The following is a 143,178-nucleotide window of genomic DNA, read 5'->3' on the forward strand; positions in this document are numbered from 1 at the left end:
GTTGAAAAGGCGTTCAATGTGCTGGGAGGGCTCTAAGCTTTGATTCAGCAAAGATTCTCAGGATGTGTTTCATTTAAATGAGCTCTGAAATTCACTCCCATCTAAGCCTTAAGAACATTCTTATGAAAATAAGCCATGATTATTGCTTTTCTCAAAAAACAAACAAACTAAAAAAGACAATAAACTATTGCTGACTCTAAAATCATGAAAATAATCACCATTAATTTACAGCCTAATCAACTGTGGGAGATAATATTGGTTTCTAAAGGATGTTCATAACGCTGTTATCTACTGGGATCAATAACCACGTTGTAGTAAAGCCCCAAGGTGCTGGCAGAGGCAACAACCATACTCCCTGCAATTGTTGCTCGTCTTGTATTTACGGGAATGTGGTCACAAAAACCAGCTGCAGGAACAAATTCAGACCTGGCCTAACCTGATGCAGTATCTCTAGGAGAGGTACATACTCCTGCTGAACCTGAACTTTCAAGTAAGAAATACCCACTTAGGTGAACACTTTTATTTCTGCAGACACTAGTGAGTGCACCATATGCTAAGAGATCCCCTTTCACATGACCCTTAACCTTGGTCTTCATGTTTGCACTCATACGGGCCTTAAAGACAAAAGGCAAGGGCAACTGTAGCTGTAACGAAAAAAAATTAAGTGAATATGTTACCTTACATTTGTGAGGAACACATAGCACTAGAAATGATAACAACCATGGCTCTGCTAGCACTCAGTAACCCTTTACGTCATGATAATTGTATTCTTGAACATGAGACAGCAGGGTAAATTGGGAGAGTGGCACTGGTCCAAGCTTGAGTTTCATAAAGCACTGCTTGTTTGGAGTCTTGTAAATCCAGCAAGGAAGCAGAGTCATAAAAGGCAGGAAGGTGTGGAGCAGGTAATTGCAGCTCCTGGATGGATCAGTGTCACTTGCAGGGTGTACATCAACACTTGATGCCCTTCCAGACGGCAGGGGCTGGGCTGAGGAGTTTGCAAGTGCAAATTGTAAGACCTGCAGCAAGTTTTCACCCAGTCAGGGTCCCTCCTGGTCTTCGAGTTGGTGACCCAAAATTTTGGCTCCCCACAGCACTGACAACACTATTTGGTGGTAGCCAGCACACCTTGGTACTCCCAGCCCAATCTGCTTCTTGTTTTCCCTCTCTCTCCTTTCCCTTTTTTTATACTACCAAGCTATGGCACAAAGATACTGGAGATCTCACAAGGCTCATCCCTCTCTTGCAGAGGAACGAAAGGCCTTGTGCTGTCCTTGTGCCCTTTGGTGCTGTTTTGCTTTATGCCTCTACTAAATCTGTCCCCAGGCTCGCTGTGACTGTAGCAGACATAGGGCTTGGCACCAGGGTCTGTTTTAAGGTTGCCGCGGTGACTGTGATGGCAGCATTTAAAAATGGCACAGGCTGTCATTTGATGCCAGCTGGGCAGGGATTGCAGGGAAGGTCGGTCAGTAGCCTGGTATGACTCACCATGAATTGGCAGCACTTGACAGCACAAACGTTGTGGAGGGTGACCGAGGAGGGGGATTCACATCTGCCTGCATCCCTGGGGAGCTGAATATTTTGGCTGAGGTTTGGAGGAGTTTCCTACAGTTGAGAGTCACTGAAAGCTCAGGCCAAGTACCACTGTAACTGAAACTGGTCTTGAAGAACAAGGAGCTTCATCCTTCTCCTTCCCCTCTACTCTGCCCCGGTGAGACCACACCTGGAATATCGTGTCCAGTTCTGGGCCCATCAGTTCCAGAAGGACAGGGAACTGCTGGAGAGAGTCCAGGGCAGGGCAACAAAGATGCTGAAGGGAGTGGAGCATCTCCCGTGTGAGGAAAGGCTGAGGGAGCTGGGGCTCTGGAGCTTGGAGAAGAGGAGACTGAGGGGTGACCTTATTAATGTTTATAAATATGTAAAGGCTGAGTGTCAGGAGGATGGAGCCAGGCTCTTCTCAGTGACAACCAATGATAAGACAAGGGACAATGGGTACAAACTGGAACACAGGAGCTTCGACTTAAATATGAGAAGAAACTTCTTCACGGTGAGGGTAACGGAGCCTGACCCAGGCTGCCCAGGGAGGTTGTGGAGTCTCCTTCTCTGCAGACATTCAAACCCGCCTGGACACCTTCCTGTGGAACCTCAGCTGGGTGTTCCTGCTCCATGGGGGGATTGCACTGGATGAGCTTTTCAGGCCCCTTCCAACCCCTGAAATTCTGTGATTCTGTAAGTCTGTGATTCTGTAGCAGACAAATCTGCTTTAATTACGCACTTGTAGTAAGCAGGGGAGTAAGAAATTATGATAAGAGTAATGCAACAGCCTCAGCAGAATTAGCTTAATTTCTCTTGTGCCCTTAATTATCTTAGAGGAGGAAAGGCTTCGGGGATATAAAATGCTTGGGGAGGTAAGGAGGAAGGGAAGGAACCATGATCAGCTTCTAAGGCTCTCCCAGGCTGTCCCAGTCCCCTGGCTCCTGCAGTCACAGTCCCAGTGCTCCCCAAGGACAGTGTTGTCATTGCCAGGGACACCACTCTCCACATTGTGGGATGGCTACAGACAATGTGCAAGGTCACCTTTGGGGTGTATCCAAGTGGGGTGCACTATGCTCAGAGGGGGTTTTGCACCTCGAAAGCAATTGATGTGGGTCAGCAATGAACATCAGTCTGGTAGCACCACAATTAGCAAAGGGTAGACATGGCCCGTTGTCAAATTGAATAATAATAAATTGGCACTGTGATAGATTGGTGGGCTTTGCGCATCAGCGTAACTATCACAGAATCATAGAATAGTTTGAGTTGGAAGGGACCTTCAAATCTTCATCCAGTGCCACCCCTGCCATGAGCAGGGACATCTTCACCAGCTCAGGTTGCTCAGAGCCCCGTCCAGCCTGGCCTGGGATGTCTCCGGGGATGGGGCATCCAACACCTCTCTGGGCAACCTGGGCCAGTGTTTCAACACCTGCAGTATCAACAATATGTTCCTCATGTCTATCCTGAATCTCCCCTCCTTTAGTTTAAAACCACCACCCCCTGTCCTATCGCAACAGTCCCTGCTAAAAAGTCTGTCCTCACCTTTCTTATGGGCCCCTTTTAACTACTGAAAGGCTTGCAGATTTCTCATTATGAGAGTGTATTTATGACTCCTGGGCTGTGGCTGTGAGCAGAGGAGAGAGGACACAGTTGCCCTGCGATGGGGAGGATGGGTTTTGCAGCTGCTGTCCTCCTAAGTCACCCAGCCTATGCACATGGTGATTGTACTACTGGCCCCTTGGCCTTCTCATGAGACTTCCCTAATGTCAACAAATGAGGAATCTACCCTAATTTCTCCATTTAAGGCCAAGTTTAGTCCTACTTGCCTGTCATCTTACAAGTCTTCTCACCTGTGGCAGGGACCATCTCTTCATTCAGCTTTTCCACAGTCCATAAGAGCTTTCTCAGGAGAGCAAAACCCTCTGTTTTCGCTGTAATTGCATTAGGGTGAGGTCGTTTCTCCAGGCAGCACCTGGGTGGGAGGCTCTGGGTGACACAAAGCTCAGTGTGTCCCTACCACTGGGTATTTTCTGACTCTTCCAGGCAGGAGGAAGACCTCATAATGTGAGTGGCCTCTTAAATATCTCTTTTGAGATCAGTCACCCTACACTAAGCAGATGCTGAGGCAATGGGCATGCTCATAATCAAGCAGTGGCAGGAAATGTTCCTGTGAGCTACGTTCAATCAGTTGTAGCGTTAGTCATGGCCCTGGTGTGGCTCTGGTCTGCATCGCTGGCATCTCTCACATGGAGCTTGGATCTGGACAAGGGTCCAGCATTGACAGGGAGCATCCCCAACATGGGTGATTACAAGTATCCACTGAGTTTGGTGTAAGACCAAGAGCCATGATGTCATTTCTGGATGTAGAGTTAAAAAAAAGAGTCAGAAAATAACCCTTAGCATATGTAGCACTCATATAGAGTGTCCTAAATGAGCTGCTAGGTTGTTTGTAGGAAGATGTAGGAGACTGAGGGGTGACCTTATTAATGTTTACAAATATATAAAGGCTGAGTGTCACGAGGATGAAGCCAGGCTCTTCTTGGTGACAACCAATGGTAGGACAAGGGGTAGTGGGTACAAATTGGAATACAAAAGGTTCCACTTAAATATGAGAAGAAACTTCTTCATGGTGAGGGTGCCAGAGCCTGGCCCGAGCTGCCCAGGGAGGTTGTGGAGTCTCCTTCTCTGCAGACATTCAAACCCACCTGGACACCTTCCTGTGGAACCTCAGCTGGGTGTTCCTGCTCCGGCGGGGGGATTGCACTGGATGAGCTTTTGAGGTCCCTTCCAATCCCTGACATTCTGTGATTCTGTGAAAATGAGGTGAAATGAATCCTGCTGTTAGCATTTTAGTGTTCATCCCAAAGCCTTTGACAACTAAGGTGTGTTTCAAGCCTCCTACCAACCACACCTCCAGCCCTGTGTGTCATGGTCCAGCTCACCAAAGACAACTGTGATAAACAAGCCACACTGCCATCTCTTTGGAGGGTGTCTTCGTCTTCATCCTCCAACCCACTGTAAGTTGGTCATAAACTCCTCCTGAGCTGGTGGTTCCAACTTTACCCTCCCAAGTAACCCACATTGTGCATCTGAGTTATTTCACAGTGACTCCAGCCCTGACCAAGCCATGAGACCCTGAACCCCCCAGGGTTCTCCCAGCCCATCCCAACACTGGCTGCTCTGCTCAGTGTCCCCCAGGGTAGGAAGGTCGGCAAGGGGAGAGGAGCATCGCTACTCAAGACAAGAAATTCAAGAAGGTTTTCTCCAAGACCACCCAAAAAATAAGTGGCGATACCAGATCAGGATTTGGGCTTCAAGCTCTCAGCCCCAGGCTTAAACCACAAAATAAAAATAAAAAATTAAATATGTATATATATATAAAAAAAAGGCATTTGCGAACCACTCAGTCTCCTGTTAAAATAATTTGAAAACATTAAGCAATGTTAAACTCTTAATCCTTCAGCCTTTTGTCGGGCCAAACTCCAGTTAAAATCAAATATGCAAAGACCTTAACATTGGTCTATAAGGCAAACAAGATACTGTGATCATTTTTGTTTGTTTGTTTTTTAGCCCACAAAACTGCAAGAGCAAATAATTATCTTAAATCTATGGCATTCTCAGGAAGCAAGATGTATATAAAATAGGTTCCTTATGACTTTTTGGGCCAGCTTTGTGATTTTCCTTTTGGAATTTCTGACACACTGAAAGGAAAAGGAAATTTTTAACCGTATCTGTGAGATGATTTTCAGTTTCCAGAGTGGAAGTTTGAAAATAAAAAATTCCATGTGAACTGATAAAGCTTTAACTTTGAATACCTATCCTGATTCTGTCTATTAGTACACCCGTGAAATCCTTACAGCTAAGGAAAGATAGGCCTTTAAATAAAAATGCTGAAAAAATATCTTTGTGAAGGAAAGAATACGGCCTCTTTATTCACTGAATTTTGTTTATCACAAGAGATTATGGACTTGAGAGGGAAAAAATGTGAAAAATAATTATGGTTTTAGGATATAATAAGACAGCCATTGTGAAATACATGAAAGTTAGCTGGTTACAAGGGAAGTTGTCACAAAATTATTATCCCCAGGTTTTCAGCTGAAGCAGGGATGGGTAACTCAGCCCTGTGAAATGCATTGTAGTTCATTGCAGGAGGGAGAGGCAGCCAAAGGCAGCAAAGAAGAATCTGCGAAACACGATGGGGCACTTTGTCACAGCGTATTTATGGAGATGGCCTTTTTTAGGACCTTAGCCGAGAGAGGAGTCCAAGTCAACATTCCACAAAAGCCCTAATTCTCAGCAAAACCTGGCAGCTTTCAAGATGCTGAGCCATAAAGCGAGCAGGTATGCTTCCCTACTTGTTTGCACCAGTGTAAATCAGGATTTTTCAGGGTTTCCTCCATGCAGTGTGTAGAAGCAAAGGATCAGACCCAGCCACAGACCGTGGCGGTGCTTTAAGCTTTGTGGGAATGTTGTAAAATATATGCTTTATTGGAGTGCAGCAGAACATCCTGTAAAGGGCCTTGGCTGGAAAGAATCATTTTAATTATGGGGGGAAAAAAAATCTGAGTTTTAGTCAACAAAAGGCAGGCTGTATTGGGACTGTCGAGAGAAAATGAGTGTATTCAGCCTTATTCTTTGCTTGCATAACTGACATAAAAGGGGAGTTGCTCAGGTGAAGTGAATAAGGTGAGAGTGGGATTAAATCATTGTAAGAAAGTATCAGGCCTGAGATTTCATTCCTCCCAGCCTCAAAAACCGCTGCTTCCCATGGGCTAGATTGTGCCTGTATAAGACTTTCCTTCTTGGCCATTTGTAGTGATTTATGTTTATTTGCAGTGCGTTATTTAGCCATAAGTTATACCTTTGTGCTGTATAATCTCCACGCAGGATTCATCCCCTGGTAAGCAAAGAGACAAATCAGGAAGTCAAGAGCTGTAGAAACCTTTTCCTTTTTTTCTTTTTTCTTTTTTTTTTTTTTCCCCTGCAATGACCAGAATAAGGGTTTTCTCCATATTTTCTGGAAGTTGTTTGGCACTGGTAAGAAGTAGGTTTACAAGTCCTTATGCTCAGATGAAAATGGGAGTAGAAACTCCTGGTCCTGGGAACCAGAACTCCTCTGTACATGGACACCACTCTGCAGCTACTACAGTATGCTACCTACTGTTCCCCAGAATGAAACTGAACAATAAAGATGGAAATATTCGAGGCTTTTTATTGACACTTTGCACCCTGATTCTTCACAATTGATTGCTGCACTTGTTCATCACTGAGGTCTCCAAAGAAGATCCTGATCCTTCAGCATCCAAAAGCGGGGTTCACAGTACAAGGAGTGATGTATCTGTATCATAAACCCAAGTGATGATTTGGGTTCAAGGAGGTCTCTGGATGGCACCTTGTCCAAACCCTTGCTCAACTCAGCGTGGACAACTTTGAAGTTGTTTGCATTGCTCAGGGTTTTAACTAAAACTGTTCAGCCGCTGAGGAGGGTGACTGTGATTCCCATACTTTATTATTCTTTTCTTTAAATCATTTGAGGATTGAAAAATATCTTATCTTTTAATTAAGAATCAGTTTAGCTTCAGGTTGCAGCATAATTTAATTTATTCAGAACATTCCTCGAGTTAATTGACATCAACCCATATAAAATGGCACTTTCTGTCTTGACGCAATACTCAATATCCACCACACCATGTTTTGTGCAGTCCAGATAGCACAGATACATGAAAGAGGAGATCAGTCTTGTCTCAAGGCTGCTTCTTACAGCCTGAAGTCACACTGACTTCAAAGGAATCAGAAGGTTTGGTGCAAGCTGAGATAGACACTTCGTGAAAGGACACATACTGAAGTCAACGGGAGGTGAAGAACATCTGCACACATGGGTCTCATGGCTCATCTAGCTCAGGTCCTGCCTCCACCAAGAGATGAGAAGTCAAGGGATCAAGATGAAAGGATCAAGAACCTGGAGAAGAGCATAAGAGAAGCGCAAACATACAGTGACATTGCCTTGAATACCAGTTGCCAGTCTCATTTTGTGGCTCTTAGTCATTCAGAAGTGCTCTTTCTGCATTTAATAGCCCTTCAGGAATTTGTCTCCCATGAATTATCTGTGCGTTGTTTTCAACCCATATGAACTTTTTGCATTCACTCCATGATGAAAAGGCACTGTCATCAGAGAGAGACAGCACAAGTTGCAGGTGCAAGGATATTCAGGCATTTTATTGCATGTGCAGAGGCGTGAGCCTGAGCCCTGCACTGAGGTCAGTGCAAGCTGGGGAGTTAAATCTATCAGCACAGGGTAGCAAGCAGGTCATTCCCTTTCATGCCACTGTCTTTAAAAAGCCTGCAGTTTTCAGCCACGTCTGCCCTATCAGCCACCATGGCTCCGCATGGCATTTTGTAAAACACTAAAGAGAAATTGCTATAGAAATCAGCCAATACAGAAACCAGTACTGGAGGGTTCAGGAAGGCAGGGATGGCACAAGCACTCAAGAGTGTAGATGACGTGACTCCCAAGATCTCCAGATTTGTGCCGGTAGTGTGGAAATCCAGTGCTCGAGCGGTACAAAGATGGGTTGTGAATCACTCCTCAGCAGGTGCCAGATGATTAACTTCTGTCCTGAGCGAGCCGATTTCCTGTGCGATGTGCAGAAAGGTGGAAGAAAAATGGCTGTATACATTCCCACCTGCTTCTAGTCTCTTCGGCATATTAGTTACAGTATGTTCAAGTCATGTTTCAGCTCCAGATTTGGACATCATGCGTGGAACACAGTTGGCTGTACACACAAACACACACATCTCTTATAGCTGTGATGTCCTGGAGTACCAATCCTGACCTCCCATCACAACTCCAGGATGCTGGAGATGTTCTGTGGCTCTTGCATCGTACTGACATGGATGTTGCAGGTTCCTTGTGGCATCTCAGTTGTACCCTTATGCTTAAGCAACAGAATCAAGCCCATAAGTCTGAGGAGAGGTTTAGCACAGGAACAGGAGATGAAATCAGCAGGATTTGGGTCTTTCCTCCACTTTGGTGACTACTGGTTGCTTTGGGTCTGCTGCCTGATTTATTAACATGATGTGCCCTGGCTTACCCAGGTGTGAGGCAAAAAATGTGCATGTTGTAGGTCACTTGTTCATTTTGATGGCGGAGTGAATTCCTCTATCAGCTGTAACCTTGTGGAGGCATCACTGTCTGTGCAGGAACCTGAGTGTGTTCCCTCCCCATCAGATGCACACAGGCCAGGGGGATGCTGTGGTAGCTCCAGCTGTGCACCCTGAGCTTGTGTCCCACAAACACATTCGTCAATCTCACTTTTATTTTTTTTCAGGTTATGACTCCACATATGAGTCTAAGCACCCTGGTTTTAACCCAAATACTTTCTCTGATTCTGTTCCTGCTGTGGCTACATAAATGCCTGGGCTGACATGAGTCAAGAGGCAGGATTAGGCCAGAAGCAAACGGACAGGCCTTGGTGGAGATTAGGACTTCTTTCAGTGCTGGTGGAATTTTATACTAGCTCTAAGTGCTTGTGAATCAGTGGCTTGATTTAAACCATTAATATCATTAAGTGTTTAATTAAGAAAGTGAATAATTAATTCTATATGTTCATACAATAATAGTCATGATAATATTATTGCTAATGAACAATAACTAAGAATGGATTGTACTTTGAGAGGCAGTAATAGTGCTGACACCACTGCGATTAGGAATATGCTCTGGGGATGGTCACAGGAGCTGATCAGTCCTGGCTGTTCCCAAGGTGAGTTGGGGCACCTTCCCAAGGAAACCTTCACAAGACTGCATCCAGCCTTTCTATGCCTTCCTCACCTTGACATCACCGAGGTCCTTCAAGGACTGTGGACTTGTGAGGGTTTCTGGTTTGGGCAGAGCGTATGTTGGGAGCAAAAGTTATTATCATGGATGAGGAGCAATGGGAGGGCGGGAGGAGAAGGATCTTAGAATCACAGAATCATTTTGGTTGGAAAAGACCTTCAAGATCATCAAGTCCAACTGTCAACCCAATGTTGCCAAGTCCACCACTAAACTGTGTCACTAAGAAGCTCATCTCTGCACCTTTAGAACCCCTCCATGGAAGGTGACTCCACCACTGTTTTTGGCAGCCTGTTCCAAAGCTTGATAACCCTTTCTGTGAAGAAACTTTTCCTAATATCCAATCTAAACCTCTCCTGGCACCACCTGAGGTCATTTACTCTCAACCTATCACTTGTTACTTAGGAGAAGAGACCAACCCCCTCCATGCTCCAAGCTCCTTTCAGGCAGTTCAGAGATCAGAAGGTCTCCCCTCAGCTCCTGTTCTCCAGGCTGAACCCCCCAGGTCCCTCAGCTGCTCCCATCACACTTGTGCTTCCAGAACTCCCACACTGTCTCTTCTTGTGCTGCTGGGGGCTGACTCCCTTTGCCCCATCCCTCACCATGCTCAAACGCATCCTCTCCTGTGCTCCCCTCAGTAGAGGTTAGAGAAACTTGACAACAAAAACTGGAAAACCACCCTTATTCAGTGCTTTACTCCTTATGTTGGGTACTGCAAGAACATAGAGAAAGATGCCGTTTTTTTCCCCAACTATAGAACTGGTGAGTCCCGTCAGGGGCTTTTAACTTGTTGGTTATCATCACCAGCCATCTATTGTTGCTCTCTGAGTGTGCTAATGCCAGCAGCTCCTGTCTGAGTTGAGGCCTAGAAATAAGAATTAAATAATGGTAACTGCAGTAGAGATCATAATGGCAATGTTATCGTGATACTTATCCATGCCAGACATTTTGTGAGCTGCGGGTTGAAACATGAGCTTTCTACACAGTCAGGAACAGCCCAGAGAGTGTTTGGAAAATTCAGGGGGAAAAACTGGTTTGATTTTTGGCCTTCGTAAGGGAGGAAACTCACAGGAAATATTTTCCTGGCTGTGGGAGTAGCCAGTGCGATGGGTGAGACGTTCTCCCTATACACGTTCCCGTCTCACTTTGCATCCTCAGGAATGCAAGGTTAGCAGGAAAATGCAGCTGGGAATCTGCAATGACAAATTCTGCCCACTTTTCAAAGAGCATCTCTGATCGCTTTCACAGGCACGTTCAGCTTTCAAGGCGATGCAGCTGACGTGAGGGGCTTTGGCTCTGAAGTCTGTTGGACTGTCCTCAAAATAGGGGCAACATGGACCAGGTGGAAGAAGTGCTGAGGTTGTTGGGAAGGGAGAAAGGTGTAACTGTGGGGTGACAGTGGGAAAGCGTATTCTGGTGACTATCACGGTATTTTGGGGTGTTGCATCCAAGTAGGGTCTTCCCTGTCCAGTTGTGATGTGACAGCTGTCCTTTGTCCCATCCATCCATCCATGCAGCCTTGCAACCCCTCAGCACCAGGCAGAACCCCCTTCCCCAGGGGATATTAAGGCTCTCAATGACTTGTGCTGTCATTTTTGATCTTTTCAGGCTGCTCTCTTCAATTCCTCTAAGGTTTTCTCCCTCTACCATTATTCAGTGGCCAAGGACATTGCTCAGTGCAGGAAGCAGCAAAGACAGGAGAGGAGAAGACAGGGCCAACTGGCAAGATAAACTGTTGGCAAGAAATCCTCCTCGCTCCTGCTTCCCATGCACCAAACTGCTCAATTCTCAGACACCCCCAGAAATTAATCCTTTCTCAGGGAGCAGCCAAGGGAGATGGATCCCTCTGCAAGGGCCAGAGGTGATCGGGAGGGATGGTGATGCTGCACTTAATTCACCAACCTCCAGACAAGCCAGGAAGGGAAAATCAAAGGGATGGAGAATTGGAAGGGACTTGCAGACACATGCAGGCTCTGCATTAATTCAACAAAGGTTTTTTGGCCCCTTCTCCTTTCCCAAGAGGCTGTCCCATAACATCACTGCTCTGGGAGTCAGAAACCTCCTTGTAACTACGAGTTTCCACTGAATCACTTCCAGTTCATTTGCCCTTAATTTTGTTCTGCTTGATCTTTCATTTTCACCCCTGAGATGAATGTGCAGACGACAGCTGTATCCCATCTCGCTCCCATTTTGGTAGACTAAGCAAGCTTGGGGAGCTATTCTTGTGGGGCAGAAGGTTCATGGATCAAAGGCTTTGCTTTCACTTGCATCGAGCAAGAGCAGATTTGTCTTGATGTTACTAAACATAGCTCACAAGAGGAAAAAAAATGATGGAAAGTCCTTGGTCCTAGTAATGCCAAACACATATACATAAATACTTTTTTTTTCAAATTAATTGAAAAGGAAGATCCATCATGATATCAAGGAAAAAAAAAGTGTGTGTTCTTTTTTTTTGCATGAGCAATCCCATTTGTGGACTGGTGCTAAAAGAGCTGCCAGAGGATGAGGGCTTTCAAAAGTTAATTGATTAGAGGAAAATTTCACCTCCTTAATAGTTATTCAGACTCATTTCATACTTTACAGCTATTACACAGTTATAAAGTAGCTGATAGAAATGCCCATGGATTACAGATGGGAAAACTATTTCTCATGAAAAGATCAAAGTCCCAGTTTCCAAATTTGAGCACCTCTACCAATAAATCGCATACCAGGATACTAAATTTCAGTGTCAGATTTCTGCTTTCAGACCAACAACACTGTACAACTACTCAAAAGCAGATATTTTAATTTTTAATTAGATTATCGTTTTTAAAATTAGGTATGTATATATTGTCAGTTAATATGCTGTTTGGCTCTGTCATTTAACCAACTTTTTCCAAAGCATTACCTGTGGCTTGGGACCAGCTGTGGATGGTCACTCTTAGAGGCATTTCTTTACTAAATAGTAGTTTGTTTCATTGAGAAGTTACACTTTTATGGTGACAATACATCATTTCTCATAGGACTGCTGTTGTCAGTAAAACCTTATTTACTACTCCTCTGACCAACTAAAAGCTTAAAATGGGCAAGAGTACATGTCTCTAGAGAAAATGAAAGACCTTCACTTCTGGGAAGGACTCAGCTGATACCCTGCAAGTCTGAAACACTTTTTACAATTCTGTGCTACTTCAGGAAATAAATCCAACCCGGAGGCCTCCTAAGCTTGGTTTGCCAACAGGAACAACAAGGTACCAACAAAGTCAGTGAAAACTAAGTGAGTGTGACTTTCTCTGGAAGGAGAAAATACAGAATTTCATTTATCCTTAAGGCTCTTTAAAGAGAGCTTTTTTTGGCTCAGTTCTGGGGCAAAGCTAAGTAAGATGCTGCAAATTGGCTCTTCCATTTCTCGTGATTTTGTCTGGCGTCTCATGGTACTGTGGTGGTGGGAAGTCAATGGCGGTGCCCTGGAAGGCAATGGGAATTTTATCTACGACTTTCATGAAAGGCACATTAATTTTCTTGAATGTTTTTTACAAATCTGTAGCCATAGGAGTCCTGTGAGGATGTGAGAATCACAGCTTTCCATTTTCAGCTAAAAGGCTCTAAATGTGACTTCTAGATACGCAAGCATAGATGGTAATAACAAGTTGCAATTACTAATTTAATATCTCATCCCTTTTTACAGAGAGAGGTGGAGTGGGGCTGAGGACTGGCCCTTGATTTTTGCCTGTTCAAGATCAGAAAAACTGCTGAGGGAAGTTAATTTTTAACTGTTCTATGGGTTCAGCTCATGCCCTTGTCATTGAGCTGCATGTCTATGATACAAATGCTTATACGTGAGATAAGGCCACAACGCACCCCTAGGTGGCTGGTGCCATTTGAGGTGGCCCAGGGTGTCCCATCTGGCCTCCAACTGGGCCAGGATGGCACGGGTCTTCTGGAGGTCCTATGCCAGACTGGTCAGCCCACTGTCTTAAATGCTCTGGAGCTTCTCAAGAGTGTTGGCTGCTTGTGTTTAGGCACTGGATCATAATCCCCTGTCTAGGTCAACCTGTTCTTGACGTGTTGCTTGCAGCTAGTATGGGCAATCCTCTATCCCGTGCTTTGCTGTGCCCATCTAGCCTCTCAAGATTGAGTATGAATAACTAAGGAATCTCCAGATCTTTCCCCTTTGATCAATTATTCACTGGGTGGGAGCAATGAAGGACATGCCTAGCTTGCCTCAATGGTCCGATGTGAGGAACAAGACCAAGAGCTCAGCACTGGTCCTGACAGGGCTCTGTGAGCCGAATGATGACCGTCTCCTGTAAATAACAGGCATTTCATCCCAAATCTTCTCATTCCACAGATTGCAAGCTGCACCCTTATGCTCCCGGGCTCTTCAAGAGGGGCTTGGGGAGAATCTCAGCACATGTGCAACCTCAGCTGGGTAGCAGCAGGGCAGCTTGGGAGGAGGAGTGTGTGGCATCCAGGGCAGTGCTGCAAAGCAGATGGGGTTAAGCACGGAGACAAAAAAAGCTCCAATTGACCCAAAATAGCCAGTGGATCTGCAACATGCATGACCGATACTGCTGCCGTCTTCCTAAAGTCTGGAGCACTTTGGTGGGACATGCCTGCCAACCTGAGCCAAAGAGATGTGGGGGAAAAGCCCCTTGCAGCACTCAGGACATAAAAGAAACGTGAAGAGCTGAAAAAAAAAAAAAAAGGGGGAGCTAAAATCTCCATCCTTTTCATTTGCCTGCCAGCTGTAAAGCCTTCTCTTCCCTTTTCTATCACATTCTCCTGCTCATAATTATTTCATCAAATCAACTTCTTCTTCTCTCTTTTTTCTCCTGCAAATTTCAAACTGCCCAGCTCGACTTTGCGATAAATCTGTCTAAAACCACAGCTGTTCCTGCATCCCTCATGCCTGGGCGCCTGTTTTTATTGTGTGCTTCCCATTAGACACATATATATGTATACACATATATATTTTATGTGCCTTTCTTTTCCTGCCAGTGTTATTTTCTTTCCACTGTCTTGTTTTTGTTCCCTCTCTGGCCTCATATGGCCATTTGTCACTCTTTGGATGTTTTTTCCTCTTATCAAGATGTTTTCTCCAGGAATGTTTCCCGCCAACGCAAGCTGCCTGGTCCATTAACTCCTGGAGTTCAGCTGACAGCCTGGGCTCCAAGTCCCTTCACCTTATGATACCGAGCGCTTCTGAGATGCAGGAATTGGTTGGTAAAATAACCTAGTCACATGCATAAGAGAAAGAAGAAATACCATTTCAGGGCAAAAAAGATAATAAATTTTACAGCTGTGCTTAGGTCCCTCTGTCTCCCTCTCTTTTTTTTTCTTCCCTGCCTCTTGCATGATAATCTGATAAGTGGTTGTGAACGTTTGACTGTTTCTTAACTGGAGCTTTATTGAAGGATTTGCTGCTGCAGACAAATTTGTGTTAAATTCCTCATAAACATGCTGAAGAGTCCAATCCATTGTGTTTCATGAAGATTGATCAGCCTTGTGTCCATATTATTGACACAGAGAAAGGCCTTTGAAATCTTTGTTTAAGCACGCAACTGGTGCTATTAATTATCTGTATTTAAATTAGCAAGCTTGCATGTGAGAATTCATTAGGCTTCCCTGCTAATTGGGTCTTGCTAATGATGAGATCATCATTAAACCAACGCTGTCCCCACCATCTTGTTAGCTGACAATTTAAGGGATTGTAAAAGGCAACCAGCAGAGAGGCCACACGACTCCAGGGGTTGTTAATGGCTCTGGAGCTTGTTCAGCTCCTAATCGGTGGTTTGGTACCAGCTCAACCTGTGTCCGTGTCACCAAATTAATTGTCGTGGTAGATGCTGTTTTAAAATGCTGCCGGAGGAGGACAAGCGCAGGGCAGGAGGTGATGGTTTCTCAACCCCATGTAGCTGAGGAACGTTGCTGCGGATGCTCAGATGTCCTTGTTAATGGTTTATATGCAGGCAAACCTGTGGCGAGAAGACGCAGGCTAAATGGCCTTGGTTAAGGGGATCTTCATTGTCTGCTGTCCAGCTCACTGCAAAAGTTAATTATTTAGCTTCTCTGTCTTACCCCCAGGGCAGGGGACATTGCTCTTAATATGCACATTGTGGGGGTTGCAGGTCCAAACCCCATGGAGAGTCCAGATGGGCACAGCTACATGCAGGTGATGGATGACCCTGTCTCCTCTGGAGGAGCATTTTCTTACAGCTAATGTAGCCCCGGGGGAATCCGACCTTCCATTGTCCATGAACGGCTGCTGTGGATCATTGACCGCTGCTTAGCCTCTTCTTAAGATGAAATACTGCCCTCGTGCTTTGTTAGCAGGGAGGATTGAGGGCCGGGGCGTGCACCAGCTCTGCTAAAGGTTGCTTTTGTAAAGGGAAAATATGTGCTGGATTTTTGAGTAATAGCGTTTTTCATTTTGCACCGTGCACACAACCTCCTCCGGATGGTCGGGTCCCACCAGCTGATGTAGTGAGAAAGCCAAGGGGCAAAGAAAGTAAACAAATTAGGTAGATAAACCTCCACCTCGATGATTTAGTGATAATTACATACTGAAAAGCAAAACGAGCGGGTGTTTGCATAGCAACTGCAATATAACTAGACTCTAATTACAGCTCTGTCACAGGCGAAGCTGGCCATTTAGAAAGCTCCTGCCCTACCTCTGTCTCTTACTCAGTGTGCGTGCTCCATCCCCAAATGGTGGAGCAGAGAAAGGTGAAATGTGGCAGTGGCAAATGGATGGAAAAACCCACCTCAGGGCATAGGATGCATGATGGGGTCTTCAGAAGCAGCTGGGAGCCTGCAACAGGATGCTGAAAACAAACCCATGGCTGGTGAAGAAGACCTGACTCATGGAAGGTGCCCCATGCAATGGTTGGAGAAAAGGAATAGATGAAGGTGCCTTGGTGTAGAATAGACCACACACCAGCTGCTCCCATCAGCAGTGAAGGTCCAGAGAGTGCCGTGAGGCAAGCAATCCACATTTAGGATGGAAAGGCTCTGAAACAGCGTTTGTGGTTTCTCCTTTGTGTTTGAGTTTCAGTGTGGCTGGAAAACCAAAGAACCAGGGCAGGAATACCATAGAATCGTAGAATGGCTTGGCTTGGAAGGGACCTTCAAAGCTCATCCAGTCCAACTCCCTTGCAATGAGCAGGGACATCTTCAATCAGATCAAGTTGCTCAGAGAATATACAGATGACTGAAAACCCATCAGAGCTGGGCCAGAGAATGCTCCAGATTCATTAAAGAGTAGGTCCTTGAGCCTGAAAAAAGATGGTACTTGCTGGTTGAATAAAACCCATAGAATAAAAACCAGGGTTGATTTGCAATTGTTAATTCCCACAGTAATTTCCATGAATGAGTTTGGCTCCATGTCCTGTTTAGAGCCAAATAATTGTGTTATACACATTTTTTCTCCTACAAAGTAATGCACCTTCCTCTCCTTCCAAATGATCTAATTTGAGTGTCAACCTGAAAGTGTCCTCCGTATTCCTAAATTTTCCTGGAGTCTTGATACAGAATCAAGCACAAAGCTCTGAAGTAGCCTCCCCTTGGCCTAAAGAGGGTTAAGACACAGTGGGGACAAGCATCAAAATACCCACCTCTGTCAATCCTGAGCTGAATCTTGACCACCTTGGAGAACTCATAGCCAGCATTAGGTGACAAAGCTCAGAGATTTTAGAGGTCACAACTTCAGTAAGGCAAACATGAGAAGCCATACAGGCTTGCAAGCATCTTGTGCTTTCTCGGACCACCCGAAGCGGCAGAGATGTCCCTCCAGCAGGGACAATGGTGGGTCTGGGGAGGAACCACATGTGAGCAGAAGCTGGAGGATGGGGGGACATCTCCAAGTACAGTGTATTTGGGGACAGTTGGATAAAGCCTGTAATTGTTCAGGCTCTGGAGTCCTGGTTGCAATTCATCACAAGCAGCACAGATGTTGAAAATAGGGCAGATGAATCATGACCTAAAAGTGCCTGTTTCTGCTGACTACAAAGGGAGCCTGGGGTGACCAGCTCTGCTGGAAATGTCTGCATTGTGGATATATGAAGTCAGGTGAGAGAAATCCCACATCTCCCTCTGCTTCATCTCTGTTTCTCACCTGGAACAGTCACTTTTCAAGATAAAAGGCTGTTCCAGGCTCCAGGGCTACTTAATCCTGTGCTGAGCTGCTTAAATAAATGACAGCGATCAGCTGGGTAGAAATTCCTGCCGCCTTGTTTGCAAAGTCAAAGTCACTTCTGGAGCAAGGCTGTTTTACTTTAGCGCAGTGGACAAGAATTCAACAGAAATTTCAGAGCTAAATTAAAGGTTTTCTACGCAGCCAACAGGAAAACGAGTGATGCAATCAGCCCACTCTTCCTCATCTTTCTTATTCTGAGATTAAATTCAAACTATTGTATTCCACCCTAACAGTTTGTGCTTCCCACAAGCTTTTGTGCTGACTACACAAATTTCCCTATGAGAATTATTGTGGGGGTAATGGGAGGAATTTGCATTCTTATCTCTCCTCCACCCCAAACAATCAAGTCCTGTGCCTTCCCAGGAGCAAGCAACTCATCTGAAGGTTTTCCATCAAATGGAACCCTTGGCAAATTGTTGATAAAAACGGTATGTTTAAATGTCATCAAACTGAACACCAGGCACACTGTTGATAGAAATAATATGTTTAAATGTCATCATTAGGTTTCATTGTTATCCACGTGCTGAGAATAGCAGCATTGCTCACAGTAAAATTTGCAAACTGAAGACGTCGATGAATTGGCTTCTTACGTCTTCTATGCAACCGTAAGTCTCAGAGTTTATACTGAAATCAATTAAATTTATGGTGGATAGTAGTTTTTTTTTGGTTTTGTTTTTCCATAGAAGAGGGAGGGGTTTGAAAAAGGAAAGAGGAGAAACTGCAAAAAAATCAGCAGCCAAGGCCAATTTGACCATGCAGGCTTGACGACAGCGCAGGTTGTGATGTATGCGATGTATATACACTTGTGCAGTAGGAAATGGCCTGGAGCCATGACGGAGCATCTGTCAGATGATAACTTGCAGTCATTTGCAATCTGTGCTGGAGGCAGACCAAAGGCCTGAGCCAATGCTTCGAGTTATCCAGGCCATTTCTCTGGGTCTTAACTCCATCTTCTTTACATCCCATACAATAAGACTCTTCTGCTGCTCTACTGTAGCACAGCAGTGACATCCAGGGGCCATTTCATCTGCTGTTGAGATCAGCCTACTGATAGCCAGGAGCATATGTACCTGAGCCAAAAACCCCACCGAAGTAGCTTGGAAAGATCCCCAACAATGTCAACAAGCTTTTGATCCATCTGTTTCACTCCATGTTTTTTAAAAGAAAAAAAAAAAAAAGAGCTTTTGTGCCCAATTACCTTGGTTGCTACCTTTTTGGCTGAGTAATCTAAGAAAAGTCTCCCTCAGTCAGCCTTCTGTTTCACACACAAAGTGACTTTGTATGCTGTGATTCATCTAGTCCCACCACATCTCTCCACAACTATGACCTACAGCATTAGTAGCAGATCCATCCACCTCTCTGGATCATATCAATAGTGCAACCTCAAGCTTTTGCACCAAAAGCCAGTCCTATTTATTCCTCTAAACCTGTGGTCAGCAAACTACTGAGTCAAAGGCAATCAGACATCATCTTAGCCACCTTGATGAGCAGTTGACACCAAACACCTGCCAACCTTTAGCCATGTTGGGTGACAGGTGGTCATCTGGACTTCATGAGGGGAACCTGACCTCATCACCACTGGTTCAGATCTCTCAACTGGGCATAATCTGAGCTTCTCAGACTCCATCTCAATACAACTTTTCGTGATCTCACTTCTGACATTTATATCAATGCGGATGTTGGTAGCCTGGAGTAAAGTCACTTCCTAATTTTTTCTTGGATATGTTTTTTCACTCTAAAGCAGATTTTCAAAACCTCAAATCACTCTGGCAGGATTTCTCCAAATCTCTACTGTTTCCTTTAGTTCTTTTTTGGACATGTGAACATCAGGACTAGACATAACTTTCAGAAATGGTCTCACTAATGCTGTTTACAGCGATAATATCACTTCACCACTCCCACTTCATATTTGCCGGCAGCACAGCCAAGGATTACTCCAACCTTCTTGGCTAAGGCGTTGCTGGGAGTTCATACACGAGCAATTGTCTATCAGGACTGTTCGATCTGGTTCTGAGTCACCACTTTCTGGGATGTATTCCCCTCATCTCTTAGGTGTGACCCATATCTCTTGCTCCAAAACAACTGACTTTTCCTATGGCCACAGTGAAATAGGTTGTTCAGTGGTTCCCTCTTCAGCTATCAGTACCTGCAAGCACAATGAGCCTGTGACCATTGCCACTTACCACCAATTTCATTTTCACATCACTGCAAATTTTACCCGTTCATTTTTTTCTTTCTTTTTTCCTTTTTTAATTGTTTTTTCCATTCACAAATAAGGGGCTGCTGCTTTGTGGTTATCAGATCATTTGCTCTTCATATTTTCCTTCCTCCCACTTTCTCTCAGCTAGATTTCACTTTTACTCCTTCTTGCTAACATCAGTTGGGTCTCGTCTTATTTTCTGAAGGTGGTTTGTTTGCCTCAAATCACTGGGCACAACGGCAGATGCTCAAGTTCCAGGGGAGGTGTAAGGAAAGAGGTTCACTGGTGCCACTCACCAGAGCTTTGTTAAACGCACAAGTAGAGGTTGAGGTTTAAGAGTTTTCTTCATGAAAAGGTTATTTGTATTCCTCAGTTCAGCCATTTATAGAGCCTCTTCCCCACAGTACCAGAGAAGTTAATCATCTTTAATGGCTGTAAAATCATAACGCCAGTGCACACTGCCCTTTTTCATATTTACAGTTGGAGAGCTGAGGAAGGGAGGGTTAAGCCCAATGTCACACAGTCAGCCAACAGCAGGGAGATGCACGATCAAAACCTGGTGCTGTAGCTGCTGGAACATCCTCCCTCTTCACTGACTGACCCCACAGTGGCGCATGGTGGGGGACTTGGCTGTCACTGGGGTGAGATCACAGAATCACAGAGTGGTTGGGGTTGTAAGGAACCTCTGGAGATCATCCAGTCCAACCCACCTGCTCAAGCAGGGTCATCAGAGCAGATCACACACGAAGGTGTCCAGGTGGGTTTGAATGTCTGCAGAGAAGGAGACTCCACAACCTCTCTGGGCAGCCTGGGCCAGGTTCTGGCACCTCAAAGGAAAGAAGTTTCTCCTCATGCTCAGATGGAACCTCCTGTGCTTCAGTCTGTGCCCGTTGCCCCTCATCCTGGCGTTGGGCACCACTGAACAGAGTCTGGTCCATCCTCTGACACCCACCCTGGAGATCTTTATAAACATTGATGAGATCCCCTCTCAGCTTCTCTTCTTCAGGCTGAACAGCCCCAGCTCTCTCAGTCTCTCCTCATCAGAAAGATGCTCCAGACCCCTCAGCATCTTTATAGCTCTCTGCTGGACTCCCTCCAGTAATTCCTTGTCCTTCTTAAACTGGGGAGCCCAGAGCTGGACACAGAACTCCAGATGCGGCCTCAGCAGGGTAGAGTACAGTGAGAGGAACAATGTCCCTTGACCTGTTATAGATGATCTCTCGACTGGAGACTGAACCAAACATTTAAAATTAATAGTTTGCTGTGTAAAACCAGCATAGGATAAAAACCTTTTTAAAATAGCCAGCATGATTATTCATGACTAGGCATTTGTAGCAGTGCTTGTTTTCTGTGGCAGTGTGGATGAGCTCACCTGAATAAAGATTTATGGGGGACAATGGAAGGCTGAAGGTTTTACACAAGCAAAGGTGTGTGCTGGAACAGTCCCTTTGCAGTGGGCACTGTGTGCACCCTGCTTAACTGGAGACCCCAAACCCTCTCCCCATGCAGGTCCTGCCCCTGGCACAGTGAACCCATTCCTGCTTCTTTTGTTTACCAGTATCCACAGAGGGGAAGGGTTTGGGGGCACACTGGGTTTCCTACAGAAGCTCTTGGTGGATGGGCACACCTGATTATAGAATAGTTGGGGTTGGAAGGGACCTCCAAAGCTCATCTAGTCCAACCCCCTGCCATGAGCAGGGACATCTTCAACTAGACTAACTGATGATCCAATCCCAAACATACTGTGATACTGTGATTCCTACCCAAACAACCTGAAGGGATGTACCCAAGGCTGCATGGGGAGGATGTGGCAGTGCTGGGGAGGGATCCCACACCGCTGAGATCCCAGCCTAACTCAGGACCATTTCCCAGCAGCCTGTCCTGTTCCTTCCCACCCATTGCTGCCCTCCACGTGCTCCAACCAGCAGCCCTCAGGGACTGGAATTTCCTGACTCCCAAGACCTTGACTGCACTGCCTGAACACCCATCGATGTCTCCTTTGCTTCCTCATCCCCACCCCCTCGATTTTGTCTGTGGTTTTGCAGAGGGGAAAAAACAAAGCAACCGGAGGTTTCCGGGAGACCGTACTCCACACCGCCCATCAGAGAGCAGACAATAATATTTAGCTGCTTTGATCAGTTTATTGTTACAGTATATTTAGACGGCGAGCTGCAAATTCCAGCGCCGCAGCAGCTGGGAGCAATGTGGTGCATGCAGCGCAGCCCAGAAAACACAGGCAGGATTTGCCCGCGCAGCCGAGCACCGGTTGGGCTGTCTGCTGCGTGATGCAACCCCTCCTTTAATTTGTTTTCCAGAAAATTCATTCTGAGGAGTGCTCTGCGAATGGTTTGGCAGCGGCCGGAGGAAACGGGCTCGGGAGGACGTCAGCTGTCAGCCCGCAGCCCCCGCTGCCAAGCCCTGGCCGGCGGGACAGCGTGGGGGATTGCAGGGCTGATTTCCCTGCCCAGGAAGAGCCTTTTTGGGTCGGGTCCATCCTGAGTTACTCTCGGTCAAATGGTGAGGCGAGCTCCAGCACAGGGACCATATTTATCTGTATGCTTCCACAGCACCCGGCACAGAACAGTCTGCACCTGTGGATGTGATAGCAAAACGAGTGATAAATAATAAGCCAAGAAGGAGCCAGTGCAATTTAATCTGTATAAGTGAATACAGTTAACTGGGGAAGGATGCTCAGGCTGGCTGAGGACGTCCTTGCTTTCCTCTGTGGGTCTGAGTTTTCACATCCAGATTGAAGCCTTGTGGCATTTAGAAGATACAGCACAGAGGGCCTTGCCTCAACCCTTTTAATCCGCTTGACTTTTTCAGTTTACCTGTAGGAGATGGAGGAATCGTGGCTGAGAGAGGGAAGCACAAGGTCTGCCAGCTGCACTGGGAGAGGGACAAAGTGGCCTCCCACTGGTCATGTTTATTAGCATAGAATCATAGAAACATAGAATCATAGAATAGTTTGGGTTGGAGGGACCTTCAAAGCTCATCCAGTGCCACCCCTGCCATGAGCAGGGACATCTTCACCAGCTCAGGTTGCTCAGAGCCCCGTCCAGCCTGGCCTGGGATGTCTCCAGGGATGGGGCATCCACCACCTCTCTGGGCAACCTGGGACAGGCTCTCACCACCTTCAGTGTCAAAAATTTCTTCCTTGTGCCCAGGCTGAATCACCCCTTGTCCTGTTACAACAGGCCAAGTCTGTCCTCATCTTTCTTATCGGCCCCTTTTAAGTACGGAAAGGCCACAATAATGTCCCCCTGGAGCCTTCTCTTCTCCAGGCTGAACAACCCCAATTCTCTCATCCTGTCCTCACAGGAGAGGTGCTCCAGTCCTCTGATCATCTTGGTGGCCTTCTCTGGATCCTCTGGACAGAAGATCCCACTGACTTGCTCTGTTACACCTTCTCATTCTTCTCTTGGAAGACAAGGAAAGAGGAGTTGTCCTCTCCCATGGACTCAGAGCTGCATGGGACCTCCAAGGTCATCATGTCCATCTGTGTTTTCAAGCAGAACTTCACCAGGACCAGCCCTAAAAGATGTTGCTATAGAAGCAGCAACGCCTAGTCCTTGCTCTAAGAGACCTCCATGATTTGGCAATAGGCCCAGGTGACTGCTCACCCCTCTGCAGCAGGAAGTTCTGCCCAATGTGTAGCCTAGGTTTCCCTTGATGTGATGTAGTAAAGTCCCTTATTTGTCCTACCATTCAGAGACACAGAGAACAGACTGTCCCCTAGTGCCCTCAGCAGCCTTTCAGAAGTGAACCTTGGCCCCCGTGCTGTCCCCCAAACAGGGTGGTGAAGTCAATTCTGCATTTCCAGGTAGTGAATACATGAAGGAGTCTGCTTTCTTGCTGGAAAGGAGGTTCATGCATCTTTTCCCTCCTTCTGCCACCCCATAACTCTCACTAGGACCATCATGGGAGGAGGCTGCTGTGGGTAATGCCACTGGAAATTGGCTCCTTGGCTTCTTCCATGGCTACTGACCCTAAGGCCAAACTTGGACCCTGTGCAGCAAAAATGGGTACAGGTGATGCTCTTACAGGCTTCAGTGGGATTAACTTACTGTATTACTAAAGGCTTTGGTGGTGGAGGTCAGAGGCATCTGTAGTGGGTCACTGCGAGCTGTGGTGTGAGCACCTGATCACTTTTTTGGGCTTTGGAGCATGGCACTTGCTGAGCATTATGAGGAGCAGAAGGACGGTGCAAACTCCTTCACTTCTTTGCTGCAGGTCACCTACTCCATAACTCACCGGAGTAATTTCTCCCCGTGAAGGCCAAGCTGAAGAATTTGGTTGGCCAGATTGGGCTTTTTTTTTTGTCCTTTTGGAAAAATAACAGCATAGCAATTCCTCTACCTCGTCCTCTCCTGTGCTGTACTTACTGGTAGCTGCACTGAAGCTGATTGATTAGTTTAATAACAGGCAGGTGATATGCAGCCATAAAATTATGCACTTTTACTCATCAGCCTGATTGAACTCCTCTGCTGACTGTACAGGAGCAGAATAGCAGAGTTATAATAATGAGGGAAACAGCCAAGGGAAAAGCAAGCGCAGTGGTGTTATTGTTGTTTTAAAGCTGAGGAAGAAAATTACTCCAGGGAGGAGCTTTTCCAAAATAAATACTAAAATACAGAGGGAAAATGTTAAGATGTAATTAGCACTGGTACAAGTGTCATTAAACGTCTGCTGGGGTTGGAGGCGTCAGTAAAGCATCTTTTACACCCACCTGGTCTATTTTGGGGTTTCAGGAGGTTGGGCCTGACCCTGTTGAACTCTCCCAGTCCCTGTGTCCTCAGAAAGGGTGAGAGGGGCTGAGCCCTTTGCAGGATGAATCAACTTGTTGGGAAAAATACGATAATTAAGCTTTCTTTTTTATTTTTGACTGATTCTGGCCAAGAAGGGAAGGCTAAGACAATGGAGCTGGGAAAAACATGGCTGGGGAGGGTTTATCCCCTCTGACCCCGCGCTAATGGCATCAGCGGAGACAAGGTGGTGTGATAGAAGAGGGAAGGACCAGGGCTCTTGCAGCCTGGCCTGGTGAGGCCATGACTCCTGTCGGTGATGTCCCTATGGTCCTGAGCTCTGCTCTCTGTGTTTCTGGGCTCCAGAGGCTGAACTCAGTACCTGTCCTGCGGCATGTCAATCATGCTTCCCAAAGCCACCAAAGGGAATTGAAGGTTCTCGTTCAGCCATGAATCAATACACAGGAGCAGGGAGGGCAGGCAGGCAAGGGCTCGTTGATGAAAAGCCACACAGACCCCATCCGTGCATGGAGAATGGCCTTTAAGACTTTATTTCCCAATAAAATATTTCCCAGTATTTGAGCATGGCTTGCTCGGTTGACAGGCTCACTGTTTGTCCTGCACACATCCATTTTATTTATAAGACTAATTTGTCTGCGAATAGGTCAGCTGCTTCTTGTGCCTCTGATCCCAGTTGCTCTTGCTGCTGTGAAACATTTTAATTAAACCCAGCCATGTGCTGCATCCACAGCACGGGCATCACGCAGAGGGCTGGCTGCCTTGCCACTGGGTCCAGTCTCTATCCAGAAAGCCCAACCCAAAACTATCAGATTTCCCTTTGGAACAGATCTCCCTGAACGAGAGATTGAGAACAAGGGGGGGAACAAGCACTGCTTGGCATTTATTTTCTCCGAGACAAATGCTTGCCCTTCTCCCTGATTGCACCCCATCCAGGTTGTTCTTGGAAGCAACACTCTTCCTTATTTGCTCCAAAGGGCTTTGGGTCAGGCCAAGCTTGGCTTGTACAGTGGTGTTGGAGATTATACGCAGCTGCCCTGACATATAAAAGGGTGCTGCTCCTCCAGCCAACTCCATGTTTATTATGAGAGCCCTCACCTGTGGTTCTTGGGTGAGCTTTCATCCTGGGGTCCTCCTATGCTAGACACAAGGAAGAAATCTTTGACACTGAGGGTGGTAAAACAGTGGCCCAGGTTGCCCAGAGAGGTGGTGGATCAACCATCCCTGGAGGCATCCCAGGCCAGGCTGGATGGGGCTCTGGGCAACCTGAGCTGGTGAAGATGTCCCTGCTCATGGCAGGGATGGCACTGGATGAGCTTTGAAGGTCCCTTCCAGTCCAAACTACTCTACGATTCTATGATTCTGTGCCACCTCCCATTTCCCATCTCCCTCTGGACAGGAGCAACTGGGTTGATGATGATGTGTGTTATCTTGTCCAGATGATCTCTCTGTGAGCCACAGGTCAGGAAACAGCTCCACAGCTGCTGATAGTCAAGTGTTGACTGGCACAGTCACACTGTCTGGCTGAGACAAGTGTCCCCCAAGGCCAGAGAGGTACGGTTCAGAGTCACAGTAGGATCCCTGATGTCATCTCCAACAGACCTCAATGCCTACACATGGGCTCCTGAATCCCACCCAGGTCTCCAGTGACAATCACGGGCAGAATCACACAGAATCACAGAATGTGAAGGATTGGAAGGGACCTGGAAAGCTCATCCAGTGCAATCCCCCCATGGAGCAGGAACTCCCAGCTGAGGTTCCACAGGAAGGTGTCCAGGCGGGTTTGAATGTCTGCAGAGAAGGAGACTCCACAACCTCCCTGGACAGCCTGGGCCAGGCTCTGGAACTCTCACTGAGAAGAAGTTTCTTTTCATATTTAAGTGGAACCTCCTGTGTTCAAATTTGTACCCCTTGCCCCTCGTCTTATCATTGGTTGTCACCAAGAAGAGCCTGGCTCCATCCTCCTGAAACTCACCCTTTACATATTTGTAAACATTAATGAGGTCACCCCTCAGTCTCCTCTTCTCCAGCTCCAGAGCCCCAGCTCCCTCAGCCTTTCCTCACACAGGAGATGCTCCACTCCCTTCAGCATCTTTGTTGCCCTGCGCTGGACTCTCTCCAGCAGTTCCCTGTCCTTCTGGAACTGAGGGGCCACAACTGGACACAATATTCCAGGTGTGGTCTCACCAGGGCAGAGCAGAGGGGCAGGAGAACCTCTCTGACCTACTGACCACCCCCTTCTAATCCACCCCAGGTACCATTGGCCTTCCTGGCCACAAGGGCCCAGTGCTGGCTCATGGTCATCCTGCTGTCCCCAGGACCCCCAGGTCGTTTTGCAGTGGCAGTTTTATGGTTGCTCAACACTGCAGAATGGTCATTGCCTTTGTTTTTCTCCCAGCTGAGCCACCTCCTGCTCACCTCAAATGTCACTTCAGCCTGCAGAGCTGTGGCTCCACCCAGCAGTCCCTTCTGGATGGGGGCACACTTTGTCAACAGAAAAGAAACTTGGCTTTAAACACCAGAGAGCAAATCAGTGTCAGAAATTATAGGAACACCAGGAACAAGAGGGAGAGGAGGTGAAAAGCTGGAGGTTTGGTGTCAGTGATGGTTATCAATCAGCATACCCAACACTGATACTCCATGAACTACAACAGAAGGGGCCAAAATGTCCTGAGTTCCCCTCACCACCACCTTTGGACTTTGCACCCAACATACTGATAAAACCTCAAGCTACACAGCACGTGGCAGAGAGCGGGGTCTTCCCCAGGCAGTGCTGCTTTATTTGGTGGTTGACATTTAGCTACCACTGAGATGGGCACATTAAAAACCATGATAAGATAAATACTTGGTCAGCATGAAGAGCTGTCAATAGGTACATCGCCTGGCATTACCTCCACTATGTCTCACACAGCATAAGCAGGGCTGGAGCCAGGAAAATCCCAACCTCTGACCATTTACAGGCTATTAAAGATACCAGTCACCCCTCTGGGGACCTTGTCTTCCGGCTTAAAGCTCCATTTGCCATGGGAGTAGCACTGTTTTGAAAGTATCAGGTACAGGATTCATCTACCTGAATCTGCAGAAATCCTGATGGAGCAGTTGATGGAGGCCAGGACACACTCACCCCTTCTTCCAGCAGAAATCCAAAACGGACCAGATGAGTTACGGTGCCTCCAAGGTGCCTCTTTCCCTCCATGGTGTGTGCGACATCTGGTAGCTGCATACAAGGCTTGATGTGGTGGAACATATACTGCTGCCCTTTAAGCGTGTCCTAATAATTTGTCACCATTCCTGTTGAAAAGAAAAAACAAACCCTAAACCTGTCTTCTTTCTAATGCAAATCCACCCGGATCTCAGCTTTCCAGCTCTCTGCTATTGTCCCATTTTTCTCCATTTGTTAGGCAGCCCCACATCCTGCATCCTGCATCCTCTCAAACCTCAGCTGCAATCAAGTCCACTCCCAGTTTTAGCTTGAGTTTGTTAACCTTCTCCCTGTGATAATTACCTCCAGCTCTCAGTATTTGGGTGACTCACCGCTCTCAGCTTCCCAGCATTGTTTTTAATGGGAACTTCACAGTACCTGTTTCATTAACACCCTGCATGGTAGCAACCTTACCTCTGCATCTCTCTTGTATTGACTCTGCCTTCTTTCTCCAAGACAAAACCAGTCCTTTCTGATCCTCCTTCGGGGTGAGCTCATGGCCTGCTGCTTGTCCACAGTCATTGCTTTATCTTTTTTGCACCATCACTACTCTCCCCATGATCAGATGGGACTGTCCTTTCTTTGAATGTCACTCGCTAGTTAACACCAGTCCCAAGGCAAACATTAATTTTTCATCCATAGCCACCACACTGAAGTCTTCAATTTCATTTTTGATGCTTGATATTGCATGTTCAGAAATGACCAGCTGTGTTTTTAGAAGCACTAATGCTATTCTGCTATGACAGCGCAGGTTTCTTGGACTGAAATCTCTATTAACCAAGGTCTTTTCATTTCTGCACATTAAGGGCTGGAGCTCTTCTCCACTTGAATTCAATGGCTTGTAACGGATCCCCGTCACTACCCACTCTTGGGTAATGTTAGCTTGAAGATGCAAAGGCATGAAAGACTCTCTGGCTCTGAGCTATCAATAAATCTTAAATGAAATGTGGGTTTTTTATTAATAGGTGTCCTCTGCTCCCTTTCCTCCCTTCTGTCTTCCTCCACATGTAACAGCCCATTACTGCAGCACTCCACTACCCTGAATCCCTCGTTTGTCACCCCAGACTCCCCGCAGTACTATATAAACTACTGAAGAAGCTCTCCTTCATCTGTGGCATCACTTCAATCTGCTCCTGTCACACAAAATCTGCTTTTGTTTTGCATTTGCCTGCTTTGCTCCTGCCCATTTCATTATCAGTTTAACACCTTTTTTCTTGCATTCTCTAGTCTCCAGCCAAAGACAAAAAAACAAAAAATAACCCTCCTACCCAGGAGCTGTTGGCTCGCTTTGTTATCTGCCCATCTTTGTCTTCTTCCACAAAACCAGAACTTTCAGCTGCATGTCACAGAGGAGGCTGCAGTATTTTTTGTTGTCTTGCTCAACATCTCAGAACAATCTCCCAGCTGCTCCCTCTTCCAAATTATTTCTTCTTCAGACTCATGGGTTGTCTGAAGTCTGTGCTGACCTGCGTAACTCCATGTGATGCTCCATCTGTTGTTGCCTTCCATGTGTTTACTTGCTAAGGGGAAAGCTGAAAACGTGACTTCAAGATCTGGCCAGTGTCACTGTCATTCCTCAAAAACCAGGTCTGCTGTGGACTGGGCACTGATTTTGATCTCCTCAAGCCTGCTCTGGTTCAGCCCCAGGGATGCTGACAGAGGGAGGACCTGTGAAATGTTCCCTGTGCTTCATCTCGCGTGGGGCCACCTCAGCCCATGGAGAACCAAGGATGAAAGCCAGGAATGGACAAGACTGATCTGGTTTTCCCAGCCACCAGCAGTGAAGTTATGGCTCTTCAGCTCAGAGGGGTGCCCAAAACATCTGTTTTGTACCCCTTGCTCCACCATGGGATGCAAAGCACATCCCAGCATGAGCATCAAGGTGGTTACCCTCCCTAAGGACAGTCACAACGGAAGCAGCTCTCCAGAACCGACCATAACCCACTGGTTTGAGCTCCGACCAGTACACGTGAACCTGTTTTAATGGGAGTCAGACCCTGATATCTCAGCACTGTTGACTCTGCATTCAGACACAGACTACACATAATTCTCTCTCTGTTTCTGTCTCTATATAGACATACATGATGCCAACAGCTGGACCTCAAGTGTAAGTATATTTATACATATACGTATATGTGCATGGCCAGTGAGGTGTATTAAAAACAGTTTATTTCAGAAATAGCATCATTTTTCCTGGCGAAGGAGAACAGCTTCTCCTATTTTCTGTGCCACTTGTATTTTTGGGCTTAGCAAGGCAAAATGCCAAGGAGCGACAGCGTGTTTACATACGAGCAGCTAAAAGAGCTCTGTAGCAATCAAGGTATTGAGTGGGTCGGGCTGAAAATAGATCAGCTTGGAAAGACTTTGATCAAAAATGTTCAGCAGGGGACTGGATGGCTATGAGCACCGGTAACAGCCTCTTCTGGAATATATCCCCATCTTGCCCAAGCTTATGAAGTGCAAAGCTTTTGTGTAGTGAGTCCGTGGTTTACCTCGTTCACTGTGCTATGGTTGACCCCAACTACGGGGACTGAGTTGTCCTCCCCCATCCTTTGAGGTTTAACTTTCTAGGTCAATACTGAGGTGAAGAGACATGTGGAGGATCCCCCTGCACAAACAATGAGCAAGGTGCACGCTCCTTCCTCCAGTCGCTCCTGAACCTTATCATGAAAGGGGATTAATTATCAGGAACGTGATCTTTTATTTTCTGGGCAAACGTCTTGTGAAAAGTTGTTTGTGGCCTCACTGGGAATCATGGAGTTTGTCATCTCAACCTTTTGGGGGCAATTATTTTTGTTTGTCCCCTTGAAGCTCTCCTGAGCTCTCAATCAGAAGGACTCCAACCCTTTTCCAAGCTGATAAAGCTTTTGCCCCTTCCTTTCTTGATGAGGAGATGTGCTCTGCCCTCTGCCAAGCCTACCCTACCCATGTGATTATCAAACTATTTGCCTGTGGCTTCACATACCTCACTTTATACAATACCTTGTGCCAGTTCTCCTTTCTGGGCATGTCTACACAGCTATTTTGGCCCAGGGTTGAGGTCTGGCATGTCTCTTGGCATCCTGACAGTCACGACAGATTACAGAAGAAAGTGTTTGGGCTCTTTCAGCGGCTCCAGGAAAGCTCTCACCCCGTGATAGGAGAACACAAGCCCAGCTCTGGCTTTGAAGGTGTGGGTATACGACAGGTCTAGTCACAGGCCCTGGGCTCAGGTCCAGATAAAACGAACAGCATCGTCATGTCTCTGTAGCACTTTGTTTGCAAGTGTTTCCGGTCCTTAATTGCTTTATTTTTGTAGCAAATGGCTTAGGACGTTGTACTATGAGGCTTTTTTTTCTGTGTGTTTTTCCAGCTGCAAACATCAGGGAGAACTGATCACCATGTGCTGTGTCCAGTTCTGGGCTCCCCAGTTTAAGAAGGACAAGGAATTACTGGAGGGAGTCCAGCGCAGGCTACAAAGATAACAAGGGGTCTGGAGCATCTTTGTGATGAAGACAGACTGAGAGAGCTGAGGCTGTTCAGCCTGGAGAAGAGAAGCTGAGAGGGGATCTCATCAATGTTTATAAATATCTCAAGGGTGGGTGTCAAGAGGATGGATCAGACTCTGTTCAGTGGTGCCCAATGACAGGATGAGGGGCAACGGGCACAGACTGAAACACAGGAGGTTCCATCTGAATATGAGGAGAAACTTCTTTCCTTTGAGGTGCCAGAGCCTGGCCCAGGCTGCCCAGAGAGGCTGTGGAGTCTCCTTCTCTGAGACATTCAAACCCACCCAGACACCTTCCTGTGTGATCTGCTCTGGTGACCCTGCTTTAGCAGGTGGGTTGGACTGGATGGTCTCCAGAGGGCCCTTCCAACCCCAAACACTCTGTGATTCTGTGTAGGGCTGTGAGAAATTTTCCCACCAGTTACAGCCCTGTAAACCCAAGGGCTGTCCTCAGACTGCCAGCTACGGAGCTCATTCCAGACTCGGGTACCTACTGTTATCATGAAAACCATGGTTACTTCAGGTCTTTGCATTTCCAGGGCTGCCAGACCCCTAGTTCTGTCTAGATTAAAATAAAGTTAAACCAAAACAAAACAGAATAATAAAAGCACCATGTAAGGGCTGTTTGAACCAGGTTCTGCAGCTCCTCACTGGCTGTAGAAAATGCTGTTGCTGTTCTGGATGATACCACTCACACCCGTCCCCACATCCCCGCTGACATGTGAGGCTTTATCAGACTCCATAGGAAATGGTTTGAATGTGGTCCAAGTGATTACCTGAGGTTTTCCAGCCTCTGACATCACATCTGGCACAACCAAGCTGAGGGTGTCATGATTGCTGGCTCCAGGTCTCCTCCATGTCATACATCCCAGGTCCTCTGGTGGCCAGGGTAGTATTCTAGCACTCTACAGGGGTCTTAGAAATGAAATTACTATTTGAACACAATGATACTGGCCATGCAATTCTCCTTGCAGATCTTGAAAATTGCCTTGCTATCTACATCAATCCTTTCCTGCATTAACTAACAGCACAACCTCATTGATTCCCGTACGCAGTGCTGCATGCCTGCTGTTCTGACAAAGCTTAGGGAGAAAAAAACCCCAATGATTGTCACTTTTGGGTTTAGAAAGAGGAAATCAGAGTGAAAAAATCAAAAATTCCAGATCTTTGCAGTGCCACTGTTTTCGTCCTGGGCTGATGATGCTGTGATGATTTCCTGGTCTGTAATAAAGCTGAACAGATTTCCCAATGCACAAGTGACATGAGGACCAGCAGCTTGCCAGCTGACTTCTCATCCAAGAAACCTGCGGATGGCAACCAGTCCATGACACCTCCTACTTGAACCCAAAGGGGCTGAGTCCTTCACCTTGGGAAGCAGCTGGCTGCCGTTCCACAGAAAACAAGACAGCAATGAAATATCTGACCTTCCAGCATCAATCTGAAGGTCCTTCCTGCCAGATGGAGGAGGCAGTAATGGGACTTTTCTGTCCAGCAGCAACTGTAGACAGGGCTGAGTTTTCTCTCTCACACCCTTGGAGCGATAGAAAATATCAAGTTTCTTATGGAGACCAAGCATAGGTTTTTAGCTTATGCTTGGATATTTTGAGGGCTGTCTTTTAGGATGCTCCTTATACTGCGGGGTCACAAGCCAGGCACTGAGGTTTAAGAATTCCTGTTTTAAGGGAGATGATTTCAGAAACTGAGGCAGAAGGTCAGGAGGCACAGCATTACTCCTGCATGAGCTTGGTTAGTTGCTGTGGATCAGCTGATACTCCTCGATTTGTTAAATCAGGTAATCTGACCTTAAATCTGAGCCCAAAGATGCAAATACGGAAAGACCATTTCCAGGAAGAGGCTATTTATCCTGTAGCTGTGCACAGAATTACAGCAAGATAATAAATAAATCTGGGATATGGTTTATTTCTTTATTTCCTCCTGGTTGCTGTGTCTTTTAAGTGCTCAAAAGAAGGTCTTCTCTCTTCTCTTCTCTTCTCTTCTCTTCTCTTCTCTTCTCTTCTCTTCTCTTCTCTTCTCTTCTCTTCTCTTCTCTTCTCTTCTCTTCTCTTCTCTTCTCTTCTCTTCTCTTCTCTTCTCTTCTCTTCTCTTCTCTTCTCTTCTCTTCTCTTCTCTTCTCTTCTCTCCTCTCCTCTCCTCTCCTCTCCTCTCCTCTCCTCTCCTCTCCTCTCCTCTCCTCTCCTCTCCTCTCCTCTCCTCTCCTCTCCTCTCCTCTCCTCTCCTCTCCTCTCCTCTCCTCTCCTCTCCTCTCCTCTCCTCTCCTCTCCTCTCCTCTCCTCTCCTCTCCTCTCCTCTCCTCTCCTCTCCTCTCCTCTCCTCCTCTCTTTTCCTTTTTCTTTTTCTTCTTTTTTCTTCCCTTCCCTTCCTTTCCCTTCCTTTCCCTTCCTTTCCCTTCCTTTCCCTTCCCTGCCCTTCCCTGCCCTTCCCTGCCCTTCCCTGCCCTTCCCTGCCCTTCCCTGCCCTCCCCTCCCCTCCCCTCCCCTCCCCTCCCCTCCCCTCCCCTCCCCTCCCCTCCCCTCCCCTTCCCTTCCCTTACCTTCCCTTCCCCTTCCCCTTCCCCTTCCCTTCCTCCTCCCCTTCCCCTTCCCTTCCTCCTCCTCCTTCTCCTCCTTCCCCTTCCTCTTCCCCTTCCCCTTCCCCTTCCCCTTCCCCTCCTCCTCCTCCTTCCCCTTCCTCTTCCCCTTCCCCTTCCCCTTCCCCTTCCTCTTCCCCTTCCCCTTCCCCTTCCCCTTCTCCTTCTCCTTCTCCTTCTCCTTCTCCTTTTTTTTGTTCTCTTTTTTCTTTTAATTCTACCATTGCTGTTCTCCTACTTGCTGACTCCAAGGCTTTCAGCTTTAAAATGGAGAAAACTAATGAAACTGGGAACACATTAGTGGTGTTTCAGTGGTAAAGGTATCTGCCAACATCCCAGCCCTGCTCTGTTCATTGCACCCAAATTTTCGCTCCTGTCTCTGCAGATGGACTGCTAGGGCTGACTGTTCATTATGGACCAATGTACCATATGCAGCACATACACTTAAAAAAAAAAATAGATACTGCTGTGGTACAGCTGTGGAGATGCTTTATTTCAGCATGTGATGGCGACACCTCATTAATGTTTACAGATATATAAAGGGTGAGTGTCAGGAGGATGGAGCACTCTTCTCGGTGACAACCAATGCTAGGACAGAGGGTAATGGGTTCAAACTGGAACACAAAAGGTTCCACTTAAATATGAGAAGAAACTTCTTCCTGGTGAGGGTGTCAGAGCCTGGCCCAGGCTGCCCAGGGAGGTTGTGGAGTCTCCTTCTCTGCAGACATTCAAACCCGCCTGGACACCTTCCTGTGGAACCTCAGCTGGGTGTTCCTGCTCCATAGGGGGATTGCATGGGATGAGCTTTCCAGGTCCCTTCCAATCCCTGACATTCTGGGATTCTGTGACATTGAAACCGTCCATTGCCAGGGGCTCAGGGGCTTGATTCTGTTCACTGCCAGAATCCCCAAAGATGCCCACTGTCTGTTATCTCCAACACTGTCATGCCACTGAAAATCCCAGGTGCCCGATAATCCCTATATAAGCAACCACAGACATCAACCCACCAGCCAGCTCCCTACTTGTTTGTATTCAGTGCACATTTCAAAGCAGGCAAAAAATAAAATACTGTGACTGGATAACACTCTCTCAAAGACCACTTGTATTTCTTATCACCTCAGCCCAATGCCACATTAAAAACTTGCCTGCAAACCTGGGAAAATTATTTGCAGGGCTACTGAAGCTCAAAGAATAGCTCCAGTCAAGGGCTCCTTTATTCCTTGGGTTTCAGGGAAGAGTTTCAGGGAGGAAAATTAGTGGATACTGAAAGCAATTTTGTGTTCTGCCACCTAAGATGAAGTCAGGATCCTTGGGTCCTTATGCAAAAATACCAGGCACCTATAGCACCTTCTTGATCACAGGGACAGTCAAAACTGTCTCTCCCAGCTCCTTAGAGCCTGCAGAAGTGGCCTGATGCTGAGGGGTGCGACCATGGGCTGTCTGATGCTCCACCATCAACTGCAACCCCTGGGTTGCATGTGAGACCCCTTACCGTGGTCAGGGGCTGGAGGATGAGGATCGGAGGAGAGGAGCAGGGCAGCTCTGCTCAGCCAGGTGGGAAACATCGTGGAGATCACAGAATCACAGACTGGTTGGGTTTGCAAGGAATCTTTGGAGATCATCCAGTCCAACCCACCTGCTAAAGCAGGTTCAGCAGAGCAGATCACACAGGAAGGTGTCCAGGTGGGTTTGAATGTCTGCAGAGAAGGAGACTCCACAACCTCTCTGGGCAGCCTGGTCCAGGTTCTGGCACCTCAAAGCAAAGAAGTTTCTCCTCATGTTCAGATGGAACCTCCTGTGTTTCAGTCTCTGCCCGTTGCCCCTCATCCTGAACAGAGTCTGGTCCATCCTCTTGACACCCACCCCTGAGACATTTAGAAGCATTGATAAGATCGCCTCTCAGCCTTTTCATGCTTCAGTGACCCTCTTCACGTTTTGCCCTTAGTAATGGAAAAAAACCCCACGTGATACTTTTCAGAACTACCAGTGAGATTTATTGCTTCTTTAATTCCAGCAGAGACGGAAGGAGGGATCTGCACAAGCCCTCAGTGCACTTATAACCACTACATTTTTAAATGCAATGCTCACAGTTTTCTTGCATGTGGCCCTTTCCCCTGTGACAGGCATCTGCCCACCCTCCAGGCTGCTGCTCTTGAGTGTCTTCAGATGATGTTGGCAGGAAAGTGCCATAGCCCAGCTTTGCATCTCTCTCACGGGGATCCAGAAACTGGGATAGGAAGACCTACAAGAGTGTCTTGGACCTGCTCTGGTCTGTGTTGCTCTGGCAGCTTAGTGTCCCCCTCATTATGTCCCTGTTTTATTTCCAGCCCAGCTTATCTTGGTCTTACATGACCCTCACCCCTGGGAAAGCTTTCTTCATAGCTCCTACATGACTCCTCATAGACTGTCTTATCAGGTCCACAGTGAGAAGAAATGTCCACCACCTCCTCATCTGATTTATACCTCTCCAAGTAAATTAAAATTATGTCTTTTACTGATGCTGACTTTCTGGCTTCCTCCACAGTGCCCATGTTGGTGTAGAAGCTTGGAAAAGTGGGCCTGGCTATAGACAAGTAACATACCCAAAGGGCTCATCACCACCTTGGGAGGGTCTGGTTTTTTAACATCCATCCCAGTAGTCCCTGGTGGTTTTGTCAGGAAATTGGGCAGATGTGACCAGGCTATTTCTTTCTCTGCTTCCTGCTCACCATTTGTAGACAAGGTGATTGTTCTGAGTTCATTTGATGGTACCTTTGCAGTCCTGGAGAACTGAACAGTGCAAACAGGCAGCTGGGTAGAGAGGGGAGGAAGAGAGAGAAAGAAAGGGATATTTTTTATTTTTTGAGCACAAGAACCCATCCAGGGGTTCAACCAGAAGTTGTACAGCCATGCAAGACCAGGTGACTTGTGGAATCACTCATTCCTCTAATACCAGTCATGTGGCTTCCAAGGAGCAAGGGGATCTGCTAACTACCCCAGTGTCTCTGCTCACTGCATCATTTCAAGCTGGTTTGAACTGGGGATGAGACCTGCAGAGGGATAAGACCTCCAGAGCAGCCCCTCTGACTTAAACTGAGTCCTCAACAGCATCTTCGTCTGCATGGACAAGATAATTGTGGTGTTAGGAGCCACTGGCAGTGATCTGAACTCTGGTGACTTCAACTGCTGGAAAATGCTTGTGCAGACATCTGCAGGTGTTGGTGAGTGCATGAACTTCTTCATGACCAGACCCTGTCCCCAACACATCTCGCTTCAAATCGTGGGCTTTGTTTTCATATAGAACAGCTTGCCCATCCAGGTGAGAGCACAGTTTAGATGCCAAGGCAGTTTGCAGGTACCGAGGGGACAGGAAGGAGCAGCCATAGGCAAGCAGCAAGTGTTCAACCCAGACCATCTGCTACTGTTGGATTAATTTCTAACCTGTGCTCTCAACTGGCCAAAGGGAACTTGTTATGTTAAATTTATGTCTCTAGCTTCAGATTACAGCCTGACACATTAAAATAAAGCAGCACTGACATTAGATTATCTTAAAAAACTGGGCTATGGGTTAGAGACGGAGAAGAAATTGTAGAAGCAGTTGTGTGTGATCTCCAGTGTGAGGAGAAGGAGACAACCCCATGCAATTGGCAGCTTGAGCACAGCCAGGGCACTTCCCCGGGAAGAAGGAAAGGATGGAAATCCCCACTGTGAAGGGGGGGCTGAAAATAAGCTTGGACTGATGAGCAAAGGTGCTCTCCTTCTGCTGTGGGATCAAACCGTTGTGTGCTCCAAAGAAGAAAATTTGAACTGTTGTTTTTCTTATTACCATCATTTCTTATAACTACTGTCTCTCTTGATTTCTCTTGCAAACCACCCTCTGCCAGAGCAGCAGCTCTCCTGGAAACCAGGAGGCATTGTGCAGGAAGGAGGAGAATTATTTTATCAGAAATTTCCTTTTTTAAAACATGAAATTAAAAACATAAAACCCCAAATCAAATGTTTTCACTGCCAGGCAAAGGTGAAGATGGAAACCGAATTGAAACGAAAAGCTTTCTCCCAGCTTTGCTGAATACTGGAACAGGGGCAGACGGACGAAAAGCACTAAAAAGAAAAACTTAAGTTTGAGAAGTGGACTTGAAACCTGACTTACAGCTTATCTGATCCCTCTGCAAACCGGGCTGGTAGTCTTGCAGGACGGTTTCGTGCAGCATCTGACCGAGTCTTCCAACTCATCCGCCCGTGGGTTTTGGGTGTGTTGGAGCTAAGCTAAGCCTGCCAGTCATTTACAGTTTGCTTTTCCATACACAGAGGAGAGCTGGGCTGGTTGGACTGAGCGTTGCAAAGCCTCTTTCTAGGAAAGAAGCTTTGCGCAACAGGAGGAAAAAATAGGTCATTGTCAAGGTTTAGGGCATTTGCAAGAGAAAGTAAACAAGTGGTGTGGCTGGGTGAGATGGGAGCTGAGCCCCACGCCGAGCAGGATCCGTCCCCTGCTCCAGACAAGGCTCTGCTTGCAGGAGGGTTTGGCTCTTCCTGGGAGGAACGTCAGCCTTGTGGCATCAGGACTGGGATCATTACCCTACCCTGATTCTCTGCGTGATCCCTGGCAAATTATTCAATCCCAGGGTCCCATCTGGGCACGGAGAGGAATCACCACCCTGTGACACCCAAGGCTTTGGATGCCAAGCCCTGTGGGGTACAACTTGCACTCAGGCACGATGCACGCAGAGCAAACGGGGCTGTTGGCATCGCTGTGGAGCTGCTGTTGAGAGCGGGAGGCTAACGGGGACAGGAGGTGGGTGTTGGAGCAATTGCAGCAGCCACGGCCATGGCAGAGCCTGTCCCAGGGAGCCTCAGACTGCGAAAGAAACAAAAACAAGGCAAAAAATAACAGCCACCAACTGACCGCAAAAGCACTGCGGGTCCTTAAAAACACCCTTAGGCACTCACCAAGCAAAATCCCAGGGGAGCTCAGCCACCTCCCTGGATGATACCGACACACAGCAAGTCACCTCCTCCCTGCCCCTCTCCCAGGGGTGTGGGGTGGGGGGAAGGTTTGGGTACACCCCACATCGCCTGGTGCAAGAGGCAATGGACGGTTCTGTCCTCGCAGCGAGGGCTGTGGTTTTGTCCTCCCCAAGAGGGGCCAGGCTGTGCCAAAGCGGGGTTTGGGTACCCGGCGGGGGCTGCGCGGGGGCTCTGGAGCACATCTGCCAGCCGCCTGGCCCCCGCCGCCAGCCCCGCCAGTACATCTTGTTTGTGTTTTTCTGCCGAGCACACTCCCAGAGGGTTATGTCAGAGGTGAGGAATGCAGGGCCACCCTGTGTCATGAGATCAGACTTACATTTTTAGGCTGAGCGCTTACCGTATTTGCTGGGAAAGCAGCACGCAGGCGGCACACGGGGCCCCGGAGGGGTGGGAGATGATACCCCTTCCCTCCATCCCTCTTTTCCAGCCCTCGCTCCAAGCAGAGCCGGGTGGAGCGGATGGGGCCCGTCTGCTGGAACAAGCTCTCCCTCTGTTCCTCGCAAGGAGCAAGAAGAGGAAACGTAGTGAATTAAGGCGAATGAAAAGGCAGCAGTGAAAGGCGGCGGGGAACCGTGCCAAGAGCGCAGAAAACGCTGGCGAGGAGAGGTGGTGGTGAGCTGCTCTCTGCCGTCGCTGAAGGCATCGGCACCCTGGGTCGCCCCACGGGGGAAACTCATCCAAGCAACCGGTACCCACAAAATATCACAGTCCCAGGGGCTGGAAGCATGAGGAGAGACACGAGGCCATCCAGGGCCAGCAGGGAGGCTGGGAAAGATGGGCTGGGAGCTGTGGATGTGGAGGACACACGGAGGGTCTGACCCAAAGCATTGCCCAGATCAGGGACTTTCCCCCCAGTTTGGTTGCTGGGAGCCATCCCTCATGTCCAACTTCTCCTAAATTTCTTGACTGCTCTGCAGGAGCCCTTCTACTCAAGGAAAGCTGGTGCAAAACAACCGTGCTGATGCCTTGCAGGGTCTCTGCTGCCTGTTCCCTGGTTTTCCCAATTAAAACTCAGAGGCTCCTTTGCAGCTCTGCTTCCCAGCCAGGGCAGAAAGAGGGGAGATGCTTTGGTCCTGGTGCCATCACACAGAAAACCCACCGAGGTGAGGCCAGACCCTGGTGTAGGGAAAGGCTCCCCACTCCCCTTCTCTGTTCTGGTGTAGATTTTGTTTTCTTTTCTCTTCTTTTCTTTTCTTTTTTTTTCTCTTTATTTGTTTTCCTGAAATAGCTGCAGTAGCAGGCATCCTGAAAGCGAGAAGCCAAAAAGCAGAGAAAAACAGTTCTACAAACCACATCCAAACTGAACACCACTGCTTGTTGCCTGTTTTTTGTTTTGTTTTTGGTTTTCTTTCCTATTTTGCCTTACGGAAGATTTTGACATGGTGGTGTTTTGTTCTGCGCGTCAGAAGGAAAACAAACCCTAGAATACCAAATTCTTTCACACAATGGACTTTCCTTTCTCTAAACATCCCTGTGAGATGGGCCTCTCGCAGCTCTCTCCTCTTCCCAGAACAAGAGAACAAATACTAGGAAATCTGGAGAGATGAACTGCACGGCGCTGGCTGCAGCGGAGGAGTGAGCACCAGCCCCATGCTACTCAATGTCTCCACTGCTGGTCCTCGGCCGGAGTGGGCAGGTGAACCTTCAACAACCACTGATGGTCCCTGTGCCACTGATGGTTTTCTGCTGTGCACCACAGACTCCTTTTTGTGACCCTGCAAGTGGTGAGAGGGGACAAAAAGGCACATAGATGAGGTTCTTAGGGATGTGGTTCGGTGCTAGAGTTAGGTTATGGTTGGACTCGATGATTTTGAGGGTCTCTTGCAACCAGAATGATTCTATGATTTTAATTTCAGGTCCTCACCTATAATCCTGGATCCTCCCTCATTTACTACAACCCTGTTTCGCCATGTCACCTCCACGTGCAGTCCCAGATTCCTTTTGTTACTCTACCATAGTCCCAAGTGCCTCTTTGGGAATGCCTGCTTCCACAGAAAGTCCTGTTCTCCGGGTTCTCTCTCTGCTTGTGGACCTATGGAGGCACCAGAGAATGTCCTCTGGAGATGGGAGAGGTGACCAGCAGGGACAAGAGGGACTAGCAGAGAGCAGGAGCTCCAGGGGGACCTTCGGACTCAGAACCCTCCCCTAGGCAAGAGGGTGGAGGTCCCACAAAACATGAAAGTGATGTGTTGAGAGGAAGGGGCTGGTTCCTGCCTTAGAAAAATAAAGAGGGAGATGCTATCGCGTGAGATCCTTGGGAAAATGAGGCTCGTTTCATGGTTTAGGATGTTATCTTCTCTTTCTTCCCACACTCTGTGTCTTCCCTTTCATAAAGTTGTGCTTTGATAAGATTTTCTGGTTTATTGTTTGGCATAGAGGAAATCACAGAATCGCAGGATCACAGAATCATAGAAACATTTTGGTTGGAAGGGGTCTGGAGGGTAAGGAAAAAGGGGCTTGAGGCACCATTTAGTCCTGAACACTGAACCAGGGCCTTACAGCCACCTGACAAGACCTGGAGAGGGGGCTGCAGGTCCACCACGGCTGAACCAGAAGACTTCTGCACTCTAAATGACATGAAGAAAGGATCTTGGCTTTCATTAAATCTTTCAGGTGCCTGGCATGCTTTAGGGAACAGAAATCATAATTAGCAATGATATTCAGGCTTGATCTAAGTTCAGTTTGACTGCAGTGAACTCATTCACTTTTGTTACGCTCCCTCAGTTTAGGGGAAATACACTGACACTGCTTAGCAACCTTTAATCGTTTTGGCAGAAAAAAATAATCCAGGAAGGCCAAAGTTTATATCTGTTACGCTGCCCCAGACAGTTACTTGATACCCCAAATAATAAGTTATCTGGCCCTGTCATTTGCTCCTAAGCAGCGTTATTTTCCGAATTGCAGTTGAGTGTCCTGAAATGCGTATTGCTCGACTTTAATGTTGGATTATTACTCTTTCTGCAGTGTGGGAGCGCTCCATGATATCCCAGGCATACCCAGGAATATGAGGCAGTAATATCTCTGTCTGACCCCGTCAAGCAGCCACTGGTTTGACTGGGTGCTGCTCAGCAATGGGATGTGCTGCCCCTGCCAAAGCAGATACTGTAGGTTCTTTATTTCCTAATTGTCACTTTTTCTATGACTGCTTCAAACAGAGACAAGGAGCATGGAAAGAACAGTGCTTTTCCTGCCAGGGATGGGGTGGAAAGGACAGGAAAAATCAAAGACTAAAGGAAGAATGTGGTGAAAGGCACCACCACGTCCAGGGGTTTGACTCTGATCTCGCTTGAAGCAGAGTAAACACGCAGGTTACAAAACCTAGGAGGCAGAAGAAGAATGAGAAAAATGTGTTTTAGACTAATTATACTGTAGAATATACGTGAGATTTTCAAAGCACCGTCATCAAACAGCACAGTAATTCGAGTTTTAGGGACAGATCTAAATACAACAGCCACAAAACCAGGTATTTAACCTGGTATTAAGTGACTCTGCTTTATTGTTTCTAAAGATTTTATATTGTTTTAAGCATTTTCTACCACAAGATCTCTCTGCTGTTCTGATAATGTTCCTTCTAGGACGTCCTGCCGCTAGCCCAGACTCATCTTCCCTAAGCCCTACACCTGTCTTTCTGCTCTCTGTACACCAAATCTCTAAATAACTCCTTGATTTTATAATTTCCTACAAACTTAATTGGGTTTTCCCTTTTCTGCTGGACTATCACCTAACATTTCCTGATCTACTGCCATATTTCTCTCACTTTTTGTAATCATAAGCCATGATAAAGCTCTTTGCTCATATTCAGAAGGGAACTGCCCTCCTGTGCTCCTTCCACTGAAGAGCATCCCACACACTTGGGCTCTTGAGTAACTCAACTCACCTACACGAAGAAAAATGAGGTAGAGCTGGTAAGTCTGAGTGAGAGGTCCAGGCCAAGCCCTGTGGAGCAATAGGACAGGACTTGCAGGGAGATCTTGTTCCTTGGTGTTCTCCAGGGTCCCACTAGGAGCCAGGCAGAGCTACCTGGATTGTGTGGATTTGGCCAGCTGTCCCTGCTGGCCACCTCTCCACTGGTCACTGGTGCAGGCTGGGAACATGGGGCTGCTGCTCCACCTCTACCCATGTCCTCTAGGCCAGACCTGGAGACTTGGAGGAGCATATAGTCATGGCTGACCTGTCTGAAGGCCAAGGCCACTGGGAGATAGGCTGGCACCAGTAGGCCGTCTTTTCACTGCCACAGAGAGGTCTCCGGAGCACTATGTTAGGCCAGATGTTTTGCTCCAGCGTATGGCCAGGGATTCCCTGGAACACTGATTTATTTAGGGGCATCAGGTATCCCACAGTCCCATGAACAAACAGATTTTCACGCCTCATGACTCATCCTTCCTACTTCCCATGGAGCAGTGAGAAAGCCACAGAAGCCCTTGGTGGTTTTGGTTCTCCTCAGCTATGGTTCATTCCTCCAGACCTTCTTGCTCTCACATCCTGCAGGGTAAAACAGAAAAGACCACAGTACAGAAGAAACGATCGACATAATGGTCCGTCTTCCTCTACACTAACCAAGTGCAGACTCCATTGCTGCTCTACAGCCACCAAGGAGGGATGAGAAGACATCTGGTAGATGCTCAAGGGTGCTAAGTGTACTGCTGCACAAGCTACTCCAGAAAGGGGTATGGCAAGGAATTCAGGCAGCAACAGCATGGTGATTTCATCAACTTCGGCAGGCTCTGTGCCAGGCGTATCCTGTCCAGCTTGTGTTGAACCAACTGGCAATGAAGCGAGTCTGTGGCAGCCAACTCCAAATGACCAAGATTAGCCTTGTTTCGGTGCTCAGTAGCTGATTCATGTTTCGGTCTTCTGCCCCACCCAGTCTCAAGTGAGTTCAGCACGTCTCTCCAGCTTCACTTTTCTGCTTTCAAGGCTCTCTGTACTCCACAGATCTTCCCACACTCGTGGCCCAACCCTCTGCCACCAGTTCTCTCTGGTCTCCTGGACTGGACACCATGCAAGGCAGGAGCCAGAAGCTTGCTGGCTTTGATTCATCACCATCTACGAAAAATTCTGGCTGATCCTGCCAGCTCTGCCTCCTTGTGCACCATCTGCCGCTCACGATAGCCATCCCCAGTGCAAAGACTCCGTGTTTATTTCCACCACCCTGTCTCCTGGGGAAAGGCCACTTCTATGGTCACTGTTCCTATATGGAACTACTGCCCAGACGGTATCTGGGAAGTGGGGCTGTGAAAATGATGCCATGCTCTGGCAATGCAATGGCATCCCGTCTCATAGCTTTTTCTAAGGCTTTTGCTAAGGCAGTGGCTCAGAAACATCACCTTATGCTCAAAGCAATGCCCTCAACAAACTTCTCCACCATGCAAGACCACCCACATGTCCTGGTGTGTCAGGGAACATGGCAGTGCTGGCTGTGATGGCTGTCAGTCACCATGAACACTGCATCACACGCTCCAGATTTGGCAAAGAAACATGGCCACAGAACGATGGGAACATATATCTCACCAGCCTTGTACCACCAGGTAATGCTCAAGTTCAGTCCCAGTGACTTACCTGTCTGTGGTGTGAGTTAAGAATCAAACCCTGATGGTTTCCCACGGGACTCAGGCTCCTGAATGACGCAAGAACTTGTGGTCCCTTTCCTTAAATAACAACAGAGTGGAGCCAAATGGGTTTTCTCTCCAACAGATGGGCTGCTGACAAGTGCTGTTGGAGGCTGAGAGATGGAAAATCAAAGATGCCCTGACGTGGTCTGTCACTAGCTTGAAGAGAGAAGAACAGGTGAGACCTGGTTTCCTTACTCTGCCAGTCTATTCAGATGCTCAAGCAGTACAATAGCACAAATACTTATTAATTTTTCCTTTCTATTCTTGTGTGTCAGGAAAATATTATTATCTTATCTTAAAGGTAGAAGAGTCGAGTGTGTCTTAAAGATGGGAGACTCTGGTACGTCCTTCAGGACAACAAGGGTCTGTTTACGTAGCACAGGTCCCAGAAGAAGCGCAGTTGTGTCAGAATGGCATTCTGTAAAATAACAGAAAACAAAAGCTTTTCTTTCTCCCTAAATAAATCAGTTCTGTGTTTCCTTTGTGGTCTGCTTTTAAAGGCTTGCTGAATTCAAGGAGGATGTGGTCACACTCATTGGAAACTCCAGATGCTACAATTTATAAACACAAATCTGCATTAAACTGACATGTTGATGAGTTAAATCTCATGTGCTTTCATTCTATTTTTCTTGCTGGGTGATGGCAGGCTGCTATAGTTTTCATGTCCCTCGGAGAACATTTGGCCAATACCTCTGATATCTCCTCCTTGATTTCTTTGACAGGATCCAGCCTTTTGTTATTTACTGATGTCACTGTAGCCTAGGAGAGAAATCAACAGTCATGAATTACAGGCTATGCCGGTAGGACATTTCACTCTGATTGATTGATTTTAGTGTGAACAAACTCCAGATAAGTAAAGATGAGTTCAAGCTACAACACTTCTGGCTTCTGAATTCCCCTGAGTAGTGCAGAATGTCTGGGTTGAGTACTTTCACATGGGTCATTAGGAAGGTGAGATGCTTCGGCAAACATGGATCTGTGTGTAGGTCTCAGTTTTTAAGAAGTTTGGGATTATAGCAATGCAGCTCTATCTCCCCTCAGGAAACTTTCACCAGACTTGAAGAAAAAATCTCATCATCACTAGGATGAAAACATCATGTCCTGTCGCATTGCTGTTCTTCAGCTTCAGGCATGGCATTCTCCAATCGGTCCTTCACCTGCAGGACATTTCCATCCCACCTACCATCTTCTGGTGCTCAGCACCTGAGAGAGAAAGAAAGCAGCATCCTGACCTGTCACTGTGTGTTTCTGAGATGGGAGAGGCGTGAGGGCACTGACTGCCAGGACCTATGGGGAGAGGCTGAGGGAGCTGGGCTTGTTCAGTCTGGAGAAGAGGAGGCTTAGAGGTGAGCTCAGCACTCTCTAGAGCTACCTGAAGGGCAGTTCTAGCCAGGTGGGGATTGGTCTCTTCTCCCAGGCAGTCAGCAATAGGACAAGGGGGCATGGGCTTCAACTCTGCCAGGGGAAATTGAGGCTGGAGATTAGAAAGCAATTCCTTATAGAGAGAGTGGTCAGGCATTGGAATGGCTGCCCAGGGAGGTGCTGGACTCACCGGCCCTGGAGGTTTTTAAACTGAGATTGGACATGGCACTTAGTGCCATGATCTGGTCAGTGGACTGGTGTTGGACCAAGGGTTGGACTGGATGATCTCTGAGGTCTCTTCCAACCCAGTCGATTCTGTGATTCTGTGACACAATATCTACCCCCTCTGCAAAAGTTACCACCAGCACCCTCATTTGCTTCAATACCCCAGATGTCACCTTTAATTAAAATAAATAAATAAATAAATAAAAAGAGCCAAGTGTCTTGCTTTCTCTTTTCACAACATAACTCCTTGACTCCAAAGCAAAAGCAAACTGAAGTCGCTCAGTTTCAGAATCTCTTGAGGAGATGATGTATAGTGCTGTGGTACGACAGTGACGGGGAGGGCTCTCAAGCACACAGCCACCCTAGGGCACGATTAGAGGAGTAACTCAGACTTTTCCATCTGAATGCTCCATTTATTATAAATAACCACCACTTTTTAATCATAACTTGCTGCCCGCTGGAAGCCCTGCAGTAATGCCGCTGTCACCTGCAAATGCTGGAGCCTGGGGAGGAGAAGAGAAGAGGATGCGTTTATTATTTGATGGGCTCTTTCACAAGGGCTATTTTCAGATCTACCCATGTGCACAAAACATCACAATTTGGAATGTCTGGGCAATCTTTCACAAGATCTTCTTCGTACACCCAAACTACAGCACCACACACACTCCTTCAGAGAGCCAAGACCTATTTGAATGCATTCTTGCCTACCTTTGGAGTCTATACTTCTTACTGTTGGTAAGAATTAGGCATATATAGGCATATTGGGTCTGAAAGATGCCTCAGCGTGGGGTTTGGAGATTTAGCTCATCATTTTATTCTCCTTGACCTCCTGTGGGCAAACACTTGTTTTGTTGTGTGATGAACCCCATGGTATCCGGCCAAGTGTTTGACCCAGAGAGTCAAGCCCATTACTGTGTGACTCACAAGGTAAAATCAACAACAACAACAAGCCTTGAAAACACAGCCTGATTCAATTGCTCTGTAAAATGCCACACTGGCACAATCAGATATGGAACAGCATTTTTACAACCTGGGAAGAGCCATGGACACTCTTTGGATATGAAATTAAACCAGTGTTTATTTCTAGCCTGTTCAGCCTTGATAGATTTGGAGCTTATCTTCAGATTTAGAAGTTTCCTGCTGCTCCACAGGAGCTTCTCTGTAAGATCAGGTTGGGTTCGTTTAGGGAGCAAAGGGTTTGCATCACTACAGGAGAGTCCCTTTGAGGAGCAGGACAGTGAAGGTGGGAGCTCATCCCAGTTGTTGTGAAGAGATTGATTTTTGGGTTGACAAGATGAACAGCTTTCTTCGTGATGGATGAGGCAAGAAGTCACCAAAAGCTAAAGAGAAGGAACAAAGCAAAAGTTTATGGTTCTGTAAAAATACAAACGCAGCACATGGCAAAGTATTTTCTCTTTACAGTCTTCTATGCAGTAATGATTATTCACCGCCTGAATTGTGCTGGTGGCCATGACTCCTGTCAGGGTGTACAAATAAAGCACTGTTGTACTGCACGTGTGATGATCTGGACAGACAACTCAATCCCTGGGGAAGGCGTTGGTGACTGGTGGTGCTGGTGAGACCTATGGAAAAGCCACTTAGATTGAGGAGAAGCCCTGCAGATCTCAGCTGGTTCTTGTTTCATGTCTAACTGTAAAAAATCAAATGATCATTTAGCATGTAATCAGCAGAGAGAGGTTCCATCTGACGCATGGCGGGGCTCCTGTCCTGCTCTGACACCAGTGGTGGGTGACAGCCTGGACATCCTTGTGATCTTGGAGTCCCCCTCCCAGGCTCTGGACCCATGCATGGAGGTGAAGGCACTGACTGATGTCCAGTAGCCTGTTCCACCAGAGACTGGATGGAAAATACTAATTTCCCTTAAGAGCTCAGGAGATGGGGCAGATTCCATAGATGTCTTTCTGGCCACAAAACAGTGAAAGCGAGGACTGTTGGGGTTCAAACTTCCCACATAAGCATTGGCCTCAGGTGGGCTGAGCACAGGATCTGACATCTCACCACCCATCTGGGGCCTTGCGTTTATTGTGAGTTTGTCTCTCCTTGGAGGCAAAGGGAATACAAAGACAAACCCCTCACACGCTGTGCTGAAGGCCCCGGTCCTGGAGCAGGAGGCTAACACTGAAATAAGTCTCCATAACATGCAAGATCTACACCAAACCACAATGCAGACCCTCGCCTCCTATGTTGGCTACTGCAGAGCTAACAATATTAAATAAGCTGCTGACTCCACCGAGCTGGGCTGTATTCACCCTGGCAGTCCCAAGGTGCCACCTCTTGCTGCTCCCTCTACAAAATGCCAAATCCTCTTTGGAGATGTTTTCAAGCCAAGGTGCCCTTTCAGACCTGAGCTTCAAGGATAGGAACAGCTCACCTGGGATCAGATGTAGAAGCAGAAGCAAGCAGGACTTAAGGAGGCAGAAACAGCTGGATCACCAGTGCCGAGGTGCCATCTGAGCACTGCACGTGGGTGGTTACTGCCCTGCTGAGGGAGGTAATTAATCTTGCCCATCTGATTGCCTTGAGCATCAGAGCAGTGAAATCCTCGTTCTGCAGCCGACAATGTGCAAATCAGTGGTGCCCAGAGGGAAAGTCCAAAGAAATGGCTCCTTGGAGGACAACCCACAGGCACCCACTTGAAGGACAGAGGTTCCTCTCCAGGAGCGTCACAGCTGCTTTGCAATTTGGGGACCTCGAGGTCAAAAGCCCCTCCACGGCGCACACCTGAAAGGGCACTTCATCTTCTCTGGCTGAAGGAATTTGTCTTAACTAAAGCGTTTCAATTAAAAGTCAAGATTCAATCACTGCAAAGTGCCGGAGACGAGAGTCATTAATACTGGAATGCAAGTTTTAAATTCTTGTTAATATGCTCTGCAAGGCAGCCATAAAAGGCCCTTAATCAATATGCATTTCAATTCCTTGCATTAGGGTTTGCAGAATTTAAATTCATAGCAGGGGAAGGGCCGGGAAACCAACCTGAATTTCTATCAGAGCTCTTGTACATCCAAGCCTGGGAGACCGACTGGGTCCAAGCTGCCGCATGGGTGTGATCAGATGGATCAGACTCTTTGGTGGCCCATGACAGAATGCATTAGTCATCTCAGTCCCCAGAGAATGGGCGCTGGGACATGTGACTGACATGGGGACAAGTCTTGGAGTCCTTGTCAGTGACAGCAACTGCGTGAAGGGTCTGGAGCACAAGTGTGATGGGAATGGCTGAAGGATCTGGGGGGTTCAGCTGGAGAACAGGAGCTGAGGGGAGACCTTCTGATCTCTAAACTGCCTGAAAGGAGCTTGGAGCATGGAGGGGGTTGGTCTCTTCTCCCAAGGAACAAGTGATAGGATGAGGGGAAATGGCCCCAAGTTGTGCCAGGGAAGGTTTAGATTGGATATTAAGAAAAAAATTCTTCCTGCTCTTGTGGGAGTGCAGGGGGTGAGGTGGTTTGAAGCTAAGTGTGTGCTTCAGCATTTGGCTGGACCAGGGCCAAGGGTGCAGAAAAGAAATTTCTGGCAAGGAGAAACCTCTAGGAAGAACCAAACCCTAGAGGAAGCTTGGGGTGAGGTTTGCACTTCCTATTTCAGACTAAAAAAAGCCCTGTCCCAGGAGGGGGTGAGTTTCAGTGACATCCAGTGCGTCTGTCCCTCCACTAGATAGACCAAATCTTTGTATCCAGAATGGGGGTGACAGAAGTAAGGCATGTGGAAGCCTCACAATGCAGATGCACCCTCAGAGCATCCTTCTCTGATGCACCATGGGGCCCAGGGACAAAGTATCATCACACTTCTCACAGGAGGAGGGATGCACCGAAAGGAGCAGAGATGGTTGTTGCAGCTAACTTTACACCCAGAGACAAAAACAGGGCCTGGGGACAGTTTGATCCCACAGTTATCTGCATGCTCCGTGCCATGGGCTTGGAGGGAGCCGGTTATTTCTTTTCCCAGACATCTGAAATATTGTGTCCAGTTCTGGGCCCCTCAGCTCCAGAAGGACAGGGAACTGCTGGAGAGAGTCCAGCGTAGGGCAACAAAGATGCTGAAGGGAGTGGAGCATCTCCCTTATGAAGAAAGGCTGAGGGAGCTGGGGCTCTTTAGTTTGGAGAAGAGGAGACTGAGGGGTGACCTTATTAATGTTTATAAATATATAAAGGGTGAGTGCCACGAGGATGGAGCCAGGCTCTTCTCAGTGGCAAACAATGATAGGACAAGGGGCAACGGGATCAAGCTGGAACACAAGAGGTTCCACTTAAATTTGAGAAAGAACTTCTTCTCAGTGAGGGTAACAGAGCACTGGAACAGGCTACCCAGGGAGGTTGTGGAGTCTCCTTCCCTGGAGACATTCAAAGCCCGCCTGGACACCTTCCTGTGCGACCTCACCTAGGCGTTCCTGCTCCAGCAGGGGGATTGGACTAGATGATCTTTTGAGGTCCCTTCCAATCCCAAACATACTGTGATACTGTGATACTGTGAAACCAGGAGCTGGGGACTATACCCTAGAAGCAGGGTGCATGCATTCACCCTGTTTTGGAGGCTAAAAAACCGCAGCCCTATAGAGGAAAGCCAGATTAAGCCCTTTATGCGCACATCTCAGGCCCTGCTTAATTTACTACCAGCCTAAAAATCCCCCCAGCGCTGGGAAATCATCTTGAACCTTGCAGGCACATTGCCGCAGCTCAGCTTGCGTTCGGGGAGGGGGGGTGCAGCTGTCTGATTTTGCTACCTTGATCTTTAAAATGAGCCAGGGAAAAGCAGGCGGCCTTTTGGAGGGAAAGAAGAAAAATAACAGAAAGAAACCAAAGCCGGGGGCGGGAGGGAAGGAAAAGGGAGGATTTTGTCTCGGGGATAGGCAGCTGGGAGGCGTCAGAGCCTCGGAGGATCGTCCCCAGCCGTCTCCTCTCATTGCGAAAGACCTTATTTTTTATATTTTTGTTGCTCGGGCTCGGGTGCCCCTCGGTTTTTGCAAAGCATCCCAGCACGGAAACTCAGGCCCACGCTGCGCCTCCCCAGAACGCAGCGGGAATGCTGGAAAAGCGGGGGGCCCCGGGCCGGGGCCGAGAGAGCGGAGCGGGCGGGCGGCGAGGGACCGGCTGCCATCTAGCGGCACTGGGACCGGCTGTCGGAGAAAAACACCCCAAAAGCAAAGCACAGACCCCTCCGACACCCTTTTTCCCTCCATCCCTCTGCACGCAAGGGGCTCGCTTTCTGGTTTCTTGGGGTTTTGAGGAGGTTTGTGACACTGGGGTCTTGCGCATCTGCCAGAAAAACGCACCGAGACGTTAAGTGCGGTGGAGCGTGAATGTATTTGCAAACTGACGAGGCAGGCTGAACCAAGGAGCCATGTACTCCTGCGTGTTGTGGATTATTTGTTTTTTTCCCCTCCTCCTGCACGGCTTCTTTCCCCCTCCTTACGCCTCTGCGGAGGATTTTTCCCTCTTTTCCCTCGCTCAGAAGAAATTCCCCGCGGCTGGAGCCGGGCCCTGCTCTCCCCTCCTCTCCATCCCTTCCCCTTTCGCTGCCTCCCTCCTGCCTTCCATTTTGTGGCCTCGCTGCTCCCCCTGCCCCCCCCCCGCTGTCAGCCTCGATGGGGACCCAGAGGGGAAGAGCAGGAGGGACACACAGCCGCGATTCTGCTCTCCCTTCAATGACCCCGTATATCCTTAACACCCCCCAGGCTTTTCAGGGGGTGCTGATACTGTTCCACTTCTGCACCCAAAAGTTTGCAAGCTGAAGGCAGGCGGATGATGCCTGAACTCCCTCCTCCCTCTTCCTACAAACTCCCTCGTGCAATAAATCACACCCCCCCCCCCCTTTCCTGACTCTGCTATGCTGGGGGATCCCCTGTGTCACAGTGATGATATGTCCCATTTTATCCCCCAGCATAGCCCCATACACAGGGAAAGAAATAGAGGTGGCTTTGTCACCCCAGAGAAGGATGGAGTAACGCAGTCCCTACGGTCCCGTCCTGCCCCAGAGCCCCATGAGGTCCTTTTTGGGGGGCTGCAGAGCAGAGACCGAACATGGGCATCCTCAAGTTGTCCCCGCAAGGTGCTGATTGAATACAAAGAGGCCCAGAGCTGGAATCGGATTTAAAAGGAAGGGGAAAACTGGGCTCTGGACAATCATGAGATGTTAACCAGTGGTGATGATGTTCCCCAGGCATGGTGGTGTTTCCCCCATCTACAGGGTTTCCGAAAATGAAGCCAGTGCTGGGTCCTCCTTGCAAACCGGCACAAGACATGGGGCTGTGTGAGGTGTCAGGTTAAGGGAGATCCTCTGCGCTGGAGCGGGTCTGAGCACCTTGGCAGCACCCCAAAACCCAAGGGGATGGGGGAGATGGTGCGAGCACATACTGGTTCCTGGTCCGCAGACCCTCCATCAACAATGGATGCACAAAGTCCTTCCATGCAGCTCCACACTGATAAAAAGCTTTAATTTCAGCTCGGATATCACCGTCTTGATAATCCCTGGAAGTATGTAGCCCCTTCCCACTGAAACTGGCTTGGAGGTGGGTCCAGCCAACCTTGGGTATGACCCAGTTCTGGGGGTCCAGTTTGTCTCTCATTTGCTGCTACGGTTTTGCTGCAAGATGCTGCTCAGTTCTCCTTTCTTCCTGTACAACCTACCTAGTGTCCCTGGGTCTGAGGACCCTAAATCACACTGTCAGTCTTCAGCAGCACCATTGCAAAAGGGACGGTCGGGGTTTCCTTCTGTGGTCCCTGACCACTGTCCTCTAATTTTGTTCAGAAGACATGTCCACCCTCTTTTTCTTCCTCCTCCTCCTCTCCCCCCCTTTTATTGTTTTGCTCCTTTATTTAACAAAAAATAACATGACTCTAGACATTCAAGTTGACGGTACAGTCCAATCCTTGTGTGAGCACAGAGCGTGGGCGAACAAATGTGTAATGAAGGCCAGGTCTTACAGCTCGGTCTTGCTCCATAGGTGCTGTCAACCAGTAGCTTTTTAAAGCCCTTTGGGGGGAAGTGTTGCACCCCCAGCTAGATGGGCAGGGAGAAGGTCTTTCTGGCCGTTGTGTTGAGGTTGACCTGTACCAGTCAGCCACAGCACTGGGAACCTGTCCCAGGGCTGTTTCATCTGCAAGGAGAGACATTGTTGGGTCAGCAGAGTGTGCCAGGCAGGATTTTATTGAGGGAAAAAGGCTCGAGGTACCAGCCTGACCCAACTCCATCCTCAGCTGCAGCTCCACAGTGCTGCTCGGGGAACCAAGCCTGTTCTGCTGCAGAAAAAGGAGGAAATCTCCGGGGGGGGGGGGGTGGGAATAAAGAATTTTGGACAAATGCTGCAACCTGGTCCTCCAGGTTCATCAGAAAACTGAGCTGCTCCCAGTCACTGGGGTTTCCCATTTTCCCTGGGTCCTGCTCACATTTTGTCCATGGTCCCACCTGTTTTGCCCTCTTGTGATTCCTCCAAACAAGCCACTTTGTTCTGGAGCTGATTCCACTATCTCCATATCTTTGATCGCTGCAACAAGCTAGGAGGAGGCTGCAGCATCCTTATGCCCTTATCAGCATTGGATTAATTAGAAAATAAATAAATAAATCAGGACTAGAGAAAAGCTCAGCGTTAACCTCGCGCTAGAGCGGTTTCCGAGTAGGTATGCCAGTGAAATAAAAACAGCAATTTGCAGCCAAATAAAAATAACAATTAAACATTTGAAATACAAATATACCATTCAGAGCAAGCAGATAAATATTCAGATGCGTTCATTACGAGGTTGAGGCTGTCTCTCAAACAAACCGACAGGTACAAAGTAGCAGCCTGAATACTCCAATTACGCCATCATGGCATCAGCACCGATGTTGCAGTCCCAGGTGGCAGAAGGGGACGAAGCGGAGATGGGGAGGAGGATGGTGGCAATGGGGAAAGTGTGGGGGGGAAGATTTTTCTTTTTTTTTAAATTTACTCCGTGCTGGTGAGGCCAGACTTTGAATATTATGTTCAGTTTTGGGCCCCTCATGCCAAGAAAGGCCTTGAGGTGCTGGAGCGAGTGGGGAGAAGGGAACGGAGCTGGGGAAGGGTCTGGAGCACAAGTGTGATGGGAGCGGCTGAGGGACCTGGGCATTCAGCTGGAGAACAGGAGCTGAGGGGAGACCTTCTGATCTCTGAACTGCCTGACAGGAGCTTGGAGCATGGAGGGGGTTGGTCTCTTCTCCCAAAGAACAAGTGATACGATGAGAGGAAACAACCGCAAGTTGCGCCAGGGGAGGTTTAGATTGGATATTAGGAAAAATTTCTTCAGGTTGTCAGGCATTGGAACAGGCTGCCCAGGGAGATGAGTTTCTTAGGGACATGGTGTCAGTGTTGGGTTGATTGTTTGACTCGATGCTCTTGAGGGTCTCTTCCAATCAAAATGGTTCTATGATTAAATTTTGTTTTATGTAACCAGTATTTGGATTTTCCTTCATGGAGTGTTTTAATCCTCAGGAATGGGAAGTTCTCCTATGCCACCACTCCTCTTTATGACATGGGGTTGTCCTTCCTCCCAGGGGAGACCCCCCCCACTTGTGTCTGCAGGGGAAGAGCAGGATTTGGCCTCCTGCCCTCAACCCAGCCCGAGGGCTCGCGCAGGCGGGCGCTGCCATCCCGGCACAGTCCCCCGGCAGGGGAAGGGGGAACAGGGATCAGGGACAAGCAAAACACTGCCAAGCGCAAAGACTACAAAGCTTTTGGAGCTCAAATGCTGCAGCTTATGGAAAAAATAACACACACGCACACCCTCCTCCTCAGCCCCCAGTGCTTCCCTGCCCCTCGGCGGGGACATGTGCTGGGGACGTGGCTCTGGAGGTGTTGGATGCCTCATCCCTGGAGACATCCCAGGCCAGGCTGGACGGGGCTCTGAGCAACCTGAGCTGGTGAAGATGTCCCTGCTCATGGCAGGGGTGGCACTGGATGAGCTTTGGAGGTCCCTTCCAACCCAAACTATCCTGTGATTCTAGGATTCTAATAAATTATTATGCTTTAGCCTCTCATAAGTCAGTAGTTTAAAAATATATGCAAAGCCAAACCAAAGACAACATGTAGACTGCAACATGAACCAGTCTCGACACTCGATTTAGTTTCATCTTCAAACTCCTAATAAAATTTTCTACAAATTCATCTAGAGATGTCCAGGCCATGGTCATCACCACTGTGATTCGGAGCAGATCATATCACTGCTGGAATGACTTCCAGAAGTCCTCTGGAGTTTTTCCAGACTGCTGTGATGCCCATATTACAATTATACATTTCCTACAGGGTCAATAAAGACGGATCCACTGATTAATTCAGTAGCCTCAACTAAGAGGTGCCCAAAATAGCCAGGTGAGGTGACAATTTATTGAAGACAATGATACCGCTACATTCAGCCACGGTGTACATGCTGTTTTAAGAACTTGTCTTTAACATATCTATACTCATATATTGATTCTTAGCCTTCTTGCTTGAGATCACTTTACACTGAATTAGCTTATTATCGAGAACCTTTAAAAAAGCTCTAGGTAATCACTAACTTTAAATCACAGGCACCAGGATGCAGTTTGGTGTGACAGCTCATGGCAGGGGGTTGGACTAGTTGAGCTTTGAAGGTCCCTTCCAACCTAAAGTGTTCTATCAATCTTGTGATTCTGTGACAAGGGGACACCGCGCTGAGGTGGCCCAAGTGGGTGAGGGGTAGGGGACATCACACTGAGGCAGCTTGGGACAAGGGGACATCACACTGAGGTGGCTCGGGTGGGTGAGGGACAAGGGGACACTGCACTGAGGTCGCTCAGGTGGGTGCTACCAGCAGTGCGAATCTCTGATGTGGGGCGATGGCTGTTTGCACCCGGGGCCATGTACACTTTGGGGGTGACAAGTGTCACCCGGGGGGGGGCAGCACGTGTCACCATGACCCACACACAGTAGCTCGGGCAAGTGAGGGCGGTGTTTTCGCGCATGCGCTGGCCACCGTGTGTGTGCAGGGGGGGTGGGGTGTGTGCATGTGTGTGTGCGTGTGCATGTGTGTGTGCGCGTATGCGTATGTGCACATACGTGTGTCCGCGTGTGTTCCTGTGTGCTCACACGTGTGTGTGTGCGCCAGGGTGTGCACTCGCTCACGTGTGTGTGTGTGCGCATGTGTGCGTGTACGCGTGTGTGTGCGCACGTGTGTGTGTGCGCGCCCGCGTGTGTGCGCGGCGGGCGCTCCCGCTCGCCCCCTGCCGTCACCCCGCTGCCGCCGCGGCCGTGCCGAATCTGCTGCTGGGGACCGGGCGCCGCCGCCGGCGCGTCCGCAGAGCAACCCCTTTTTTCCCTTCCTGCCCGTGCGGAAAGTGCTGCGGCGGGTCCGGGGCCGGCTTTACGCCGGGCGGGATTTCATCATGCGGGGGGGGGCAGGGCGGCGCGCCGCCTCTCTCCATGCCGCTGCTGCCCCGTAGCGTCCTGCCCGCCCTGCTGCGCCGCCTCGCCTGCCCGCCCGCCGCCCCGCTCCGCACCCGGCCCGCCCCGGCCGCGACCCCCATGGACGGCCCGCAAGCCGAGGCGCTGCTGGCGCCCCTCCGGCAGGCGGTGCGGCACCAGGTAACGCGCCCCGGCCCGGCTGAGGGGGGGACACCCGCCGGGGAGGACCCGCCTGAGGGGGAGGGACGCGCTGAGGGGGGTCGGGTGTGTGACAGACCCGCCCGGGGAGGTGTCCCCCGTTCCCCTCTCAGGGACAGGAGGTGCCCCGGGTACATTGGCCCTCCACTGCGGGTTGTTTCCCCTCGGCGCCCCCCCCGCACCCTGCGTGCGACCGTCCGGCTCGGGGGCACCGCGGAGCCCCCGGCGCAGCGTCCCGGGGTGAGCGCCGCTTCCCCCGGGTGCGGGTGTTGCTGAGCCCCGGAGAAGCGGGGGTGGCTGTTTGTTCCCCACCCGCAGTGATGGATGGTGCTGGCAGAACTGGATCTGTGCGTCAGGCTGCCCGGCTTCCCTCTCCTGGGCTTGACTTTGTCGTGCTTTTGGGGCCCCGCAGCTGGTTCTTCACGTTTTCTTTATATTAAGCAGCCTGCATAGGTTTCCTCATCCCGCAGGGTCACACAGTGACTTCCCTTGAGAGCTGAGTGTGTGTTGGGTTTTGCCGATAAATTATATTCTTTGGATTCGTGTATTTGCCTGATGTAATAAGGGAATATTAATTTATTCGCACATTTTCCGTTTAATCATTATTATTTGTCCAGATATGTAGCTGTCTCCTATTAACTGGGACTGCGTCGCATTCTCTTTCCACCCCCCTCACAAATTAAGCTATTGTCTTTAGCTTCTCTTTCACCTGAGACGGACCAGATTATCTTTTTATTTCCGAAGTGGATCTTGATCTTGGTTCCCTTGCTGTGTGTGTTACTGGCAGCTCATGGAAGTTCCCCTTCGTCCCTGTTTTAGCAGCAAAATCTATACGTGTGGGTTCCCCACATGCCTCCTTTAAGTGACTGAATCCATAGTCTTCTGGTTAGTTGCACACACAGCTACGTGTGTGTCCCATGGCTACGTGTGCGTCCCTGGTATTTGTAGATTTGTACATGTGTTTTCCCATTAAATGAGTGGATTTATGGCCCTCTAATTATACCAGCACCATCACTTCAATGAGTTTTTATTGTGAATCACTGTGCAGCATAATGCCTTGGCAGGAGAGCTTCTTGTAAATAAAATTATGATTTCTAGAGCTAATTTTAAAATCCTGTATCTTGGGTGCTGTCGTTTGCCTTCAAAATATCGATGCCCCCTGTCTTTCTGGCTGCCTGTGGGATGGGGACAGGAGTGTGGGGAGCCAAGGAAAGGTTTGTGGGTACATTTCTGTAGCTGGGACCACGGGTATTGTATTGTACAGTTTATAGTACTAATTCAGCGTGATATTCGCACAAGAGGAAAGGGAGTAAGGAAAACTGGGATGGTTGATAACCTTACAATGCAAGAGGATGCTGCTGTCTGTCAGCTCGCGGAGAAGCGGTTTAATTAAACCTAAGGGACGCGTAACCTATGGAGAGGAGGGTGAGCGGCATATCTTCCTGCAGCAGTGCCTGATGCAATAAGCTGCCGTGATCCAGGGGTGGATCCCTCTCTGCTTTTCTGCTCCGTGGGACGAAGCTGCAGCAAAATTTGCCACATCGAATCCTGCTGTGCACTCCTCCTCTGGGCTGGGCTCGAGCCCGGAGCTTTAATTAGATTGAGTCCTGTCAGCAAACATAATTATTTGCTTCGGTTGTGTTGTTTTTTTTTTCTCCTTGCGTATGTCCGAGTACTATTTTACTTATATATCAGGACAAAGAGTTGCTGTTTGCTGCTTTTAGATGCTCATCAATGAGCAGGGTGACAGCTCTGTTGAGTCAGCAGCAGCCACTTTGCTGCTACCTTGATGTTTTTGCGCTGCCGATCCCCTAGTTCAACAAAGGCAATTTGGACTTACTACTTTAAAAGAAGAAAAAAAAAAGAAAAGATCGGATCCCTCCCTCTGCCACGTTACCCAGGAATGGCAGTTGAAGTCCTCAGCCCCAGAGTGAAACTTTCACGTTTTGGTATAATGAGTTAACAGGAAGGAAACACCAGATTTGCCCTGTTCTTGTAGCCCGTGGGGTTAGGGAGCCTGATAGGATTCTTATTTTTCTTTCTTTTCGTTGTGTGTGTTTGTTTTAATGCAGTCTTTTGAGTCTTCCTCCTTTCATTACTATAATTGGCCTCTGAACTCTGAAGCACTTATAGCTTTTCTCATCTGATTCCTGAACGGCAATCTCTGTATTCTCTTCTCTTTGGTTTTGCAGTTGTCTGCAATATTAATGTCAGAAAAGCTCAGAGTTTATGAAAAAGCTGATATTGTGGAAATGTTGTAATGTTGTAATCTCTGGATTATTTGTTTTCTTTTCGTTTAATGCAAGATGCATTAGTGCAAGATGCAAGAAAAATGCTGAACTTGGAGCATCCCAATCTTACAACATCCCACTTGAGAAGGCATTGACATCTCTTTGCTTTTTCCTCCTGGGTCAAATCCTTTGTCCTTCTCAGTTATTCAAGACAGACCTTGGTTTTGGCTGGAGAAGAGTGACCTAAAAGGAAGACTTGTAATTAATTAATCTCCAAGAGCATGGCTGCTGCTGATCACGTTCAAACCATGCTGTTGGGTATTTAGAGGTTGAGCGTTTCCCTGGGAGAATCGTCCCCATGGGGCAAAGACTTTTCTGGAACCATAGCAAGGTGCTGGTGGTTTGACTCGGGTCAAGACCTTGCTGTAAGCCCACTGTAGACTTTGGCAGCTCTTATGTATTTAGGTATTGTTTGTTTGTTTTTCAAAGATAGTGGAGAAGTTTGAAAAGCAAGAAGAGTTATTACAGATCATGCAAAGCCTTCTTTACTTATACATTAGGCTAAAAACGTGTCTTCTGGGACACCTTCTTCTAAAAATATTTGTACTTTCTGGCCAGTTTTGAACAGGTTTGACAGAGGAGGAGTCTAAAGTGGTCATCAGTTTTGAAGGGAAAGGTTAGAAGGAAGAGAAACTTTGTTGTGGAGAATGCATAAGGCCTCTGTCAGCCGTATGAGAATCCACGTAGTTCATCCTCAAAGTCAGGATTTGGGAAAGTCCACTGGGAAGTGATGCATACAGGAGTGTATTTGCACACTGAGATGTAATAGCAGGTCTGGGATTTAACAATAGTGTGGGGGATTGAGTTTCTCTCATGATGTCTCGTTCTGTGAACTCTCAAATGCACAAGTGTTTTCTCACTTCTGCCAATTGCAGCGGCCTCTTGAGACCGGCGGGGAGACAGGACAAAATGCTCCTTTTGGATTGCCAGGGGAGCTGAAGGAGGGAGAATTCTCATCCATGGCTTTCAAAGAAAGAAAATCTCTATCTTGTGTTTTGTCTCCTCCTTCTAGGGAGAACTGGTAAGGAAGCTGAAGGAAGAGAAAGCTCCCCAGGTGGATATAGACAGAGCTGTAGCAGAGCTCAAAGCTCGGAAGAGGGTCCTAGAAGCAAAGGTAAGTCTGGAAATTAAATTTGAGTTCTATGATTTTGTCTGAAAAGCCTTGAAATCTCCACATAATACTTTTTTATAGTACTGATTTGAGCTTAACAGTTAAAGTAGGGCAGACTGTTTCTGACTAGTGGCACTTTCATTCATTATCTGTTACTAATATCTGTTAGCATTAAATCACAATCTGCAAACAAATAAATACGAGTTCAGGTTGTTCATGGTCAAAGCTGAAATTCAGTGTATGTCGCTAGCCTTCATTTGCTGTATAGATAGAGTTTCATCTTCAGATTCTTTGTGCGGTGTTTGAATTCCCAAACTGGCATGGAACATGTTTCTTTAGAAACCATTTTCTTTGCTACAGTTTAACAAAGTTTCAGTTGGCCTATGGTTTTCCTCAGCCTTAAAGAGAGGGATGTATTGAAATTGAGACCCTTTTTAAACGGAACTGTGCTCTGAAAAGTCTTCATGTAAATGAAATGATGAAACTTGAAGTTTGTTTTGTCTCTAGATCAATAAACACATACAAATACACTTCCTTATCCTGCAAGCTTCCTTCCCTTCCCTTCCCTTCCCTTCCCTTCCCTTCCCTTCCCTTCCCTTCCCTTCCCTTCCCTTCCCTTCCCTTCCCTTCCCTTCCCTTCCCTTCCCTTCCCTTCCCTTCCCTTCCCTTCCCTTCCCTTCCCTTCCCTTCCCTTCCCTTCCCTTCCCTTCCCTTCCCTTCCCTTCCCTTCCCTTCCCTTCCCTTCCCTTCCCTTCCCTTCCCTTCCCTTCCCTTCCCTTCCCTTCCCTTCCCTTCCCTTCCCTTCCCTTCCCTTCCCTTCCCTTCCCTTCCCTTCCCTTCCCTTCCCTTCCCTTCCCTTCCCTTCCCTTCCCTTCCCTTCCCTTCCCTTCCCTTCCCTTCCCTTCCCTTCCCTTCCCTTCCCTTCCCTTCCCTTCCCTTCCCTTCCCTTCCCTTCCCTTCCCTTCCCTTCCCTTCCCTTCCCTTCCCTTCCCTTCCCTTCCCTTCCCTTCCCTTCCCTTCCCTTCCCTTCCCTTCCCTTCCCTTCCCTTCCCTTCCCTTCCCTTCCCTTCCCTTCCCTTCCCCTCCCCTCCCCTCCCCTCCCCTCCCCTCCCCTCCCCTCCCCTCCCCTCCCCTCCCCTCCCCTCCCCTCCCCTCCCCTCCCCTCCCCTCCCCTCCCCTCCCCTCCCCTCCCCTCCCCTCCCCTCCCCTCCCCCCTCAGACCAGGACAAAAAGAGACTCCTGAAGCATAAAAACAGTCAGGTGTGGGGATTCAGCCAGGACACTGCAAGGTTCTTTATAATTTGTATTTCAGAGAGAAACGATTGTAGTTGTTCTTCGGTGGTGCCCTTAAAAATGAATGAATAATTAAATAAACACACCACTGATTGCAACTAATTTACTGTGAGAGTGTGAGTGTACCTGAATTGAAACCATTTGACCTTGTTTGTTGTACAGAATCACGTGAGGCAAACGTCGCGCTGTCACATCTGCTGTTAACCGCTTGCCTACATTTAACCCAAGTAAAAAGATGTCATTTTTAGTTGGTATCGAGCATGGAACTGTGCTTTGAAACCATCACATGAAACTTGGATGGATAGCTAGGCCGTCCTGGAATAAATAGATTCTCAGTGTTTCCCCAGTTGTGTTTCTCAGCCCTTGGAAGGTGTAGCCAGGCGGGTTTGGAGCCTTGGTGTCCCTGTGAGCTCCACCTTTCCCTTGGAAAAGGGCTGTAGGATGCAGCATAGAGACGTGCTCGCCAGTTACACAACGTGTGTGGGCAAGAATGACCTTGCAAAAGCAGCATCGGCCCTTGTGCATGCAGCACTCCAACCTCGTCTTTCCACAGCGTTTCCACCAATGCATCACACTTGCGTCTTTACAGAAGGCAGCAGTGTGAACCCTCGTTATCTTTAGCAGCTGCTGGTACAGCTTTCAAGCCTTGTGATTCCTACTTAAGTGGGCTCTGAATTGGAAGCTTTGAACAGGGCAGAGCAACTGAGTGTTTATAATTCCTTGGCTTTATGTCTTCAAACTGTATCTTAAGTCAGTAGATGATTCTGCTCCTTTGCAAGGTTTTTTTCCCCTTTGGAGGCCAAAACAGGCACTTTTCTGCCATCTGTTTATCAACATGAGCTGAACAGAAGATGCTGTTTCTTTGACTTCTGCACCAGTTCATTAACTATTTAAGTAGAAGGAGAGGAACTCTGCAGAATTCTAAACCTACCCCAGTTAGTCCTGTGCTGCCGACCATTTCTCCCTGCCAGGGTCACTGTTGCTCTCCTGTCCATCTCTGGGCAAAAGCCGTCCCTTCTGTTAAGAAACTCATTGTGAAATGTGATTCTACCCTGTTTCCCTGAAAATAAGACAGGGTCTTCTATAAAGTTTTGCTCTGAAAGATGTGTTAGGGCTTATTTTCAGGGGATGTCTTATTTTTTTCCATGAACAACAATCTACATTTCTTCTTGAACAAAAACCCGATATTTATTCAAATATAGTCATGTCATCACATCCTGTCACATCTCTCCTGCTGCATTCTATGACCAATTAGTTTTAATTTTTTAGATGTATAGCTACCTGGACACTATTTAAATTGACTTTTTAATGAACTGTAACTAGGGCTTATTTTTGGAGTAGGGCTTATATTTTGAGCATCTTCAAATATCCTGAAAAATCATGCTAGGGTTTAATTTCAGGATAGGTCTTATTTTTGGGGAAACAGGGTATTGCACCAAATGGGTTCCCTTTCCATGCTTTAAAAATACTGTACTGATGCTTGTTCTCTTTGACTCTCTGTCTCTTATATAAAGTTACTCCTTGGCTTACGCTAATTCATGGGAGAAGCAGAGATACAGTGCTTTGAAAACGAGACCATGTTTATTTGTGCTTATAGATGCTCAAAAAAGAAAGGTTTGGAATTATTGGTCATACAATGCTTTTTCTTACCAAAAGGCTGTTCAAGATGTGTTGGCCGTTTAGGAAGTGAATGCATTTAATGAACTTCTTGGCTTAACTCTGCTTTAATTATCAAACGTCTTTGTTGAAGAAAATATTTCAAATCTGTTGACTTCACTAACGGGGTTGCTTGCAAAAATTATAGGTTTTCAGATAAAATAGTGAGTCTGCTATAAAACATTTTCACATAATCTAGTCAGGGCATTTAGGCACTCTCACTAAATTTTGTGTGTTTGGGGCCATATTGGTGAAAGGCTACATTTTGCAAATAGATGTTCTTTGTACAAGTAGCTGAACACACACCTTTGGCACAAGGATATTTGTAATCTCCATGGTAAAAATTCTTCCATGTGAGGAACACTATATTGAAAGCTTCACATATACCAAGAGGTAGATATTTGTCGTCTGAACTGGTCACTTTAAGCTCTTTTTATAGTCGTGAGAGGGAAACAGGTCAGAAGAATTGCTTTAGAAATTGCCATTTCTCTCCGCCGATTGTAAAGAAAGCTGAGGATAAGTAGCTCAGACTTAGTTGTCCCAAAGTTAGGGCAGATGAGTCTGCCTCACGTGTCTGAAATGCTGCACTCAGACCATCACGTTCATCATTGAGCGCTTGAATCTCAGCGTGACCATTCCCCTTTGGAAAATGAGCATATTGGCAGGATACCTGTGCTTCAAAATGATCTTTACAGACTTTTGACTCATAGTGGAGAGGATTTGTCCTCTTGCCAGAAACAGGAGCTATTAAGTGTTTTCCGTTTGCTTGAATTCCAGGAGCTGGCCTTGCAGCCCAAAGATGACATCGTGGACAGAGTTAAAATGGAAGACACCCTGAAAAGGAGGTTTTTCTACGATCAAGCCTTTTCTATTTATGGAGGTACAGATTTGAAAAAATCTACATTTTAATCCCTTCAGGCTGATGTTCTGGTCTTTCTAGCTGTGTGAAATGCGGTACTCTTGCGATGTTATACTAATGCAGTGTAAAGGATTCTTTTTTAAAGTTGGCTTTAAACTGTCCTGCTTGAGTCTATAAGGCTTTCAAAAGTTTCTCCCTTCCTAAAGTCTTTGGGAGGGGGCTCAAAATTCATCATTTGCTTTCTCAATGCAAACAGGCAGACTTGAACGTGCAGATTCGGAGCATTACATTGTGGAAGGTGGTTTCTTTGCAGAGAGGTGGGGTGTGTTGGTGTTTAGGGGGGGTGATCAGCTTATTTCCTTGTAACCACTCATCTCTATCCAAGCTTTCCTTGGCAAAATGACGCTCAAAACTGCTGTGAACTTTAGAACCTGTTGACCTTGCTGAACTTTGTCAGTGAACTTTATTGAACAAGTGAACAAATGTGGCTGTTGAACCTCATCAGAGAGCTGATTTGAAGCAGCTCAGGACGGGAGGCAGCACAGTGCCTGTATGGTTACTGCTCTTTCACCTGTGATACTAAAATAAATACTGAGTTGTTTTATTGACTTTTTCTTTCTTTTTCTTTTCATCTTTGGGCCCAAACTAGTGATTGGCAGATATGCTTCATTGCTGACAATAACACATTGCTTTAGCACACGCATTATCTCTTCTATATTCAGATTCCTCCTCCGGATAGATTGCTCCCACAAAACTCTCCCCAAAATATAATGCACTAGTGGAGGGACTGGAGCTTTCACCGTTGGTGATTGCAGATATTTATCAGTTCCAGCCTGTACTGCTGCTGATGCCCCAGTGCATTCTGCAGCTGAGCTGTACTGGTTAGTGTAGGGCAGTGCCTGTTTAGGTGCTTCATGCAGATTTTATGTAAAAACAGGTCTTTATGTAAAAGCTTTTTACAGTGAGCCACGTTCCATGTTCTATTTAGCACAGGGAAGTTGCTGCTTCATGCTCAGAAAATAACTTCAGACTTAAACCAGCTGATGGAAACACTGAGAAGGGAGGACATTTCCTCCAAACAATGCAGGTTCATACATTCTCGCACCTACCGTGTCTTTTTTTACCTTCTTCTCTTTGCAGGTGTCAGTGGTCTGTATGACTTCGGGCCTGTTGGGTGTGCTCTGAAGAACAACATCATCCAGGCATGGAGACAGCACTTTATTCAGGAAGAGCAAATCCTGGAGATTGACTGTACCATGCTAACACCAGAGCCCGTTCTGAAGTAAATATGGGTCTTTTTTTGTCCCTGCAGCTTGTAATTTCCAGTCATAGTTGCTTTTTACAGTCTTCTGTAAAATTCCCCACAGGGATCTGAAGACTGGGTCACCCAATTTCATACCCTGTTGCAGTGCAAAATAATTAGATATCAGTGTACAGGTCAGTGTGAGAAGCTGTTGTTCCATAAATCAGGGAGAGCAGTAGGGCTTGTGTCTGAGAGTCTAATGTCTTATTGTCTCCCAGGAGTCCCATTAGGTAAGAAAATGCCATTTAAAAGGTCAAGAAAACCAGAAGAAGGGTTAGGTGGCCTGCCTAATTCTGGGACTCCTGGGTCGTAGTTTAGGACAGTGGCCAGGTACTTGACCATCCTTCAGGGATGGTGATATGCAGGGTGTTAATTGAGCTCTGGATGCAAATGATGCTTCTGCAGCCCTGGAGATTGAAGGCCTCTTTTTATCCCCAGACCAGATAGAGGGACCACCTTCCAGAGCGAGAGCGTAGTTCAGGCTCTGGACATTTTCACCTCCACGTATCTTCGCTAAGTCTGCCAGCAGGTTGGCTAAATATATCAGGAGCTTTTCCAAAAGAGCCTGAGCTGAGTCAACTGCTTTACTTTGTGTCACTCACAGCATAATGGGCAGAAGGTTTCACGAATCACTGCTGTAAAACAGGGGGAATCTTTCCACCTGAACTACTGGTTGCTCCTCACAACCGCATCTCTATCTTGCTTTGATCACTATGCCGTTCCTAAAGGCACTAAGTGTCCTCTTAGTGACGTGTTTTAGATGTGTCGATACTTTCTCGCTGAGCTGTGGGATGGTTCTGCTTAATGTGCATCTATATTCTGCAGCAAGAGTAAACCTGAAATTTGGGCACACCGTTTGAAGGGCATCTCTTTGATAACGGTGTGTCCACTGGGATCACTCAGTACCCGGGGCTGTCCGTGTCAGCTTTCACGTTCCTATTTTTGTATCGTCTTTTCTAGGACATCTGGCCATGTAGACAAGTTTGCTGACTTCATGGTGAAAGATGTGAAAAATGGGGAATGTTTTCGTGCTGATCATCTCTTAAAAGGTGTGGTTTTGTTACAATGTGAGGTGGGCTGGGGGATTTCTTGCTGTGGTACTTTACAAACATGGGAGAAGAGTATCTTTCTCAAGGAAGGCCAGTTGGTGTAGCCAGTTGTTTGTACTCATGTTTGTAGTTCATTAATCATACCGTACCATAGATCCTAAAGTTCTCAGTTCCACCCAAATGTTGTGTTAGTTTCTTAAATGAGGTACAGGATCTCTAGCAAAAACAAAGTTGGATCCCTTTTTATAAAATCCTGTGTCATCAGGCCATAAAAGTTTAGTGTGTTGTCTAAACGGAGGACTCTCTATACAATGTTCTTGTTCTCTACCATGTTCTGGTCTTAGTTTTCTTGACTTTCAGTTGCTTTTTGTTCACCAATGATGATCTAAGGGGACAGAGCTGCTTTCCCTGTGTCAAAATCAGTTACATGGCAGCTTCTGACTTCCGTATACCTTAGACCTCAGCTGGCTTTTGGCAATGCTGAACAGACTTCAGGCGCTTCTTACGGTTGCAGAGTCCTCACCTTGCTTTCTGGTTATTGATATAAATTTGTTTTAAAAAAAAAAAGACAGAAAAAAAACCACATGAAGGAATCTTAGAAATAAGAAGCCTATTTGATAACTTTTTCGTACACAGCTCCATTGTGAAAGGAACGATTGTTCCGCTCTAGGTTTAAGTAGGTTTTGCTCCCTAATTTTCTAGACTCTTCCATGGATTTTAAGTATGTAGAACAATATATTCGCATTAAAGCTGTTTTCATAAGTTAGAATTTTTTGGTTTATTAAAAACAACCCAAAGGAAGCCCATCTAACCTTGGGACACTGAACAGCATCATAAACAGAAGTGTCTTCTGCAGCCCATCACTGGTGAACCTGCTGTCCCCACCGCTAAAAAGTCACATTGCTTCTTTCAAACGAGAGTAGGATATCTCAGCATCACTGTCTGCATTTGTATCTTGTGGAGGATATTGTGCTTTAAAGTGAAATGCAGCCCAACCCTGCTGTACCGAGTCAGTACGTGCATTTGGATAAAATCAGCTTTTCTGGCTTGGGGTCAGACGTTGTTTTCAGTTTCCAGTCTTTAGAGAAGGAAAATAAGGAGCAAAGGACCTGTTGTTTTCCGTGTGGCACATCAATACAGCTCATCAGCTGTAGGTCAACATTGCCCTGATGACACGAGTAGAATTACTCTGGATAGACATTATCAGGATGGCTGGTGGACATACACTCATGCTGGAGGATCCTCCTTAGTTTTAGATTGGGGTCAGCGAGGGGGCCGCAGTATAAACTCACGACATATTTATCTCACTTACAGCTCACCTGCAAAAGCTTATGTCTGACAAGAAGTGCACAGCGGAGAAAAAGGCAGAAATGGAAAATGTTCTAACACAGGTGGGTGCGTTCATAGGGAGGTGAATGCTTCCCGGCTGCGTGTGTAACACAGGAGCTGCGGTGCACCGAGTCCAGAGGCTGTGTCCCTTCTCTGCCTCTAGAGATGCTCAGACATCTTTATCTTGGAGATAAAGACAGGCTGTACGTGCTCCTAAATACCAGAAACTTATTAACAAATACACTAAACTTGCTAGTTAATCACATCTTCCTTCTACTGCTGTTTCGGAAGGTTATTGCTGTTTTCTTAGTTTCTTGAATGTTGGGTTGGCAGGGTTGAAGCTCTGTCCCTGGAGCCAGTCTGCTCTGTTCCACTTCACACCCTGGCACAAAGGCTGTTTCTTCTGAATCTCCCCTTTACATTTGTAAATCCCTCGCTGTGGGATTACGATACAAAGGAGCAGAGGCAGATGAGGGGTTTTGTCGGGGTTTTCCCGAACCACCTTAGCTCTGAACTGATATATTTTCAAGTCGTCTTGGCTTTGAAGCACTTGAGATTTGTTCCTCTAGCTCTAGCACCCTGCACAGATTTTTCCTTGTTTCCTGTGAGAATAGGTGACGCTCCAGGCTGACGTTCCTGAGCAGCTGTACAGACATTTGCCTTTATTTTTTTTCTTATTTTGTTTTTATCTTTTTGTCATGACTTCTCGTATAAATGCTTTCAGAGCCATGCACAGAATTAATATTTCCTTCCAGAAAGAGCAACTTGTTTTATTTTTCAGTGTATTGCATCACTGGGCAGCTTACATTAGTTTTTCCGCACCAGAACACTGAACTTTGACCATCCTTTCGGGGAAGGCCAATGGTACCTGGGGTGGATTAGAAGTGGGGTGGTCAGTAGGTCAGAGAGGTTCCCCTGCCCCTCTACTCTGCCCTGGGGAGACCACACCTGGAATATTGTGTCCAGTTGTGGCCCCTCAGTTCCAGAAGGACAGGGAACTGCTGGAGAGAGTCCAGGGCAGGGCAACAAAGATGCTGAAGGGAGTGGAGCATCCCCCGTGTGAGGAAAGGCTGAGGGAGCTGGGGCTCTGGAGCTGGAGAAGAGGAGACTGAGGGGTGACCTCAGTAATGTTTCCAGATATATAAAGGGTGAGTGTCAGGAGGATGGAGCCAGGCTCTTCTCGGTGACAACCAGTGATAGGACAAGGGGTAATGGATTCAAACTGGAACACAAAAGGTTCCACTTAAATTTGAGAAGAAACTTGTTCCTGGTGAGGGTGGCAGAGCCTGGCCCAGGCTGCCCAGGGAGGTTGTGGAGTCTCCTTCTCTGCAGACATTCAAACCCACCTGGACACCTTCCTGTGGAACCTCAGCTGGGTGTTCCTGCTCTGGCGGGGGGATTGCACTGGATGAGCTTTCCAGGTCCCTTCCAATCCCTCACATTCTGGGATTCTGTGAATACCTCTGTTAATAAACTCTTTTTATCTTGAGTTTCTCTCTGATGCATGAAGGATCATGACAATTAATGCTAGAAGCAGCTCATCGGATTTTAAACTTGAGTGTTAAATCGTTGCTGTACTGTTCAATATAGGTCCTTGATGGTACTTAAGTTTAGAAACCACATTTAAATGTACATATGCAACAGGATAGTGCGTAAATGCACAAAACAGCTCTAGGAATCGTGGAGTTTGTGCAGTTAGGTTGCAGTTAGATCTGTGGTTCCTCTACTGCTTGATTCCCACCTTCCAGAGAAAGGGAATTACCAAATTGTTTTCACAGCAAATGGGAAATCTTCCTCCCAGAATCTGTGCTGCAGATTTGCTCTGTTTAACTAAAATGCAGAACAACTCAAAAAGAAGATCTAATGCATAGCTTGAATATTGTATTTCGTGCAGCAGAAATACAATACAATGCAGCAGAAGAGAATGCAGACAGCACTGCAGAAATGTTAATTTTCTTCTCCTTCATTACTGGGTTTTTCTTTCTTTCCCAACACACTGCTTCCCATGTTTTAGCTGGAACTGTTCAAAAGAAGCTACTGGTGGGTGGTGATGCAGTCCCAGTGACTTTTCTTCTACTTTACACCCACTCTTATGCTCAGCGTTTGCATTTCTATTTAGACTTCAGACTTTCTGTGGTATGACTGAGCCATGGACCTATATTACTAAAATGACTGTGCAGATGTGCCGTGTGTTCTTTTATCGTTGGTTCAAGCTTTAGCTTGCTAGAAAAATTAGGTTAGAAGGGAATATTTTGGACTAGTGATTCAGTGCGGTGGATCACGCTCAGTAAAAGATGAAAAGGACATAATTCTTTCCTGTTATCTTGCCTAGTAATTAAAATAGTTCTGTGTTTTGGTATTAGTTGGACAATTACGGCCAGCAAGAACTTGCAGATCTCTTTGTGAACTACAACGTGAAATCACCCATCACTGGTAATGACCTGTCCCCTCCTGTTTCTTTCAACCTGATGTTCAAGACCTCCATTGGACCTGGAGGAAACATGCCTGGGTAGGTACTCATCTCGTTTTGCTTACACTCTCCTTCATATTCTACATCACTTGGAATAAAAATGAAGTCCCAAAAGGACTGAAATATGCAATTTCTTCTTGAGTAGCCACCACCTGCCTTGCAGTCCCAGTCTGCTTTGGCAGCTTAGCATTGTCCAGGTAGGAGAAACAAGGAGCTGTTGCAGAATCGTGATAATCCTTAAGCAGCCGAAATGCATGGATCACAGCTATGCCCTTACTGGCTGGAGTTGTTTCCATGAAGCCAGTTAACACTGGGTCCCCAGTGGGACTGGATGGTGGCTTCATGGCTACAGGGAACATGCTTCAGTGTACCTGCTTCAGGATGAAGTTCCTTAGCAGGGTGATCCAGTGGTAGCATCATTTACTAGGTGTTTGTAGTTAGTGTGTGGGAATGTGGGGGCTATTGGCTTAAGCTGGGGTCTCCAAAACTAAAACTGAAACTCTGATTGAAGAGTGGAGAGCGTGATTCTTGCACACGTTCTGGGATGGGATCGGAGGTGCATGTCGTGTGTGTTCTGCAGTGTAGTACATGAAATTGTGCAGGTGGTGGTCTCCGTGAAAGTTTCAAATTGCTGTAGGGCCCTTACACTAAAACCACTTCACAGTTTGTGTAATGGCAGAGGTACAGTCATGGTTTGCTTGCAAAATCCTAATTTCTAAGCAGCCTGGTATAGCTTAGACCTGCATAGGAAAGGCAAGGAGGGTACATGCCCTCTGTGACATAACTGGCCACTGTATTTCATTCAAGCATCTCTTTTCATTCAATTCTTGCATCTCAAAAGCAGCCAAGTCATCCAGTTTACTTTTGGGAGGAACTATGGGGTGCTGTCTTCGGACTGCAGCTGATGTTTGTGTTTATTCCCTCAGCATATTGCTTCATTATTTTGTGTCTGGAGTTAAAAGACTCCAGAGAAAAAGTGCCGCCTTTGATTTTTGTATTAACTGTGGTTTTCTTTCTCACTGTTTTCCCCACTCTGATTTTTTTCCTCTCCCCTGTCTCCTTTCAGCTATCTGAGGCCAGAAACTGCCCAGGGAATATTCCTCAACTTCAAACGTCTTCTGGAGTTTAACCAAGGCAAACTGCCTTTTGCTGCTGCCCAGATTGGAAATTCCTTCAGAAACGAAATCTCACCCCGCTCCGGCCTTATCAGAGTGAGGTACTGCACATTTCCTCTTGCAACAGGAGGGTGCCTGGGAGCAGGCACCACCTCCCTTTTGTTCCAGTGTGTGTACACAATTATTTCACATTAGTGCTTTCTTCCAGAGGCCGCCTGATAACGTGCCCAGTGAGTCTCAGGGTTCATGGGCAAAGAACTCATTTAATTAAGGTTTTAAGGACAGAATTCTATCTAAGCCTGGCTAGTGAGAAGTAGTTTTTGTGTTGCAACAACCTAGATTAAACTCAGTTTTACTAACAAAATTTGGCTTCCATCATCATCTATACTGATCGTATTAAAGGTAGCTGTGTTTCCTACAGGACACGCAGCTTTGCTTGTTTAATAATGTTCACACAATTAACTTTAAAACTGAAATCTGGAGTCAAAACGTGACGGACCTTGCAGCAGTGTTTCCTTGTCTGAGTTCTGCAGATTCTACAGTTTTGTCATGAGGATATTGGGTGATAACCTGACACAGGCCGTGTGTTTGTGTCCCAAGATCAGGCAAGCAGGAAAACTGCCTGAATTACTTTCCAAGCTTTGTGTCCCAGGATAAAAGTGATGATTGCATTGCACTAAGGATAACAGCTGTATTTTAATTGAACCATTCTGAGCAGAAGTCTCTTCCATCTAATTCGGAACAAGTTCTCCCATGTACAGTCAGTGTGGTTCTGTGCACACAGGAACTATGTGGTGTAAATATGGTGCCATGAATGTCACCCAAAGGCAGTGGTGTCGTTAGCACTAAGGGAACACTTTGGAATTTTCTCAGTTCTCCTGTTGTCTCTCGCATATCCAGAAACGAGAACTTTCTCATTGAAATGCATTTTCAGTCAAATATAAATTATAAGCTTGTGGCACATTTATTGAAGAATGTGTTATTATGCTATCATTGCAAATTGCATCCTGGTGCCTCCGATTTAAAGTTAGTGATTACCTAGAGCTTTTTTAAAGGTTCTCGATAATAAGCTAATTCAGTATAAAGTGATCTCAAGCAAGAAGGCTAAGAATCAATATATGAGTATAGATACGTTAAAGACAAGTTCTTAAACGGCATGTACACCGTGGCTGAATGTAGCAGTATCATTGTCTTCAATAAATTGTCACCTCATCTGGCTATTTTGGTCACCTCTGAGTTGAGGTTACTGAATTAATCAGTGGATCCGTCTTTATTGACCCTGTAGGAAATGTATAATTGTAATATGGGCATCACAGCAATCTGGAAAAACTCCAGAGGACTTCTGGAAGTCATTCCAACAGTGATATTATCTGCTCCGAATCACAGTGGTGATGACCATGGCCTGGACATCTCTAGATGAATTTGTAGAAAATTTTATTAGGAATTTGAAGGTGAAACTAAACCGAGTGTCGAGACTGGTTCACGTTGCAGTCTATATGTTGTCTTTGGTTTGGGTTTGCTTATGTTTTTAAACTACTGACTTATGAGAGGCTAAAGCATAATAATTTATTAGAATCCTAGAATCACAGGATAGTTTGGGTTGGAAGGGACCTTCAAAGCTCATCCAGTGCCACCCCTGCCATGAGCAGGGACATCTTCACCAGCTCAGGTTGCTCAGAGCCCCGTCCAGCCTGGCCTGGGATGTCTCCAGGGATGGGGCATCCACCACCTCTCTGGGCAATCTGGGCCAGGCTTTCACCACCCTCAGTGTCAAAAATGTCTTCCTCATGTCTGGCTTGAATCTCCCTCCTTTAATTTAAAACCATCACCCCTCGTCCTTTCATAACATGCCCCTATAAAAAGTCTGACCCCATCCTTGTTATACGCTCCTCGTAAGTACTGAAAGGCTGCAAAATGTATTAGAGAGACTGTGGTCAGTGCATAAAATATTTAATACATGTGGTCACTTGTGTTTCCGTTAGGGAATTCACCATGGCAGAAATTGAGCACTTTGTGGACCCCAGTGAGAAAAATCACCCCAAGTTTCAGAACGTGGCAGATCTCAACATCCTCCTGTACTCTTCCAAGGCCCAGGTCAGCGGGCAGTCGGCCCATCTAATGCGGCTGGGAGATGCTGTTCAACAGGTAACGTTGCTCTTGTAAGCACGTGGAGTTTGCTCTTCTGTTTGTTGCTCTCAAGCCTAAACTACAAACTGTTGTGTTGATGCCAGCTGGGATTTGCTTTCGGATTCAAGAGTCAGTTCTCTTCAGTGAATCGATGTGACTGAGATCCGAGTCTGCCCCTTGCAGTCAGTAACGAGAGGCTGCAGGTGGTGCTGGGATAGTGGTTACAGGCCAATCTTCACCCTGTGCTAATGGGAGAGGAACAGAAAGGAACACTAATACCTGCCAAAAACTCAGGAATTCCCAAAAACTGGGAATCTGATGCTGAACTTCTGGCCCTATAAGTGTGTGACTTGCATGTTGGGATTTCACTACCTGATTCTCTATGTGTGCAAATTCTGAATGAGTGGGCTTACCAAAACAACCATCAGAACAAGTAGGTGACCTTCAGGGACAGTTAGTGGTGAGTCCTAGAGTAATAATAACTCGCTGTTTTGTTCAGAGGGAGGTGCTGTCAGTGGCACTAAGTGAATTTGAAAAGGTGTAGTAGTTTGAGGTCAGACATAGTACTTCATCACACGCAGCTGCAAGAAGTTCTCTCTGTAAAGTGTCAGGTTGTCTGCAGAAGTACAGTAAATCACATCTTTGCTTCCCTAGGAATTAATATATATATATTTTCTTTTTTTCTTCCTGCTTTTTCCCTTTGCAGGGTGTGATCAATAACTCCGTTCTCGGTTACTTCATTGGCAGAATCTACCTCTTCCTTACAAAGGTCGGTGTATCCCCGGAGAAGCTGCGCTTCCGACAGCATATGGAGAATGAGATGGCTCATTATGCCTGTGACTGCTGGGATGCGGAGTCCAAAACATCATATGTGAGTGGCAGAACGAAACAGCAAGGGGCACTCCCTGTTGGATCTGTTGATATTGCAGGAAAGGGCTCAGTTTTATGTCTTGGTTTTATGTCTTAGGGCCAAGAGTCTGTTTCTGTCCAGCTCCACATTGGTATGAACACACTTCCTGCAGTGGAAATATTCTGAATCCAGGACTAAGGGGACAGGTCACCTCCCTGCAGTGGGCTTGCAAAGAGTTTATGAAACTGTTCGTGCTTGTTTGTAGCTCCTTTGGTGGAGCCTGAAGTTGTCCGTGGACTCTTCGCTGGTTGAATTTCATCTGAAATAAAAGGAAACCAGGTTCTGGTGCTTTCCAAAGGCTATAACCCCTGTCACAGCAGCATGGAAGAATTTGTTTTGCTTGAGACATTATTCCAGGGCAGATTTCTTCTTGCTAGAACGCTTACTCTTCCTTTTCTTCTTGCTAGAACGCTTACTCTTCCTTTCCTGCTCCAAGCTGTGAGAAATGAGTTCACTCCTACCAGTTCAGACAGCTAGTGCTGGGAGGAACATTTCCCATGGATTTTTTATCTTCCTGCTGACTCACTAAGAGCTTTTCAGGTCAGGCCTTGTTGGGCGCTTTGTTTTTCTCTTATATTGCTGGCTGGATTTTGAAAAATATGTCTTTTTTTCAGGTGAACCAGCAGTAGGTAGTTAGAGGCCAGGCTCTTAGACTCAGTTTAGATACTCTTGGGGAGCTTTCAGCTTCTTCAGTGAGTCTCACCCAAGTGCATCAGTTGGAATGATAGTCTTGGAAGGTGTAGTAATTAGACATTGCAGTGACCCTTATATGGGTAGATCCCATCCCCAGTCCAAACCAATTTGACAGCCAAACTGGTAGCATGCTCAGCCCAAAGGTGTCCACACAGGAAAGGGTCAAGGCCTTCAGATTGTTCAGACAACCTTAATTCATGGGCAGGGAGAACTTCCTACAACCTGGGGGTGGGAAGGTTGTGTGTGGTTGATGGGTTTTATCTGTGTTTTTTTTGTTTCTTTTAAGGACCCGAAGCAGGGTTATCACTAATGATGGTTCATTACAACGAGTTAGAACAATAGCAGCCAGGAAAATTCTGCCAAATTTAAGATGAGAAAAATTTCCTCCACCTTGGATGAGCAATTTGTCTTCATATCGAAAAACCCTATAGAAATGATTGAAGGAGTAGCTTCCTTTGGGTGTAGATAGCTGGACTCTGTACATTCACAAGTCTTCTTCCTAGCCAGCCCCAAACAGGCTGAACATGTGTGGGTCACACCAGGAAAATAAGATGAATAAACTTGGCAAGCCTTGTTGTGGTCAGGACAACACTCAGAGCAGTGTGTCCAACAGCCAAACCCAGAGGTACAAACAGCAATTCCAAGGACATGACAAAACCACCTTGTGAGCTACACTCATGCGTTGTTTTGTCATTTAACTCTGAACAAAAATGTTTATACCAACTTGCAGCACTCAGTCATAAGAATTGAACTACTCTGAATAGCTCGAAACCCATTCTATAAAGTTAAGATGTAAACCTGTACTTTATGAGATGCAGCTGTAGTACTCTAATGGTCTAATTTGTTGGAAAATTCCCCAAAATGTTCTGCAACACCTTGATTTTTCCAGCATGGGGATTTCTTCTGCTCACAATACCTTTCCTGACACCCTGCTGTGTCACTGTAGACTGGAAAACCGCGCAGCGTCCGCCTGTGTGTCCACGCTGATGTGACACAGTGAATGGAAAGCAGCTGATGCGCCTTTTCTTACATGAGATTCCCCTTTAGATAATCCAGGTGGTGGTTGTATTTGCTGCAAGCGTTCGAAAGCTTCATCAGTGTGAATGGTGGTTTAAGCTCCACGCCACACATGTTGAAATGTTGACAGAAGTGCTCCCCTTGCGTGTAATCTGTGTTTTACCAGCTTCTAAGCCGCGCTTTTGGCCATTGATGTGGCGGGTTGCCTGCTGTCTATTCCATACTTGCGGAGCAGTAAATGCCCATAGGCGTGATGTCTCGTGCGCCTATAGCATGTGAGTGATGCCCCGAGCTGCCAAACCGTGTGGAAAACCTGGCACTGGTCAGATAACTGATCGTTTCCTCTGGAAAGAAATGGAATCATTCAAATGAAGGAGCAACTAGTGAGCGAGGGATGCTTATTGCAACAGAGCTAATTACGTAGAAAAAACAGTCATGGGAGCAGGGAGGGCTTAAGGGCGAATAAACATATTTGATGGTTTAGTGGACAAAAGAGCGAGCTGGTGAAAGCTTCTACTTTTGTTTTTTCAGGGTTGGATTGAGATTGTTGGCTGTGCTGATCGTTCCTGCTATGACCTCTCCTGCCATGCCCGTGCCACCAAAGTTCCTCTTATAGCTGAGAAGCCTCTCAAAGAACCTATATCCTTTCAAAACAAACCGGATTCTCTCCAAGTGAAAAGCGATTTGACAGCGAGACATTTTGGAGAGCTGTGCAGCTCTACGGGATGTTTCAAAAAGATTTGGAACAGTTTGAAACTCTTACCACTTGAAATTTGGTCCAGCTTTTTGAAACACCCTGAATTTGATTTCCATCTGTAAATTTAGTGGGGAAACCTGGAGCTGTGGATCAGCGTGACTGAGAAGTAACCTGCAAAGAACTGAGTATGTGGGTGGCTTTACTCAGGTGGGCAAAGGGGATTTACTGTTGTGCTTGTGTTTTTTCTAGCTGAATGCTGGCTGCTGTTTTGGCTGTGAAGCATGGATAAATATGAATTTGTATTATTTCAGAATTTTGTATTATTCCTTTCTCTCTTGGAGGGAAGTTTCTTAATCCTGTAGCAAAGGAGATTTCTTCCTGTTGTGTAGTAACTAGTTTTGACATAGCAGAAGAACCAGGCCCTGTTTTCTGTCACCTCAGGCTCCTTAACTGCTTCGTACAGAACAGTCAACATCGTTCAGTTCGAGGCAAATAAGGGAGCCATTGGCAAAGCTTATAAGAAGGACGCGAAGGTGGTGATGGAATACCTGTCCACGTGTGATGAGTGCTACATCACTGAGATGGAGCAGCTACTCAATGAGAAAGGGTGAGCGTGTGTTCTCTGACACCTCTGATGAGGGTTCCCAAAGTGCTGCTGGATTAATTAGAGCTGCCTGAAACCATCTTCCTCATGCGAGTGGGCTGAGGGGATTGTCTGAAATGTTTTAGTGCTGTCCCTTCCACCAAGTCTTTGCTGGTCATCCATCAGTGTATCTCTTGACATATGCACGTAAACGTGTAATCGTGGTATAAAAATATCTGTTTATCTGTATGGGAATGAACTGTTGGCTTTGGTAGAATCATCCCATACGAGACACACCTCTATGAACTGAGAAATGTTTGCAGCTTCCCTGCTCTGGTTTGAGAGTTGACCAGGACTGGCCTATATTATTCAATATATTCATCAATGATTTGGATGAGGGAATAGAGTGCACTATCAGCAAGTTTGCTGATGACACCAAGGTGGGAGGAGTGGCTGACACTGGAAGCTGTGCTGCCATCCAGAGACCTGGACAGGCTGGAGAGTTGGGAAGGGAAAAATTTAATGAAATAAAACAAGGGCAAGTGTAGAGTCTTGAATCTGGGCAGGAACAACCCCAGGTTCCAGTGTAAGTTGGGGAATGAGCTATTAGAGAGCAGTGTAGGGGAAAGGGACCTGGGGGTCCTGGGGACAGCAGGGTGACCACGAGCCAGCACTGGGCCCTTGTGGCCAGGAAGGCCAATGGTACCTGGGGTGGATTAGAAGGGTGGTGGTCAGTAGGTCAGAGAGGTTCTCCTGCCCCTCTGCTCTGCCCTGGGGAGACCACACCTGGAATATTGTGTCCAGTTGTGGCCCCTCAGTTCCAGAAGGACAGGGAACTGCTGCAGAGAGTCCAGCGCAGGGCAACAAAGATGCTGAAGGGAGTGGAGCATCCCCCGTGTGAGGAAAGGCTGAGGGAGCTGGGGCTCTGGAGCTTGGAGAAGAGGAGACTGAGGGGTGACCTCATTAATGTTTACAGATATATAAAGGGTGAGTGTCAGGAGGATCGAGCCAGGCTCTTCTCAGTGACAACCAATGGTAGGACAAGGGGTAATGGGTGCAAACTGGAACACAAGAGGTTCCACTTCAATTTGAGAAGAAACTTCTTCTCAGTGAGGGTGGCAGAGCCTGGCCCAGGCTGCCCAGGGAGGTTGTGGAGTCTCCTTCTCTGCAGACATTCAAACCCGCCTGGACACCTTCCTGTGGAACCTCAGCTGGGTGTTCCTGCTCCGGCGGGGGGATTGCACTGGATGAGTTTTCCAGGTCCCTTCCAACCCCTGACATTCTGGGATTCTGTGGCAGATAGTTTGGAACTTAATTTTAAAACCAGTCAGGTAATTCTGTGAGCGATGGAAGGAAATAGTTAAGTGAGAACCAAAACCTGTGTGAGTATCCTCCAGTGTTTAGTGATGTGCTTTATAACCTGTTACATTCTTTGATTTATTGGGGCAGCAATTCATATGTTTTTCCTCAACCCGTCTGCCTATATTCCTAACACACGCAGGAACTAAAAATGTAAGAGGTCTCTACAGTTGCCAAATTTGGCTGAAAGAAGCCAACAGCTGTGTGTGTTATGAGAAGGCTAATGGTGCAATAATAAAACATAAACTTGATTTCCTTCTTGAAATGGTACAAGGTGTAGGATCAGTGAATACATTCCAGAATGGTAACATTTATATCTTTTCTGTTCGTTTTATTTTTTTTTTCCCTTGAGCTAAGATTTATTTCTTTTACATTTCTATGAACGTGGAAATGTAGGAAAAACGGTAGCACTCAAAATGGGAAGAGAAACTGCAGAAAATGGTGATGTCTACACACATCAAAACCAGAAGAAAGCGCACTTAGTTCATCCAGAATCCCACTGAAATTATTCAATTGATGAGTTTTAAGCAGTATCCTGGATTTCAGTTGATAGTGGAGCGCAAATCAGGACTGTTGTCTAAGCTCAGCATCCAGTTGTAGTTAGAAGTTGCAAGTCAGCAAGAAGAAAATAGTTAGAAGACCATAATGACAAAAGCTTTAGAAATAAGCAACAAAATAACTGTGCTGTATCCTCCGCTTTGTGTGGTATCTGTGAAAATGCAATGGTACCTTGTGACACAGCTCAGTTTTCCTGACAATCCCATCGACAAGATACACACTCTGCAGCAAGTGCCCATTTTCTGTGCCTCCCTATTTAAATTTTATTGCATGTGCTTCATCCTGAGATTCTTCCATTTCCTAGTTGAGTTTGCTTCAGGCCGTGAACCACAAGTAAGTTCACTGTGTTTATGAAGGTGGTTGATTTAATGTAGATACAGTAATTTTAGTTTGAACTTAGATTTCTTTTAATGGGTATGCTTCATGTTTCATTCATCCCTGGGATTTGGACTGGCTTCTGTTGTTCAACTCTTAAAGTCAACCAATTGATGCATTTAAGAACATATAACTTGTTTATTTATTGCTGTAGCTTTTAAGTGATTTCTTTTTCCTTTGCAGGGAATTTACTGTGGAAACTGAAGGGAAAACTTTTAAATTAACAAAGGACATGGTTACTGTGAAGAGATTTCAGAAAACATTACATGGTAAATTTGTATCTTTGTGTGATCATCAAAAATAAGAGGCAGATCAGGATACACTTTATTAGTTGTGTCGTCTTGTTAGTATTGTACAGTGGCACAGAAAAAATGCCAAATTTCCGTGAAATTTGACAGTTTAAGAGAGTTGGAAAGCTTTCACACAGCAGTGGGATTGCAGTGACCATTGATGCAGGCCTGCCTGCCCACTGCAACCAGCTCTGTCCAGTAACCAATTTAACAGGCTTTGGGTGGCGTGTTAAATTCACGCTGCCTCCGTCACATATTCCTGGATTTGTAAGGTGCCACGTGGTGCTAAGAAGCAGCTGCTGCAGTGATGGAGGAGCTGGGGAAGGTGCAGCTTTGGGAATTTCGATCTTCAGTCCCAGCGCAGTGCAGCAGGTGGGCTGTGGCGTTTTGTCGGCAGGGCTGTGCGCAGAGCTCTGTGCTCAGAGCTCCTGTTGTCACTTCACCGCCTGGAGCCAAGTCTTCCAGCACCTGCCAGCTGCGCTGACCACGCTCTTTAAGCCAACAAGTCCTCTCAGTTCCTCTGGTAGTTGATGATCACATCAGCTTTGGTCAGTGACTGAACCTCTGCAGAGCTTTTATCCTGGTGTGGGAAGTGGAGCCACAAAGATGGTGAAGGGAGTGAAGCATCTCCCGTGTGAGGAAAGGCTGAGGGAGCTGGAGCTCTGGAGCTTGGAGGAGACTGAGGGGTGACCCCATTAATGTTTATGGATATATAAAGGGTGAGTGTCAGGAGGATGGAGCCAGGCTCTTAGTGACAACCAATGATAGGACAAGGGGTAATGGGTGCAAACTGGAACACAAGAGGTTCCACTTAAATTTGAGAAGAAACTTCTTCTCAGTGAGGGTGGCAGAGCCTGGCCCAGGCTGCCCAGGGAGGTTGTGGAGTCTCCTTCTCTGCAGACATTCAAACCCGCCTGGACACCTTCCTGTGGAACCTCAGCTGGGTGTTCCTGCTCCATGGGGGGATTGCACTGGATGAGCTTTCCAGGTCCCTTCAATCCTTGACAGTCTATGATTCTGTGAACTGGAGCTAGAAGGTAACTTCCCCAAATGTATGGATGTAGTTCCTCAAAGAAGTCTGGGGACGGGCTTTTTAGCAGGGACTGTGATTATAGTTCAAGGGGTGACGGTTTAAACAAAAGAAGGGGAGATTCAGGCCAGACATTTTTACGCTTAGTGCGGTGAAACCCTGTCCCAGGTTGGCCAGAGAGGTGGTGGATGAACCATCCCTGGAGACATCCCAGGCCAGGCTGGACGGGGCTCTGAGCAACCTGAGCTGGTGAAGATGTCCCTGCTCATGGCAGGGGTGGCACTGGATCAGCTTTGGAGGTCCCTTCCAACTCAAACTGTTCTATGATTCTAAGTCTTTCCAGCCAGCTCTGTAAGTTCATCACCCAAGCTCATTTGATGAATCTTTGACAGAGCTGGAGACTGAGGTAGATTTTTCCCCAGTTGATACTGTAACTAGTGGATCATCCTGTCCTAGGTCGGAAACACGATAAATGCTCCTAGGAAGGAGTAGAGCAACTTGTACCATGTGCAGAATGTATTTGTTCTTGCAGCTGCTGAGCCTTTGAGATGTGCAGGTGTCTTTCAGTCAGTACATTCTGCTGCTGTGCCAGGCTTTGGTTCCTCACAACTTCAGAGAGGGAATCAGAGTTGTAACTGTTGGTGATTGTAGCATTGCAAGTAGCAAGTAGAACCCCCGTTGCTGGTTTTCCTTTAAATTTGTACATTTGGCATTTTAGCTGCTGTCTGCAAGCAGGAGGCAAAGCTTATGGTTTCCTTTCTTTTGACTTGAAAACTGGTTGGTCAATGCACAAATAAAACACAACCATCCTTTTGGAAGGTGAGGTCCCACCCCAGATTGGGTGCTGGATTGAGGAGAATTGGCTCTTCGGGCACGCAGAGCGGGAGAGCTGGATGCTACCCTTGATTTTTAAAAGCAACTGATGGCCATAATTGTTTTTTCTCCAGTTGATATCTGAGGTTTTTCTAAAAAGCTGCACTGCCCGAGCAGCTGAGCTCCTTTCATACAGAGGGGAGAAGGAGGAAGAAGCCCCTTGGACAGACATGTGGAGAGAACGATGGGTGTGTAATAACGTAGCACATCACATCTTCTGACAATTTTTGCAGACTCTAACTAGGTGATCCTCGTTCTTTCCCACTTTTGTGGCAGGATGGACAATAGGGCTGAGGCAGGTTTGAAGCAGCTGAACAACTCAAGAGTATGGAGGAAGTTTTGGCTGGAGTTTGAGTTGGATCTGGAGCTCAGACTGCTGGATACCGAAGTTGTGTCTGTACATTAAACCGAAGTGGGCCAGGGATTGAGTGTTACCCTGCCATCGTCTAGGCTGTTTAATTGTTAGGACAATTCTGGTTTATGCCAAATAGCAGCCTCTCAGATAACGCCTGCACGTAGTCTGTGGCTTGGTGCAGAGCAAGGACTGTTCCCAGCCAACAGTTTAGGTGAGACCTTGTTGTTGCGAAGTGGAAGAGGTTTTATCTGTGTGGATGCAAGTTGTGCTGTGCTGTTTGCTCTCAGGGGCAGAGAAGGGGCCCTGACTCGTTATTTACAGCCTAAATACATTCTGTACACGGACTACGTCCAAGTCTATCCTGCAGGTATTTATATTTAGAGCAGAAATGTTTAACCTTTTATTTCCACGTGCTCAGCTACATGGAATCAGAACTTCTGAACAGAAAGGCAGCTTCAGGAAACACATCTTTTTTCTGTGTGTGAATTCTTTTTTAATGGTGACGTGGGTTCTTTTGTGTTCCAGTGGAAGAAATCATCCCAAATGTAATCGAACCCTCGTTTGGTATCGGGAGGATCATGTACACAGTGTTTGAACACACATTCCAAATCCGGGAAGGAGACGAGCAGAGAACGGTGAGCATTTCTGCGGCTGGACCTCGGCTTAAAACCAGCTGCAAGCATTTACCTTTCCCTAATATACAGGGGAAGGACCAAAATAAAACTGCACAATACACAGTAGAGCTGGGAAAACCCAGGTGGGTTGTTGAATTGCCATTTTTGCCAGCATACGTGTCACTTACACATATGCACTGAGAGCATTCTGTGATTCTGCGTGTGTATGAGGCTCTCGCTGTATTATTGGCAAGGGGGTGAGAAATTCCTCCTTCTGGATTCATATTTGGCAGTGTCCCATCGCTCAGAAAGGCGTCTCTTCAGTGTTTTATTTCTGCTCTCTTTGCTGCTTTTCCTGGAATCATGGTTCTGTGCAGGAAGATGGACAATAGACCAACTGTTTTCTCAGTTCCCCATGAAATTAAATCTTCTCTGATTCATGGCACCCCTAAAATCTTGGCCTGAAACAGCAGGGGACAGGGAAGTAAGTGTGTGTTACATACAGAGCAGCAGCCTGTTCCAGCCAGTGCCCAAACTGTGATGCTCCACACCATTTCATGGAAGCTCCCTGTGAACTTGATCCTGGTTCCTGCTCATTGATTTTTTGGCTGCTGGACTGTGTTTATAGAAAAGGAAAATAACAGCGCTCTTTAGCGTCTGTGGTTGCTGCAGGATGTGATACAGTTAGGAGTGGGGGGAACAGAAATTCAGAGTTAAGACAGAGTTGACTTTCAGTCACAAACTGTTCGTGAAATCTAAAACTTTGGGGAAAGGGCGTAGGGGAAAGAGACATGGGGGTCCTGGCGACAGCAGGATGACCATGAGCCAGCACTGGGCCCTTGTGGCCAGGAAGGCCAGTGGTAGCTGGGGTGGATTAGAAGAGGTGGTCAGTAGGTCAGAGAGGTTCTCCTGCCCTTCTACTCTGCCCTGGTGAGACCACACCTGGAATATTGTGTCCAGTTGTGGCCCCTCAGTTCCAGAAGGACAGGGAACTGCTGGAGAGAGTCCAGCGCAGGGCAACAAAGATGCTGAAGGGAGTGGAGCATCTCCCGTGTGAGGAAAGGCTGAGGGAGCTGGGGCTCTGGAGCTGGAGGAGACTGAGGGGCGACCTTGTTAATGTTTACAAAGATGTAAAGGGTGAGTGTCAGGAGGATGGAGCCAGGCTCTTCTCGGTGACAACTAATAGTGGGACAAGGGGTAATGGATTCAGACTGGAACACAAGAGGTTCCACTTACATTTGAGAAGAAACTTCTTCATGGTGAGGGTGGCAGAGCCTGGCCCAGGCTGCCCAGGGAGGTTGTGGAGTCTCCTTCTCTGCAGACATTCAAACCCGCCTGGACACCTTCCTGTGGAACCTCAGCTGGGTGTTCCTGCTCCATGGGGGGATTGCACTGGATGAGCTTTCCAGGTCCCTTCCAACCCCTGACATTCTGGGATTCTCTTCCTTCTAATACCAATTTACTTTCTACGTATCCTGGGCTGTGTTCAGGCTCAGTTGCATCACTTCTATACCCTTACAGGCCTTGCTGATTGCCAGGAAAGTATTTTTTTTTCCCCTGTTGGAACATTTTTCTTTTCTGAGGGTGTCTCTGGAGGGTTCTGGAAACCTTTGAGCTGCACACAATCCATGTGCGTGCGGAGTCTTTGTGGGAATCAAACAGGGAGCGAAATGATTGTGAGAAGTCTTCCCTTTAGACTGTGCCTAATACTGAATCTTCTGGAAAAACCCCTCTGCCCTTTTTTCCTGTAATTCAAATGAGGTTCTTTTTCGTCAGGAAGGGCTCTGGTAGACCTCTTTTGGTGGGAGGTAATATGTGGCTGTCAGGAGGGAAGAATCTGGCCTAACCATTAAACTTGTATTTATTTGTGTTCCTTTTTTTTTCCCCTTAGTATTTCAGCTTCCCAGCTGTTGTGGCACCGTTCAAGTGCTCCGTCCTTCCGCTGAGCCAGAATCAGGAATTCATGCCTTTTGTCAAGGAATTGTGTAAGTGTATTAAGCACTGGGGGTCTGATGGGGATGTGCATTGGGAAGAGAGGTTTCTTCCTGGGTGTTACAGGGAGAAAATAGCATTGGGATCACCTGGCTCTTGTGTGCAGAGGCAGAGCCATCAAACTAAAACAGCTGAGTTGGTTGGTATCAGTCAGCTTTGGGTACCTGTCAAACTCTTCAGTCTAGCCTCAAAAAAACAACTCCCTGCCCTTCCCAGTGTTGGTTTAGGGATGGACCTCCTGGAAAGCAGCTCTGCAGAGAAAGAATTGGGAGTTCTGGTTGACAACAGCTTGATCATGAGCCAGCAATGTCCTCTTGTGGCCAAGAAGCCGATGGTACTTGGGGTGCATTAAGAAGAGTGTGACCAGCAGGTCGAGAGAGGTTGTTCCTCCCCCTCTGCTCTGCCCTGATGAGGATGCATCTGGAGTTGTGTGTCCATTTCTGGGCTCCCCAGTTTCAGAAGGACAGGGAATTACTGGAGGGAGACCAGTGGAGGGCTATGAAGATGCTGAGGAGTCTGGAGCATCTTTCTTATGAGGAGAGACTGAGAGAGCTGGGGCTGTTCAGCCTGGAGAAGAGAAGCTGAGAGGGGATCTCATCAATGTTTATAAATATCTCAAAGGTGGGTGTCAAGAGCATGGACCAGACTCTGTTCAGTGGTGCCCAACGCCAGGATGAGGGGCAACGGGCACAGACTGAAACACAGGAGGTTCCATCTGAATATGAGGAGAAACTTCTTGACTTTGAGGTGCCAGAGCCTGGCCCAGGCTGCCCAGAGAGGTTGTGGAGTCTCCTTCTCTGCAGACATTCAAACCCACCTGGACACCTTCCTGTGTGATCTGCTCTGGTGACCCTGCTTTAGCAGGTGGGTTGGACAGGATGGTCTCCAGAGGTCCCTTCCAACCCCAACCAGTCTGTGATTCTTTAAAAGATGTTTGTTTTTTTTTTCCTTGTGTCAAGAAGAAATCTTTCCCACTGCTTGGGAGAAGCTGCCAGAAGCAGTGCTTCATTTACTGTTTGTTTTTAATTAAATTCTTTTCTTGGCTCTTGTTGGCCAGCCCATTTATTAAATCAGTCCCAGAGCTGCTGAGTCTCCAAGCACGCTGTCAAAATGCCCACTGGTACCATCTGAAAGTGAGCGCATGAAGGATAGGAGCGCAGGCTGCGTGTCAGCGCCTTTTGCTGTCAGCGTCAGTTCTGCTCAGGACCTCACCTCCCCATGCTGGACATGCCCCTGCACACGTGTAAGGCAGCGTGTTCTTGAGGTGGAGCAGAGCTGTGGGACTGCAGTGACAGGTTGAAGAAGTTGGTGACTTTGCTCTTTGGGTGAGAATCGAGTGATGCAATGTGGACAGCTGTGAGAGCAGCTGTAGCTGTGGGGTGGGTTTGAGCCTGGAGTCTTGGCAAGGACTGAAACCTTGTGAAAATTAAAATGGGGGTCAGTGATGCTCCTTGGAAACCACGACACGTGGTCCCTCGTTCAGGCAGCGCTGTGGGGGTGTGGGAGGCCTCTGCTGGGATAACGTTGCCTGCTGAGGATGCAGCGAGTCCTGGTGACCCCCTCTTCCCTGCTTCTTGCAGCTGAAGCCCTCACCAGGAACGGCATCTCTCACAAGGTGGATGATTCCTCCGGATCCATCGGCCGGCGCTACGCCAGGACTGACGAGATCGGCGTGGCCTTCGGCATCACGATCGACTTCGACACCGTTAACCGGACGCCTCACACGGCCACCCTGAGAGACCGCGACTCCATGCGCCAGATCCGAGCCGAGGTAAAGGGCGGGCAGGGGGGTTTGGTGCTGACAGAGCCCAGATTGTTTCTGATGGGCTGGGGAAGAGCGTTACCTGCTATTTCTGATCCAGCAATGACTCTGATCTGCGCGGGAGCTGCCTCCAGCTCTCGTAGGTAATTTAGCTATTCTGAGAAACCCCCAGGGGAGGGATAGTGGTCAAACAGAAGATGCAGGCACTGCTGCTCAACTAAGGAGAGGCTTTTGTTTTCTTGGGGTACAGCAGAGGTGTTACTTTACTTGAAAGCCACGCTGTGTGCTGATTGCACTGCTCTTTAGAGTGCCTCTTCCTGAGTGAAGGCTGCTGAGTAAATGCATTTGCTGGGTTGCATCTGGCTTTCTAAATCCACAGGCACCACAAGGCAGAAGATCCCTGCCTAGCAGCAAGGCTCTACAGAGGGATCTGGACCGGCTGGATCGTTGGGCTGAGGCCAGTTGTATGAGGTTTAACAAGGCCAAGTGTCCTGCACTCGGGTCACAACAACCCATGAACGCTGCAGGATCGGGGAAGAGCAGCTGGAAAGTGCCTGGGGGAAGGGATCCGGGGGTGTTGATTGACAGTGGTTGAATGTGAGCCAGTGTGTGCCCAGGTGGCCAAAAAGACCAACAGTATCCTGGCTTGTATCAGGAATAGTATGGCCAGCAGGACCAGGGCAGTGACCGTCCCCCTGTGCTGGGCACTGGGGAGGCCAAACCTCAAATCCTGGGGTCAGTTATGAGCCCCTCACCACAAGAAAGGCCTTGAGGTGCTGGAGCAAGTGGAGAGAAGCGAACGGAGCTGGGGAAGGGGCTGGAGCACAAGTGTGATGGGAGTGGCTGAGGGATCTGGGGGGTTCAGCTGGAGAACAGGAGCTGAGGGGAGACCTTCTGATCTCTGAACTGCCTGGAAGGAGCTTGCAGCATGGAGGGGGTTGGTCTCTTCTCCCAAGGAACAAGTGACAGGATGAGAGGAAATGGCCTCAAGATGCACCAGGGGAATTTTAGATTGGATATGAGGAAAAATTTCTTCCTGGAGAGGGTTGTCGGGCATTGGAACAGGCTGCCCAGGGCAGTGGTGGAGTCACCATCCCTGGTGGGGCTTAAAAGACATGTAGATGAGGTTCTCAGGGACATGGTTTAGTGCCACTGTTGGGTTAAGGGTTGGACTCCAAGATCTTGAGGGTCTTTTCCAACCAGAATGATTCTACGACACCACCAGGATTGAACCTTGCTGTGATCCACCACAGCAACAGCTGGATTTCCCTCATGGTGGATAACTGAGCAGTCTGCTGAGATGACACAGACTGTGGTTTAAGATGTCCTCCTAATTAATGTTTTCTTTCCTCCTCAAAAATGAGTTTGCAGGGAGGTAACTTGCACCCATTCCATATTCCCCAAGTAACCAACAGAGCAACCGGATTCTGCTGACTTTGTGTTTCATGTCATTGTCACTTTGCCTGCAGATCTCTGAACTTCCTGCCATCATTCGTGACCTGGCGAACGGTTATCTAACCTGGGCTGACGTCGAGGCGAAATATCCACAATTTGAGGGACAAGAGACTGGCAAAAAGGACACAATAGAGGAATAAAGAAAAGGACCTGAAGTTAAAATCCCATCAAATGTCCACTTTTTACTGTTCATGTTAATATGAAATAAACTTATCATGTATTATTCAAAGCTGCATTGTTTGTGCACACAGGGACTATTTGTTCGTTTTGGGTTTTTCTTTCCTCAGTTGCTGCCTGAATTTAACTCTAAAAACTGAAATAATTGCAGTCCAAGTTGAAGGTGTTGCGAATAAAACCTCCATTATATATGCCTGCTTCTCCGCGTTCATGCAGCCTTGTGCTTTCTTCAGAAAGGTTGGTTTGTTAGTTTATTTTTCCCCCTCCTCCTTACGGCTGTGGGTGTTACAGCAGGAGAACTGAGAGGGGCTGGAAGATCCCGTTCCAGTTTGTGTTCTTGCTTGGCAGGGTTGGTTTGCTGGGCTGAGGGCACAAGGAGCACGGAGAGCAGGGGCAATGTTAAGACTGAAACCCAAGGCTGCCCTAAGCACGTGGGAGAAGATCCAGGTACCTTTTGACTTCTCCAGGTGCTGGATAAATCCAAACCCACATGGAATGTCACCAGTGTTTGGTAGCATTAAACCTGCCTGACCTGGACCGGTCAAGAGAGGCCTCGCACCCATTAGTTTGGTGCAAAAGTAATTGTGGTTTTGTAAATTTTAAAGCATTATAACTGGGTTCAAACGCATCTTTATTAGTCAAAACAGGAACTGTTACAATCAACACAGCTTTGCCAAGGAGAAAAAAAGTTTGTTTATTCCTGTAGCGTAAAAATCCATGCATTGGGATTCGATGAACTCTTGGAAAGCATTTTCTTCATCCTGCTGCTTGTGGAACTGTTTTTCCATGCAAAAAGCTGTCGAGATGCTTGAAGAACTGGTAGTTGGTTGGTGAGAGGTCAGGTGAATGTGGCAGATGAGGCAAAACTTCATCGCCCAATTCGTTCCACTTCTGAGCTATGGGTTGTGCGATGTGGTTGGGCATTGTGGAGAAGAATCGAGGCCTTTCTGTTGACCGGTGCCGGCTGCAGGTGGTATAGTTTTTGGTGCATCTCATCGATAACTAAATCTGAAGGACTGATCCCCGCTTTTTTCAGCCCTGGTGTAAATAAAACATCTGCCACCGCTGGCACCATCGGCTGCAGCTGCATAAACCTCCTCTGAGATGCTTGAGCTGCGTTAGAGCCTCGCAGGTCTGACACTTGGAAAGGGAAGGTTTAAACAAAAAAGAATGTAGAAAAGGATGCTTGAAAACATCGACTCTTTTGTGTGACTGGAAGCTTCTTTCTCTCTGCTGGTGGCTGCTATTAATACGTTTTCCAAACTGGCAGGCGGACAATAATTAGTGAACATTACTGAGTAATTTTCTTTAGTTTTAGCTAAACTTCTGCAGAAGCAGAAGGATGGGGTGCATTGGAGAGGGAGGGATTGGTGGAGTTACCATGCCCATAAATCACTGTGCTGCTGATTTCATAGAATCATAGAACAGTTTGGGTTGAAGGGACCTCCAAAGCTCATCCAGTGCCCCCCCTGCCATGAGCAGGGGCATCTTCACCAGCTCAGGTTGCTCAGAGCCCCATCCAGCCTGGCCTGGGATGTCTCCAGGGATGGGGCATCCACCACCTCTCTGGCCAACCTGGGCCAGGCTTTCACCACCCTCAGTGTCAAAAATGTCTTCCTCATGTCTGGCCTGAATCTCCCTCCTTTAGTTTAAAACCATCACCTCTTGTCCTGTCCTAACAGACCATTTAGTTTCATCTTTCTAGGCTTGGTTGCATGAATACATCCTGGTGCTGACAGCTGGTGTGCAGGCACCGCTTTCAGTTGTCCTTTTCCTCCTCAAACTGCGTCCTTGAGGGAAATTGACAGTTTTTTGGGTCTCCCTGGAAGGGGTTGATGGACAGAGATGCCTGACCTGGAGCAGGGTGAACACACTGGGGTGTTTCTTTGACCTGGGGCTGCTCCAGGTACCTGCAACGTGGAAGCCGTGGAGATGCGTGCCCTGGATCCCATCATCATCTTTTGAGCAGTGGCTGGAAACGCAGGTCAGCTCCTCTTTGTCCACGTCTCTGCTGCTCTGTGTGCTTGAAAAAGGTAATTAAACACCTCCACGCTGCCAGCAAACACAAGCGCTATTTCCTTAATGTAAGAACAGATAAAAGTGTGCAGCCATGAGTGAGAAACCGTCACCCGGGAACTAATTAGCAAGTTGTGTCTCCACTTCACTGCTTGGCCTTCAAAGGGTGCAGGTAAGCCCCGCGTGTGGTTTGCAGTTAAAAACCTTGCTATTTAAAATACAAACAAGCCCTGGAACCAACTGCACTATCCTAAATCCCTTCAAGTGTAGACCTGACCAATGTGAGCTGCAACTGAGGCGCTCCCACCATTGCTGAGGGCCAGGGGTGGAACAGGCTGCCCAGGGATGTGGTGGGGTCACCACCCCTGGAGGGTTTAAAAGATGCATAGATGAGTCTCCTAGGGACATGGTTTAGTGCCAGAGTTAGGTTATGGTTGGGCTTAATGATCCTGAGGGTCTCTTCCAACCAAAATTATTCTATGATTTTGGAGGAGGTGGAATCTGGAGTGCTCCAGACAGATGCTGATGGTGGCTGCCCCAACCCTGCCTGGTGTCCCTGAGCAGCTCCTCCCCTTCTTACCTCACAGCCCCTGTCGCTGTGAGATGTACCCAGGTGAAAAAGCATATTATTGTCCTTACTATTATGCACATGATTTGTAAGAAAGGTGCTTTGCTGCCCAGGGAGGTTGTGGAGTCTCCTTCTCTGCAGACATTCAAACCCGCCTGGACACCTTCCTGTGGAACCTCAGCTGGGTGTTCCTGCTCCATGGGGGGATTGCACTGGGTGAGCTTTCCAGGTCCCTTCCAACCCCTGACATTCTGGGATTCTGTGAACTAACAAAAAAGGTTGGGATATATCTGAGGACATAATGAAAAGTTTTAGGGCAGTCCTCACCAGGACGGTGCAGATTTTACCTGCTACTCCAGCGATGCAAAGCAGCGATTTGCTGGGGTTTGACAGTGTCTCCATCACCTGATGGGTACCAAACAACCATATGCTGGGACTCTGACCAACACTCGATCACGCAGTCATCTTCAAAATCCTCAAAGCAAACTGCAAAACATCGCTCAGAAGGGATTGTCTAAATGCCATTTTGCTTCAATCCACCCGGAGAGGGCTCTCTGCCTTTTGTTTGCTGATGCTCAGAGCTGCTGGGAGCTGAGCAGGGTGCTCCCTTCAGCACCCGCTTCCCAGAAGAGGGTGCTGTCAGGCCGAAAATAGCGAGCGCAAGAAGGTTTTTAGACATTGAAACTGTGTGTTTTATTTTTAACTCTTCTGGTTGTGCTACAGCCCTGGGCCTCTAAAGCTCTTTGTTAATTCAGTGGCTGAAAATGCTGTTGCAACGCGGATTTTAATGCAAGACGACAATCATAAGAAAGTGTTAGAAATGTAATTGATAGTTGTTCTTCAGGGGAGCGCATATCTGGGGTGTAAGAGTGAAGTTTGGATCCCCCTGCCATGATGTTATGGAGCTGGGAGGATCCATCTGATTAAATGTAATTATTTACAGAACAGATGGTTGTAACCTCCTTGGCAGCCTCTGCAGTCAGGAGTCTGGAGCACTTTAGTCTCAGTCTTAAGTGGGTATTCTGGGCATCACAAAACCACCAGTTTCGCTCTGTTGATGGACGGGGATGCCGGGGAGGGGAGCACAGACAACACTGCTTGTGTGAACCTTGCCTAGCCTGCGTATTGCAAAAACCCCCCTGATTTATTACCCCCCAAAAAAAGCTGAAGATGACAGGCTTGTCTTAACAAAGACAGATCCAACAGATGTACCTTGGAAATTCAGCTTAAACCTTTTTGATTCCTATCTTTGCTGTGACCTGCAATTCACCTTCTGCGCCAGATCGGCAAAGTTTATTATTTATAAGCGGGGGCTGCTGAACCTCAATCAAACTCCGCATGGCTCTGCAACACTGATTTCCATGTTCTACCGAGGGCTGATCACGTAACACTCCACTTTCTGCTGTAATCTGCAGCTGTCTCCCCTGCAAAGGGATGGGAGAACATTGCTCATTCATTTTGTAAAGTTACGAAAAATGAAAAGCACTAGCAAAGCCAATTGGTCTTTCTATTTAATATCTCAGTTTGCATGGGCCGGACTCCAGCTCTGAATTCAGACAGTATTAAGAGTCATCCCCACTTTTAGGAAGTGTGTGAAGAAGGGCAGTAGAAGAGAAAGGTTCGTTTTCTCTTCTACTAGAAGAACTGGTGAATAATCAATAAAATTGGCAGGTGACAGCTTCGAAATAGCTACTGCGAGGAAAGATCACTGTGTGTTTGTGCTGTTCTTCCTCGCTATGCTTTGCACCTTCTGGTGGTCATTGTCTGGTTTGTGAAGACTTGGAGGTGTGGGAAGAACCAGAATCACAGTCAGTTCTTTTCCCAGCGGTCAGCACACAAATCAACCCACACAAGCTAAATCCATGCACGCCAACCTTCAACTGATCCAGTGCTAAGGGCAGCGCTTGAGCCAACTGCTCTGTAATGGGGTTAAACAGGCGCTGCTTCAGATCAGGACTCTACGTCTTCACGTATAAACTGATGAGAAACGCAGCTGCTTTACAGCAAGAAAAGCGAGAAACCCTCAGTGTGTATTCCCCAAAACACAAAGCAAAGAAAGCTTGTCGGGGATTTTCCTTTTCGGTTTTCAATTTGGGAACAGAGCAAAGCTCTGCTCTTTCTTCAAAGGCTTCACATCAGTGAAAGGGGTATTTGTATGAGATGTGATGTTACAGCAAGTGAACAGGAGCCTAAGAATAAGGATTCCTGATCCTCTCCCAGGTAAATAATTCCATATTTCTGAGGTTTGGTTTCCTCTGTTGTTAGGCAGCAATAGCAGCAGCGTTCGGAAAGTGGTTTTTGAGTTGGTTATACTGGTGGATATTTCCTACCCTATATTTGATAACTCCAGCAGGTCCTGGCTGAGGTCCCATGCCAATTCACGCTTATCCAGAAGGCAATTCCCAATTGCACAATCCTCAAAAGGCGTAAAAAATGAGCAGAGGTCTCATTCCTCCCTTTTGCTGACTGTCCCTGCTCTAATCAGGAGCCCCTCGGTAATTTTCCAAATCCTGCAACCCCATTTGCAAAAATATAATGATGAAAATCCCATGATTGAATTCTCTGCCTCTTGGGGGAAATCAGATATTAAATAATAAATATATATTATATCCTCCAACCCAAACCCTGCTGGTCACTAATACCTACAGATTAATTGTACTAATCCAGTGTGATCAAGGGGAGACGGTTGGCTACTTGGCACTATTTTGGTCCCTTGCTTATGAAACTCCATCTCCGTGTTTGAAAGAAAAGTCTTTACATAACCGTAATCACTCAGATAAGAAAAGGACTAAACTGTCCTGAAACATTTTATCTTCCGCACAGATGCTGCCTATGAATTTTGACTTGATTAAATAACACAGCAGCACAATATTTTGCTCTGAATAGCAAATACGAGGGGGAAGGAGCAAGTTTGCTCTCTCAGCTGGCTGTTTGGTGTGAACAGAAATGGGGATTGATGGAGGCTGGAGGATCCAGCAGCTCACCTGGTCGGTGAGAATTGCTCGGAAAATAGCTCAGGGACACTGGAAAGAAATATCCTGTTGTGCCAGTGAACGGTCTGTGATACACACCTGGCTCGGAGAGGTCCCCAAATATGTACCACAGGTGCCATCACAAACCACAAAGCAAAATTAAGATCTGGGGAAAACCACAGGAGAGCAACTGGAGCACCTGGGCACCACCGTCTTAGCGGAGTGCACCAGCAGAGGATTTGTTCAAGTGTTTTTTATCTTTTCCACCATCTCTACTTCTTGCTTGTTAAAAGTGGTCCTCTCATGTCCCGAGAAGCATGGCATTGGGCTGGAGACGTGTGGCTTTAGGACGCTCATGCAAGGTTTGAACATGAACAAGACCTTGTCCTTGTTTCCTGCCCTGCTGCTCATTCCCCATTGATGAGCTCCTGTTGGTAAAGTTACAATCACCAGCAAACAGCAACAACCTAAGCAGGAGACAACCGGGATGCACCAGGTGCTTCGAGACAAGTTTTCTCATCGGTCACAGTTTTCACCTGTATTTTGCCTCTGTGAATGACTGATTTTTGCACACTCATTTACATCAAGATGAATGAGGACCTTCCATGTGCTTTTCCAAATGTTTATAGAGAGAAATGGAAAGTTAAGTCCTTCTCAGTAATTCCTACAGTGAAACCTCAGTCTCACATAATCCCTTGTTCAGATCTGTCATAATGTAGATGTTGGTGTCCTGGTCCCAGGTGGATGCTTCCACCCCAAGCTCTCACCTCTTCCACCTCCATTCCATTTGGGATAACTTGAATCCAACAGCACTAAAGCACAGCTTTTTTTAGTACAGCTTTTTTATTAGAAAAGTAGAGGCAAACCATCTGCAAAACGGAGGAAATACAGAAAAAGTGTAGGGGAAAGAGGTGAATTCCATAGCTGAAGCATCCTATGTGGCAAAAGTGTGCCACCTCTCTGGGCAACCTGTTAAAGAATCATACACCAGTTTGTGTTAGAATCATCAGCTCATCATGGACTCACCAAACCCATAAATATCATAGAATCACAGAATGTCCTGAGTTGGAATGGACCCACAAGGATCATGGAGTCCAACTCCTGTCCCTGCACAGGACAACCCCACAGTTCACACCGTGTGTCTGAGGACGTTGTCCAGTCTCTTCTTGAACACTGTCAGGCTTGGGGCTGTGACACCTCCCTGGGGAGCCTGTTCCAGTGTCCAGCACCTCTGGGTGAAGAACCTTTTCCTCATGTCCAACCTGAACCTCCCCTGGCACATCTTCCTGACATTCCCTCAGGTTCTGTCACTGGTCACTAAAGAGAAGAGCTCAGCCCTGCCCCTCCTGCTCCCCTTGTGAGGAGCTGGAGCCACCATGAGGTCTCCTCTTGGTCTGCTCTTCTCCAGGCTGAACAAACCAAGTGACTTCAGCTGCTCCTCACACAGCTTCCCCTCCAAACCCTTCACCAACTTCGTAGCCTCTTCTGGACACTCTCCAGTAACTTTATCTCCTTTTTACCCTGTGTCCCCAGCCCTGCACACAGTGAATGCTCCAGGTGCAGAGCAGAGCGGGACAATCCCCTCGTTGCCCGGCTGGCCGTGCTGTGCTGGGTGCACCAGGACGCGGGTCCCTCTGGTCTCCAGGGACACTGTTGGCTCATGTTCAACTTGCTGTCAACTAGAACCATCCTCAGGAAAATAAAAAAAACCCAAGAAGTTATTAGAACCCGGTTTTGAAACCTTGGAAAAAGCAGCTCCAGTTTTCCTTGACCTTTTGGGTAGGAAGTTTTGGGCGCTGCAATACCGGCTGAAGAAGTGTGTGCCCTTGACTATGCCCAATGCACCACATCTCACCTGGGCAGCAAAAAGCCTCTTAGTAATTTCTACCTGCTGCCCCCAAGGCCAACACTTTGAGAAATGACTAGGAACAACTAGTTTACAAGGCTGCTTAGCTTGTAGCTGACAATAGCATAGAATTATAGAATATTTGGGGTTGGAAAGGGACCTTCAAAGGTCATCTAGTCCACCCCCCTGCAATGACGAGGGACATCTTCAGCCAGATCAGGTTGCTCAGAGACCAATCCAACCTGGTCTTAAAACGTTTGGTTTCCTCTTTAAAGTCCATTTCTCTGCAAAGTGAGCTCACATCAATGCTCTTTCCAGCTCTCCTGCAGGAACTGTTTTTCTGCTCTGCAGACATGTCTAAAGGCCAATGAACTTCAGCACAAGTACGATGATGAATTTTTCTTGCAGGACTTCAAAACCCTGTTACTGTCCTAGTAGAAATTGTCCTCTGTGTTCAGACCTTCACTGTTCAGCCTGTTTCATTCCTCAGAGGCCAACGCACACGTAGAAATGAGAACAGTCTATATCTTATTCAACTCGCAAAGCATCTTATCCTGTTCTTCAGATGATGAAGAAGGGTAAGATCTTGTGACTTGGTAGGGAAGGTTCTCCAGATCTCTGCTTCCCACTTGTGCTTTTGCAGTGACTTGGAGGAGGTCAATGTCTTTGAAACCGCAGCTCCCCAGGGAAGAGATCCAGACTGAAGCAGAGGAGACAGAAATCTTGGAGCAGAAAAAACCAGTGAGCTATCCTTTTAGGAAGGATAGCAATGGGCTGTAATCGCCTCCCGTGCAATTAGATAGGGGCACTGTCTCCAAGCATGCCTTGGCTACGGGCAGTTCAGCTTGATAACCTGATCCCATGTGCTGCTACTTCATTGCATCACTTTGGCCCTGGATGGGATCAGGGGTAGCTAAGGTGTGGTGGTAAGTAAATACTCATGCCCCAGGAAGGCTGCTAGTAGAAAGTGAACAGATAAAGCATGTGTGATACTGGGTGTCCTGTTGCTCACTCAGTTTTCACCCTGGTCTTTTTCCTCTCCTTACTCCCTATCTGTAGGGACACCAGGCTCCCTGCAGCCTGGGATTCTTGAAGAAGTTCTCATGAGAACTATCATGTTCTCAAAGGCCAAATAAACATCCCAGGACACTTATGTCAGAGCAGATGCTTGCTCTGGCCCCAAAGACTCTTTCATTCCCACCATACTAGAATATGCTGAGCATCAATTAGCTCCATGAGTCGCATCAATGCATTAAATACGCACTTTTGCACCAATGCTCCCAACACAACCCATCTCAATCTCTCCTCCAGAGAGGCCATGCTGAGTGCCGGAGACTGAACTGATGCTCAGATGACACACACAGATAGTCAGTGAGTCAAGGAGGTGATCAAAAAAAGGTCCCACAGCCAAATTCCTCCTGAAATCTGGAGAAACAATGTGCATGGCTAGAAATAGAACAGCAATTGTGTCGAGACAAGCCCTACTCGACCACTGTTCAAGATCAGGAGAGTTCTTTTTAAAAGTCACCAGAGCTTGGATCTTTTTTTTTTAATATAACTTTTACTTTAACTCCATTGGTTTCAGCTTGACCACACTGAATTTACTGTATAGACCTGAAGGCAAAATCAGACTTTGTGGGCATTCTTTTCACTTGGTGACTGAAACTGCTCAGTGAATGCTTAGAGATGTGGTGTTCCGCACAAAATCCATGCAGTGGAGAATGGGCAATTATTTAGATTTTAAACATTATCTAGAAGCCTTTTTATTGGGTTTAGGGAGGAAAGGAGGAAGGCTGTTTTGCTCCTGGGGAGTGAGGATTTGGCTTTGTTCAATCCTCAGATATTTTCTCATAGAGGTGGGATTATTCTGTGGTCCTTATCCAAACTCAAAACAACTGCCAGCAGCAGACACCAGTGCTGGCAGCCCAAACTACCCGCAAGGCATCTCTTGGGAGGTGTCCTTGAGAAAGTCGTAACGTAGCGTCCCAGGCAGATCTTGGTGGTACTGAAGGTTCAATTTTTACCTAGAGCATTGTGCTCCCTCAGTGGGACATGAGTGTGGAGTTTATTTAGCTCACAGATAAAAACACCCATACTTAGGGCATTGTTTCAGTTTCCCACATGATGGTGTCTAGTCTAATTTGAAATACCCTTCCTGGCATCCTATTTCTCATCCACAAAGGTCAAGGCCTCCCATAAGGCATGAGTCCTTCTAGCCCTACGCAGACACCTTAGGGCACTTCACATGATACCTGTGTGTGGGTCATTTACTGGAGCCCTGGGGTCAGTATGTGGAGGTCTGAGCTTTCAGTATGGTTGGTGGAAAGCTGGTCAACTCATCACCAACAGCATCCATTTGGTTACCACTCACGCATCTTGCTCTGGCAGTGTTCACCTGTTGCACTGTGGATAGAATGTAGTGTGGTTCTCTCAGTGATGGCTTCTGAAAAAAAGTAACCAACCAACCAAACAAAAAAAGAGGCTCACCTTGTTTCCTTTTTTCTTTAAATAATTCCTTTATTGAGGAGATACTACAAACTATCAGCTGTGACTTTCCCCACAAGCTGGGACACCCACACTGGCCACGGTCAATGGTGGAAGATCCAGTGATGACCAGGAAAGCTACTGAAATTGACTCACTGCCCTCTCTATGTGCAGGGACACAATAATACAACTGCCAAACCTCTCATACTAGTTCCTCTTCCTGGTAAAAATCTCTATGGCCCTATGCTAGGTTAATTATAAGAAAATAAATGCCAGACATCTAGTGAGAGTTTCCCAGTCCTGCAGTGAAGCATCTACCCACCATATGGCCCAGGCCCATTTTAGCAACAGGGGTGTTCCTTAGTCACACCCAGAACATTCTAAACTCGTTGTTTTCCCCTCTATGTCAGTCTTTTCTGCCTCAGAAATGAATCTCCACCAGGTTAGAGGGATTTGGGGGAAAGCTTTGTATCAATAAACTTGCTTACAGTTCATAGGTGAGAGGACAGAAGTAGGCTCCTTCAGAGCCTGTTTGGGCTTGCTCTGCTGTTTGAAATGGTGTCCTGGGCCTGACTATGTCAAAGGCTGAGGAAGTCAAAACACCAAAATTACTCTGTGTTTTGGGTGTTTGACAGCTGTATTCAGTGTCAGGCTTGAGTCACCACACCAGAACACTTCAACACACTGGTGCCCAAGTAGCTGATAAAGGCAAAGTTCAAGTACAGTTTGTCACAGAATCATAGACTGGTTGGGGGTGGATTGGACCTCTGGAGATCATCCAGTCCAACCCTCCTGCTAAAGCAGGTTCACCTACGGCAGATCACACAGGAATATATCCAGGTGGGTTTTGAATTCTCCTGTTCCCTTCCCTCCGTGCCTCAGTTTCCCTGCCCAGAGACACAGCTGCTCCAGACAGGTAGTGCAGACAATCAGCAGCTTGGGTCTGAAGCACCCAGTTATAGTGGATGACTTTCAGATGGCTCCAAGAGGATGGGGGAAGGAAGTGGTCCTGGGAGAAGGAAGTGGTGTGTGCCTTGGGGATGGGGACGGGCCTTTTTTTGCTGCGCAGAGAGGTAGAGCTGCTGTTTCACCATGGAACATTCTTCCTCTTGCCTCTTGGACTCTATGTATTACAGCAACACTATCCCTAATAAGTGTCTTTCCTCTGCAGTGCCCAGGTGGCCACGTAGCAGTGCTGCAGAGAAACCTTGGGGAGTGACTCAGGGGACTGTGGATTCCCTCCACACCTCCACTTCACCAGGGACTTTCAAGACACAAAGATCTACCTGAGCAGGGAACACTTAAAAAAACAATCAGCAGTGGGCAATAAAGACTGATGAACTGTCCTTACTTTTGAATAGCTGCCCTTTACACCAGGGAGAGGAAGGCAAAACATCCCAACAGGGAAGTAATTTCCAGTTCTATAGTCCATAAAGTCTGAAGATTTTTTCAGCTATTCCTGATGCTTGGTTTGAATTCCCTAAATCATGCCAAATATCTTAAGAGCTTCACAGTAACAGATAGAGAAGCAGGAGACTGAGAACCAGCATTAGTATCAGCTCAATCTGATGAAGACATCAATGTCTCTGAGACTTGTGGCAAAGCCACCGGCTCACCAGTGATGTAAAACCTGATGCTAAGAAAACCCATTCTCATTCACATCTGCACAGTGGGGCTGTGGGGGTACAAACCAGAATACCTTCCGCTGGCCTTTGGACTAGCTTTGGAAAAAGAGTCATTGATCTTACGTAACTCACTTCTAGGGACCTGGCTTAAGCCAATCTGGGAGCCTGTTTTAGAGGATTCAAGTCTCAAAATCCTGGTCTGGTTGGCAGTAGTTTGTCCCAAATCTGTATCACTCAGTTGACTAGGGTTCATCAGCCCAGTAGGATCAAGGTGTGGATCAGAACTACATGAGAGGGATGAAGAGAGTTGGCCTTTGCTTTAAAACCTTGTGGACATAGGAGAGGTTCCCTTCAGTTTTTTCAGAAACACAGTAATGTAATAATAATAAATCCTACCTGGTTCTTCTGAGTATATATTGCCCACATGAGACAATTTTGGCATCCACAACATCAGCAGCCTTTGGAGGCACAGGCATACCATTATGAAGGATGCCACACTCTTATCTCTGCATCTTCAAGTGCTCTGAGGAGGCTTCGCCCTCCGGTCCCATCCCAGAGCTGTGAGCTGGTGATACCCTGAGGGTCGTCCCCAGAAAAGCTGCAGAGGACTGGTTTCCCTCAGCCTCACTGTCCCTTCCGGTTGACTTCCCCACCCCCAGATACACCACATGAGATGAGCAGAGTTTGGCTTCATCCCTTCCTTTTCCCAAAAGACTTTCCCCCAGAAGCAGGCCATAGACCCACTCAGCTCTCCTCTTCACTCTTCATGGGGGTCAGTGCTCTCTGTTCAGTGTAGTGGGGTCCACTGCTGGTCCTTGTGGCCTCCCCCTGTCTTGCACACGGAGCAGTTCCTTCCCGTGTATGGATTTTCTGGTGCCTCCTCAGGTACTTCTTCAGCCGGTAGCGCTTCCCACAGACCCCACACTTGTAGGCCCCACCTCGGGAGTGGAGGAGCTGGTGTTTAATCAAGTTGCGCTTCTGGGGGAAGCATTTCCCACACTTGGTGCACTTGCAGGGTCCCATGCGGACGTGGATTGTTTGGTGGCGGAAGAGGTTGGCCTTCTGGTTGAAGGTCTTCTCACACTCAGGGCACTGGTAGGGCTCCTCCTTGGTGTGAATCCTCTGATGCCGGACCAGGTTTGATCGCTGAGTGAAGCTCTTCCCACACTCGGTGCATTTGAAGGGCTCGCTCACGTGGACCCGCTGGTGGCGGACCAACTTGCGGTTCATGCGGAAGGTCTCCCCGCACTCACTGCACTTATACGGCCCCTCGCTCGTGTGAATCTTTCTGTGTCTGGTCAGGTTCGATTTCTGATTGAAACTCTTCCCACACTCAGGACAGGGGAATATCCGTTCACCCTTGAGAGGTCCTTTTGCTGAGGAATCTTTCTTGGGCATGGATCTCTCCCAGTTGTCCAGCATCCCCTCTTCGGTGGGCCAATAGCACTTCTTCTGCTTCCTCTTTGGGCTTTGGTTCTTGTGGTGGCTGGTCTCCACACCGGGTTCTTCTTTAATTTGTATCCTCTGGATAGCACTGAGGTTTGGCCTCTGCCCATAATGCATCCCAAACTCAACGTTTTCCTGTGGTTCTTCCTTCACATGGAGTACACGGTTAATGTCTATGGGCACTTCCCATTCATGCTGCCCATCAGCATCTTCTTCCTTTTTAATCTGTCTCCCCTGTAAAGCCATCAGTGGGATCTTCGGATCAAAGAGCTTTCCATAGTCCAGGTTTTCTGGCGGCTCTTCCTTGATGTAAAGTTTCTGGCAGGCTATTGCAGTAATATTTGCTATGTCATCAGTGGGTGGTTCTGGTTCCTCCTTCATCTGGATTTTCCAAGAAGGACTTTTTGGATTAGGTGGGTTTCTAGGTATGCTATATCCCTGGGCTACATCTCCTTCATGGGACATATTCTCCAACATATTCTCCTCTGACCTGAAGGCAAAATCAGGCTCCTCTTTAACCTGAATGACCTGAAGCGGCTTTTGCTTAGCATGGTTCCTCTGGTGAACGTTGAAATACCGCTTGGTGCTCAAGCTCTTCCCGCACTCAGTACATATGAAAGGTCCCCCACGAAGGTGAATCTTCTGGTGGGCCAGCAGCGTGGCACTTTGCCCAAAGCACCTACTGCAGTCGGGACATTTGAAGGGCTTCTCCCTCTTGTGGATCTCCTTGTGGGCAGTGAGGGTCCCCTTCTTCACAAAGCTCTTCCCGCACTCGGTGCAGGCAAATGGCCTCTTCTCCCTGTGGGTCCGCATGTGGATGTTGAAGTAGATCTTTGTGCTCAGGCTCTTGCCGCAGCGGGCACAGACATAGGGACCACCCTTGGCGTGTGTCTTCTGGTGGGCGGCCAGACACATCTCCAGGCGGAAGCAGCGCCCGCACTCCCCGCAGCAGAAGGGCCTCTCTCCTGTGTGGATGCTCCGGTGGGTTGTGAGGTGTCCCCGGGTGGTGAAGCGCCTCCCGCACTCCCCACAAGTGAAGAGCTCCTCTGTCGTATGGATCCGCTGGTGTCTCTTCAGGTTCCCCTTCTTGGTGAAGGATTTGCCACACTCCTGACACGGGTGTGTCTTTACCACCACGTGTTTAACCAAGTCCTTCAAGGCAGCAGCGGCCTGCACCGAGTGGTGCATGATGAGGCTGCCAAGCAGCCAACAGGTACAAAAAAGCCACAGCGTTACGGGGATGGACTGTCTGGGAGGATAAAAAAACCATCAGGACACGCACATCAAGGTGTACTTTAATGGATGCACTTTATTCCCCGTAAGGGAAAGGGTGCTGCTGCTGGATGCCAGCTCTGGGCCAACAAAGAGTGTGTGGTCTTCCTCATTTCTCAGCCTCCTTCCACCTCAGCTTGCAGACACAATGTTTGTAACTCCGTATCTTGCCTCCTCTCATCTCCTGAAGAGGATTCCCTGGCATTCCTGGAGATCCGGATCACTGGACTGAAAAAATAAAGGGAAAATTATTAAGTCATTATTTCTTCTCCACCTGCTGTTCTCTTTGTAAAAAGAACAGGTGGCACCTTGGCTGCTCCATGGGAGAATGAACCTGAGCCCTGTGAAGCCACAGACTCATCTGGGCTCCGGCAGAGAGCGTGGGAACAGGTTAATTTCCCCTGGTGATGGGGGGACCTGTGATGCATTTGCAGCTGGAATGACATTGAAGTTCTGGCTCTGCTATTGCCACTCCAGTGATTTACTCCCAGAATAGTCCTCTGTCCTTTGACCAAGTAGATTTATAAGTAAATAAGTTAATTGATTAAATGCACTTTGCAGTAAATGCTGTAATTAGACGCACTTTTTATGAGTGACTGTGCAGCAATGAAAATTCCCCCAATGTAGAAAACAAAATAAACTTGCAAAACTCAGTTGCTCTGCTTAGTCCTGGGTGACCTTCATGCACAGGGGAAGACATGTCTGTGGTGTCCTCAGTGGGCAGCTGGAGAAGTGACACATGGAAACATTAAGTGACTTCGTCCCTTTTGAGAAGGTTCAATTGACAGTAGGGTCTGGGTCCTACGTATTTTTGTTAGGGAAAAAAAATAATCAGGGCCAACAGAGATGTGAGCAACACCTCTCAAAACTCTGAACTGCAGCAGGGAAGAGAGCCAGAAAGACTGAAGGGAGGAAGATGGTGGTGCTGGAGATGACTGTCAGTGAGAGTATAGGTGGCTGGGCAGGCTCGTACTGATGGTACTGATGGCTGAAGGTGGGGGGGCTGCCAAAATCACCAGTTATAAGACAAGCTGCCAGCAAGGACATGGGTTGTCAGTAAAGTCTGTCCCTGCAGGTCTGGATCGCTGGGAAGGCTGTGGATGAGAAGATAAGTCCCTGGACAGCCTGTCATTGAGGTGTAGGGGACTGGGGAGAGGGGTTGCCATGGATGAGAGGAAAAGTGATGGGAGATTTGGAATATGAACACTCTAAAACAAGTGCGGCACAGTTTACAGCTATGTGCTCCTCAGAGGAGAGAGGTCAGAGTGGTAAGTGAAGTGAGCAGATTTCAGAGGACAGTTAGAATGGGGAAAGTTATTTCAGATTTGGTCACACCGCTTGTGTTTTCTCTTCAGCTGACCCATCTGGATTCCCACTGATTCTGGCAAGAGTCACTACTGAAGTACAACCGTGGGTTGTAAAATACTGTTGGGTGGTAAAATAACAGTTGGGTGGTGAAACACCGGCGCAGGTTGGCCAGAGAGGTGGTGGATGCCCCATCCCTGGAGACATCCCAGGCCAGGCTGGATGGGGCTCTGAGCAACCTGATCTGGTGAAGATGTCCCTGCTCGTGGCAGGGGTGGCACTGGATGGCCCTTAAAGGTCCCTTCCAACCCAAACCATTCTATGATTCCATGAACAGTGCTCCTGTCCAAGCTGCATTCTCCATATTGTTACAGAGGAACCCCAGGAAACAAAAATAAAACCCAAACCCCAATTACCTGCTAAGTTATACTGAGCCAAGAGAGACAAAACACACCCTTGAACAGGATCTAAGTCTAAGGTTTGCTAGTGGAGAGGAGACTCCAGGGGTCCACACCCCCTCCCGAGGTAGGGGAGCAGCTATGTGACGCCTACAGTTCGTTTTAGTTCAGCATCAGCAGGCTGGAAAAAGGATTCAAAAAAGGTTAACAGTGTATTTTTACTGAGCCTCCCACCACCGGGGACCCTCCTGCTGGGTCCGATGCTGAGGGGCTGCAGGTGTCCGTGGCCTCTCTCCGCAGCACGGATGCTCCTGCTGATCCCTTAGAGGAGACAACGCACCAGCAGCAGCATTTCAACTGCCTCTGGGTTTTGCCAAAAGCAACAAATCCCTGAATTCAGACCAGGATAAAAGACGAAATTCCTACCTACTTTCTTCATTTATTATTATTATTTTTTAAATTAATTTTCAGTATCCAGATCCTACAGATCCAAATCCTGCCTCTACTTCCAGCTCTGCAATCCCTGGTCTCTGGGTTTGAATCAAGGGCAGAACCAGACCCCAGGGAGTCGCTTTGTCTTCTTTTTTTCCTTTTATTGGGCTACCCGGACAAATCAAGGGCGTTTGGCCGAAAGCATCTTACCTGAGCTGGCCATCAACCTCTGGCTGGCATTTCTCTCCTCCAGGGCATTCCCAATGGCACAACAGTGTTTGCGACTTGGCTGCAAGTTGTGTTGCAGCCGCAGCTGGGCTGACCTAAAGGAAGTCTGTGGCCAGAGCAGTGAGAGCTACCGGAGGAAGGGTGAAAAGAAACAAAGACAAAGAGCAAAGGTTGAAGGAGCAAGGGGAGGACAGGGGAGATGCTCTCGACTCGCGATGCTGAGACGGATTTTCACGCCACCACCAAGGTGTTAGCGGGAGCTCGGGGAGGGAGAGGAGGCGAATTTCTCCCTGATGTGCCTTTCTTCTGCACCGCTAGATTGGTGGGAAGCTTGAAGGGTCCCCAGCTTGCATTGCCTTCTGGGAATTGTAGTTTCCCCCAGCATCTCTGGTCCCCCATCCTGCCCGCTTTGCACTGCCAGCCAGTGGGTCAGGATCAGCTCCAGCTGAGACTATTTGTCTTTTTTGCCCCCCCCCCCCTTTTTTTTTTTAATTGTGGTTTTTGTGGGAAGGAAAACATCCCACAGTGCTGCAAGCATCCTTCTTCCCTCCCAGGCTGATTGTCTGGGACTTGCTCCAGGAAGCATGAGGAGAGGAAAGATGCATTTCAAGGAGTATTTCTGTATCTGTAGCAGTTGCAACCCCCCAGGGGGGAGGCAGCAACTGAGGCTGGTGCCTAGTTACCAGCAAAGGATCCCTTTTAATGCTCAGTGAAAGCACAAAAGGAGCGTGCAGATATGACAAGGCTGGACACCCAGGCATATGGACTTGATTTAGCAGAGTGATGAGCATCACCTGGGAGAGGCTGAGCCTCAGCAGAACCTCACAGAAAGTGCCCAGACCTTCCTGGATCAGCCCTGCACAATGAGGCTTAGAGAGTCATCAGGAAGCTTTAGCCCAGGATGCTTCTCTGGGAGGGTTTTGGGTGCATATGCATGACAGAAGGTGGCAAACATGCTATTCTCCTCCTCTTTGCTTCAGGGAAACTGAGGCAGGAGATGGTGAGGTGTCTGGCTCAGATCACCCAAGGACGTTCAAGGTTACAGGGTCCCTGCAGTTCAGATTTAGTCTACACATTGCATATGTCTTGGAAAAAGTCTGCTGATGTACTTCCTACCCCAGTATAAACCAGCAGTATGAGGCAGCCGCATTACTATGAAGATTCAAGAAGAGACTGGACAGATGGTGTGAACTGTGAGGTTGTCACCTGCAGGGACAGGAGCTGGACTCGATGATCCTCGTGGGTCTCTTCCAACTCAGGACATTCTACGGTTCTATGATTCTATGCTGCTACATGTATACCAGTCGAGTGAAGGAAGAAGCCGCACAAATCCAACCATCCTTATACCAGTACATGCACAGACAATATATACAGACCTCATTCAGTTTGCCCCACTGAAGATGTCGATGCATGGGAAGTGCCACAGCAAGTCCCAGTGAGAGAGGAGAGACCATGACGGTAGGGTAAGCCACAGCAGACCTCAGTTATGGTGAAATGAGTTCCATCTTGCGCAGAACTGCTTAGGAAACGCGTCCTCCTTTTCCATCCTTCCCACTTCTACACCTTCCCACAAATCCTGCCTTTCCCTGGGACTCAGCACTTGGGATGCTGTCAGCGAGCGGCTCCATCAGCTTGGCCCATCTTGGTGTGTGGCACCATGGAGGGAGACAAGGGCGAGCCAGGACATGGATGAGGGGCTCAACAGGAGCAGCTGGGGGGAACATCTGTGCGACTCCTTTGTTGTCAGAGAGATCAGGAGGAAGGGGCCAGGATCACACTGTTTCAGTTGTGTTGATGTTCATTTGTCTACCAAAGCACAATTTACCTTATTCTAAAGAGGATACTTTTAATAGGGCAGATGACATATGTTGTCAGAGCTCCTGTTCCACTGACATTCACATTTTCCCAGGTGAGTCCCCCCACATCTCATGGTCTCCTTCAAACAGATCAGACCTGCTGTCCCCCCAGGCTCATAAAAAGCCCCAAAGTCCAAGAAGAGACTGAATATGCCTTGGTATGACCCCTAAGTTTTGCTCATGTGGTCAAAAAATAGACTCAGAATGCCCCATGGTCATCTCCAAAAGGGCTTCATAGACAAAATTGTCAGGGCAGGGTTAGGCTAGGTCCAAAAATTCCTCTTCCCAAGCCCAGTTTGGAAGTGGTGACCTCTCAGTCTGAAGTCTCTGCTTTCCTGAGGAAACCCAATTGGGAAGTGAAAAAAGAAGTATCAAGAGCTGCAGCGACTCTGCCTCTGCAACATACCACTAGATGCCAGTGAAAGCTCTTCCCAGCCTGCTCCCACTTGGAAAATCCCACGCTTTTGGCAATTTGATTTGTTTTATTGTATTTTTCAAAAGGTAATCCTTCACTTTTGATTTAATAAGGTCTCTTTGCAACTTGGAATTTCGGTAATATGTATAAATACATGTGCAAATTTATCTCCTCTCTTTCTCAAATACATATATATATATCTTTGCCCTTGTTTGCTGTTATTTAGATGAGGACTTGCTCCCAGTGTCTCCCCAGATGAGGATGTGACCCCCATGCTCCTTTCCTCATCCCCCTTCCTATCAAACACCCCAACTCCTCAAACTGTTCACCTACCAAATCCTGTAGCCACCACATCATGACCTGATGTCCTGACATGGTCAGTCACTCCACGAAACATACAGGTGCTGGCATGGCCACGTCCAAGCCCTGTCCTGCTCTGGGAGATGTTTCCTCATATCAGGTGACCAAGAGGCAAGATATAGGTCCAGCTTACCCAGCTATGGGAGTAATAGCCTAGAGGAATAGACTTGCATGGAGCTGGGAGGGGATCAGGGAGCAGAAGCAAGCTAGTGCAGTAGTGCAGAAAACCAGCTTGCATATGTTTGGTGTTTACTGGGAAGGTGAAACGAATGAAACTTGGAGATGCTGCAGTACTAGGAAAGGGTAAAACAAAAATAAAAATCCCACAGTCCTACACACCAGCTAATTCTATACTGCACTTCCCTGCTGTAAAGATCAGAGTAGGACTTAAACAATCTCACATTTTAGGTTTTAGCACCTGGATCTCTGCACTTCACAGAAATTAATGTGTCCTACGTTACCCACGGATGTTTGCGTGAGCTCCAAGCCTTCGGGCAGCCTCCAGGCTTCGCACACACCTTGGTTAGTCAAGGTCCAAGTGGACTGGACTATCCCACAGGCTCTCAGTGTGAACACAAAGCTCAGCAGCTACTCAGGCTTCAGGAGTGTGTGAGTGTGTGTGGCCTTTCAGTACAGACTTTTTAGCAGGGCCTGTTGCGATAGGACAAGGGGTGACGATTTTAAACTAAAGGTGGAGAGATTTGGGGCAGATGTGAGGAAGAAAATTTTTATGCTAAGGGTGGTGAGAGCCTGGCCCAGGTTGCCCAGAGAGGTGGTGGATGAACCATCCCTGGAGACATCCCAGGCCAGGCTGGACGGGGCTCTGAGCAACCTGAGCTGGTGAAGATGTCCCTGCTCATGGCAGGGGTGGCACTGGATGAGCTACGGAGGTCCCTCAAACCCAAACTATTCTATGTGTGTCCTTCATGTGCTGGACACAACCCACCTCTCATGGCAGAGGACCACAACGCTTAGGAACGTCTCGCCCTTTGGACAAGTTGTGCTTCAATGTTGTGTTCTACTCCAGCACCCAGTGCACCTCTGACCCTTTGAAGTGCCCAGTGCTCACCGACATTGAAGACAAGATGTTCTCCTTGATGGAGTAAAGGTCTGATCTAGTTTGGTAATTTCTGTGTTGTTTTTTTTCAGACAAATCCAACTCTGTGTTTGACCAGCCAACCGTATCTGTCAAGGCTACGTAGGAGAAGTGAGAACTAAATTTAAGCAGAGCTGTCATATGCTCCAGTGCCTGATTAATTATACAATGAAATAAAAATGGAATTTGGTAAAATAAAGGAGGAGGGGGAAATGAAATATTCACTCTGCTTTAGAAGGAAATATTGCTGCAGGTTTTATTAAAGATGCCACAGCTAATCACATCAGGAGGCTTAAGGGTGCGAGGTGGCTTGTTGTGCTGGGTACACACAATGCAGGAGGGTGGGACAACGTGACATGGAGAGATAAGATAGCTGGCAGCCCAAACAGTTATTTGTTCAGGTGAGTTCATGATTGTTCCTGAGATTTGCAAACATGATAGGAGCCAGCTACACTATGGATTATTTTTATTATTTTAGGAACCGACTCTTACAACAAGGTAAATATGAAAAAAATAGAATAGTTTAATTGACAAGTAATTTTTCATGCTATTCCAACCTCCCTGCTTTTTTTTTTTTTTAATTGCATTTGAGCATCTGATTAGAAAGGAAACCTTTTCTTTTTTCCAGCCCACATCTCCTACAGCTTCATTGTGCAGGCCAAGCCCACGGCTTCCTGTCCTGCTGCCATGAAAATTATTGCAGTGTCTGTGTCCACTTCCATACCCACTATGCTCATCTGATAACAGCTTGAAATTAAAATCTGTTTTAAGCACAAATGTGACCCCAAATCAGAAACCACCCCTTGCCCTGCTCACTGTGCCCCAAGTGCTGTCAGGGTTGTGGGATCTAACATCTTCAGGGCTGCTACGTGGTGAGAAGGAAACTGGGATGCTACAAGGACCGTGGGACTGAGCCCCACACCAGTCACCCTTTTATTTCCAGAGTCTCACTCTCTTCACCTTCTTAGCAACTTTCGTTCCCGAAAACACAACTCCATCAGAAGATAACTTTTTTTAAAAAACTAGCAAGGTCTAAATGACCTGGCCAAGGTTGAACAGCACATCTGTAGCAGAGCAGAGAAGCATCTCAGAAGCTGGTGTGAGGCAGCACAGCTCTGCTGCTTAACCGAGCAGCCTAACACAACAGCTGCTATCCATAGCTCTTATTCTCCTGGCCTTGTTCTTCTTCCACAGATAAACCCCGTAGGTCATCCCTGTCCATAATCACATGCCATAAAGTCATAGCTACTTGAGTACTACATGCCCTCTAATGTCTTCCATTCCCCACATCTGAGAGGGAACAAAGCACTTATGCTGAGCACTGGTAGGTGTCTTCCAAGTCCAGATTATAAAAGTGGAGTCTGGGCTGTGCTGGTGCCTCAGTTTCCTTGTCTAGAGAGTAGTATGGGCAAACCAGCTGCAAAGAAGAAGCCTTTGCTTTCAAATACCTGCAGCAAAGCTCGGCTTCCTGGTAGCGAGAGGAGCTTATATTCAGTGGAGAAATTTCAAGGGAGTGATTCATCTGCTCTAATTTAGACATATGCCACAGGCTGAGATGAATCACACCTCAGGTCTGCCTGACTTGGTTTCTGCATGCTATGTAGAGAGCCTGGCACAGGCACAGATGTGCAAATGTTGCTGCGTAAATCCTGCTGTCTGCCACCTGCCCAAAGGACTGAACCCTGATGGACTGGTTCCCCTCTTCTCCTGATTCTTGCCCACCCTGCTTCTCTCTGGGATTCATCAGTGGAGACTAAAGGAAAGAGGCAGGTGTGAATTCACCCACCAGGAGTTCAGGAATGTGTTATCCCTCCTCTGATGCTGCCCATGACACAAGATGCAGGGCTTGGGGGAACCCCAGTGTACCCTGCTCCTTACAGCCTTGAGAGCTGTGAACAGCAGTGGGAGAGTTGCAATTAATAATAAACATCTAACTACATTCCCTGGGCTGCCTAGAGAGAGCTTGCTGTGTTGATCTTTCTCTTCCCTTGTCTTCTGGCTTAAAGGATCATAGAATCAAAGAGAATCATAGGACGGTCTGGGTTGGAAGGGATGTTAAAGATCATCTAGTTTCAACCCCCCCTCCCATGGGCAGAGACATCTTCGACCACATCAGGTTGCTCAGAGCCCCGTCCAGTCTGAACACTCCTAGGGATGGGGCATTCACAAATTCTCTGGGCAGCCCATTCCAGTGTCTCACCACTCTCATGGCGAAGAATTTCTCTCTTATATCTCATCTAAATATACCCTCTTTTCGTTTAAACACATTACTCCTTGTCCCATCACTACATGCTCTTGTAAGAAGTCCCTCTCCAGCTCTCTTGTAGGTCCCCTTTGGGTACTGGAGGCTGCTATAAGGTCTCCCTGGAGCCTTCTCTTCTCTAGGCTGAACAATGCCACTGCTCTCAGCCTGTCTTCACAGGAGAGGTTCTCCAGCCCTCTGACCATCTTCATTTCCCTCCTCTGGACTTGCTCCAACAGGTCCATGTCCTTTATATGCTGGGGACCCCAGAGCTGGATGTAGCACTGCAGGGGGGTCTCACCAGAGCAGAGGGGCAGAATCACCTCCTTCCACCTGCTGGTCACGCTTCTTGTGATGCAGCCCAAGATACGATTGGCTTTCTGGGCTGCAAGCACACATTTCAAGGTCAAGCTGAGCTTCTCATCAACCAACACTTGCAAGTGTTTCTCCTCAGGGCTGCTCTCAATCCATTCTCTGCCCAGCCTGTATTTGTGTTTGGGATTGCCCCAGCCCACATACAGGATGTTTCTTCCCTCCTTGCACTGTCTCCTAGATAAATCCTCCATGCACTAAAAATATATCCTACAAGAGGAGCACTACCTGGTCTTGTGAACCAAGCAAAATAATAACTCCATACTGAAATGCTCTGTCTATGCTTAGAAAACGCCCTTTGGCACTGGGTAGTTATCTTCTTTCAGCTGCAATTTGATTTCATCTCTCTGGTCCTGTCTAACACCCCTCTCAAACTCACTCACTCCCTTTCACTTGAGAAAGGGTAATCAGGATTTCTCTCTACATAAACTCTACAAGACTTAATAAGGATAATAAAGTCATTTTTAGAGGGTAGCAATGCTCTATGTTCAAAGTGGTTTTATCTACAAACGACCAACTAGCTGCTGAAGAGGACAATCCAAGCAAGACCTTTCTTAAGCTTTTTTTACTTCCTCAAAGGCCCAGAGAATAGTTCACAAATTTACTTCTAAATGATGTGAAAGGCCAGTGGAATTAAAGTCTTTGTCCCTTCAAGCCTAGCTGCTGTCACGTTTAGAGTGTTCTTTTTGCTGATGCATTGAGAAAACCCTTTGGATTCAAGACAAGCAGCCTTAAAAACCAGACTTGGAGATGAAGAAATGCGGTGTTGTGGAGTTACAGGAAGATGTGGAAGACAATGTTTCAAGAAAAAATGTTTGGGAGACCTTCTGCTCAAGGGCATTTAGGACCAGTTGCTTTCATGCTCCTAGTGATTCAGCCACCACCCTGAAAGGAGACTCTCAGACCATTATTTGTACCTCTGCATCCCTAAGGCTTCACATTGCTGCTCGTTAGCCACCATTAGAGACCCAGCAAGGAAGGCTCTTGTCTGCTTTTTATAAATATTTAGCATCTTGCCCAGGTGGGGAGTCATGGTAAAGTGCCCATGTTTCCAGAGTGCAGGAGTTTGCAGTGTGAGCTTACAGTAGTCATGAAGATTTGTTGGGTGTCTGCTCAGGGGAGAAGAGATTTTTGACATTTAAAGGCTTGTTTTGTTTTCTTACACTTCTTTTAGAAGTGAAGAGAATGAGTGGCACCCTGGTTCTTGTATTTTATTTGGTACTTCAAAGGAGAGGATGCTTTAAAGGTCAGAAGACAGGTCTGGCAATGAAAAAAGCCCAGTTTCCTCGTTAGCCGCTCAGTTAGGATGGGCTATGACATGCTGTCAGGCAGCTGCAGCTCTGCACAGCATCAGAAACACCTTCCCTCTTCTCTCATGCTCTCCTAATTTTCTTTGGAGCAAGCTAAATCCTTTATTGGAAGGAAAACTTTGCGCAAGCACTGACTTTCAAAATTCACAGAATGCTGACATTCAACACCGATCCTTTGGAAAAGCAGAATGGATGTGAAAACAACCTGACCAGCATTGTACTTTGAATGTATGATTTCATTCTTTACGCAATCAATTTGCAGCTCTTGAAATCAGCTTGTTTGCAAGCATCAGAGTAGGGCAAGGGACTTCTTATCATCTTGCAACAACAACAGAAATACATGGTGTTTTTAGTAGCTAGTGATATGCAGAATGCACCAAGGGTCAGCACTAAGTCCCATATTGTCCAGCATGTCCATGATCTTCAGTTAAGAGGAGGAACAGGCTGCCCAGTGAGGTGGTGCAGCACCCATCCCTGCAGATTTTCAAGATACAGCTGCATAGAACCTTGAGCAACCTGCTCTGCCTTCACAGATGAGCCTGCTGTGAGCAGGAGGTTGGGTTGTAGATCTCCTGAGATCCCTTCCAGGCTGAACTACTTTGCGATCCTAAGATCCTATGACCTGGATAATATTAGAGTTACTCTCAGAAAATCAGCAGGTGACACAAAATTAAGGGCCTGACAGAACTGTAATTTAGAGGGACCTTGGAAGCCCACAGAGAAGCTGAGGGACCCAAGTTTATCTATCCAGGTGAAGTGAGGCTGACTAGTGATCTCACAGCTACCTGCAGTTACTTGCAGGGAACTCACAAAGATGTTGTAGCCACACTCTTATCAGCAATGGCAGATGATATAACCAGTGGCGATGATCGCAAGTTGCAGCCTGTGAAAGGCAGGTGAGGCATCACGAAAAAACCTTTTCCTTAGAGATGTGATGCATGAGAACTTTTTCCCCGTGCTTGCACCTGTTCTTTTGGACATGCCAGAACACTGCAGTGCGATTCTCCAGAGATGAGTGGTCATCCCTCCATGATATCAAGTACCAAGGATTATTTCTTCCCTGTCATTGAAGAGAAGCCTCATAAAGCAGTGGAGCATCTGAGCACATCTTTGGTAACTGGGTCTGTCTCGCTTCCCTGGCAATCTGGTACTGGCCTGGGCTGAGATGGGAAATCAGAACAAGACTTGTTTTGCTACCTCTTCTTTCATTTATTTCCTACGTTGTATGTAGATTTATTTTATGTATGTACATATAAAACCCTGGGATGTCCGTGGTGATATCAGATTTGTTCTCCAGCAAAACTGACTGAAGTTCAACAGATAGTTTATTCCTGTACTTAAAGGGATTTCACAGAATCACAGACTGATTGAGGTTGGAAAGGACCTCTGAAGATCATCTGGTCCAACCCCCTGTCAAGCATGGCCACGCAGAGGTGATTGTCCAGGCTCATGTCCAGATGACTTACAGGCTGCCCAGGGAGGTTGTGGAGTCTCCTACTCTGGAGACATTCAAAACCCATCTGGACGCCTTCCTGTGTAACCTCATCTGGGTGTTCCTGCTCGGGGATTGGACTGGATGATTTTTTGAGGTCCCTTCCAATCCCTGACATTCTGTGATTCTGTAATTTCTACAATTTTAAGTAAAAGAAAAATGCTATTGCACTCTGAGAGTTGTCTCAGCTTTAAAATGGTGAGAATGGATGCTCTTCAGCCACTCTATTCTGGGCTACACAGAGGACTTTTCCAACTCCCTAATTGATAGAAATGTGTGATAACAAGTCTCATTTAATGTGAACCCAAGCACTCATCTCCTGCTCAGCGGATTGGGCTGAGTTAGTGTTCTGTGCTGCAGAACTGAAAACGCAAGAACTTTCAACAAAAACACCTTTGTTGGAAGCTAAATCCCCTGTGGTTTCTCCAGGACTCCATCCATGCAGTGGGAAGCTGTCAGTCCCCTCTCTGCCTGTGTAAGTAAACTGCCGTGATTATATAAACATGGGTTACGTCCCTGGAGACCAAAGTGCTGTTAGTGAATCTGTGGATGGCTGCCCTGTTGAAAGGAAAGGATAGTGCTTATTAACAGCATAAGCACCATGAAAGAAACCTTTGATGTGCCAGAGCTTTGCTGTTCTGTTATTGAAGTTGATGAGAACTTTCATACTGGCTTCCGCTGGAAACTGGCTCTCTCCATTGATCCTGAAATATATACCTAAGCAGAAGAGAGACTCTGATCTTCCAGTCAGTCCCTCAAATCTGCTTAGGTCAGAGCTCTTCTATCACGGTAATTTGTGTGGGTGTCTGCGCTTCAGGTAGCCTCCATGTGCAAAAGTGTCTCCCCTGCAACATGCTAGCCCCATATTGAGTCCTTCACCCAGCATGGTGTCAGAAGCTGAAGAGGGTTACGGGACATCATTCTTGGGTAGGAGTCTGCTCAGCTTCCAGAACCAGAAATACAGATGTTTATTTTCCTACTTGACTCAGGGATCAACCCCTGGAGTCAGCACAGCATGAGCTGAAGCTGCTTGTGGTTGTGCCATCCTTGCAATGGGAGTTGGTCCGGTACCCACCGTCTGATGTGCTTGAATGGCGCAGTGGCCCAGGAGAATGAGATCCTGATTTTACACCAACCAGAGCTGCTGCCCTTGGACATTGTCAGGCATTGGAACAGGTTGCTCAGGGAAGTGGTTGAATCATCGTCCCTGGAGGTGTTTAAAAGACGTGCAGATGAGGTTCTTAGGGACACAGGTTAGTGACAGTGTTGTGTTAACAACTGGACTCAATGATCTTGAAGATCTTTTCCAACCAAAATGATTCTATGATTCAAGCACTGGAGATCACTGGAGCCTGAGAAAACATCCCTATGTGCCTGTCCTCTTCTCAGTCTTTCTTAGGTAGCTTTATAGGCAGTAATAAAGTGGTGTTGCTACAAACCACTACAGTCCTCAGCCAGCTTCAAATCCTCTTTGAAGACCTTGCAGGGATGTGCCCACCTTGCTGCTCCCTGGCAAAGGATTGGGAAGTGAAGGTCAATGCCAATATCTCCAGTTTCACCAGTGGGAAATCCAAAGCCCAGAGCAATTTTTCTGCATGTTATCAAGCACTAATACACTGCTGGAACTTAAACCCAAGTTTCCATCCCCTTTCCTAGGTGTGTGTATGGAGAAGGACACAATACTTAAGCTACAGTTCTTTAATTCACTCTAAGAATGATTTAAAAAGACTTTTATACTGTTTCTAGTGACCAGTTCTTTCTGAAAGGCTAAACAGAAATCAGTGACTCATCCTGGTTTATGAGCATCCCTCTCTTTTGTGTTACCTTGGCATCACCCTTCACAGTAAACAATGCCACTACATTTCTTTTGCCTCCACGTTTTTCTCATGAAAACAGCTTTATACAAATGAGCTTATCTTTGAATCTTTTTTTTTTTTCTTTTTATTGTGTGCATGAAAATAATTGCTTACATTTTTCTGAATTGCCTAACACCTGAAAAACTTGCAGCAATGGAGAAGCTCCAGCCTCCCAATAAATTGCAACGTTTCTTTCAGGAGGAAGCAGAATTTATGCCACAATCTAATGCTACCTCAGCCTGTCCACTTAAAGAGCCTTCTTTCATAAGGAATCCTGTCCTGATCTGCTACTGCTCCTGATGAATAAAACCTCACCAGCCTCTACAGCATGTGATTTTATTTGCGAGACTGGCTGGTGTAATCACACTGAGCGGTGCTCTTCATACGAAGCAGATGGTCACTGCTGTATCAGGGACTGGGCAATGAAAATTAATTACAAAGCAAACAGGCTGGCAATCAGCTGCCAGGGACTTTGCTTGGTAATGTGCTCCTGAAGTTTCTTTTTGTGAGGGATGCTGGGTTGTGTCTATTTAGTACAATGTGTTTCAATGTGTTTTTTGCAAAGTGCAAACATGGTGTTTTTTGAAACAAACGGGGCTGTTTATCCAACAACAATCCACGGAGGTAGCACAATCCCAGCCTTGTGCTTGTAGACTATTTCCAAGTTTCGCCTCCATGTTTCTCCTTCTTGCTGCCTCGACTCCTCCTTCCAGAACCTGCTTCATCTTCCTACAGAGCAGATCCTGACAGTTTTGCTCGTGCTGAGCAGCACACTGGATACAGATCATCTGAGCAACTTCAGACTCTTGAGGCAGTCTTGCACTAAGTAGTCATTAGGGTACATCTGTTGTCAATATAGAGTGGCTTGGCCCACTCCAAGATTATGTGCTGAAGTGTACTTAGAAGTCCTCTAGAGTATCCTTTTTCTCTCCATTGACTATATCCTGAACATCTGGCTTAGATTAGACACCCAGACCACCAAAGGTAGGTGAGATGAAGTCCTAGCCTTGGTCTGCAAAGGTTCTCATTGATATCCATGAGGCTGATGAAGAAAGACAGTATGGCAATGGTTAAATAGATTAAACATAAATATCTAAGGTCTTTTGAGATGCTATGTCCCAGCAGCTTCAACTTGTGCTCCAGGGAAGCACAAGTCTCTAGAAGCTCTGTCTCATATCTCTCTTCTCTGTGTGGGTATCTTGACTACTTCAAGGCTGTGCAAAAGGCAGTAAGCACATCCAGACACTTAATTTGAGTCTTCTTTGAAATGGGTAAAAGTGTCCATGTTGATCCGCTGTGCATGTTCAAATTATAGACTAATTACTTCTGTGTGATCCTAATGTCCTCACAGATGGTTCTTTCCACAGGGCCACTCAGGAGACCTCTCTGATCACTGATAGAAGTGCAGAAGAGAACATTTTCCTGGGGAATCCTGGATGACCCAAGGGAGGACATTGGTTCTGGAAAGAATCTGACAAGCTGGTTCTGTTGGTAACTTGTAGATCTGTAGACTTAATGATACTTGTAAGGATTTAGAATTTCTCCAAAGCAAAGGTAACAGGACCTGTGAAATCAGTCAGACGTGGGCTCATGTCATCTACTCCTTAGAGATGCCAAATCTTAGAAGCTTAAATTAAACCTCTTCCTAAAAGCATAAAAGCTGATAAAAAAAAAAATATTTAAAATAAAGGTTTTACATGACTCTTTTTCTTTCAAAGAAACTTGATATTCCCCATAATAATGTGATTTCAAGAGATATAGCAGTGGCTGAAACAGAGTAACTGAGGTTCTAAGGAACATCAGAAGTATTCAGTCACACTGCATAGAGGAAGCAAGTCATCAAGACAGTGAGAAAAATCAAGACTGTATTAAAACAAAACAAAGTATAGGAAGCAACTGTCCATCATAACAAAGCGTACAGCTAAATTAATCCTTGTAGACTCCTTGGTCATCAATAGAGAAAACAGTCACATTCACATCATGATTTATATGGCCTATTTTGGCACATCCCAAAGTCCACATCTGAACTGTGCCTGAGGACCTGTTGACCAAATAGCCTAGACCTTGACTCTAGAAGGTCTGAAGGTGGCTAACTCAGATGGAGACAGCTACTTGCCAAGTATTTACCTTTAACCGACTTTTCCTCCCTCCAGCTGTCCCAGCCTTTGTGGACATTTTGCACAAAAGCCCCACGCATCTGATTCTGCATTTGCAAGTCATAGTTAGCAATATTTGCAACAACTGTCTCCTATTTCTTTATTTGACCCACAGTAATTGCAGGATTGTGGGAGGAGGACACGATCTTGCCAACTCTACTTTTCCTGCCTTGCCTTGGAATGCATTCATGTATTAACACAGTGCAACAAAAGCCATGTCCCATGGTAAGGAATGCTTCTGTAAGCTGACAGGGAGACAAATGCTGGTAATTAGTAGGCTGAAAATAAAGGGAGAGGTGTGCAGGGCTAATTTTTTCAGAGGAGCTGTCCTGGTATTCTACACTTGTTCGGTGATGACCAAGAAATGTAAAGCTTTTCCCCATTCTTTTTGCTGTCTGCTGGGAGGATGTGTGATCAACAAGGAGACCTTAGCATCAAAGTGCCTTAGAAAACAGATTTTCATGGTACCAAAAAAATTCAATTCAAAAGTTCCCAAGTGTGTGACATCTCAAATCCTCCATCTTATTTCATTCCATCTGGCCTCCCTTATACATCTAAGGTGCTCTCAGAAAGAGATCCTTGTTCAGCTCTGCCCTTCTCATTTCAGATGGCATGTGCCAGACAGCTGGTATGAGAAAGGGCTGTTTGTTAAACTTTTTGGGATCATGATCGAAGCTCCAAAAAGGTGATGATCATAGCTGACATGCTCAACGTAAGGAATGATTACTTCTTAATTAATGCTTGACAGTACATACACTGACATCTCCTGGGATTCCCATTAGGAACAGCACATTGTTACCTTTCAGTACTTAAAAGAGGTCAATAAGAAAGATGGGGACAGGCTTTTCAGCAGGGCCTGTTGTTCAAGAACAAGCAGTGACGATTTTAAAATAATAGAGGGGAGATTCAGGCCAGACATAAGGAAGAAATTTTTGACACTGAGGGTGGTGAAACACTGGCCCAGGTTGCCCAGAAAGGTGGTGGATGAACCATCCCTGGAGACATCCCAAGCCAGGCTGGATGGGGCTCTGAGCAACCTGAGCTGGTGAAGATGTCCCTGCTCACGGCAGCAGTTAAGACTGGATGAGCTTTGAAGGTCCTCTCCAATGCAAACTACTCTTTGATTGTTGTTTTTTCCCCCCAGAAACTGTTAAGATAGTGATAACCCATTGTAGAGCAAGCTGGCCCCTGAAAAGGTAGCACAACTGGCACCCAGAGCCACCAGTGAGAACAAGGTGATGCCACATGATGCCCTGTCCTGATGACTCAAGCCTGAGCAGTCTGAGCCTATGCTGCTCACATTATTATAGGCTCCCTGATCTCATAACCAACCAATCTCCAGAGGTTCCCCTTGAAACCTGCAAGGAAATTTCTCAGCACTAGTGAGAAGAGTTCTTTATAGGAAAACATGACAAACTCTTGCCTTCTTCTCTCTTAAAACCCAAACAGTGTGAGAGCTAAGGCCCACTCATGGAAAGCTTTGCCCATAGTAACTCCAATTGACGTGGGTGTCACAGAGGCAGACCAAAAATCAAACAGACTTTATTCTAACCAGAATCGTTTAGTGGGGAACCAACAAGAAGTGGGGTTTATCCAAAAATTACTCAGCACTTGGAAAACACTGTAAAACATAGATTTGGATACCAGTTAGGAATTCGATTACCACACAGCCAACTCAGACTCAAGGGATCCCAAAACTCTAGAATGATGATTAAAAATGCACATCTGCCCACTCTTACAAAGTGAGGGCTCTCAAGAGTACCCAGAAGATCACTTACCAGTCAAGTATGGTGTCTCAGTCTTTGCAGAACCTTCTTTATAAGGACGGTGTCCCAGTCTAAAGAGAACAGTCTTCCAACACAGTTCCCTTGCTCCAAAAGAGATCAACTCAAAGAGACTCTCTGGCAGGTTCCATTTATACCCTAGTTGAATTGGAGCTGTGGTCATTTATGGTAATGGTCCAGAAACTTCTCTCAACCAAGGTGTTTCATTGGTCAGCAGCCCTGTCTGTCAACCAAGGGGGCGTGTACATGACCATAGTGGTACATAAGTCTGGAAGTTTCTGGTGCTTCTGGGAGAAGGATGGAGAGTGCACCTGCCACAGAGAGCAGCTTCTGGAGGGCTCACTGTGTGCTCTTGCACTGGATATTGGAGTCTCCCACCAGTGTCCAATTTTAGGGTCTTTTGGGAACCTCTAGAACCACCTCTGAGGCATCCCAGCGGTGCCAACCCTGCATGACTGATGCCACATTGCTGTGATCTCCTCCTTGGAAGGGTCCTGTTATTGCCTGCCCTAAGGACAGGTAGTGTTGCTTACTGGAAACTTTACCTGTTTTTCAGAGGGGATGAAGAGGAGCCACAAACAACTGAATACCTGTTCCTTGGTCCAGCAGAGAACTGTTCCACTGTGCCAGAGTCATCCCCCTGGAAAGTATTTCATTGTGCTTGTCCTGTGAGAGTCTGAGACTTACTAAGAAAAGCAGTAGCTTTGACCAAGGGCAAGTCTGAAGTCCACTATCCCAGGATATGACAATGTCAGAGCCAATGCCACATGCTTCAGGCAAAAAGATATCACCAAGATATTTTTTCCATGGTAACCAGTAAAAACGTTGGCACCTAATTGCCAGAGGGAGAACAAGTGCTGGGACCAGGTATGCACAAAGTGTCTCATGCTAAACACAAACAGGATGCTCCAGATCCAGCAGCCTTGTCTCTGAATTACGCTCTGCTACTCTTCACTCTTTGCTTTATTTAGCAATGCAGAGAGGAAAGTAATTTGATCTGTGTAGACAGCACAGTGTAGCCAGCAGGAATCCATTATTTTCTTTGCCAGTCACTGGAGATGAACATTAATTGACGGTCATTAACTGAGAAGTGCCTCTAATCAGTCAGCTTTTTATCAAGTTTTACACCCATCCATTCTAGAAATTACAGTAATTCTGTCTGCCTTGAAATGGCAGTTGCATAAACCAAAGAAAGACATAACCTTCAACCCAAACAATCAAACACATTTTATTAGCTTTCCTTTTTTTCCTAGCCATCCGTTGGACTGCGCGGGCTCAGTGTCAAAATTTCACAGAGAGTCTTGACAAAATCCTGCTTAGAATTGTCCCCTTTGAATGTCTTAACAGTGATGCTCAAATTTGAAAATTTAATCTGCAAATGTAACAGGTGCATTTATAATTAACATCAGGAAATCACAGCATGATTTCCATATAAATACCTGAAAACTTCCACATCCCAGCTGTCCTCTGGTAAAAGCGGCTGCAGCATTATGGCCCTGACATCAGATGAAATGTGTGGCCTGCTACACCATTTACTAGATTTTTCCATTACCGAAAGTATACCAAAGTTTAAAAATCTCTAGAGTAGGAACTGAGTTCCCAGAACACAAAGTAGTTGCACGATGAAATACAAGGTGGGGGGAAGCATGGAAGACAAACCTTTCTTTTCACAAAAACCTTGTGGGATCTTGGCATTATGACAAGACAGAAAACTGTTCACTTTGGCAGGTTTTGTCTGCAAGATCCCCAGACAGTGAACACAACAGGAGCCAATTGACAACTTCGGTAGGTTGCCAGGTTCTGTCTATCCTGGCAGTGATGTTTGCAGAGAGGGTCAATCATTCCAGCTCACAAACATACAGAAAGCGTTGAAAGAGTGAATGCATCTGAATTATGGGGATATTTACTGTTACATGCAGGTTGTAAGACTCTCCAGTTAAAAGCATATGTGCTGTTCCCCTCAGCAAACAGCCCAATTTATAATGAATATTCAAATACATTGTTTAATGTGATTTGTTAGGGAGCTATATCATTTGGGAAACAATTTTTTCTGATTCAGAAAAGAAACTGTAAGGAGTATAATTTTAGAACTAGCTGCTTAAAGGGAAAGTTAACATGTGGGAAGATGGCAAAAGAGTAACCAGCTGGGGAGAGGAGAGGAGGAGAGAGAGAAGAGGAGCAGAAAGGACCCACCAATATAATGTTGAAGGCCAACAAGAGCCAGGAGGGGAGATCCAGTCCCTGGCTGATGTGTTCTCCTTCTCTTATATCTCCACTTCATAGAGTTCTTTCTAAAGCATCTTATTGAATCCCCTTTTCCATTACCTTGAGCTGGTGCTGGCATTCAGCTTACCTCTGAGGCACCTACTCTATTGGGACAAAGTATGGCTTGGAGAAAACCCTGGCTTGTGACTTACAGGTCTTCTGAGTCAAGAAATACTGAATTCTGGGTAAAAGGCACCAATAAACCCTTCCCTTGGGAAGAGAAATCTCATAAGGGTTTACCTAAATCAGTCATGATAACTGGGAAGGAGAAGAGAATATGCAGTTTGCACATAGCTAGAGACGATCACTCATGAGCTTCTATTTTCTGGTTTAGACATTCAGAAGATCTCTCTCATGCAAACCCAGGCTAGGTAATCCATGCTCTGGAAGATCCTGTTTCTGACATACTTGAAGCTGTCTGTACTGCACACATGACAGCTTGTGGGAAAGATGAAGAAATTTCAAAGGCCAAATGCAGTTTATTCATGAGTCAGGTGTCCAAGTGCCTGTGGTAGTCCTTGGAGTCCCAGGGCTTGATTCAGTCACCTTAATGAAGGAATCTGGTGCTGCTGGAGATTACTAAGGGTGTCTGAAACATTCATACAAGGCTGACAGAGATGACAACTGACCCTGGGAGCCCTGTGACCTTCTGGATGAGAAGCCAGACAGGATCCTTTAAGTTATCTGAAATAACACCCAAAAACTATGTTTAGGAAGACGGATCATAGACCTTCATGGGCTAGGAAGGTGAGCCATGGACACTTAAGCCCACTGTGCTCAGATGAGATGAAACTACCTCTAAGGAAATGTTGGTTATGAGCTGCTCTGTTACCTAATTCTATAGATGGTCACAGTCTTGAACTTAAATCTCCCAGAGAAGGTACTATAAATACTCCAGTTTTATAGATCCGTGTGCTGGAGGTCTTCAGGTCAGTCATTGCTGTGCTGTTTGAACTAATGGTCACTAAAAGTAAGCAATAAAGGCAAAACCCACCAGTTTTCACACACACTTCTGCAGTGAGCAACGGCTGAATGTCTCCAAGCACGGCATTTCATCTGAATAAATGGCACCTGAGTGTTTCTTCTTTGCTCTCTCCTCAGCATCCTGCCATTGAAATCACATTGACTCTTGTCAGCCTGCTTGTCTCCTGGGCTTCCAAGCAGCTGGTCATGTTGGAAGAGTAAAACTTAGTTGCTTTGACCTTGACAAAAGTATAAATGCACAGGAAGACAGGGGGGAAAAGGAACTGTACCCTTCAGTTGTTACTATCAGTTCATAATAGTTCAAATTAACCAATTAATATTACACTTAAAAAGAGCTTTTGGGGTTTTTTTAATAATGTTTCTCAACAGAAGCCTAAATGGAATACAATTTTTCTTTTCTTTCACTTTATTTTTTTTTTTTTTTAGGTTGGCATAGCAGAAAATCATTATTTTCCTTTCCAAACAGAAAGGCTCATTGTGCAAAATCCTGACTAATAGAAAACACCTATTGTTCCATATCACCGCAGGTATGATTTTATGATTAAAATTCTTTGTGTTTAAAAGATACAGCTTAATTGAAAAACCCTCAAGCTCCTAACTTAACTCTTTCCTGAGACAAAGATCTTCCACATCTCTGACAAAAGGGATGAACATGATCGTCTTGATGCAGCCTGTCCACATGCATTCTGTGAATGGATTTTGTTTGGTTTGTTTTGATTTGTTTTTTGTTACTGTTGTGCGCAGCCAGAGAGATTATGAAGTCTTCTTCTCTGCAGACATTCAAACCCACCTGGACACCTTCCTGTGTGATCTGCTCTGGTGACCCTGCTTTAGCAGGTGGGTTGGACTGGATGATCTCCAGGGGTCCCTTCCAACCCCAGCCAGTCTGTGATTCCGTGATCATTTTGAGCCCTCTCTCATCTTGCAATGCTGCGGCCGTATGGCTTGTTCTCCCATGCTTTCACATTAGAGGTAAACACGATGGAAATGGGCAGATAGAAGAGCTTCATGCACAGGCACAGCTCTGAAAAATCATCATGGAAACTAATGACCACATTAGGTTGTATTGAGTTCACTGGAATTGAGTCACTTGAAGAAATAAGCTTGTGAGAGGAAGTACAACTTCATTTTTTAATGCAGATATCTCTAATTACCATATAGAAATGAGTTCCTTTCACTGGAGACTAACCCTTATCATGGTCTGTATCTGATTAAGATGAAGCCTGGTTGATGGAAGCGGAACTGGGAGGTCTGACCCAGATAGCTGATAAGCCTGCTTTAGCCTAATTGCAGATGAAGTGATTAATTGAAGAATTACATCAGGGATTAAATTTTACCCTTGGACCTCTTCTTGCCTGTCAAGGAGATGTCTCCAGGCCTTTCACAGGTAGGTGAGCATGGATTTCTTTTTCCTTAGAGCCTCCTGGAAGGAGAAAAACGTTGAAGTCTGGAAGGTGGCAAAACAGCCCTGAAAACTTCATATCTCCAGGGTAGAAGGGAGAGAGACCAGCTAGGTCTGTTTAAGCAAGCTCAGGTTCCAGGGACAATATGGTCTCAGCACTTCCCAGGCTGATTTATCCTCCTTCATGGCTTTGTCTTTCTTGGTCTGGAGCTGGGATATCCAGATGTTTTGGAGGAAAGGATTGTGTCCCTTTACATGGATCTCAACGTAATGAATCAAGATCTTCTCAGGGCTCTACAAACAGGTAGACTGGGATAAGCTGCCTAGATATAGGCTTTTTGTTTTAAATCATTGGTCTGGGTATGTCTAAGCAGTTCAGCCTTGTGCAGAGCAGTATGGACATTGCTTTAAAGACCCGGTAGGGAACTTTGTCTCTTCTCCTTTGGTGGTTTCAAAGATGATGGAAGATTCCTTAAGGCAGCCATTCAAGCTGAGATCTTGTGGGACACTTCACAGTGAAACAGAATTCAGTCTAGAAATGTCTTCAATCTAAGACTGAATTATTTTGTCTAGGTTTCAATGAACTTTCCCTAGAGTCTTATTATATCTTCAAGCCTTGGGTGCTGGAAGCTGTGAGTTTCCCAGACCCATGCTGCTTTGCAGATGAGGGGCCAAGGACATTATGCCCCTAAAACCTCTGAGTGACAGTGAGACCAACGAGCACACCAGGTTCCCTCAACACCTAAAGACACAGGCAATTTCAACCCTGATTTTTTTTTTTTTTAATTTGTTTGTTTGCCTAAGTTTGTATTGACTTCCTTCTGAGTCAACACTGACCCCAGATAAAAATAAACATGAAACATTTTGCTTTCTCCTTGTCACTCCAACACATCACACTCACAGACATATCTACTCCCTTCCCTGGCAAGCATCCTGAATTTCATATCAACTTGAGAAAAAAAGGGAGCCCTGTTTTTCTGCCAGATTTAGCAACTGGTTACAATCTGTGTGATTGCTCAAAATCATGTTCAGTTTTGAAGGTTGAATAGTAGGCTGAAGGCATCTGCTTTGGGAAGAAACAGCCTGTGTACCCAACAGCTTGTCTACTTTCTCTAGATGTACCAGTTTAATCAAATATATTGTTTCTACTTACAGCTCTTCCCTGGCCTATGAACTTTATTCATGGCAATCCTTCTGTGGTTCCCAGTGCTAGTATTAGACAATGTTTGTCTGTGAAGTACTAGCTGTCCTAACAGAGGTTCAGCCTAGTTCAGGGGCTCCTAGTTCAGGATCTTAAGGCCAAGCCAGAGCTTGTGGGAACCTTATTACCTGTACTGACAGGGTGTGTAAAGCCACAGTTTACAGGCAATGTGACTTACACACATTTCTTAGCTCAGCACGTGTTTAAAAGCTTTTTTTTGGCCAGGGAGATTAGTTCCTTTATATTCTCACTGGCTAAAGAGCATCAGTGGCTCCTGGCTTAGCAACGGGGATGAGGAAATGGATGAAGTGCACAGTCCCTGTGCCTTATATAGATTTTGCTTAAGAACAGCTTTGTGCATTGATCTCAAGAACCAGCTCGGACCCTGTTGCTGGAGCAGGTTTGTGTAATGTAATGGAGACAAGGGAAGAAAAAGCAGAGGCAGGTAGGAGAAGAAGGGGGATGACATTTATTTGGTTTATTGCCTGATGAGCATTGTTCTATTTGTGCAGACAGGGTTTGTGATCTCCTGCTGAAGGGATGTGGTCTGTGGAGCAGACCTGGAAACTGAGCTTGTGCCTCAGAATGACCCAGGATGAAGGTGGGAACAGATTTGGCATGTACATTACCCCTTTTTAAAGAAAAGATGCTTGCTTGCATCTCAGTGCTCAATGGCGGACTTCATCTGGGTAAGGAAGAAACTGCTTCCCTCCCTTCACCGGCCACCTTACAGGAGGTAACCCCCAGACAGGACTTGGTTTGGAGCTGTAAGCATGGGCTGCAGCTTTCTTTGGGTATGTCTGAAGCATAAGAGACAGGGCCTCCTTCCCAGTTCCCTGCAAAGGGAGAGAAGGGAAGGTCTCACTGGTGCCCTGTTTCCCTAGGGATAATTTGAATTTAAAGGTCTCCACTCAGCACGAGCACAGCGGACTGAGGCTTACTGGGACAAGACAGGTCAGGAGACTACAGGTCCCAGTAGCTCTTCACCATCCCTTCCTTGGTAAGAGAAGCCATCACCTTAATTTTGTCAACATAATCCAGGTGTGCCCTAGAAACAAGGTCAGGATTTTGGGAGGAGGAGCTGGCAGAACTACTTATCCTTATGCAGATGCATCCCTTAGAGCACATCTTACTGCGGCAAAAGACACGACTGCTTTGGAGGTGGAAATGGCTTTGGGAAGGCATTTATCTGTGGTCTGGTAAAGGGAAAATCCTTGGGATTTCTTATAGACTCCAGTATTTCCAGAAATACAGATAAGATGCTAAGAGGATGCTCAGATCATGGACACTGTGGATGAACAATGGAGGCAAGGGGGAAATAGAGATATTGGTATCAAGCTGTGGAGCTCAAGTGAGGGAAATTGAGGATGCTGCCTTAAATGATTGGGGTGTGGGATACACACCTGATGATGGAGGTGTTCTCCAGCAAAGCCGTGGCAGATGCACCAACTTCTATCTAATCACAAGGATTCTGGGGTGGAATTATCTCATTTAAAGCATTAAGAGTCTCTGCTGTGCAACTGAATGACACAATTTGCCTCCAGACAACAGGAAAGGAATTCTGGGGACAGCCTTTATCGTTACAGGTGTGTGGGGTTTCACCTTTCCCTTGGCAAACTGGAATTTGGATGAAACTGGAAACAGGGTGACAGACCAGCCGTTTTCTTATGTCCTGTCTCAAGCCTGAGTCTACATTTTTTCAGGATGAAAACACAGATGGACACATGTTCTGAATTAGGCATCCTATTGTGCTGGCGTTGTGCTGAAATTTGAGATATATTTAGAGGACAGAGGAATGACTACAACGACACTGCTGAGACTTCTGAGAATTATATTTGTGGGTGTTACCTCTAGGCTGTGGGATTTTGTTTGGTGTTTTGTATTTTTTCAGGGGTTTCTCTGTTATCAGAACAACTCCAAGCCACATATCTCTTTTGATTGCTCTTCTTGAAAACTTTTTGGCGCTGTCTGTGACATCAGCATGGACCTCACACTCAGCCAAGGATGGGCCAGTGCAAGGATGTGCCTTTTAGATCTTTCTCAGAAATGTGACAACGGAGAGTTTCTTGGATAAGAAGCAGGTTTGCTAGTGAGTCAGAAATGTGTTGGCAGCCATTGAGGTGAGACATATGGTCCCCTTTGCTCCTTGTCTTCTCCAGCGTCGATTGGCTCCCCCGTGTATTATGAAAAACTCCTTGCAATTAGAAGGTCAGATATGGATATCTCCTGATGCCACATTTTTATTCAAAGCACTCTATGCTGAGAAGTCCAGGGAAGGACAGATAGAGTTCTCAGTGGCATTTATTTTGGCATGGAGTTACTCAGTAGAACTGCTCCTGGAACAGTGCAATGGGTGAGAAAGCAATAGCCCAGCAGGAGATTATTAATTGACTTCAGCTGTGTAGGTGTGAGGTGTCATTTTGCCCCCAACAGCCATCAGGCCCTGGAGCCTGGGAAGATGAGTTTAGAAATGTTACTTCATTGCTGCTAACTACTCAACTGATCTAAAATCTAAAAACACTTGCCAAAAAGAGTTATGAACTGCATAAGACTATAAAGCAGTGAGATATTTTTGAGCATCCTTTTCTGAGATGGTTTGACATTTTTAGTGGGGAAACTGGCTCTGATTGGACATGTCGTGGGTGAAAGCTACTGCAGGGATGAGATAATACATTGCACGGCTTGTCAAATTCGCTGTTGATGCTTGCTTTGAGTCAGGATGGAGGGAGCACAGGGCTTAGTGTTTGGCTGGGCTTGTTTGCAAACACCTACTTGTGCACCCTGTGATGCAGTGAGAAAGAGCTGAAGGAATTTTTGGGGGCTGAGAATTCACCAAGGAGCTTCGTGTCTCTCAAACGGGACGGTGGGAAATTACTCAGAGGGACATGACGGCGCCTGTGTGCTCCTTCTTGGGAAAGCTGCAGATAACTGATTTATGAGTGTGTTTTGACATTGCAGGCTCCTCGGAGAGCTCCTCAGGAGGCCTTAGAGGATGTGAAGAAGGAAATAGTTCACTAGAAAGGGGGAAAGCTGGAGCCAGCTTGACCTGCCTAGGGTCTGAGGTTAAGAGGAGGGCTTACAAATGTAGCAGGAGATGCCAGAGTTCAGGGGTCCTGGAGCAGTGGCAGTAAGCAGAGACATTGCAAACATGCTGGAAGTAGATCAGAGATAACACATTGAGCTAGGGCAGAGACAGGCTGACCCTCCCTACAACCAGCAGTAGGAGTTTCTAAACCACACAGCGAATTTCCCAACACTGGTGCATGGGTAAGTCACGGGTTGCTCCCTCAGGAGGGCAGCAGATGGCTCATGAAGCTGTTTCATCTGCGAGGAGGACTGTCTCAGGAGCCGTGGTATTTTCTCTGAGGTTCTTTCTTAGTGATCTGGACCCTTGGATGGCTTCCAGAGCTTTTCAAGGTGTTTTGAGGAGATGCCAACTGGGATTGTGCTCAAGAGTGTCTTGCAACTGTCTTTGTGGAGAGGTGTCCTGGTTTTGTTAAAGACAAGTTTCTCTTTTAGTGAATTTGCCTGTCAGCTAAAACTTTCATATTAGCTGCATTTTCCTGGAGAACCAGATACACATTTTGGTAAACATAGCAGTGGAATGCAAAGTTATTGATAAGCATGGATGCACCTCTCACGAGAGGGGCAACAAGAAACAGGTGACCAAGAAACTGACCAACTGTGTGTAACATCCCATTCACATGAATACTTCAGATAAAAGTGGGAGATCATGAGGATCTCATCCCTTTTTCCTTATGGCTGACATTAGGAGAAGACCTTGCCAGTTGTCCCTGCGAACTGAGGCCTAGTGAGAGACTGAATCCAGCTCCGGTTGTCTGCAGAGTCCAGTCCAGGACTTCGGGTGCTGACTCTGCAGTTGCTGAGACTTTCAAGATTGGTTTTGTATATTTCGTATGATTTTCTCTATTCTTATTAGTAGCATTAGTAAAACATTTTTAATTTTTCCAACTCTCTTCTCTCTGTCCTTCTTTCCCTCCCGATTGCCTGTCCTGAGTGGGAAGGGGGGAGAGGGAGAGGCTGAAGGGGAAAGAGGGGGGAGAAGGGGTTAACAATACATCTGTCACGGTTTTATTGTCACCCCTCAATCAAAACCCTCGACAAGAGGCTATGAGAGGAAATGTGGAATGGGCCAGGAGCAGGAAGAACAATGTCTCCTTGAACTAGATTGCAGAACTTTGGCTTCCATGTCTGCAAGCAAATGGAGAAAGAACAGAAGACTCCAGTCCTCACCACTCCAGTGCAACTGATGGCCCCTCAAGTGCAGTATGTTAAATCCCGCAAGGATTTCAAACTCAGGGACAGAGAGAATGGGAGGGACTTTTCAAAGCTTTAGTGGTGTGAACCTGTCCTAGATAGGGTGGGTCTGTTCTAAGCTTTGCATTTCCTAGTTTCTTCTTGCAGGCTGCTGTCTCCTGGAAGATATAAGTGGACAATCAGGAGGAGGCAAAGCTGTAGAATTTGGGGATGAAACCAGGCTGATCCTGGAATCTTCAATTGTCCTGCTTTGCTCTGGGGATTTCATGGGGGCAATAAACAACTCCTGGATGGTGAGGAGTCAAGAGCGTGGCAAGTCAAGCTTGGGAAAGGGATGTTTATAGACAATGTCCTACTGTTACCGAGGCATTTTTGATGGGACAGAGGAGTGCAGAGGAACGGCCGCTTTCTGTACATATCTATAATTTGTGTTCAGCATTTTGCAGTTTTCACTTGGTGCTTAGCAGTTTAATGCATTCATTTTTGTCCTTTAACCTTGATTCCTTTTAGAGACTCAGCAGACTAATTTATGTTCCATTCTGATGTTTTAGTACTTGCTTCAGACAGCTAAATGGGTGATGTGTCAATTTGTCGGCTGTATAAACCAGAGAGGAGCCAACTAAGCCATTCTCTCTTAAAATCCTGTTGCTTCTTAGTAACTAATCATCAAGAAAAAACTCAGTCCTTAGCCTTAATGGATGGCTTCCTCGCTTCCCTGATTTGTGTGTGGTTTTCTTGAGACTGGCCCCTGGACATCTGTGAGGAAGCTGAGCATGAATATTCCTGCAAGGGGAACCTTGACCCATCCTTCCTTGCAGTTTCCAGGAAAAATCCATGTTCTTGCTGTGGCTTCACAGTCAGGGCTGTTCAAAGTACCAAACAACAGCATGGTTTCTCCAAAGTCTCCTTGCACAGTCCTATAACGTTCGCATCCACATGGAAAGACAACAAATAGTTACATGATGCATTTTTATACATCAGGACAAGACGTTAGAATAAGTAGGTTTTTCTTCCAGGCTGTGTTGGAGCTACTTCCAAGCTACTCAAATGTTACTTTACTCCAAAAATGCATGGACCACTGTGAGTTTGCTGATTTTGTCAAATTCTGGCTACAGTCACTCATTGGAACTAAAATGCTGCCAGAGAACTGCTGGGATTGCCAAGGGCCTGGCCTGCAAACTGTAGGGATATTTGATCTCAGGACTAGCATGCCTGTGAGTGCATTGAGTTACATTTAGGCAACACTTCCACAAGGTTAATTCTGGGCTCCTGACTCCTTCTCCGCACAGAAAATGTCATGGAAAATGCCAACATCAAACACCACGATGCTGCTGGTGTCGGAAAGTGCGAGGCTACCACGGCTCTGTAGATCATCGTGTGCTGGCTGGATGTTGGTGGAAAATACCTTATTTCAGACTTGTCGCTCTGGCTTCATCAACTCCAGCAGAAACATCTCCTTCAGTTGTGTTAGGATTATTTTGTCAAAGATGTTTATCTCTTATTTTTAAAATGTGAGGTAGGTGACAGTGTCAGAGAATGGGGGTGGCTTATATTGTGGGTTTACTTTTCTCTCTGAAACACAAAGCTTGGGCCAGTGTCTATCACAGGAACATAAATCCACGAATAGACTCCGATATGACTATTCCCCTGTTTCTCTCTCTGTAGGTGGCTAGCAGACAGAAAGGTTGTGAATTGCTGGAGTTAGGGAAATTTCTCTCGCTTTGACTCAGCTAATAATTTCATATTAAATTCAGAATGGTAATTTGAATGTGGATCAAAGCATTGTGACAGCTGCCAGCCTTTGATACAAAATTTTCATTGGAAAAAGTGGTGGAAGAAGCACAGCTTATATATTGCTGGATAATGGATTTTAAATTGCACATACTGTCACTCCTAAAAAGGCTGGGATTTTTTCTGAGAACTCTTGCTCTCTTTCTTTAGACCACAGTATGTCATAGCTCCAGGGAAAATGGGTTTTCAGGACCAGTTTTCTTGCTGCATTGAAGCCCTGATGAACTGAAAATATAAGACCTTGAACTAACAGAAAGAAGTCTTCAAGACTGTTTCCCCCCGCTTTACTATAGCCTGAAGACAGCAAAGCATTTCTATACAAGCAAATTGCTGCTTCCTGTTTTCTTGCATACACTCCTTTTTAGAGCTGTGCAGTTTTAGTTGAGCCTGTCTTGTGGTGGTGGTTTCTGCTGTTATTACAGATTTGCTCTCAGTAAGTGTCTTGGATGATCAGCTGTGTGTGGAGCAGGTCTCATGCGGGCTGTGCACAGCCACATCAAAAAGACAGGTCAGGCACGATTTATCTGACAACTCCAGCTAGATGTCTAATGTTGGATCAGTCCCCCTCTGCTTCCTTTATTGCCAACAGGGAAAAACAGACACTTACAGAGGCCTGAAAATCTCTTTCAAGTGGCTGTTTTAAGATGAGATAAACTCATGCTGTGGACTCCTGTCTCTGCTGACCACAAAAGGAGCACAGGACAATCAACTAAAGAGACTTTTCTAACCAAGATAAGTGCTCTGAGCTGGATGCTGTGGATGCTCGTGCAGTATTTCATTGCCAAGCATAACTTGTGGCCAGATGGGTAGAAATGACTGACTTGATAGAAGCAGGTTTTCCAGTTAAACCATTCACACAACTGCTGGTCATAAAGAAGCCAAACCAAACCAAACCAAACCAGAACCTAAAACAAAACACAACACCTTGTTGCTTGTGATTTGGTCAGCTCCAGCAGGCAGAGCATTGCTGTCTGGTGGTGGCTGTGATTGTGCGGTTGAAGGTGGCGACCCAGCAGCAAAGTTCAAGTAATGAATGGTAATTTTGTGCCCTTACTCTTAACACACCTGACCTGCAAGTGAAAACCTGTATTTGACCAGGCTGACCCTTTGTGGGAAAGGATGGGAGAGAGATGAGGCCACTCTGCTGATTTGTGAGTGACCAGAATGTAAGAAAGCTGTGACCCCACACTCTACTCGCTGTGATTTGATCTGTCTGGTCTTCAGGACTTTCTTCTCTCAGTGTTTTGTTTGAGGGTTTTTTCCAGATTTTTTTTTCCTGGTTTGCTCACAATTAGTACTGCCATGTTTTCCTAATGAGCACTTTAGTGTCACCTCACCTCCCATATGTCCTCACACAGATGAATGGTTTGTCTTTGGCAGAGGAGGAACTTCTGGTAAGTGAAGTAGTTGCAGAGTAATAGATTAAACCATGGTCTTAAATAACATGGGCAAAAATACAGTGGTATAAATGGGGACCTCAAGCCAATAACAAAATCTGGATTGTTAATTAAAAAGGATGTCATCTCAGCTCTGTCCACAGAGATTGCTTTTCTGCTGCCAAACAACAGCGATCTCAGTATCCTGGGATGAGGTAGGACAAACCTCTAAAATCTCAAGGTACTTTCTTTTCCATGACCTCTGTTCCAGTGGAAGACACTCTGAGATTAATCTGTCTAAGACATAACTATTGGGAAATTTTATTTCTGTATTTTTTTAAAAAAAACAGCCTTGAGCGCTGTCTATTTATAGTCATAATACCATCTTAAACACAAAGTATAGTTTTTAGTGGTGTTATTCAACAACAAATAGACTGCATTAATCAGAGATGAAATACAAGGTCACCTCTTTGTTCTGATCCACTTTTCTTCTTTAGTTTGGCTTCCAGAAGAGGAATTTCTGTAGTGGGACTATTTGTGTTTTGTTTCAACAGTATTGCTGCGATGTTCAAAGATGGATCACATAAAGTCATAGAATCATAGGATAGTTTGGGTTGAAAGGGACCTTCAAAGCTCATCCAGTGCCACCCCTGCCATGAGCAGGGCCATCTTCACCAGCTCAAGTTGCTCAGAGCCCCGTCCAGCCTGGCCTGGGATGTCTGCAGGGATGGGGCATCCACCACCTCTCTGTGCCTCCTGGTTCTGAAGGTAGGGTTGTGTGACTTATATACTTTGGTCGGACTTTACACTGGTAAAGCTTGTACCACCATCTCCACAAGTCCCTTGTACCCATACATAGTGTGTGGATGCACAGGCTGCCAGCTAGCCAGGCCACCAGGTAAATTTACATTTTCTTATGGCAGATTCTCTCTGTCCATCCCCTATAGTGGATGTCTATGTGCACTATGTTTCTTTGGTGTCTTGGGTAAAAAGTAGATATGTAAATAGGGAGGAGGCACCTCATCAAAAGAGTACAAATATTGCTTTTATTACCAAAGCATAGGGTTGAAGTAAAGAAAAAAGTGCACTGTTATTCTTACAGTGTGCATTATTTGTGCTAGATCTTATTCTAGCCCCATACATTCTTTAATTTAGAGGTAATTCTACAACCAAATTCACCTGTGATTCGCACCATTATGAACTACAAATAATCCTATAGATGGTCAGGTGATGTTTTGGGTTTATACTGGTATAAATCAGAGCAGGAGACAGTTCACTGAGATTATGAGGGGGGTAAGACTGTAAATGAGGAGAACAGAATATAAAAGTGACATTTGCTTGTGGTGGGGACTTCCAACTGTCATTGTAGTCCCCGAAGGTCTATTTCACACTATGAATGGTACCAAGACCTGTTCAAATGGAAGAGATTCCTTCACTTAGCAGCATCCATTGCTATTTAAATTATTCTGTGGCTGCAGCCTCTGGCTGCTTCCCCTGAAAGTCCACATACAAGTCCCATGTCATATACATCAGCCAGGAGTGTGTCTCTGATGTCTCTGATGCTCTAGTGTATCACATATGGCAGCAGACACTGTGCTTTGGCAAGAAGAGACAGAAGGAACTGTGTACTTACAGGAGAGAACAGCACTCCTGCTGTCAGGTTTTGTAAAAATGGAATGAAAAACATACAGTAAATAATGGGGTTTTGAGTATTTGGGATTTATTTATTTATTTGGTTTTAGCTAAAGCTTGTTTGCCTCTACTCTTTACTTTGAGAATAAATATTTTTTTTTCTGTGTACTTTTGTCTGTATAAATTTTCAGTAACACGGTAGCAGAAAATAAATATATCAATGTTCAACTTTGCAAAATAATTCTGTAGTGACAGTCTGATTCAGGAGATGTTTTCCTCTAGAAGGATAATGACATCATCAATAGTTTTCTCTTCCCACTTATGCCACTCTGGATCAAAAGAAGCTCCTTAGAAAACAATAGACGTGATTCATCATTACATTATACTAATAAAAAAGTGAAATGATACACCAATTAAATGATCCCAGTGGGCTTAAGCAGGTTCAGAATATGGGTCATTCCTGTGCTGAGGCATGAAGGGGGAATTAATCTCACTAGTCAGGGAGGCTCCATTTATAGCAAACAGAGATATCGATGGTATAGTAAATGTGGCTATGGAAGGTGTCTGTAAGAGAACGGGTCAGCTGTGGCCTCAGATGCCCATTCCCCTCCATTGCCTTGAATAAGCAGCTCAAAAACCCTCTTCTGCATCGTGGATGTCCCATGTGAGCTGAGATGAATCCTACTCAACTCTTTTGCCTCCAATAGCTACAGGATGCTTGTTCTCATTGTACCTGCAGTAACTGTTAGAGTTTGTCTTCCACAGGGCATGGTCTCACCCTAAACCAACACAAAATTAGGCTAAAGTTACTGACTTGTGTTTATCCTACCCTTAAAGGCCAAAAAGAAAGAGGAAATCAAGGCACTGGGCCCTTTGGAGGCTTTAGGAATTTTCGCATGAAAACCACAATATCCACAGCATTATTTCAAGGTTTCTCCCCACCTTCCTGGACACTGGGAAGATGCCATCACGCTTTGCTCAACTGTTGTGCCTTTGCCTTGAAACTTGCTACTCAGGCTCAGAAAGCCCAAAATATTTTCCGCCTACCAAATCCTTAGGAACATATTTTGTGAGACAGCAGCAATTCCCAGAGGAATATTTGAGGGAGGTTTAATAAAGGTGAACTTATTGTGCAGCGTTGAGATACAAGTAAGGGTGCACTCCTCCCCAGCTGGATACCCACATAAAGGCACATACCCTAAAACAGGTATTTCCACTGAAAAGAAAACAACAAACTAAATTAAAAAGAAAAATAAAATCATACCAAGAAAAGCCAAGCTGTAGTGGGATTTTTGACTAATCAAATCCTAAGGAGCCCAGCAACTTCATGGCAACAGAACATAGAAACCAAACTGAGTTTGACGTTGGAAAGGGCCTGAGTTTGACATTATTTCAACCTTGATAGTAGTGTGCATTAGTTGTCATTTCTTATCCTAAAATGGTTGTAAGAGTTGAATATCTAAGGCATCTGATATGCAATGGGGAAGACGTTGACACAAGACCAAGATTCTGTGGTACATCTTTGGGAAAGCACTTGTTGGCGTCTTCCACTCCTTCCTCAGTTTCTTGTTGCTATTTGTGTGGGGAAAAAAAACGAAACAAAAAAGTCCGAAAAGGAAGGTGACAAGAAGAGTGGGCTCAGGGGAGGTGAATGGAGGGGAGTGCTGTGGGTTCCTATACTGCCCTTGACAGGGTTAGGACCACAGATGAGACCATTTGTAGGAGCCACATGCTCACCTCTATATGGCTCTGAGAGACACTGCCACGTGTAGAGATGAAACCACTTTCTTAAGCATCCACTGGTAACTATAACTGGAAATAAATCATCGTGGGTCAGGTGGACCTTTGTTTGACCCAGTATGGCACTCACATCTTATTGTCCTCTCTTCACTTATAGCCATGGTGTCCTGCAACACTGGAGGGTTATTTTGGTGTGTGCATGTACAAATGTGCTGTGTTCACATCCCTGCCTCCTGTTTCCCAGTGTCCTCCTGTTCCCTGAAGATGCCCACGCAGAACCATTTCAGAGCATCAAAGTTGAGCTCATGCTTCTGATCATCCCCTGAGATAGTCACCTTTGCTATCAACTACTTAGGGATCATGACAAATAACCATGTGTCTTAGGTTGGGTGAGTAATATAAATTTACTTGGCTTTTATTTCAATGATAACCATATTCTTCTGTCAAAAGCTTAAATTAAGAAGGGGCTAAATCATGCAGTAACCATGGATTAAAAAGGAGATCTTGAACTTTCTGATCAAACTATTGGTCTCAAGAAAGTACTAAGTCATTGAAAGAAGAGCTGACTGTTGGAAGTCATTACTTTTGAAGATTCTCAAGGGATAAAACCTAATAAGAAAAAAATATAGTTTCTTATGACATTCCTGACATTGCCGATTTTTGTATTTTTTTTCCTCTTAAAAAGCGTTCTTAGCTCAGAAGTCTAAATTAATATTCATCAAAAATGATAGTTTCAGAAGGCTATATCAAAATGAAATTTGTTCATGAAGATTTTGCAAAATCTATGTTTTGTTCCACTTTGTTCTTCCTTTGAGATGGTCCTAGTCATGTTCATTTGCATTATGAAGTAATGACAGGCTTCTTGTGAAGCCTTGATAGACAGATCTGCTATAACCATGGGGAGAGAAAGGATTTTAGTTTTTTCTTTCTCCCTACTGAAGTGATTTGGAGAGAAAATCCACCATCTGTGCTAAGCATGAATGATGCTGCCATTTACCTGGTGAAGAATTATGGCTTCCCTAGATGCATGACAGTGAATAGCCAATGACACCTTTGTGTTAGGTAAGTATTTCTCTTAGGCTGGGTTTTCATTGGTTTTATTGTAGAGATCAGAGAAGTATGGAGGGAAATTTTATTCCTGTGGCTCTTCAGTCTCAGAGGGCATCAGGCTGTGTGCCTACGCAAGACATCATCATTGTCAGCTTTCATTCAGAATCAAACCTAAAATTTGTCCTAGCTTGGTTTGCCTTGCTGCTACCAAAGTCTACAGTTAGAAAAACAGTGGAATAAATCATGATTTGGTAACTCAATACAGTAAATACACTTCTAAGAGTTATTTGCTAGTTGGCATTTGTTCAAGATGCAGCTTACACCAAATCTTCTGTTTATTATAATATTCAATACTGAAACTTGAAAGCTCAGTTATTTTTTTCATGTACTAAGAGCAAAGGGCAGAAAAGAGAAGCTATATATTTAAAAAAAAAGCTCTTGAAACCCACAGTCCAGATAATGCCATCAGATTATACACATGTTTCAAATGCTTGCATTTAACGTCTTTTCCTCCTCTTTTTCACACCAGCCTCATCCTCTTCTCCAATGGCAGGGGGGTGTGTGGGCAAAAGGTAGAGATGCATATTCAGGGTCTGGTTTGGGACATTTCTTACATCTAAAAGAGCTCAAAGCAGCATCTGCTCCATCTCTGAATGTTGTGACCCACCTGTACATCTGCTGATAGTAACAATAATTAACCATTATCTTCTTATCCTGGAATCCAGACAATTTTGCTCTGATCCTCGTGGACAAACCTGGGTTGGACTCCACAGAGCCAAAGACCTTTTGGACCTAGATAATGTTTATATCAACTGTTCAGGCCAGAGAGGAAAATCTTCAGAGAAATTACAGGTAAATTGTTACCTGGGATGTATCTCAGTGCTATTTTCCTATGCAAAATGAACAGAGGAAGGCACAGAAAATGAAGTCAGTGTCAGGACCAACCAACTGCATTTGAGACAGATTTAGGAAGAGGTGAGGGAAGACTGGAGGAATGTGTGAGGGTCTGGCCAAATCATACTGGGTTTGGATGGTGTCATGTTAATTAAAACTAAACACCAATGCTTGATTCAGATGCTTAAATAGTTGAGATGCTCTGTATCACTGGACACACGGATTTGGGACAACATATGTATTGGGCCTCCTAAGCAAGTTAAAAGGCTTGGACTGTTCTTGACCAGCAGTAGGAGTATCCCAGGTGCCTACACTGTACATGTCCACACATGAGAGGTCTGTGTGACCATTAGAAGGAACAGAGAGTAAGCAAATGCGGTAAATTCAATGAACTTGGTTATTGTAAAACACACAACCACAGCCGCTCAGGGGAATGCCAGCCTGCATTGTGGAATCATAGGATAGTTGGGGTTGAAAAGGACCTTCAAATGTCATCTAGTCCAACCCCATGGATGTTGAGCCTGCTTATCTTAGTCAGAGCAAGAAGATAAAGGAAGAGCTGATCACGACCTAAAGAAAAAAATGCTAGCAAAAGATTTCTGATAGTATAGAGCTCTCCAGCAAAGTAGACAAGAGCAAAGGCAGAAATGCAGCCTGCGAGCTGAAGCTGAATTAGATCAAACTAGAAAATTAACATAACAGCAAGGTTATTATTAATGATAATATTATTATTTGCAAAACTGGAAACAATGAGGCAAATATGGGTGCTGGACACCGGAACAGGCTCCCCAGGGAGGTGTCACAGCCCCAAGCCTGACAGTGTTCAAGAAGAGACTGGACAACGTCCTCAGACACACGGTGTGACCTGTGTGGTTGTCCTGTGCAGGGACAGGAGTTGGACTCAATGATCCTTGTGGGTCCATTCCTACTCAGGACATTCTACAATTCTATGAAATGCCACTTCTTTTTGATTCTAAATTCCTGGGATTTGGCCTAGTTCAACCACAAAGTGGTGCCTGCCTGCGAAAAACTCTCTTAGAAAGTTAATAATCTTTATCTGGGCCTCAAAGTGTCTACTTTTCTAATCTCTTATGTGTGATAAGAACAAGGACTGGAGAAAACATCTGAGACCTCATCCAGTAGTTAACTTTTGGCAAAGGAGAACTTTCCATGACAAGAGTAAAGTTTTCTGGAAGAGTAAACGTTGCTGGGAACTGGTTTAATGTTCTGGAATGAACTTTCTGCAGGAACTACTGTCCTGCACAAGCTTTACCACCTTCTGCCCAGGCTGCTCTCAGTCTCAAGGGTATGGAAGTGCTTATAGATTACTTAAAAATAATCCACTGTTGTCTGCATATATACACACACCCTCTGCCAGGAACAAAACCAAATAAAATAAATTTGAAAGACACTAGTCTGATTAATGCCTGTTTCATTGCTAGTTGTTATAGTCATGGTCAAGAATGAAGATGAAAATAAATAGTGAATTCCAAGCAAATATCACTGTGACCTTAGACGTTGGTGGTCATTTCCCACACCAACAAACCAGAACTTGTACTTTACTAGGTCCAGTCTCATTATGTTAATTTTTGTTTTGGTTTATGTTTTTGGGTTTTTTTTCACTTCAGAGGTTCAAATCTTTCTATGTCATGGTGAGATCTATCTTTTCAGATTGCGGACAGCTGAGGCACTGCATCTCTGTACCAATCCCTTTCTCCTATCCACCCCACCAAAGCAGGTAAAGACAGGTTTTTACTCTCTGAGAATTGCTGGAGCAATGAATCGACAAAAGGAATTAAAGAGGTGGAAAAGTGCAATTACTGCCACCTGCCATTACCAGCAAAACCTGGTGATGTGTCCCTCCTTATATATAATGATATATTCCTGATCAGGAGAGAAGGGAGAGAAAAAATCCGAAAAATGATCTTTAGTACTGAGACATGAGGATGCTGGATCTTTTCCATCTGATATCTGAGCGCTCACTGAAGGCTCCTGACTGCATTATTATGAAATTAGACAAGTAGTTTCCAACAGGATGATATGACCAGGAGTCAGTTAAATTCACTGATTTCTCCAAAGAGCTACAGATATCTGACAGCAATATAGAAGGAAAAATAGACATATGTGGAAAAAAAAGAGAAAGACAGAAGAGGGTTTATAAACTTTCCTGTGTCTGCCTCTAAAATGCCACTGCCGGTTCATTTATTAATTAATATCAAACCTTGAATAATTCTCTTTCAATTTTCTGCTGAGCACTAATGTGACCAACTAATTTTTCTTTACTTACAGTGAATTTGTGCTGGAATAGCATCAGCCCGTAATGACTCTTGATCCAGGCTGGGTTTGAATTAGCTAATAAACCCATAAGAGAAGATTTCAGATAAATCTTATGTTTGGCGTAATGTGAAACCCTGCTTTGTTTACTTTCTTGTACATGAAAGAAGCAGAGAAATTAACTGAAAACAGAAGTCAGATGGAGATTGTCATGGCCAGTGTCTTGAGATAGATGTGAGCTCCGTGCTGTAATGAGACAAGCTCGAGCATCATCTCACAGGTTGGCAGCAGATGGAGAGGCAGCAGCAGCAGAGCAGAATAATTGCAAAGCAATGAAGGGAGGCACAAAGGGCAGCTCGCTGTCCTCAGGTGAGACCTGACTTTTAAGCTTTCTACACAAGCAGAGCCTGTTAGTCACTTACTTCTTCAGCCTCCGAGGACTGTACAGGCTGCTCAGCTCAAATACAGCAGCCAGGCCACCAGCATTTAAATTCAGGTGAATCCCCAAATCTATTCAGGGAGAAATCTTGCTACATGAGAGATTTCTTAGCTGAGACATAGGCAATTTTATTTTTTCAACAATGGGGCTAAGCATTGAAATGTATTACCCGAACACAAGGTTCTAGCAGTGTCCAAAAACATCGTTAGGTGCAGAGGTAGCAATTATGTAAAATCTGTTTTATACAACGTGGAAAAAATTTAAGCATTCACCGGTATCCCAGGGAACCTCATATGTGAAAAGTATTGTGTGTGCACAGCCTCTTTGCCAGGAAAAAGAATTATATTGTCACATTCAAAGTGCTTGCAGCATGGTCTGGAATTTTAATTTAGAGAATGGGAGATAATGAACAGGGCAAGAGGTCTGTTGAGAAGATTGTTGCTTCCCAGTGGCAGTGTCCTGCTGTTCACTTCGTTCTTCGCTCTGAACTGCAAATGAAGAACAGTGGTGGTACTACTAATAAAATGTTCCTTGCTGGCTCCTGAGGGATCAGTCAGAGATTGTCCTGCACATTGGAGAGTGGCGTCAGGGTGAGCAACTGGTGAACTGCAGGGAATGGGAACCCCATGGCACGTGTAGGTGTAATGGAAACATCATGGGGGATGTGTCTGGGATTATAAATCGCACAGTGAGACACATCAAATTCCCCACATAAGAATGGACGAAGGCTCACTCAAGTAAAAATACCTGTGATGCCCTTGCTGATATCCCCAAAGGACGGTTCATGCAAGTTCTGCCGGCTTTCCAGGCTGGGCAGATGGGACCATGTCGCACCTGCATGCTACCTGAACTCACAGAGGTGACATGTCCTGGGACTGCTGGAGATGACACCACTGGCTGCTCCAGCCTCCATCTTCACAGGAGACACTACCTTCCAGCTTGCCTGCCAAGAGTGAGTCTGCTCCAGAGGTTATGACACATTCCAGCCCAGACGCTGAGTCAGAAAAAGCTGAGTTGTTTTTGATGGAGTTCTCTTCCTTCGGCTCTCCTGCCAAAGCCAGTGATTTTACAATGAAAAATTGCACTGTAACTTCGAAATGTTTTCCTTGGCATTGTGTATGAGTTCAAACCATTTTATAGCTCTTGTTCTCTTTTTTTTTTCTTTTTTTTTATTTTCTTCCCCTCTCAGTGTAATCATACTATAAAAGCAGGGGACATAGAAAGGAAACAGCAAAAAAACCCCACACTCAAGTCCTCACCACCCTCTGTCTCTCTCTAAAGAAATACACATATTATTTTCTCTTCTTGAAAAGTAATTTGATGACAATGGACCCCAGACAGTGCCATTTTCTGTTATCCTTGCAATCACTCCTTAGGGCTGAGGTCCCAGGGTGTGACATCTGCTTGTACCACATAACACATAACAGAGACTCATCTACTGGTGTCCAGCACGTTTGGGACCCTGTGTGGCCTCTGTTTTCTTAGCCTGACACCCCATGCGGTTGTCTCAGACACCTTAGACCATCTCAGGTGGCACTGAGCAACTATGTTTAGATAACTCGATCAACCAAGTTCTGAGGTTTAGCTCAGAAGATATGTCTTTTTAACTCACAGTTGTCTGAGCCATCCTCCAAGGTCCTCTTGTAGACAGTGGGAATATTGTCAATACAGCCCGTGGGGTGCAGGGAGCTGTTGGGGTCACCCAAAGGCAAACACCTGCATGTGGGCAGGATAAACAGCTCTCTGGGCTGTGCTCACTGCATGGATGAGACCTCCACCACCTACCGTGAGGATGAAGACACCAGCTCCTTGGACACACTTCCACACTGGCACCTCAGCTTAGGTGTCCTTCTCAACGAGGTGAATCCCGAGGGAAAGGTCTGAGTTTGACCTGTCCTTGGAGAGAGGCAGGGACTGGAATGCTTGATATGCTGCAGCAGGTTTGAGATGTCTCCTTAGGTTGGGACACAGGTGAGCCAGGAACCCTGCTGCCTTGTCATGCAGAATCACAGAATGGTTGAGGTTGGAAGGGAACTCCGGAGATCATCCAGTCCAACCCACCTACTAAAGCAGGTTCACCAGAGCAGATCACACAGCTCACTTGAGAAACTACCAGCCTTTCAAAAGCCCATTTTGAACCCCATGCAGCAAATGTCCTCTGTATGATACCAGCTGCACACATTCAAAGTGATCTTTGCAGAGTTTAAGATGAGTCTTTCACATAATTCTGGATGCAGATGTTAATCTGGCCCTGGCAAACAAAAGATTCTCCTTTCAGCATGGGCACAGATGCGAGATATATATAGCACACTCAAGGGGTATACAGGCACTGTCATGCCAACAAAATTGTCTGCAAACAGTAAAATAACTGAGCTGAGACAGTTTGATTGTTTGGGTTGTTGATTCAGATAGGA

At 46.4% G+C, this 143,178-nt stretch overlaps 2 protein-coding genes and 1 long non-coding RNA gene across 4 annotated transcripts; 1 reads left to right on the forward strand and 2 right to left on the reverse strand.

Moving 5' to 3' along the window:
• Positions 1-35,768: 35,768 nt before the first annotated feature.
• On the reverse strand, positions 35,769-39,680 carry LOC139827307 (uncharacterized). The gene is made up of 3 exons (XR_011737805.1): positions 39,118-39,680; positions 37,906-38,610; positions 35,769-36,566 (listed from the first exon to the last, which is right to left on the reverse strand). It is a non-coding gene; the product is annotated as an uncharacterized lncRNA (long non-coding RNA).
• Positions 39,681-56,284: 16,604 nt separating this feature from the next.
• GARS1 (glycyl-tRNA synthetase 1) lies at positions 56,285-87,959 on the forward strand. Its single transcript, XM_071805372.1, has 17 exons — positions 56,285-56,546; positions 59,868-59,969; positions 63,693-63,795; positions 64,915-65,056; positions 66,038-66,126; positions 67,441-67,517; positions 69,819-69,964; positions 70,992-71,141; positions 73,023-73,185; positions 73,874-74,038; positions 76,319-76,431; positions 76,951-77,091; positions 79,543-79,628; positions 82,433-82,542; positions 84,413-84,506; positions 86,094-86,284; positions 87,745-87,959. Exons 1-17 carry the CDS (start codon positions 56,385-56,387, stop codon positions 87,868-87,870), a joined length of 2,160 nt encoding a protein of 719 aa, XP_071661473.1. The 5' UTR covers positions 56,285-56,384; the 3' UTR covers positions 87,871-87,959.
• Positions 87,960-97,797: 9,838 nt separating this feature from the next.
• Positions 97,798-119,528, reverse strand: LOC136097484 (uncharacterized). 2 transcript variants are annotated; one of them, XM_071805373.1, is made up of 2 exons: positions 119,433-119,528; positions 97,798-102,364 (listed from the first exon to the last, which is right to left on the reverse strand). In XM_071805373.1, the coding sequence occupies exon 2, from the start codon at positions 102,050-102,052 to the stop codon at positions 100,163-100,165; it is 1,890 nt and encodes a 629-aa protein (XP_071661474.1). In that variant the 5' UTR covers positions 102,053-102,364; positions 119,433-119,528; the 3' UTR covers positions 97,798-100,162. The 2 variants fall into 2 exon arrangements, with proteins under 2 accessions (XP_071661474.1, XP_065685914.1); XM_065829842.2 differs by lacking the exon at positions 119,433-119,528 and adding an exon at positions 104,482-104,861.
• Positions 119,529-143,178: the final 23,650 nt, after the last annotated feature.

Source organism: Patagioenas fasciata, chromosome 2 (genome assembly GCF_037038585.1).
Source record: "Patagioenas fasciata isolate bPatFas1 chromosome 2, bPatFas1.hap1, whole genome shotgun sequence".
NCBI classification, from domain to species: Eukaryota; Metazoa; Chordata; class Aves; order Columbiformes; family Columbidae; genus Patagioenas; species Patagioenas fasciata.

Excerpts from the sequence above, each read along its gene's own strand:
- GARS1 (XM_071805372.1), top strand. The coding sequence starts at position 56,385 with ATGCCGCTGCTGCCCCGTAGCGTCCTGCCCGCCCTGCTGCGCCGCCTC. Across the intron at positions 76,432-76,950 it reads CCTCTCAAAGAACCTATATC|AGTCAACATCGTTCAGTTCG; the intron begins CTTTCAAAACAA and ends TTCGTACAGAAC. Across the intron at positions 82,543-84,412 it reads AAGGAGACGAGCAGAGAACG|TATTTCAGCTTCCCAGCTGT; the intron begins GTGAGCATTTCT and ends TTTTCCCCTTAG.
- LOC136097484 (XM_071805373.1), bottom strand. The coding sequence starts at position 102,052 with ATGCACCACTCGGTGCAGGCCGCTGCTGCCTTGAAGGACTTGGTTAAA.